The 109,492-nt window shown below is 42.9% G+C and overlaps 4 protein-coding genes and 1 pseudogene across 8 annotated transcripts; 1 reads left to right on the top strand and 4 right to left on the bottom strand.

The window, feature by feature from the left end:
* Positions 1–17,899: 17,899 nt before the first annotated feature.
* Positions 17,900–28,173, bottom strand: Mmp14 (matrix metallopeptidase 14). The gene is made up of 10 exons (XM_077799514.1): positions 27,795–28,173; positions 23,936–24,084; positions 23,517–23,639; positions 22,851–23,158; positions 21,967–22,132; positions 21,505–21,661; positions 21,166–21,304; positions 20,702–20,852; positions 20,115–20,230; positions 17,900–19,782 (listed from the first exon to the last, which is right to left on the bottom strand). Exons 1-10 carry the CDS (start codon positions 27,900–27,902, stop codon positions 19,451–19,453), a joined length of 1,749 nt encoding a protein of 582 aa, XP_077655640.1. The 5' UTR covers positions 27,903–28,173; the 3' UTR covers positions 17,900–19,450.
* Positions 28,174–29,826: 1,653 nt separating this feature from the next.
* Mrpl52 (mitochondrial ribosomal protein L52) lies at positions 29,827–34,756 on the bottom strand. Of its 3 annotated transcripts, none has more exons than XM_026406096.1 (5): positions 34,711–34,756; positions 34,549–34,609; positions 34,405–34,472; positions 31,404–31,468; positions 29,827–30,370 (listed from the first exon to the last, which is right to left on the bottom strand). In XM_026406096.1, the coding sequence occupies exons 1-5, from the start codon at positions 34,736–34,738 to the stop codon at positions 30,221–30,223; spliced, it is 372 nt and encodes a 123-aa protein (XP_026261881.1). In that variant the 5' UTR covers positions 34,739–34,756; the 3' UTR covers positions 29,827–30,220. The 3 variants fall into 3 exon arrangements, with proteins under 3 accessions (XP_026261881.1, XP_026261882.1, XP_026261885.1); XM_026406097.1 differs by having other exon boundaries at positions 34,549–34,606; positions 34,711–34,755; XM_026406100.1 differs by lacking the exon at positions 31,404–31,468.
* A 117-nt stretch (positions 34,757–34,873) lies between these two features.
* On the top strand, positions 34,874–92,682 carry Slc7a7 (solute carrier family 7 member 7). 3 transcript variants are annotated; one of them, XM_026406022.2, is made up of 10 exons: positions 34,874–35,494; positions 53,178–53,720; positions 84,467–84,592; positions 85,486–85,630; positions 89,229–89,352; positions 89,592–89,695; positions 89,973–90,069; positions 90,913–91,062; positions 91,627–91,810; positions 92,033–92,682. In XM_026406022.2, exons 2-10 carry the CDS (start codon positions 53,222–53,224, stop codon positions 92,134–92,136), a joined length of 1,533 nt encoding a protein of 510 aa, XP_026261807.1. In that variant the 5' UTR covers positions 34,874–35,494; positions 53,178–53,221; the 3' UTR covers positions 92,137–92,682. The 3 variants fall into 3 exon arrangements, with proteins under 3 accessions (XP_026261807.1, XP_026261808.1, XP_026261809.1); XM_026406023.2 differs by lacking the exon at positions 34,874–35,494 and adding an exon at positions 48,981–49,079; XM_026406024.2 differs by lacking the exon at positions 34,874–35,494 and adding an exon at positions 52,029–52,087.
* LOC113194856 (large ribosomal subunit protein eL34 pseudogene) lies at positions 85,846–86,687 on the bottom strand (annotated as a pseudogene).
* On the bottom strand, positions 92,638–97,370 carry Oxa1l (OXA1L mitochondrial inner membrane insertase). Its single transcript, XM_026406025.2, has 10 exons — positions 97,266–97,370; positions 96,659–96,820; positions 95,489–95,702; positions 94,763–94,906; positions 94,442–94,527; positions 94,107–94,271; positions 93,836–93,940; positions 93,578–93,740; positions 93,423–93,503; positions 92,638–93,340 (listed from the first exon to the last, which is right to left on the bottom strand). Exons 1-10 carry the CDS (start codon positions 97,326–97,328, stop codon positions 93,195–93,197), a joined length of 1,329 nt encoding a protein of 442 aa, XP_026261810.2. The 5' UTR covers positions 97,329–97,370; the 3' UTR covers positions 92,638–93,194.
* Between the last annotated feature and the right edge of the window lie 12,122 nt (positions 97,371–109,492).

Genomic DNA, 109,492 nt, shown 5'->3' with positions numbered 1-109,492 from the left:
CCATATAGGGCTGGGGTTGTGGCTCAAGCGGTAGCGTGATCACCTGACATGTGCAGGGCGATGGGTTCGATCCTCAGCACCACATAAAAATAAAATAAAGATGTTGTGTCCACTGAAAACTAAAAAATAAATATTTAAAAAAAATTAAAAAATTCTGTCTCTCTCTCTCTCTCTAAAAAAAAAAAAAAAAAAAAAAATTGGCCAGATAGGGTTTGGGCTGTAGCTTAGTGGCAGAGCACTTGCCTAGCATGTGTGAGGCACTGGTTTCAATCCTTAGCACCGCATAAAAATTAACAAAGGCATTATGTCCATCTACAACTACAAAAAAAATTTTTTTTTTTTAAATTGGCTATATAGGGGCTGGAGTTGTGGCTCAGCGGTAGAGAGCTTGCCTTATACGCTTGAGGCACTGCATTTGATTCCCAGCACCACATATAAATAAGCAAATAAAATAAAGGATCATCAACAACTAAAAAAATTTTTTAAATAAAAAAATTTTGGCCATATAGGGCTGGGGTTGTGGCTCAGTGGTAGAGTACTTGCCTAGCATGTGTGAGGACCTGGGTTCGATCCTCAGCACCACATAAAAAATAAATAAATAAAGGTATTGTGTCCAATTACAACTAAAAAAAAAAAAAGGCCATATGGCAAGTTGCAGTGGTGCACACCTGTAATCCCAGCTACTCTGGAGGCTGAGGTAGGAGCATCTACAGTTTGAGTCCGCCTCAGCAATTTAGCAAGATTCTGACTCAAAATAAGAAAATAAAAGGACTAGGGAGGTAGATCAGTAACAAAGTGTCCCTGGGTTAAATCCACAGTACCAAAAGTTGGCCATGTCTCAAATTTGAAGGGTTAATTATTATTATTTTTTTCAGTGTTGAAAATGAATCCCAGCACCTTACACATGCTTGGCAAGTATTCTATACCGGGCTGCATCACCAGCCCTTGAGGGGTTAATATTTAAGAGTAAATTCAAGAATCAGAGAAAGAGGAAGAGGAATAGGGAGAAGAAATAAAGAAAATATTAGGAGAAAATTAAGGGCTGGGGATGTGGCTCAAGCGGTAGCGTGCTCGCCTGGCATGCGTGCGGCCCGGGTTCGATCCTCAGCACCACATACAAACAAAGATGTTGTGTCCGCCGAGAACTAAAAAATAAATATTAAAAAAAAAAAAAAAATTAAAAAGTCTAGGTCCATATATTTTTGTTTTGTTTTTGTGTTAGTGGGGATTGAACTAGGGGTACTCTAACTGAGCCACATCCCTTCCCCTTATTTTATTTTGAGTTGCCCAGGCTGGCCTTGAACTTGTGATCTTCCTGATTCAGCCTACCTAGTTGCTGAGCCTGCAGGTGAGCGCCACTGCGCTTGGCTTAGGTTCACATAAATCATATTTAGACCACAAGTATCTTTGGGAATGGGCCTGTAGAAACATTCTTGGAAATCTTTAGGGAATTATTGAAAATAGTGGAAGTAATGGAAAAGGTCAAATATTTAGTTTAGGGTTTTTTTTTTTTTTTTTAATTGGCGATTGACTCAGGGCACTTTACCACTGAGCTATATCCCCAGCCCCCCTCCCCACTTTTTTTTTTTTAAACAGGTTTTGCTTAAGTTGCTTAGGGCCTTGCTAAATTGCTAAGGCTGGCCTCAAAATTGCAAACTTCCTGCCTCACTCTCTGGAGTCACTGGTATTATAGCCATGTGCCTTTGTGCCCAACAGATATTTAGTTTTTTAAAAAAAATATTTACTTTTTTAGTTGTAGTTGGACACATACACTTATTTTATTTATTTATTTTTATGTGGTGCTGAGGATCAAACCCAGGGACTCGTACATGCTAGGCGAGCGCTCTACCGCTGAGCCACAACCCTAGCCCCAGATATTTAGTTTTTAAAATATCTTTTTTATGTTAGGTACTGTTTAAAACACTTCACGTACATTATCTCATTCAATGCTTACCACACCTCAAGGAAGTAGGTATTATTTTTGTCCTTGTTTTAAAATTGAGGAAACTGAGTCACGGTCAGATAACTTGCTCAGATCTAAATACTAGCATGTACAAGAACCTAAACTTGAATCAAGCTGTCTGGATCAGAGTCCTTGCTATTAAACATGATAGATTCTAGAATATTCACAACAAGGACTTTCAAACCTGGCTAATTTCTAGAATAGATTTTAAAACAGATGGCTTGTGACTATGCAAAGAAGGAAGAGATAATCTGTCAATCATTCACCTGTCTGCTTTCAGATTCATTCTTTTATCTCTTCCTGTAAACTACATTTCCCAGGCTTCTTTGCAGAGTGATTTCGTCTAGGTTCTGCTATTAGGAGGCTTGGTGGAAAGCTGGAGGGGAGAGGAAAGGAGGATCCAGGATGTATACTGTCTCACTGCTTCAGCTTTATTTTCAGTAGGAACTATGCATCTTCTATGGTCCTAGATCTCTCTAGGAAGCCTGACCTCCTCTCTGTTCTTCCAGCTTCCTGCTGTTGCTAACCTATGGCCTATCTCAACATCTCCTTTTTGGCTTTTTAGCAATTTAATCATATTTATGACTATATTTCTGTTAAATTTCTTCTCTTGACTGACTGGCATGGGCTATTTTCCTGACTAGATCCTGATCCATAAGGATAATTGCCAAGGAAGTTGGCATAGTTTACCAAGAAATAGACACATTATTCTAAAATAATTCTTTTTGGGAGTATTACTTAGGCAGTACCATAAACGCAGACAATCTGGATTTAAGCCAATAGGAAAATCTGGGTTGAACTAGCAGTCTCAGACTGAAGTATGTTCATAGTAAACACATCAAAACTGGTGTCAAGGGGCCTGGGGTTGTAGCTCAGTGGTAGAGTGCTCACCTAGCATGCATTAGGCACTGGGTTCGATCCTCAGCACCACATAAATGTAAAATAAAGATATTGTGTCCACCTAAAACTTAAGAATAAATGCTAAAAACAAAACAACAACAACAACAACAAAACTGATGTTAATGGGCTTGGAGTATAGCTCAGTGATAGAGCACTTGCCTAGCATGCACAAGCGCCTGGGTTTAATCCCCAGGACCCTACACACACACAATCCCTAAAACTTGACATCAATCTGGAGAATCCCAGTCAACACATAAAAAATTAATTATCTGAATGAATGAAGATGCAGAAAGTAAGTTAATCATGTTTTTTCTTTTAATTTTTTATTTGTTCTTTTTAGTTATACATGACAGTAGAATGTATTTTGACATATCATACAAAATTAATCAGATTTTAAGATGAACATGAATTGGAATTGAAAGGTAGAAGATGAATCGGGAGTGGTGGCACATGCCTGTGAGCCCAGCTACTCAGGGTGGGGGCTGAAGCTGAAGGATTGCAGTTTCAAGGGCAGCTGGGCAATTTAGTGAGACTGTCTCAAAATGAAAAGCAAAGGGGTGGAGTGTAGCTTAGTTGTAGAGGACCTCTGGGTTCAATTCTCAGTATCCCCCCAACACACACACACACACACACACACACACACACACACACACACAGAAGGGATGGGAATGTTGCACAGTGGTAGAGCACTTTGTTAAGCCCTTGGTTCAATCCCCAGTATGCTTAAAAAAAAAAAAAAAGACTCTATAAAGATTTTGACCACCTAAAACAATGGATCTAGAGTATCTTCAATGATAGAAAAAACTCCAAAATTCTACACTTAGGTTAAAACACTAACTTACAAAAAGGATAGCTGACTTAACCATTGTTTGTATAAAAAGGAATAAAAGATTTCAGATGGTTCTAAATGCATGTGAATAAATAACACAGTGCAATCGCATACATACTAGAGAAGCAGTATGGAGTCAGCCTTGCTGGGTTCAAATCCCAGTTTTACCATTTATTTAAGTTGAATGACATTAGCAAACATTTTATTTCTGTATGTCTTAGTTTGTCCATGAATAAAATGGGGATGATGATAATGTTAATGTTTAGCTATCTACTTCTGTATAGCAAATTACTCTAAATTCAGTGGCTTAAATCCACTAACATTTATTTTCTCATTGATTTTCTGGATCAGCAATTCAGAAGCAGTGGATAATTCTGGCTTAATTGCAGTCATCTAAAGGTTTGGGGATGGATAATCCATCTCCCAAATGACTCACCTGCTTGGCAAGTAAGTTATTAGCTGTTGGCAGGAAGATCCAGTCCCTTTCCATGTGCCGATCTCCACAGTATTTGAGTATCCTCATGATAAGGCAGCTGGCTTCCCCCGAAAGATTAATCCAAAATAAAGCAAAATGGAAATTACGATTTTTTTAATACTAAGTGTCAGAAATCATACTCCATCATTTCTGCGTATCCCTTTAATTACATAGGTCACTCTTCTGCCTTATAGGAAAACACATAAGAAAACAGATATTAAGAGATAAAGATCTTTGGGATCCATCCTGCGGATCCCAACCATGATCTGCCTTCTAGTCCCCAAAGATGCGTGTCCCTTACATATGCAAATTTACTTAATTTTCCTGAGGCACCCAAAAGTCTCATCCCTTTATTATATATCAGCTTGAAGTCCAGAATCTACTTGTCTAAAATAGATCCCTGGCCCTTACCTAGTGTGTGTGAAGACCTGGATTCAATCCCAGTACCACAACAAAATAAAAAGAAATAACAGGGCCAGATACAGATGAGGCTCCCCAGGACTAATTTCTTAAGTACAGCTCCTTGAGTACAGTTCCTGTTGATCTGAAAGCCTATGAACTAAAGAGAGAATTTATATTCCCTGCTTTGGCCCATCATAGTGGTGGGATGTGGGATTAGTACAGGATAACTTCTATAGTTGTTCCTACTTGAAAAATGGGAAAATGGATATACAAAAGACTTACTTGTCCATAGAAATTCTAAAATCCAACAGAAGCTGCATGCAGTGGCACATACCTATAATCTCAAGGGCTGGGAAGGTGGAGGCAGGAGGATTGTGAGTTCAAAACCAGCCTCAGCTATTGTGAGGCACTAAACAACTTAGCAAGACCCTGTCTCAAAATAAAAAATAAAATGGGGGGTTGGGGCTGTAGCTCAGTGGTAGCATGCTTGCCTAGCACATGGGAGGCACTGGGTTTGATCCTCAGCACCCTATAAAAATAAATAAAGGGGCTAGGGATGTGGCTCAAGCAGTAGTGCGCTTGCCTGGCATGTGCAGGGGCGCTGAGTTCCATCCTCAGCACCACATACAAATAAGATAAAGATGTTGGGCTGGGGATGTGGCTCAAGCGGTAGCGCCCTCGCCTGGCATGCGTGCGGCCCGGGTTCGATCCTCAGCACCACATACCAACAAAGATGTTGTGTCTGCCGAGAACTAAAAAATAAATATTAAGAATTCTCTCTCTCCTCTCTCACTCTCTTTTTGAAAAAAAAAATAAAGATGTCATGTCCACCGAAAACTAAAAAAATAAATATTAAAAATTCTCTCTCTCTCTTAAAAATAAATAAAGGTATCCTGTCCATCTGCAACTAAAAATAATAAATAAATAAAATAAAATGGCCTAGGGATGTGGCTCAGTGGTAAAGTGCCCCTGGGTTCTACCTCAAATATAACAAATCAAAACAAAAGAACAGCAACAAATCCAACAGAATACAGATTGGTCATTCCTTGATTAGAATTCAAAGCCTGAGCATAATTTTCCATAGCTCTTGGCTCCAAGTGTGACTCCATCTAAGAAAGCCTTCTAAGTTTTCCTTTTTCATAAAAGATAGCCCATGCTTGCAACTGTGTGGTTTTCTTAGCCTGATTTTTGCTGTAGAAGACTGAAGGTTAAAAGCCCTCTTCACATTTTTTATTGTCTCTGTCATTTTCTTTTTTTTAATATTTATTTTTTAGTTGTAGATGGACAATACCTTTATTTATTTATCTTTATGTGGGGCTGAGGCTTGAACCCAGCGCCCCACACATGCTAGGTGAGTGCTCTACCACTGAGCCACAGTCCCAGCCTCTTATTTATTTATTTTTATGTGGTGCAGAGGATAGAACCCAGGGCCTCACACATGGTAGGTGAGCACTCTACCTCTAAGCCACAACCCCAGCCCCGTTCTGAGATCTTTTTTTTATTTTTTATTTTTATTTTTTGGCAGTTGTAGATGGACAGCATGCCTTTATTTTATTTATTACTATATTTTTTTACGTGATGCTGAAGATCAAACCCAGTGCCGCACACATGTGAGGCAAGTGCTCTGACACTGAGCTACAACCCCAGCTCCCCTTATATCTTAATAAAGAAAGTTATAGTCACTCTTAGCTGCATCTCTATTTTCTGAAAATACCCTAGATTTGATGTTTTCCTAGAAGCCATTTTAAACTTTCAGCATAATATGCTATCTAGAGAGACTGTGAATTTAAAAATCTAGCATGCCCATAATCCCAGTGGCTTGAGAGGGTGAGGCAGGGGGATCGAAAGTTTAAAGCCAGCCTCAGCAACTTATTGAGGCCCTAAGCAACTCAGTGAGACTCTGTTTTGAAATAAAGTACAGAAAAGGGCTGGGTATGTGGCTTAGTGGTTAAGTGCCCATGAGTTCAATTCCCAGCACCTAAATAAATAAATAAATAAAATATAACAATTTCTCTCTCCTTTTTCTTTGTCTTTTTTTCCCCCTTTCCTTTTCTTTTAAACACTATCCCCCCATCCCCAGCTTATCTCTCTCTTCTCATATTTTAAACAGCAAAAAAGAAACCAGGTGTCATCTTCAATACTTTGCCTGAAAGTCTTATTTATATTTCCCATTAAGTAGCTACATTTTCTTCTTTCCACATTGCTACAGGTTAACTACTGAAACTAAACTTGCTTTATAAAAATCCTCTTTTCTTTTTAGTTTCAAAAACACTTCCTTGTTTTCCTTTAAATCTTCCCTGGCTGTCTCTTTAAAGGCCCTCATGTTTCTACTGGTCACTTTAAGGCATTTGAGACTTTCATTAACATTCTTCTCAAAGTCTTCCAGTTTTTGTCCTTTTCCTGATTGCATAGTCAGTCTTACCTTTTATGTTCATCATAGCAGGCTATGTTCCAGTTCCCAAATCTATATTAGTTATCTATTGCTGGATGACAAATTTCCTCACAATATAAGCAGTTTTAAAATTTATTTTTGTAATACTGGCGATGGAGCCCAGGGATGCTCTAATTCTGAGCTACATCTTCACCTTTTTTATTTTATTTATTTTTTTGGTACTGGGGATTGAATTTAGGGGCACTCACCACTGAGCCGTATCCCCAGCCCTATTTTTTTTTTTTTTTTTTTGTACCAGGGATTGAACTCAGGGGCATTGAACCACTGAGCCACATCCCCAGCCCAATTTTGTATTTTATATAGAGACAGGGTCTCACTGAGTTGCTTAGTGCCTTGCTCTTGCTGAGGCTGACTTTGAACACGTGATCCTCCAGCCTCAGCCTCCTAACCCACTGGGATTACAGGCGTGTATTTTTGATTTTGAGACAGGGTCTTGCTAAGTTGCCAAGGCTGGCCTTAACACTTGCTATCCTCCTGCCTCAGTCTCCCACATCTCTTGGATTACAGTCATGCACCACTGTGCGTGACTGATTGTTTACTCTTGGAAGTCACATAGTGTCACTTTTCCCAGATTCTATAAGAAACAGATCTCCAAAGGCCAGGCCACATTCCAGGAGATGAATTAGTTTTTTCTTTTGAAGAAAGAAGTATCAAAGAATTAGTGACTTGGCACAAGGTAAGCATTATATAACAATTAGGGATGATTATTCCACTGATCAAATTACATTGAACGATTGTCTTAATAATAATGAGTATTTACACTCTGCTAAAAGGTTCTATCCTTCCTCTGTTCCACTCCAAACGCTTCCTATTTCAGTCAGAGTAAGAGCCATTTTCTGCAATAGCTTACAAGCCACTATAGGATCTTGTCTTGTTACGTGTGTCTGATCTCCTCTCTTTCTATTCTCTTCCTCCAGCATTCTGTTCCAGCCACACTAGCATATTCTGAGGTTGTAACCTGGCAGGCATGCTCTCACCTCAGGGTCTATGGTATATGCTATTATTTTTAATATTCTTCTTACCAAGAACCATCTGGCTTGTTCCCTGGTAATCTCTGTTAGTGGGTCCTTCCCTGGCAACACTACCTGAGATTACGTCTCCAATTCTTTCTCTTCTTCAACTGACTCTTCTTCTTAGCACTTATCACTCTCTAGTATTCTATATTTTACTCCTTTGTCACATTTACTGCCTACTCCTCTCACGAGAATGTAAGTTTCATGAGGGCAAAGATCTTTTTGTTTACGGTTATGTCTGCAGTACCAAAAACAAAGTCTGGCACTGGTGGGTACTCAATAAATCCTTTCATATGTGTGTGTGTGTGTGTGTGTGTGTGTGTGGTGCGGGGAGGTGCTGGGGATCAAACCAGGGCCTAGCACATGTTAGGCAGATGCTCTACCACTAGGTTACCTCCCAAGCTACTTTTTAAATTTTTAATTTTGAGACAGGATCTCACTATGTTGCCAAGGATAGCAAGTTTAAAGCCATCAGCCTCCGGAGGAACTGGGATCACAGATGTGTGCCACCATGACCAGCAAGAAATGCTTGTTGAATGAATAGATGAAACAATGATTCATCAGGGACGTCTTTTAATCCACTCAACTGTCCTTCATATTATTATTTGTGCTTTAAAGATGAGGAAACTGAAGCTCAGGGAGGATAATTTATAGGAAGTCACTGAGTAGGAAGTAATAAAGATTGGATTGAGATCCAGATTGTGTAATTCCAGAATACTCACCACTAATCAAAAATATAATACTGCTTCTCCATGCACTGGAAAAAGCCACTCTTTAAAAGATTAATAAAATAAAATACCCCAGTTCAGAGGAAGGTAATAGGATGTTGCGGGGTCTCTAAGCCATGTCATGTAAGAAGCTATTTATGGGACTAGAAAGGCTTTTCTTTTCTTTTTTTTAATTTATTTTTTAGTTGTAGATGGACACAATGTCTTTATTTTTATGTGGTGCCGAGGATTGAACCCAGTGCCTCACATGTGTGAGGCAGGCACTCTATTGCTGAGCTATAGCACAAGCCCCCTAGAAAGGTTTTCAATAAAGAAAAGTTTAGTGAGCAACAGAATTCATGAAAACTATAGATTTAGATACTTGATGGGCTGAATGTAATATGAAATAAGAATTTGCATATTGTATTTAATTTGAAGGATAGAAACTGGAATTAACAGAGCATATGAATAAGGTCAGGGCTACCAGTGCTAGGGTGTTCATGCACAAGGCCCTGAGTTCAATGAATATGAACAAAAAGAGAAAGAGGAGGAAGAAGTTCAGTTGACACTCAGCTTGAGGTATAGAGGTGAGGTCCTGGTTTGGTATAAAATGACCCTTATCTGGCCTTTCAGTTTTCCTTGACAAGGTGACTAGGTTCATGAGAGACAAGGGGAATGGGATCTTTAAATTGTGTTAGATGCTAAAATGAGGCCAAAGAAAGTACAGGCTGAGGGAAGAAAGGGGTCACGAAGGCCTCATAGGAAGAAGTTTCAGTAAATGCCTTGGTGGCTTTTTTTTTTTTTTTAACTTCAGTTGCTAGAGATTGAATCCAAGGGTGCTCTACTCCTGAGCTAAAACCCAGTCCTTTAAAATTTTTTTTCAAAAATTTTCAAATTTCAGGGGGCTGGAGATGTGGCTCAAGCGGTATCGCGCTTGCCTGGCATGCGTGCGGCCCAGGTTCGATCCTCAGCACCACATACAAGCAAGGATGTTGTGTCTGCCAAAAACTAAAAAAATAAATAAATATTAAAATTCTCTCTTTCTCTCTCTCTCTCCCCCCCCTTTAAATTTTTTTTTTTTTTCAAATTTCAGGGCTGAGGTTGTGGCTTAGTGATAGAGCGCTCGCCTCACATGTGCAAGGCCCTGGGTTCGACCCTCAGGACCACATAAAAATAAATAAGTAAAATAAAGGTATTATGTACAACTACAACTAAAAAATAATTAATTTTTTTTTCAAATTTCAAAATTAAATTTTGAAAAAATGGAATATTACTCGTCTTTAAAGAAGAATATAATTATGGCATTTGCTGGTAAATGGATGAAGTTGGAGAATATCATGCTAAGTGAAATAAGCCAATCCCCAAAAACCAAAGGCCAAATGTTTTCTCTGATATTCTGGTGCTAATTCACAATGGGGGGCAGGGGGGAAGGCCACTAGGGAAGAATAGAGTTATTTTATATTAGGTAGAGGGAAGTGAAGGAGGAGAGGTGATACTGGGACAGGAAACATAGTAGAATGAAATAGTTTTTATTACTTTATGTTTATATATGGCTGCATGACTGATGTAATTCTACAACATATACAATCAGAAAAATTAGAAATTATATTCCATTTATGTATGATATATCAAAATGCATAAATGTATTATACTGTCAGGTATAACTAATTTGAACAGATAAAAAAATTATAAAGTTTAAGAAAAAAACAGGTGTGGGAATGTCTGCTTCTAATTATCCTTGCCACTTTTTAAGTCTTTGTCAATCTGCTAATCTGACAGGTAAATAAAGAAATATAATATATATTTTAATTTTTTTTTTTAAAGAGAGAGTGAGAGAGAGAGGGGGACAGAGAGAGAGAGAGAATTTTAACATTTATTTATTTTTTCTTAGTTCTCGGCGGACACAACATCTTCGTTTGTATGTGGTGCTGAGGATCGAACCCGGGCACCACGCATGCCAGGCGAGCGGGCTACCGCTTGAGCCACATCCCCAGCCCGATATTTTAATTTAAAAAAGGTGAAATTGGGCTGGAATTGTGGCTCAGCGGTAGAGCGCTCGTCTAGTATGGGTGGGACCCGGGTTCAATCCTCAGCAACACATAAAAATAAAGGCATTGTGTTGTGTCCATCTACACCTAAAAAATAAATGTTAAATAAAAAATAAAAAATAAATAAAAAAGGTGAAATTGAGACTGGGTCTATATTGCCCATGCTGGCCTTGAACTTGTGATCTTTCTGGGATTGCAAGGTGCTCCACTTAGAAAATGCATGGGTTGCAGATGTAGAGGTTGGGTTAAAAACAAATGACAAGTGAAAGAATGTAGACAGCTCTAAAAAACTTTGGCTTGAGAGAACAGGAAAAAATGGGGGGAAATTATGCAGTATCCAAGAGAGAGTTTTTCATGATGAGGAAACCTCTTTGTCTGAAAGGAGAGGTAGAGTTGAAGACACTACCATATGGTTACAAGAGCTAGTTTATGGTCTGGAAAAGAATGAAAAACAGTTTAACAACTCCTTCTCCTCCTCCTCCCCTCCGCCTCCCCTCCCCCTCTCTCTCCCCTCCTCCTTCTTCTCGTTCTCCTTCTCCTTCTCCTTCTCCTTCTTCTCCTTCTCCTTCTTTCTGGTGCCAGGAATTGAACTCAGGGGCACTTAACAACTGAGCCACATCCCAGTCCTTTTTTATATTTTATTTATTTAGAGATGGGGTCTTCCTGAGTTGCTTAGGGCCTCACTGAAATGCTGAGGCTGGCATTGAACTTGTGATTGTCCTGCCTCAGCCTCCTGAGCTTCTGGGATTACAGGAGTGCCACTTCCCGGGAGACGGTTTAACTTTTTATGTGGGCTGGGGGCACACCTCCCTGGTTTGGGAGTGACCTCAATCATATCCATTTTTTCAGCCTGTGATATATTATAAAATTAAGAAATATTAAAATGGTTTTTAAATGCTTGGTATATTTAAAATACTTATGAAAAAAATTAGCACAAACAATGCAATAATATAATGCTGTTTATAAGATATCTATAGGAATTTTTTTAAACTACAAAATTAGAAATGTAAGACCTTTAATAAATGTGAGATTGGGACACCAGGGATTCTCCTGGCCCTGGGCTGGGAAGAAGATAAGAGGATGCTGCAGGTTGTAAATCTCCCACAGAGGCATGGGTTTGACTTCCAAATGACTCAGGTAGGTGAAAAACAAAAGAAGTCCCATTTTTAGGTAAAGGGGACACAAGACTTTCTTACTCCACCCCTTAACCCCCTCTTCGGAGTTCTAGGATAGCACTCTGGTCCTGGAGTCAGGTCTCACCTGAATTCTGACCCTGGGATCCAGGAGACAGGCATCCTGGGGTGAGCCGTGTCTGAGGCATCCACAGGAGGGCAGTGTGGCAACTCGGAAGCGCTCTGAGAAGAGGTCGCAGAAGGGCTTCCCATCCTCTCTCCGGTTGGCCCTCTGTCCGGTAGGTACCCGCTCCACTCTCTTTCCAGAGTCGGTCAGGGCTGCCCGCCTACTCCCTCACTGGGACACCAGACGGAAACTCTGACTTTTTCCTCTCTGTAACTGGCAAGGCTAAGAACGTCTGGTCGGCCTCTCTCCCCCAGAATCCCACCCCTTTAAGTACAGGTGTCCAGGGTGGAATCATAGGAAGTGGAAAGGGGGAAGGGATAGGTTGGTGGTTTCGGTAGTCCTGGGACGGTGGTGGTGTTGGGGGGGGGTGGAGGGTTGCCATGCTGCTCTCAATTCTTCAGGTCAGGCATGCAGCTCCAACACTCAACACAAGGGGGCGCTACCATACTGCAAACCCTGCCTAGACGGCCTCTGCTGGAGAGCAGGGTGGCCCCAGGCACAATGGAATGGGATCAGTGTTCCTCTAGATTCCTTCCCGGGCTTTCCTCCACTTGGAACTTATGCAAGGGTAGGGATGTAGGGCAGTAGTAGAGGGCTCGTGTAGCAAGGCCGTGAGTTTGATCTCTGAACACACACACACACACACACACACACACACTCCTACCTTGTGCAGGGTTAGTCTTGTGCAGGAATAGTTTGGGTGCATCCCTGGAGCACAGGCCAGTAAATAGAGGAAACAGTTTAGGAACATCTGGCCATGGGATTTTAGAAGAGTGTAGGTAAGAGACCCCACCCTGCTGGACACTCCAGGTAAGGGTACAGGCTGGGCTGGGGTGCAACCTGAAGGCTTGATATTTCTGGAAGAGTTGGGTCATCACAGCTGGAAATTAATCACTCCCAGGTTAAGGACAGGCTGTAGGTGTAAGTGGTAGGCCGTGTAGGGACAAAGTAGGAGGTATGAATCTCTTTACATCAGTATATTCTTCCTTCCTTCCTTTTTTGCAGTGCCAGGGATTGAACCCAGGGCCTCACACATACTAGGTAAGTGCTCTTGCACTGAACTACATCCCCAGCCCTTTTTTATTTGATTTTTTATTCTACTTTAAGTTTTCCAGGCTGCTCTTGAACTTTTTTTTTTTTTTTTTTGTACTGGTATTGAAACCAGGGGTGCTTAATCACTGAGCCACATCCCCAGTCCTTTTTTATATTTTATTTTGGGACAGGATTTCACTGAGTTGCTTAAGGTCTCACTAAATTGCTGAAACTGACCTTGAACTCCTGAACCTCAGATCCTCTTGCCCCAGCCTCCCAAGTTGCTGGTATTATAGGTATGCCCTACAACACCTGGCTGTCCTAGAACTTTTGTTGATCTTTCTGCCTCAGCCTCTGGGGTAGCTGTGATTACCGGTGTATGCATCATGCCCAATCTTTTCTTCCTTTTACAAACATTTTAGGGGGCTGGGGTTGTGGCTCAGTGGTAGAGTGCTTGCCTAGCATGCATGAGGCACGGGGTTCAATCCCCAGCACCACATAAAATAAAAACTAAATAAACAAAATAAAGGTATCATGTCCATCCAAAACTAAAAATGTTAAAAAAAAAACATTTTAGGGGCTGAAGCTGTAGCTCAGTGGTAAAGTGCTTGCCTTGCATGTGTGAGGCACTGGGTTCAATCCTCAGCACTACATAAAAATAAAGATACTGTGTGTTCATCTACAACTAAATAAAAAAATTTTTTTTAAAGATCAAGGTGAGATATACAGTTTACAAAGTCCATGAAGTATAAATATATATCTCTGATTTTTCAGCTTACATATTCAGTACTTGTATATACACAATACTTATGTAGGTATGTTTAAAATACTTACATAATTACAACTACTGCTGACAATTCAATTTAACAAACCTTTATCCAGTGCCTTCAGTGTGCCTAGCACTATCTTACTCTTTTGTAAGAAAAGTGAGGGCAGAACATGTTTATCAGTGGCTGTGATGGGGTCAGTATTATGAACAGTAGAAGTTCCTTGACAGAACTACACTATCAGTGTCTGGTAAAGGAAAGCAACAGCTGTATGATCTGATCCTAGGGGCCATCATTTTGGGATCTAAAGCAGATAGAATTGTCTGCCATGTCTGAATATACTCAACCACAGACCCTCAGATACATTATTGGAGTCAGGAAATATTGTCAGGGCAGCCATGCTTCTAGCCCAAAGTCAGGCACTGAACAGAGAAAGAGAACATTCTGAGAATTGATCTTGTTCTCTAGCCCAGTGATACATACATATCTCTGGGAGCTGGCTAAAGAAGGGTGACTCTGACCACAGAACAAATCAAAGTAACTAGAGCCTGTGGCAGATGTGAATCTGCTAGGCCTTTAAGAGGCTGACTTCCACTCCCTTTGTGGGCATCCTGGCCTTGCCCGACCCAAATCCCATGCTGCCCCAAGTCAGGGAAGTGCGCCTAAGTGAGAAATCAAGTGAGCAAGCAGGATGTGACCCACAGCGAGGTAGCTCCCAGGCCAGGCTGGCCCCTGAGTCAAGGAGCTACTTTAGGCACTCAAAGGAAGCCCTTCCGCCCATTCACTGCAGTGTCACCTCCTCTTCTGTCTGCTCTACTATCCTTCTCTACACAGGGGTGGTCTTTGGGGGCAGAGGACTGGTCTCTTTTTCCTCTAAACCATGAGGGCTACGTGGTTGAGGAATGAGGGATTTTGAGGGGAGCTGGCTTCAGCATGGAGGCAGAGGAAGCTGCTTCCTGGGGATATGATGACAGCCCTGATCTGGGGTGTCCAGTGATCCCACTGTGGAACCCTTGGGGCCAGGACTGATGGCAGGGGAGGACACAGGGGGCTGGGCCTGGCTGGGGAAGGCTGGCCTGGAAGGAGCTGAGCCATCGGCGCTGGGCCAGAGTGGAAAGTATGTGTGTGAGCTCATTTGGAAGGTGGCTTCTGGCCAGTCAGCCTTCCAGGCCCTGGCTGCCTAGGCCCCTCACAGGCTGCCTCTAGGTCTCCCCAGTCTCCCAAGCCTGTCTGAGGGAGAAAGGCAGTAACCCCCAGGAATGGGCTAATGTTGCAGAAAGTGAATGAACTCAGCCCCTGATGGCCTTGCTTCCCCCAGGCCCTTGAGTATAGTCATCTACCACCCCACCTTTCCCCTAGCTGCTATCATGGTCTTCCTCAGAGTCTTGGTGCACCCTTCTTTCTCTCAGAGTGCCTGCTCCTGTTCCTGAGAAGGGAGGTGATGGAGTTCCTGAGGAACAACCCTTCTACCCTGCATGCCTACCTTCTATACGGAAGCTGCTACAGAACATAATAAGCAGAACCGCACATGCTGACAGATTCCCCAGAACGCACTGCCTTGAAGACACCTATCTACCTAGGGTCTACACTGGAAGAGACACCAAAGAGACATTGTCAGAATTTGCTTGCACAGGAGAAAGAAGAAGAAAAGTCAGATAAGGTTTTAAAATTTGGATGAGTAAGCTGTGACCTTAGCAAGTGATTAATCTTTCTGAGCCTCTGTTTCTTTCTGCATCACTGCATGTTGTGAGGATCTCAGTGAATGCTAGCTTCCCCTTTGTTGGAAATGGAAGGCAGGGGGGATAGAGAGGACTGGCAGGCCTGTCAGATTGAAGAGGGGGGGTCCTGGGAGAGAACAACAGAGGACCAGCAGGCTAACCAGATTGTAAGCGGGTGGGGACATCCCTTTGCCCAGTCCTCTCTTCTCCAGAGGGTGTGGCCCTCATAGATCTTTCCTTCCCAGCCCCACTGACCCAGCGACTGGCTGGCAGCCTTGGAGGCATGGGCCCAGCTGGTGAGCAGGAGCCTTGGAGAAGGGGAGGTGGTGGCAAGGGAGTTCATGGCACCCTTCAAATGTGTGGGGCACAGCAGTAGGGAGAGTACTACCCTCCTTGACCCTCATCCCCAGTCCAGCATCTCCTTTAGACCTGTTTCCCTGGGTTCTTCCCAAACTCTTTGCAGATTCCCCTTGGCTCCCTCCTGGCTGCTCCAACTCACATGTGCTGCTTTCGAATAAAGGAACTTGGAACCACAGAAACTGGGTCAGGCCCAATGGACAGATCAGCCAGCGAAAGCAGAGTTTGCAGGTCCTTGGGAGCCACAGGGCCTTCTGCCTCCCCTCATTCCTGCCTAACCCAGTGGTTCACTCAATTGGGGCCTCGTGATCACTTAGACACCTCCCTGGGTCACTGGGCAGCCTCACAGGGGTGGGTCAGGCAGGCCCAAGCACGTCAGAGGCACGGGACCCTGGAGCCTCCACCCGCTATCTGCTCGTGAAGCCTTCCTCTTTGTCTGTGGTCCTCCATTCCCATCTTTCCCCCTTGGCTTCAGAGAGCATCTTGTGATTCCAGAATCACGGCCAAACAATTTCCTCGTGATGGGGAAACCACACTCCAGCCGCGGGAGCCCTAGGCTCCCCCTCTTCTTCCCTCTGGCAGTCTCCCTTCCCCCAGCTCCTTCACTGGCTCCAGCTGTTTTGCAGAACTCCCACTGGATAACATCTGTAATTACCTCCAGATGTGGACCACAAAAACAAAAAGGGCCATGAGCTCATCTTTGAGTTCCTTGCCACATGCACGAACCCCACCACCCCTAGATGCCCCTGACTTGCCCATGCTGCATTCCTGTGGTCCCCATCCCCTCCAGTGAGGATGGTGGGGAGGAGGTGTCCAGCACCACTGAGACATAGAGGACTGCCAAACAGCTGTTGGCAGGGGAGGAGCAGGAGGCCAGGCACAGGGTCAGGGTTCCTGACAGGAAGGTGGGGTACCCCTTCTGCCAAAGCAATCACACCAAGGAGCCTTGAATAGCAGCTGGATGAAGGAGTAGAGTAGGTGGGGCCAAGGTTCTTCCAGGCAGGGTGTGGAGGGGGCCTGGGCTGGAGCCCGGTGGGCTGGGCTGAGGCAGGAAGGGAAGGCGGGTGAGGGAAGGGGGCTGCTCTCTTCCAGCTGAGCTGACTCAGCAACTGGGCTGATTCCTCCCTTCAGGCTGGATTCGGAGGAAGGGCGGGTAGACAGCCTGGGAACCCAGTCTAGGGTAGCAGTTTCTAAGGAAAGAGGAAACAAAGCCTTGTTATTCTGCCCTTCCAACCTGACCATCCCGGCTCTCCTGGGCAATTGAGGGGAGGTCAGTTTTTCCAGAGGCAGGCTGCTCCCAATAGGTCTTGGGGCAACCTCTTTCTCTTTCGGTTCCTTCAGTCCCAGCAGCAGAGGCCCAGGCTCAGAAAAAACTTTGGCTCCTGAGGGCCTTCACTGAGCCTGGGGCTGAATAGGATCATGGGAATACCCCCGCTGCAGGCAGAGGCATGAGGAAACTGAGGTCTGTGGCCAGATCACACGACATGGTCATGCAATTTAGGAAGATTTTCCAAGTGGCCTCAGCTTGATCACTTCCTCTTATCTTTGGCAGCCTTCAGTCTCAAAACTAGTCTTTTAAGGCAGGTTGGGGGAGAGCAACCCTTCCCCAGTGGGGTGTGCCCTGCTCCCCAACTCTGGCCCTTGAATCCCATTAGTTTGCTAAGAATAAACATTCTTTTATGAAAAATTACCAGAACTCTTATTTCAGGGAAAGTGCTGCTCAAGACACCTGCTCTCCTTTCCAGCCCGCCATCCACATCCCGCTCACCCCTATACAGAACTGCAGTCACACAGAGAATGTGAAACACAGTTTATTCTTTGTGGAAAGGTTGAACAAGGTCAAAAATGTCCTTAGAGGGCACTGACCCAGCCCCGCCCTGCAGGTTCCTGGGGTCAGATGCCTCTGCCCCCCTCCCCCACCCTACCCCCCTGCCCCTTGTTAACAAAAAGGAACAATTTGAATGAAGTTCATATATAATAATTATAATAAAAATATACATTAAACAAAAAAACAAACAAACAAGACAGAAATTTAGCCGAACTGCCAGCACCGTTCACCCCATTTCCCCTACCCCCATCCCTCACCTCCCTGACATCCCTCTCCTCTAGCTCCCTCCACAGGGTGTTTCTCTCCCAAGTCCCCAGTACCATGACTACCTTCAGTGGCTGAAGGAGACTTAAAATGGGTGGGCTGGGTATGAGAAGGAGGACTGGACACCGATAATATGGGCTGAGGAGTGCGGGTGTCAGGGAGGTGAGGGGCTAACCCCACTGAGCAGCACCCAGGCACCTGCTCTTCACTGAGGTGAAAGGCAGACTGAGTGTTGCCAGGCCTCAGGGAACCTCCTCTGGTCCCACAAACAGGTGGCCTCTCTCCATAAGTCCTCCAAGTCCCCAGTGCCCTTTTTGTTCCTTTCTCTGGGCTTCTTGCCCAGAGGAAGGGGACAAAGAGGAGCCAGTGTGCCTTCCTCAGGACTTTCCTGAGAGCTCCAATAAAATGTGCCTTCCCCTGGGTACCACCACCCAACTTGTGGTGCCCCTGTGGCCACCCAGCCCCCAACCTCTACTGCTGCCACTCTTCATTTCCTGTCCCCTCTGACTCTGGCCCTTGGGTCCCAGCCCCAGCTGCCTGTATTTGAACAAGGTTCTTCTGTGGCCTTCAGGATCTTCAGGTCTGGAGCCCTGGGTGTCTCCCCTTGGCCCCATTCCAACTTGGGCTTTACCTCCTGGTTTCAGCTCTTCCAACCTTGAAATCCCCATTCAAGGCTAACATTCAAGAGGGGTTAGGGCTGCCAAGGGTTTCTTCAGCCCCAGTTTAGTCCTTAATGGCTCAGGCTATTTCTTTGGAAATTCTCCGGGGTAAGTGGGGCAGAGGCAGATCTTTGTGGGGAGGAACTCAACTGACCAAGCCACTAAGACCCTCTCTGAGTTCTCCTCCTGAGGTCTTAGGTGGCAGAGCAATCCCCAGCCTCTCACACTTTCTCAGGGCCTCTGCCCCACAACACGATTAGATTCCTTTTTAGCCAAAGAGTGGTGGGAGGCTGCCAAATGGGTACACCTGGGGCTTGTGGGGCTGGAGTGCCCAGAGCCTCCTGAGGTCAGAGTTCAGAGGTTTAAGGTATGTCAGGGGATGGAAAAGGAGCAGATGACCTCATCTGACCTTTGCCAGTGAGGACTGAGGGTCCTGCCTTCAAGTGCAGAGCCCCCATGACATTCATAAGGGGCTGAACACACACCAAGCTACAGGGTTCCCCTGAGGATCAGAGGCTAGAAGGGACCACCCTCCTGCTCAGGCCTCAGGGGCCCCCATCTGGGGAAGAAGCAATGCCAGGGGTGAGGGTGGGAGAGGCCAGTCAGGGACAGAGAGAAGGGAGGCTGGAGGAAGGGGGCTCAGGACGGGTGGGAGCAGCCCACCCACCACCACCTGCTGCCACTGGCCATCAGAGGCGAAGTTCTTGTGGTAGGAGTGGGTGGGCCGGCGGTGGGGGTCAGACCTTGTCCAGCAGGGAGCGCTGGCAGTAAAGCAGTCGCTTGGGAGTCCCATGGCGTCTGAAGAAGAAGACGGCGAGGCCCACTGCCAGCACCAGGAGCAGCAGCAGCACAGGCAGCACTACGGCAGCTGCGCTCACAGCCCCGCTGCCCTCCTCGTCCACCTCGATGATGATCACCTCTGTCTCTTCCTCAGTCCCCTCGTCAGGTCGGCCCCCTGATGGGCAGCCCATCCAGTCCCGTAGGGCCGACTTGGGATAGCCTGGCTCTACCTTCAGCTTCTGGTTGTTGAATTTCCAGTATTTGTTCCCTTTGTAGAAGTAAGTGAAGACTGCAGGGGTCAACAGGAAGGAGGACAAGAGACAGGGCAGGGTGAAAAGGTCCCAAAGGAGAAGAACAGAAGGAAGTTGTTAGTGTGACATCAGCTGAGCTCACCTGCACCTTTCCGAGCATCAGTTTCCTCAGCTATAAAATGGAGGCAATGATAGAACCAGGTTGGGAGAGGGGCAGGGCTCATGGGATACGACCATGAATGCACCTGGCCCAGTCCCTGGCACATGGTAAGGGACTTACCATCCACCTTGTTTTCCCTATGATGTTCTGTTTTCCTTATCTCTCTATTCCCACCCTCCCCTCATGGACACCTTTCTTTGTCCCACTCACCTTCATCACTGCCCATGAATGACCCTCTGGGAGACTCAGGGATTCCTTCCCAGACTTTGATATTTTTGGGATACTCGCTGTCCACTGCCCTGAATTCCTCATTGAAACGGTAGTACCTGGGGGAGGAGAAGGGAAGTGGTTGGACACGGCATGTCCTTTGAGTGTACCAGGAACCAGGACAGAATGCAACAGTAGACAAAGAGTAGCTGTGGACAGGGTGGGGGGACAGGGGTTTTTGAGTAATGAGAGCCTGCAGCTGAAAGTGGCGGAAGGAGGAGGTAGAAGGGAGGGCCCGGGCTGCAAGAAGCCACCAGCAGCCCTTAATGACAGTGCCTGGCTGCTAGGGCAGAGGCACAGTGCTGGGGGCAGGAGGCGTCAAATGACCAGGTTTGAAATGGTGACCCGGTCACATCCCACTCACAAGGCACCCAACAGAGGCTGCTCATTGCTAGGCAACAGTGGAGGCTCATTCAGCAACTTCATTAGGGAAAGAAACATCTTGGCAGAAGATGGGTCCTTCCAGCATTTGAAGATGGGATTTGGGGGTGGCAGTAGTGACCCCTGGGGTTAAGGGGTAGAGGTCTTACTTGTTTCCCCTGAAGAAGTAGGTCTTTCCATTGGGCATCCAGAATAGAGCAGCATCGATTCTGTCAGTAGGCAGTCCTCGGCCCAACTCCTTAATGTGTTTGGGGTAGCCAGGTTCCAGGGAAGCCTCATCAAATACCCAATGTTTGTCTCCTGGGGAGGACCAAGAAGGGCAAAATCCGGGTTTAACTTGGGCTCTGGGGCATTTGGAGGAGTCAAGTGGAATCAGCTCCTCAAGAGAGACTAAGGTAGAATCCTGGTTACTTTTTTTTTTTTGATACTAGATATTGAACCAGGGTCACTCTACCACTAAGATATATATATATATATCCCCAGTCCTTTTTATTCTTTTGAGACAAGATCTTACTAAGTTGCCTAGGCTGTCCTTGAACTTGTAATCCTCCTGTCTCAGCCTCCTGAGTAGCTGGGATTACAAGTGTGCTCCACTGCACCAGCACCTGGTTACCTTTGAAGAAGACAAATTTCCCATCTTTCCTCTCATAGGCAGTGTTAATTGATGCAGGCAGGCCCCTCCAGAATTGGCCAATGGGCATTGGGTATCCATCCATTACTTGGTTATTCCTCACCCGCCAGAACCAGCGCTCCTGGAACCAGACAAGGCACAAAGAACACATTATATCTTGTAGCTTAATCCTCTTCCCCAGTCTCCAAATTTCTAAGCTCCCCCACTGCTCTCTTTGTCCTTTGATTTTAATTTCCATTTTTCCTGTTGCTGTTTCAACCCAGTCTCCCTGCCATAGAACCCGTTTGTCCCCAGAACCAGCCCATTTCTTCTTCTTCTCACCTTGAAGACAAACATCTCCCCTCGGAGCATGGCCACAGTGTCAAAGTTCCCATCACAGATGTTGGGCCCATAGTTTGGGTTTTTGGGCTTATCAGGGACAGAGGGCCGGGAGGTAGATCTAGGTTGAGGGGGCATCTTGGTGGGTGACCCTGACTCACTCCCTGGGGGAGAGAACAAGAGGGACATTTCAGACTTGGGAGTGGAAGGGATGGAAGAACAGACAAAGGGGTAGATGGATCCTTAGAAAGATGTGGAGGGGCTCACACCCTCTAGTGGACGCTGAAGCAATCAGCTGGGAGGCAACAGAGAGGGTGTTCTCAAAAGTGAGAGCTGACGGAGGCAAGATCAGGCGGGGTATGTGTGTGTGCAGATACCACTGGGCATAGGGAGGGAAACGCACAGAGCAGAAGCTAGGAGGGGACGAGGAGTTGAGAAGAGGGAGCAGTTGTGGGTGTGGATTACTTGCCATAAAGTTGCTGGATGCCCCGGCGATCATCATCAGGCAGCACAAAGTTCTCTGTGTCCATCCATTGGTAAAAAGGTGCCATGATGGCCGAGGGGTCATTGGAATGCTCGAGGCCTAGGGCATGGCCCAGTTCGTGCACAGCCACCAAGAAGACATCGTTCCCTGGAGGGGTGGGCATGGTAAGATGATAGCCTACCTTGCTTCCTCAGGCTCACTGCCTGCCTACCAGAGTTTCTCACACAAGCCTGCCAGGCATATTTTCCACCCAAGATGACCAAATCCTGAGGTCCAATTTTCTGTTTGGTATTTAAGGCTCAAAGTCAGTAACCTCCTCTGGGTGGAGTGAGAGTGCTCTGGGGCAAGAACCCAATTCTGGGAACACCTGGAAACCTAAGGCCTTATGCAGGCCTCAGATTCTCCAAGGAGCTAGACATGATGTTTGCCTGGAAAAAGTGGGTGAGAAGGATGCTTTGAATCCTTTGGAAAGTCAGGAGGTGACGAAGAACCAAATGTAAGTAACTCAAAACAGTATTCTTGCTTTTACTTTTTTTTGCTACAGGAGACTGAACCCACAGGTGCTTAATTACTGAGCCACATTCCCAGCCCTTTTTATTTTTTATTTTGAGACACAGTCTTGTTAAGTTGCCTAGGGCCTTGCTAAATTGCTGAGGCTGGCCTCAAACTTGCAATCCTCCTGCCTCAATCTCCCAGATTGCTGGGATTACAGGCAGTGCCACCATGACTGGCAGATTCCTGCTTTTGTTAGAAGTCAGACCAGATCTTTGTGGTCCCTTTTAGCCCTGAGATTTTGGTAGGAGGACAACTTCCCCTTAAGTGACTGGTGACTTCATGGAGTAGGACCCAAGGCTCCCTCACTCACCATTTAGATCCTCATTCCGCACAGTCCAGGGCTCAGCAGAATCAAAGTGGGTGTCTCCTCCAATGTTGGGGCCCGGGAAGTAGGCATGGGCTAGAAAGCCGCCCTCACCATCAAAGGGTGTGCTGTCACCATGGAAACCCTCGGCAAACAAGATCATGATGTCAGCCTGCTTCTCGTGGCCTTCCCGGATGTAGGCATATGGTACTTCTCGAAAGCGTAGTGGTGTGGCACTCTCCCAAACACGGAATGCCTTGCGAATGGCTTCGAATGTGGCATACTCACCCACCTTAGGGGTGTAATTCTGGATGCTGAGATCCGTCCATGAAGGGAGAGAATGGGGAGGTGTTAGGACAACAAGGGGCAAAATTCTCCTTCCCTGTATTCTCCCAGGTCTGACTGAACTGCCCAGCTAGTTTTATTTGCCCAACCTCCTCTTCCTACTGCTTCAGCATGATGCCTCAACCCCGAGAACTGAAGGCTTAGGGACCCCTTAGACTTTGGCTGTCTGGTGTATCCCTTGATGGCTGCACCTCTCTCCAGGATCACAGCCATTTTCCTCCCTGCTCCCCAGGAAAAAAAGGGAGAAGGGGGAGTGTCTCTGAGTCTATAGAACACGACAGGGAAGGGTATTAGATGTGATAAAGGTTCCTGGCCAGTTGGACTCACCAGAAAGTGATCTCATTATGCTGCCATTTGAGGCCCTGGATGGCGTAGCGCTTCCTTCGAACATTGGCCTTGATCTCAGCCCCAAACTTGTCTGGAACACCACAGCGGGGGCGCCTCATGGCCCTGGAATGGGAGGATTGGGGTCAGTGCAGTGTATGAAAGACAAAGGTCTTCAGAGGGGAGGGTGGAGTTCTCCAGCAGGTCCTGGATACTTGCCTCTGGCCCTAGCACCAGTGTTGGGTGAGGCTCTGTGTCCGTGTGGGGATGTGTGGGGATAGGCCAACGTTATAGAGAGGGTCAGAATCCTTTATGTGGAGATGAGGTATGGGGTCAGGAGCTAGGCATTCAGGTAGCAACATCTCTGGTGCTCAATGTGTCAGTGGGTACGGGACAGAATTCCTGCCAGGGTAAGCACTTACTTCATGGTATCTGCATCAGCCTTGCCTGTCACTTGCAACCCATAGAACTTCTGCATGGCAGCAAAGGCAGCTGAGACTGTCTGGGGTGAGCGCTGTGTGTGGGTACGTAGGTCCCCAGGAGGCAGGTAGCCATACTGCTGCAGCCAGGCCTGTAGGGAGAGGGATGTGGCTTGGAACATTCCCACCTGGCCCAGGGGGCACATCTGCCTCCCGACATTATCTGGCATAGGTACTTGGCTTGGTCAGAAGAGGGGGATGGTTTCCCAGCCTGGCTCTGGCAGCACATCTGCAGAAACTCATAGGCTGATCTAAACTCTGATCTACACCCCAGTATAGCTTGTCCTCTTGGGGCTGTGAGCACAGACATGGCTAGGGAGCCATAGCTCTAGACTATCTGTAGTTCTCTTGAGAATGAGAGCTCTAAGATTTAGCAGAGAGTTCTAGGGTGTCTTCTCAGAGCTGTGATTCCTTATGGCACTATTCTCCTCTGTGTCAGTGTTCTTGCAAATTCAACATGTCACATCTAGGGGTGGGTTGTATCCACGATGGGAGGAGGGGTGGTGTCAGGCTGAGGGGGCTTTACTGTTGTGCTCCACATGATGCTCTCTTGGGACAGAGGTACCATGCCTCCAGGACCCTCACAGCTGAGCTCTTTTTAGAAAGAAGGGCAGAAAAGGAGCTAGAGCTAAGGATGGCTACTGAGAGGGGAAGCTGGGGTCTTTGGAAGTAGTAAAAGTCCAATCCCACCACTATCCCTATCTAAACACCATCTGCCCTAGGGCTTGTAACTAAGGGCCCATTTAAGGTTCTCAGTGGAGGAAGTGGGAGATGGGGGAGGGTAGCATGTAGTATTTTACAGTGGTGACTGTATTTTATTTCAGGTATGTTGTGAATTGTTCATAATATAAAGGCTGGAAAATTGCCTTGAATTAAAGTTAGGTTTTTGGTGTTTGATTGAAAGGTACACACACTACAAAGCCCCACTGAGAAAAAAGTCAGCCTTTATTGTAAGAACAATGAAGTATTTTCCTAATGCCTGAAAAATAAAACAAGCCAAGTTATGTATAGAATATGAAAATGCCTGGATTCTTTTATGGGAGACAAGATCCAGACAGCTCTGGTCCCTGCTCTAGCTTTGCCTTTTTAAGGAGTCCAGAGAGGGCTGGAGGTTGCCTAGGATGGGGACTTAGAGGGGTGAGGGCTGCTGTTTGTGCTGCATCCCCTATCCATGGTCATCCGATGTATCTCCACATAACCCTTCCCTTCTAGGCCCAGGCCCTAGTGGTGGATCAATGCTCTGGCAGGGGGACTGGGGGTGATTCAGGAGCAGCTGACTGGGGACCTAAGCCCACAGGGGCAAATATTGCAACATAGTTCCAGGAAGTGATCCCCAAGGCTGACAGGAGGTAGGGCCTGAGACAGAAACGACCCAGCTTTTCCCCAGCCAACAGGCCTGGCAGAACAACTCTAGTACCATGTGGCTCAGAGAGCCCCTCCTCAGGGGTACAGGAAGGAATGAAGTTTAACCTCTGGTATACCAGAGGGGAGCCAGGCAGGGTGCTACAGTCTAGAGCTGTTCTCTGGGAGCTGTAGGCTTGCCCTGACCTGTGCAGGCTGATGCCACAGCCAGTGCCCTCAGGAGGCCTGCTGTGGCCTGTGCCCAAGTATGCAGGAAACTCCCTTTGCCCCTAGCCTCACCTGTAATGGGATGTTCTAATCCTGGAGCTGTAAGTCAGTAGGAATGAGGCAGGTCCCCTCATTTCTCAGAGAGCCAAGCTGAGAGGGATGCTCTTATGGGAAAGAGGCAGAGGTGGGGAGAATCCACACCCAAGACTCTAGGATAAATCCCTCTCCACTGTTTTTAAAGAGGTGGGTAGGTCTAACTATTCACACCCATAGCTTCTACCCCAAGCCCTATGAAGGAAAATGGAGGCTTATTCAAGACAGGGACTTCCCTTGACTCAAAGAGTCACAAGGCCCTGTCCCTTTCCTCCTCCAAGGCTTGGGCAATTTTCTTCCTTCCATCTCACAAGGGCAGAATCTGAGCAAAGCAAGAACCACAGAGACTATGAGGTCGGAACCACAGAAGAGAGGACTCTTGTGTCTGCGGCTGGATGGGGGGAAGGGCGGAGCGCCAGACAGGCCAAGGGGAGGAGAGGGCTGTCCTGGAGCTAGTGCAGGGCTTTGGAGGCCTGGTGGGAGGAACCCAGCTGCCTGAGGCCTGGGCCACCCCAGCTCTTCCTCCTGACTGGCCTGAAGGAGCAACAATGTTGGTTCACAGAACTCAACTTTGTTCTGATGAATGAGAGGAGCAAGGTATTGCCCCGGGGGGAAAGTCAAGGGAACATCTCCTACATAGGAGTTCTGGAGAGGGTTAGGGACCTCTGGCTCTGTAACAGGCCTGGGATCCCTATCTCTGTGATTGCCCCTCCTTTCCTCAGCCTCCCATCCTTCCATGGCCCAGAAGCAAACGGTGGTTCTGGCACCGGGACACCTCATGACCCACTTAAAACAGAGCCAGGGCTGCTGCCCCTCCCCTAGGGGGCCTAGCAGGGCAGGGGAGGGAAAAAAAGGCAGGGCTATGAAGTTGGCAGTGGGCAGCCCCCAGATGCCCAGGCTCCTTTTAGCTCTCCCTTTCAGGCTCAGATGAAGGGTCCATGACCATAAGGCTTCGCCTCCAATCCCAGGCAGATTTTTACTTTCTTCCGTCTATAAGCACTATAGTCCCATTCCTAGGGCCATGCTTTCCCCATTCACCTCAGATCACTTCAGGGACAGAGGGAGTGTGTTCTTCTTTCTGGAGAGGTTTCCTTCGGGGGTGGAACAAGGTCTGGGACCCGGGCGCAGGAAACCAAATCCAGATCCCATCCCCCTTCTTGGGCCCTTCCAGGCCCCTCCCGACCGCACCCAGGCCCTCGCCGGACTGAGTGGGTTGGGATGACCCAAAATAAGAAGCTGATTAAATCCGTCTCCCACCTTCACCCCAAAATAAAAGAGAGAGGAAAAACTTCCTCAGACAACTCCCACGCGGCTTCCTCCAGGGCCCGGTGGGCCACGGGCAGGGTAGGGGTAAGGATGGGGGTGGGGGGCGCTGGAGTCAGTCGAGACGCCTGAGGGCGCCCTGGACCAGGCCCTCTCCCCGCTCCCTGTGTGACGCCCCCAGTCTCCCTGCAATTGATGCAGAAACACAATTAACAACAAAAAAGGGCCTGAAGGCGCTGACGGGGATGGGGATGGTGGCTGTGCTGAGCCCCCCCCCGCACTCCCCACAAGGGACCTTTGTGTGTACGAAAAGCGGCCAGAGAGCTAGCGCTCCTAACCTCGACGCCAGGACTCGGGCGCGGACACAGAGGGGTCCACTTGGGGAGGCTGATGGGCAGGGGGGACACTCGGACGTCCACCCGCGACCACATCTGGCCGCAGATGTATTGGTGGAGAGCGCTCCTCCCCGCGAGCGCGACAGCGCTGGAAAGTTGAACAACAAATTCGCACATGACAAGGAACCCGGACAGCGCGGGGTTTGAGCGGAGTCCAAGTGTTTATCAGGCTCGCAACTGAGCTGAGCGCAGAGCTCAGGGGAACTGGGGAGGGGGGTTCGCTCCGCTGAAAAGTTCTTCCAAGAAAAAGAAGGAATGGGAAAGAGAGTCGGTGGCGGCGAAGTGGGGTTGGTTGGAGGCAGGCAAAAGTTGGATCGACTTGGAAGTTTGGATATGGGGAAGGAAAAAGCAGGGGGGAGGGATCCTGCAGGCCGGAGCTGCCGAGATCCCTCCTTTCCGAGTCGGGGCTGTCCCCTTGGACACCCCCGGACTCGACTCCCTGGAGGGCGCGACTCCGGGAAGAAAAGAAGGAGCTCACTTACTTCGGGGCTGAAGCTGCTGCTTTGGGCCGAGCCGAGGGAGGCGAGCGCGGTGCCGAGTGTGAGCAAGGGGAGCAGGAGGCTGCAGGAGGGTCGAGGGGCGGGAGACATGGTCCGAGACGTCGGGGCAGCCGGGCCGTGCAGGCTCCGCGGCTGGGCCCACGCCCTGGGGTCGTGCCGCCGCTCCCTCCGGGCGCCTTTGTCTTCGGTAGGCACTGAATTTGGATTCCCAGAGCTCTCTCGGCTTGGAGAAGAGGGGATTGTTCTTGAAAGTGCCTGTTTGCTCTTCTCCTCTTCCCCGTTTTTTGATCTTTCTTCTGCTTAGTAGGCGAACTGGGTTGGGAGCCCTCTCTGCTCTCTCCTTAGGTCCCTCCCTTCTCTCGCAGCCTCTCCTCCGCCCCCGCCCCAATGCCCTCCTTTCCTGGTGGGGACGTGGTTGTTTCAGCCTGAATCCAATTACAGTGAAGAGCTGGAGGAGGGCGGGAGGGGGTGAAACCAACCCAAAGTTGCCTTTCTGTGGTGCAGACTGCCATCTGCAGGGGTTGAGGCCACAGATGACATCCATGGGAGTTGTAGGGTACCCAGGGAACGGGATGTGGGAGACTTTCTCCCCCTAAGCATATTTTCGGTGGCTTGCTTTTTGTGGTATTCAGCATTTGTCTCACCTCCGAGTGGGATATACTGGGAGGCTGAGTTGCTAGGGCCAACTAAGAGCTCAGGGAGTGATCTTCCATGTCAGTGAAAAAGGTTAGAAGGAGCATTTAGTAATAGAGGTTTGTTTGCAGTACCTGATAACAGCCTCCTCTGGTCCCCAGTCTCCCCCACCCCACCCCTGCCCCCAATGCAAACAACAACAAACTCCACAACTGCACAGGCTGGGAGAGGGTGTCCATCCTGTAGAAAATTAACGGGTTCCCTATATTATTGTCTTTCACAATCTGCTCCTTAAATTAGAGCTAAGTAGGAAAGGGGTGCAAAACCAGGGAATCCGGGGAAAAGCAAGTCAAGTTTGGTGAAACTGTTGGAAAAAAAAAGGTGTTTGGATTTGGGGGTTTAGTTCTCCCTCTACCCTGGAAAAGGAGGGAATTCCTTAAAGAATAATCTCTTAGGAGTGGGGCACCAGTGGTGCACACCTGTAATTCCAGCAACTCCAGAGTTTGAGGCAGGAGTATTCCAAGTTCAAGTCCAGCCTCAGCAACTTAGGGAGACGGTCTCAAAAAATAAAAGGCACTGGGGATATAGCTCCTCAGTGTTGAATTCCCTAATACCACCCCCCCCAAAAAAAAAAATAATCTCCTTTAGGGATTGACTGGACTCAACAAAATGTGAAGTGAGCAAGGAAGAGGGAGCACAGGCTAACGCCAAAGGTGAGAAAGGGATGGAAAAGAGGCCGAGAACTAGATCTGGAAAAGCAGCACAATGCAGTACAACAGAAGCAGGAAAAGTGTGGGAGACAGAAACTGGACCATCAGCGAAATCTAAGATCTGAGAATTGCATCTGGTCAGCATGAGGAAGGAGGTAGTGGGGGGAGGGAGGGAGGGAAAGAAAGCAAAGGAAGAAATAAAGGAGTAGGGGGACAGAAATTAGGTCAGGTAGGAAGTTCCAAAAATCCAAGGGATGCAGCAACAATTTGGGCAGAAAAATGGGAAGCCCAGTGCGCTATACTAGAACAAAGACCCCCTTGGCCCCAGAATCCATAGGTGGGTCATGATCAATAAGAAAGGATTCCCAGATCCTGGGCAGCTTGTAGCGTGTGAGAAATGTGAGAGATACTGGATATCTATCCCATAGTGACTGGAGGTTGAGTCCTTGTATAGGGGTTGAGCGGTACAGGCCCCTCTTCAGCCAGCCTCTAGAATTCAGTCAGAATCATGGAGACCTCAGAACTCAATTCCTTTTGCAGAACACAAAAGACCACTTTTGGTTCTTCCTGTCACCCTTCCCCAGAGGGTGGGGATGGGGAATCCTCCTGTACCATGCATCTGAACCTTAGGAAAACTGACACCAGTTGCTTGCAAAGAAAGGGACCTCAGGTGGAAAGTCTTTCATCAAAACATTTATTAAATGCCAACTGCACTTGGCCAAGCTGTGTATGGGCTATTGAAAGACTGAAATGCCTGGTTAGAACCAGGAAAACTGTTGTCTTCTGTTCACATTCACAGAACAGCTACTGCTAAAAGGTTGGTACAGTCCTCTGGCCTGCAAATTTCCAGAACAAGATTCCGTTGAACTGGAATAAAAACAGGGATGAGGGCACTGAGCCAAGCCTCCCAGGCAGTGACCTTATAGCATGTTCTTCTGGGTGTCCAAGCTCTTTTGCTCTGAAGACAAATAGGAAACAAAGGCTCTCTTCTGTCTTGAGATGAGACATCCAGGTGATGGAAAAGAAAGCCAGAGAGAGGCTGAGGAAAGGGACAGGAATTGCTTTTTATGGACATGGAAGTGAGCTCTGCAATGAAGCCCCTTTGCGTTTAAGAGCATTTTTCTGTTTCCTTTCTTCTTCCTGCAACTTCTGCTGTCTGAGCTGCCATGCCTGTATTCCAGCATCCATTTCCTGTGACAGCAGTACAACTCGTCTCTGAAACAGACAGGAAAACAGTGTGGATAACATCTGGGGCTTGAGCACTGCACCTTATATCCTTTTCTCACAAAGTTAGAGGTTTCAACTGGAAATTGACACTGCTGACTAGGGAACAAGTGGCACCAAATGCTGGGATGGGAAACGGAAGGGAGGTAGTGAATGGGACGCAGAATGCTTACTACTGGTTCCTGACCTAGGAACTCAATTCCTCCCTTCTTACAGTGCTATTAAAATGTTTGGCTTGGGCTGGGGTTGTGGCTCAGTGGTAGAGTGCTTGCCTAGCATGCATAAGGCACTGGGTTTGATCCTCAGTACCACATAAAAATAAATAAATAAATAAAGATACTGTATCCACCTAAAGCTAAAAACAACAACAAAAAATTGTTTGGCTCAGCTGATCTGATGTGCACATCTATAAATCTTAGCTACTTGGGAGGCTGAGGCAGGAGGATCACAATTTTAAGGCCAGCCTTAGCAATTTAGTAAGGCCCTCAGCAACTTAGTGAGACCCTGTTTCAAAATAAATAATAAGAAGGCTGGAATGAGCTCAATAATACAGCATCCCTGGGTTCAATGCCCAATCTCCGAAAACAAAAACAAAAAACATAACTTTCAAAACTTTTGTATATGATGTACATGTTAGTTTAGGTGCAACACAACCCAAAACATATTACAATTAAAAATTTCTGAGCTGGGCGCAATGGTACATTCCTGTAATCCCAGCAATTCAGGAGGCTGAGGAATTTAGCAACTCAGCCAGACCCTGTCTCTAAATAAAATATAAAAAAGGGCTGGGGATGTGGCTCAGTGGTTAAGCACACTGGGTTTGATCGCTGGTACCAAAAATTTCTGGGCTGGGGTTGTAGCTCAGTGGTAGAGTGCTTGCCTAGCATGTGTGAGGCACTGGGTTCAATCCTTAGCACCAAACTAAATAAAACAAAGGTATTATGTCCAAAAAGAACTAAAAAAATAATAATTTCTCCCTCCAATTACAAACAATGTAGCCCCGGTTGAAGCTCTATTCACTCACTGCAAACTCTTCCCTCTGGGTTTTTCTTCGAAGTTGGCCTTTCATTGGGGGAGCAGGGCGGCCATCTACAAAGAGAAGAGATAAAAGGCAAGTGCTAGGGGTGGTCTGCAGCATCTTGGCCAAAGACTGTGATAGGGATGACAAAGAGTCAATCTCTACCTCTTCTGTTTTACACCCAACGTAGCTTAATTCTTCTAAAATAAGTTCTTCGAACAGAGTGAGGTGCTGAGAGCCATTGCCAAGTAGGAATGACGCATCGAAATTTCCTTGCCAGCGTACCCCATGTTGCTTAGAGGAAGGACTCGTGGAAATGGACTTGCCTTGGATTTGCAGTGACATTGCAAGTATGCTTGAGTAAGGTGACCTTGCTCAAGGACCAGGGCGGATCCGGGTTTAGGGAGGATCAGGTTTCAGGGAGTATCCCGCTCCTTGGGTTTAGGGCGGTTCCAGGTTTAAGGTGTACCCTGCCAGGAATAAGGCTATCCTGCTGATTAGAGCCTGGTGGAGTACGTGAATTTGGCGGCAGAACTTGGATTTCCCCAGAACATGTTTGTAGAGGGCCGGTGTGAGTTCGGGAATAAAGAATTGCTGTTTGAATCTACAAAGCTGTGAGTGGCTCGTGATTTTGTGCCCAGCCATACTGCAGCAGTGAGGTACCACAGACCTACCAAAAATAAATTCCTAAGCTATGTTCCTACTCTTATTTCATGTACCACTAATTATCCTGGAATTCAAGGTAGTTTGCAATGTTTCATCTACTGTTTTATCTTCAGAAACCTTTCATTCAACGTCTTTGTTAAATTCTGTCCCACTCTACAATGAAATGCCCCCTTTCCCTTTCCTTCTAGCTAAGTACTTATCCTTATCCCTCTAAGACTTCTTCCCACTCCAAATCCTCTCTAACCTCCATCAACTTCATCAGCTCTTTCTGTGTAATACAAGGGATGGAACAGTCTCATGACCCTTCTTTCAGGGTCTCTTCTGAAAGAAGTACGTGTCATTTAAGTACATGTCATTCATTTATTTTCCTTGGAATATTTACTCTATTATAGCTTTTAGCATTATTTACCCATTTCAGAAGCATTTGGAAAGAGACAAAGTACTAAAGTATTATTTAATTTTTAAAATGTCCATGCTTATTTTCCCAGCCAGTCTTTAAGTTGCTTGAAATCAGGGACTGTAAAATTAGTTTTTGCCCTTCATAGCATAGTACATAAGCACATAAGCACTAATAAAGATTCCATAAAAATATTCAGTCTGAAGTTATAATAGAGATGAGAGGAAAGGATACCTACTTTCTACAAACAAAAAAGTGAAAATTCTGCCCAAAGTTTGAAGCTAAGACAGATAAATTGTAGTACAAAAAGGGAATAAGTAGCTGGGAATATAACTCAGTGGTAGAGTCTTGTTTAGCATGTGCAAGGCTGTGGGTTCAATCCCCAGTAACCCACTCCCTTCCACAAAAAGGAACCAATATTGTGCAATGTGTGTGTCAAGTACCTTACACTGGGTTTCATTTTTATCCTTTACAAGAAACATGAATGTGTGTCTCTGTGTAGCTGTATGTATATGTGTATACATATACTTTTTTTTTTTTTTAAAGGAGGGAAACTCAGATTGAGAAACAGCTTAAGGGTGTAGCATAGTGGAGCTGGGATTGTGGCTCAGTGGTAGAGCACTCATCTAGCACGTGCGAGGCCCTGGGTTCGATCCTCAGTACCACATAAAAATAAACAAAATAAAGGTATTGTGTCCAACTACTTCTAAAAAATAAATATTTAAAAAAAAAGGGTGTAGCATAGTGACAAAGTGTGCACTTAGCCCTGGGATCAATCCCCTGTGTAAGCATGCTTTCGTGTGTGTGCACAGAATTAGATACATATAATTCCAGTCTTTCAAATATTCCATATTACTACAAAGAGCCTAGGCTTCCTACTGTAAATGACTAGTGGAAACAAATTTCATCCTCCTCCTCTGAATAAGTATGTGAATAAGCAGGGTCATATTCCTAGAGAGACTAAAGAATCCAATGGGGTGGGGGTGGGGGACTAGAGATATAGCTCATTGGGAGTGTTTGTCTTGCATGCAGGAAACCCTGGATTCACTCCCCAGCACCACAAAAACAAACAAACAAAAACCAAAACAAAGTTCCAGTAGGATATTAATACTCAGGTCTCCAAGTTGGGAAGAAGGCCTGGATCCTGCTCAGTTGTATTTCTGACTTTGATACTATATAGGCATTTCATTTCTGTAGGCCTCAATTTTCCTACTGTAAAGGTGAAGTCCCATAAAGGAGGTAAGGAGCGGCTTTAACTTCTCTGAAGGTGCCATTCTTTTCTTCTGGTACTGGTGAGTGAACCTAGGGGCATTCTACCACTGAGCTACCTCCTTAGTCTTTTTTTTGAGATAGACTTGCTAAGTTGCTGAGTCTGGCCTGAAATTTGCAATCCTGCTTCAGCCTCCCAAGTCACTGGGATTACAGGTTGTGTTTGGGCCTGGCTAGGCTAAAGTTCCTCTATTTTGGAGCTTTTTAAGTAAAGAGAAAAGATTTTTCTGAAGGAAGCCTGCCATCCTCAATCATCACCCTTCTACCCCTCTGAGATACTCCTTTCCACAGCTTTTCAAAGTTCTTCCTGCATTTGGTACCAAATTCTCAAAATGCATTCACCACACAGAAGGGTGGTTCTTCCTAACTACTTAAAAATCCTGTTCCCTTTGAGAAAGGGGAACGATTTCTCACCCCCTTCAACCCCAGGGCGGTTTAAGTTAGAATTAACTATCTTCACTAGCCAAGATCCTGTCTAGCTTTACCTTCCGTAGTAGTAGTTTAACTGACAAAATAAAGGAGAGCTTTTTTACTCCAACTCCATTTTCCAAATAAAAAGTTCGATTAGTTTTCCACTCAGTCACGCCCCCGCCTGGACACCACTCCCCAACCCGCTCCAGGGGCGGTCCCTCTAAGTGAAATATCTCTGAAGAAAACTGTTGGACTGTCACTCACCCGCGTAAGACCAGTCTGGGAGCTCCGTGAGGGGCCCGTAGCCGGAAGGATTGGCAGCCAGGCCCTGTCTGGGCAAAAAGAAACAGTCGCGTGAGGTCTCGGACCAGCTTCTAGCCCCCCAGATTCCCCCATCCCAGCACTTACTGGAGTCTCCACTGGCTGCCAGCCAGAGCCGACACGCTGCAGTGTAGCCTCCGGACACCTACTAGGAAAACAAGACAGAGTCAGAGAGGACGCTGAGCCCGCCCTAGGGGTCCAGCGCACACCTCACCGGGTCCCGAGTCTACATAGCCTACGCCAACTCACAGGAGAGCAGGGTCCCCGAAGCAGCCATGTCTGTGGCGGAGGAGCCGGAAGTGGGCGTGGCCTCGGAGGCAAAGCGCGTTGCTGAGTGGGGGGAGCCGGAAGCCGCCATCTTGAATCTGGTTTTCAATCACGGGCTCCGCCATCTTGGGTCATCGTACGGAACTAAAGAGCAAGGAGGGCCTGGGTCTTTGGGGCGAAAAGGAGCTGTCATCTTGAGCATGTGTCTTCAGTGGAAGTGGTGATATCCCCGACTGAACGGTTCTGAATTGTTCCCATGACCTTCCCACAGCGGTCTCTAATATTTTGAAATTTACAGTAACTTTTATCTCAGAGTAACCTCCATGTTATCTCATTCTACAGTCTCCTGCCTCACTGCATTTTCCCCAGACTAAATGGCTAAGTCTAGAGTGAATGAGAAAATTTTAAGATCGCATGCATTTATCCAACAAAACTGAAGAAATTCTATGTGACAAGCGCTGTAGTAGGTGCAGAAAATTCTATGGAGAGCAAGAGCAGATATCATCACTATTCTGATAGACCTTTTGGTCCCTCAGAGAGGAGAGAAGACAATCATACACGTGACTAATGTTACAGCTGAGTCCTGGGAAGGGAAGTTTGTGTTTTTTTTTTTTTTTTTTTTGCCAGCATATATAATGGGAATGTGATCTAGAATGCACTGTCAAAGACTCTTGAGAAAGCTGTGTTGGAGCTAAGAGTTGATGTCATTTTTATAAGAGCTACCACAACACATTCCCTAATATAACTCTTGCAAGAACTTTCTGAGGTAAGTACAGGTTGAGCATCCCTAAACTGAAAACCTTAAATCCAAAATGATCCACAATCAGAACTTTTTGAGCACTGACAATGCTATAAGTGGAAAATGCAATACTAAACTCGTGAGGTATTGCACTCAAAATACAGGCCAACTAAAAATATTGTACAAAATTACCTCCAGGGAAGCTGGAGGTGTAGCTCAGTAGTAGAGGAGGTGCTTAGCGTGCTCAGATCCTAGGTTCATCCACAGCACCAGAAAAAATTAATTTCAGGCTATGTGTTAAGGTCTAAAAGATTTTCATGTTTAGTTTTGGGTTGCTTTCCCAAGATATTATGTATGTGCAAGTGTTCCAAAATATGAAAAAGATAAAAAAAATTTAGCTGGGCATGGTGGCACATGCCTGTAATCTCAGCAGCTGGGAAGGCTGAGGTAGGAGGATCACATGTATGATGCCAGTGTTTAGGATTCATAAGAAAGATGATGGACTCATACTGCTGTCTATACTATATAAAGGAATTGAACCAACAATAGTATTTTTTAGTAGTGTACATATGAGGAGGACACCATTAATTTCCAGAATCATTGGAAAGGCCACAAATGTTCAGATGAACAATAATGTGTATGATATGAATGTTACATGCAAAAGTGGACCTGTGCAGTCATGAAGCAATTCAGCAAGATTGTAAGCAACTTGAAAAAAAAAAAAAAAGAGTGCTAGGGATGCTGCTCAGTGGGAAAACACTCCTAGGTTCAATCTCTGTGGAATAAAAATAATATAATAATATAAAATAAGAAATTTGAGACACTTCTGATACCACACATTTCCAATAAAGGAAAGTAAATGTAGATAGTAAAGCCAGATCTGTGACTCTTGCCCTGCTCTTTTTTTTTTTTCCCAAGCGCTACCACTTGAGCCACATCCCCAGCCCTCTTGCCCTGCTCTTTATTACTTGCTATTTAGTACTGTTGTGGAAAAAGTTGTTTACCCTTAATTTTTTTTTTCCTTTCTTTTTCTCTTTTGTAGTACTGAGGATTGAACTTAGGGGTACTTTGTCTCTTCCACTCAGCTACACTCCCAGCTCTTTTTAAAATTTTGAGGCAGGGTCTCACCAAATTGCCAAAGCTGGCCTCGAATTTGGGATCCTCCTGTTTAAGTCTCCCCATTAGTAGGAATTACAGTAGTGCATCACCATACCCAGATATTCTTAATTTCTTTTCTTTTTGGTACTGGGGATTGAACTTAAGAATGCTTAACAAGTGAGCCACATCCCCAGCCCTTTTTTATTTTTGAGACAGGGTCTTGTTATGTTGTTTAGAATATTGCTAAATTGCTGAGATTGGCCTTGATCTTTTTATCCTCCTGCCTCAGCCTCTCAGGTCGCTGAGATTATAGGCATGTGCCACCATGCCTGGCTATCCTTGATTTCTTATTTAGAAACATCACACTTTAAAAAAAAATTTTGTAATAGTTTTTAGTTGTTGATGGACCTTTATTTTATTTACTTATTTATATGCGGTGCTGAGAATTGAACCCAGTGCTTCACACATGTGAGGCAAGTGCTCTACTGCTGAACTACAACTTCAGCCCCAAAACATATCACATTTTTGAAAACATTTTAAGGTGATAACGTAAGTGAAATACTTTCTGGTGAAGCTCCTACAAACATGCCCATTACTGTGTGCTGGGCTAGACACTTAAACACATGCTGACTAGGGGAACCTGAGGGAGTGGTGTAATGGCCTATCTGGAAGTTTATCATTTCCTTTGCAAGACTGGGAAGTTTTTCCACAGGAGGTGGCTCTGAGTTGTGCTTTGAAAGAGGGGAAGGGTGGATCCTAGTTTAAGAGGTAAAAGCAACTATTTTGATAACAATAAGAATGGTATAGACTAGAGCTAAACAAGAAGAAGGGATGGAACAAAAGAAACTTGGCTAGAAGCCATCAGATGGATTCGCACTCCCACCCCCATAAGTAAGGGAAATAAATGTAGAGTACCATAACCATCTTACATTCATATACTACTTAAACTTTTTTTTTTTCTTTTGCAATTCTGGGAATTAAACCCAGGGCCTTGCACATGCTAGCTAAGATCTACCACTGAACTATGCTGTATATACTTTAGCCCCATTTACTTCATTTTTATTTATCAAAACATTTCTGCACAAAACCAGGCACGGTGATGCATGCCTGTAATCCCAGGGGCTTGGGAGGCTGAGATAAGAGGATTGAGAGTTCAAAGCCAGCCTCAGCAATGGCAAGGTGCTTAGCAACTCAGTGAGACCCTGTTTCTAAATAAAATACAAAATAGGGCTGGGGATGTGGCTCAGTGGTTAAGTGCCCCTGACTTCAATCCCCAGTACCTAAAAAAAAAAAAAAAAAATTTATATATATATATATATATATATATATATATATATATATATATATATACACACACACACACACACATAAATGATTTCAAAATAAAACTGTAAAGTAGTTAAGATAGTCCAGGAAACAGTTATTGTACAGATTTTACAGTTTTCAGGGATCAGTAAATTGAACCAAAATGTGACTATTGGACTGGGGATGTAGCTCAATGGTAGAGTGAGAGCCAGCCCTACCAAAAAAGAAAGAAAGAAAGAAAAATGCTGTGGATTTATTGTTTGTTTTACAATTAGTGACAGAATAAAGACTGAGTGACACTATTCCCTTACTTGGCTTTTTGAGCCTTTGACTGGTCCTGAGAGCACTGGAATCTCGCAGTTGAGGGAATCAAGTAGAAGCCAAAGGCTTGAAGAATAACCTAAGAGTCAGTGTTTAGGATTCATAAGAAAGATGATGGACTCATACTGCTATCTATACTATATAAAGGAATTGAACCAACAATATTATTTTTAGTAGTGCATATATGAGGAGGACACCATTAATTTGCAAAATCATTGGAAAGGGCACAAATGTTCAGATGAACAATAATGTGTATGATTTGAATGTTACATGCAAAAGTGGACCTGTGCAGTCATTCAGTAGCTGTGGAAGTCAAAGAGCAAGAGCTGGAGGGTAGGAATGGGGGTAAGAATGGGAAGTTTGAGCATAACTAGAAAATCTGGGAAGGAGGATATTTAGAAGGAAGACAACTTTAGCCTTTGACGTGGTTAGTATGATGTGGTAGGGGGACAATCCACTGGTTGTAAATGGCAGGAAACATGGGTTAGGATTTTGGGAGAGAGACAGAGAACATGGAACACTGACAGTTAACATCATCAGCATTCTCTGGACCTCATGGAATGCTATTGATGGGAGGAGGTCTGGCACCTGGACAGCACTCTTCAGTGACTTCATCAGCCTCATAAACCATAGGAAAGCAGCTTTGTCATCCCAAACTGGATATCCTTTATCCTCTGTACTTCATCTGACAAAGACTGGAGTTAAGAGTGATGTGAAGCACCCAGAGTCTGAACTTTATGTTTTCCTCTCTTAAATTCCTTTGCTTTTCAAAGACATCATGCCTCATATTTGGCTTTAGCATTTTTGTAATCCACTTGTATTTGTGTCTAATATATTTATTCAGATATCCCTGTAGAGTTGTATACAGTTACTTGTAGTCCCCCCACCCCCCGAACTAGCCCTTTTTATTTTTGAAATGGTTTCTGTAGGTTGTTCAGAGCTTCACTAAGTTGCTGAGGCTGGCCTCAAGCTTGCAATCCTACTTCAGTCTCCTGAGTCGCTGGGATTACAAGTGTGTGCCTCTGCATCTGACAAATTAGGTGCTTTTTTAACAGTTGCGATGAGTTATAATGATACTGAGAAGGAACATAAATAAGTGAGCTGACTTTGGTAGCCAATTCCACCTTATTGTGCAACAACTTCCCCATTTTGCATGTGTATGACAGAATTCTAAGATTGAAGAAGTTGTGGAGAGAAGGGGAAACTGGGAATTCTTTCAGTATTTTCCTTTTTAGGATAGCTCAAAGATCAAATCACTGTTGTCTTGTGCAAAAAATGTGGGAACTGAAGGCTTTAAACAACACATCCTTACAATACACTGCTTTGCATAGTATTTCCTTATTACTTACAAAATTTATTGTAACATATTTCTCTTCTTTTCCAGAGCTGTCAAATCAGTATTGGCTAGCCGGGTGTGGTGATGCACACCTGTAATCCCAATGGCTTGGGAGGCTGAGGCACGAGGATCATAAGTTCAAAGCCAGCCTCAGCAACTCAACAACTTAGTGAGACCCTAAGCAACTCAGGGTCTCTAAATAAAATACAAAAAAAAAAAAAAAAAAAAAAAAGGATGTGGCTCAGTGGTTAATTGCCCCTGGGTTCAATCCCCAGTACCAATAAATAAATAAATAAATAAGTACTGGCTAAATATTGCATGCAGGAGACCCTGTGTTCAATGCCCAGTAAAACACACACAAACACGCACACACACACACACACACAGTCTGTATTAAAAGACCTAACTTCAAGAGGAGTCATTTATGACCTTCAGCTACATTCTCTTCTTCCTGACAACTGGGAAGTCCCTTTTAGAAAGGCCAAGCCTGGCAGGTATTGTGGTGCATGCCTGTAATCACAGCTATTTGGGAGGCTGAGGCAGGAGGATCACAAATTCCAGGCAGGCCTCAGCAACTTAGTGAGACCCTGTCTTAAAAAATAAAAGTAAAAAGGTGTAGGGATGCTGGGCATGGTGGTGCAATCTGTAATTCTAGCAACTCTGGAAGGTGAGGCAGGAGGATTCTAAGTTAAAGATCAACCTCATCAATTTAGCAAGGCCCTAAGGACTTAGCCAGCCCCTGTCTCAAAATAAAAATTAAAAAAGGGCTGGTAATGTTGTTCAGTGGTTAAGCACCCCTGGGTTCAATCCCAGGTACCAAAAAAAAAAAAAAAAAAAAAAAAATGGGTAGGGATGTGAACTCAGTGGTAGAGTGCCCCTGGTTTTAATTCCCAGTTCTGCAAACAACATAAAAGAAGAAATGTTAAACCACCATTTGACCCAACTAGCCCTCTCCTTGCTCTATATCCAAAGAACTTAAAATCAGCATACTATAGTGATGCAGCCACATCAATGTTTATAGCAGCTCAATTCACAATAGCTAAACTATGGAACCAATCTAGGTGCCCTTCAACAGATGCATGGATAAAGAAATTGTGGTATATATACACAATGGAATATTACTCAGCAATAAAAGAGAATAAAATTATGGCATTTGCAGGTAAATGGAGTTGGAGATTAGCCCGTTAAGTGAAGTAAGCCAATCCCAAGAAAACAAATGCTGAATGTTCTTCTTGATAAGTGGAAGCTGATCCATAATGGGGGTCTGGGGGAGAGAATGGAGGATCTTTGGGCAAAGTGGGGGGGAGCAGGGGAGCACATGAGCGTAGGAAAGATGGTGGAATGAGATGGACATCATTACCCTAGGTACATGTATGATTGTATATATGGTGCAACTACATTGTATACTACCAGAGAAATGAAAAGCTGTGCTCCATTTGTACACAATGAATTGAAATTCATTCTGTTGTCATGTATAACTGACATGAGTGGCTCAGGAGGCTGAGACAGGAGGATTGCGAGCCAGCCTCAGCAATGGTGAGGTACTTAGCAACTCATTGAGAACCCTGTCTCGAAATAATATACAAAATAGAGCTGGGGATGTGGTTCAGTGGTTGCGTGCCCCTGAGTTCAATCTCCAGTACCAATCAATCAGTCAATCAATTTTAAAAATTATAAAAAAAATGCTAAAGCTGGATTGTGCAAAAGTACTATTTACAAATCACCTTTTAGCCTTAAACCATGTGAGGCATTTCCAGATTCCTTTTTTTTTTTTTTTTGGTACTGGGGATTGAACCCAAGAGCACTTAACCACATCCCCAGCCCTTTTGCGCCCCCCCCCCCTTTTTTTTTTTTTGGAGACAGGGTCTCACTGATTTGCTGAGGACTTGGAACTTGTGATCTTCCTGACTCAGCTTCCCGAGCCACTGGGATTACAGGTGTGTGCCACCATACCCGGATTCCCATTTCTTGAACCAGCCCAGCAACTCCTGCTTTTATTAGGTACATGCTGCAGCTAAGGTTGTTCACACTAAAGGTGCTTTGGCAACTCTAGCCTCCCAGGCACCCTGGCTATGCAACATTTTTGGTTATATGCTGCCTCCTGGTGGCAGCTACTGCCCAGCACCTTTCCGCCTTTCTTCAATTTGGAGTCTTGAAGCTGATGCAACAGCTTCCTTACAAGGGGTGAGGAGTTGGGAACCAGAAGTGGAAGAGAACATTTTGGGGAAACCCCTCCCCCAGATCCAAGCAGGCATTGCATCCTCTCCTCTACCTCCTGCAATGGGGCTTCCCAGTCCAGAGTCCCTTCTGAGTCTCATCTGAGTGTCTCTGGGGTGGAGGTGGGGGTTGCCAAGGTTTGGGGCTTTTGTCCAGACCCTAGTTGCCAATTGAAATGCTTTGGTCAGAGTGTTTAAGTTTTGCCTTTTGTGCTGAAGTTCCCAGAGGCAGAGGCTTTGCCTGAATGATAGAGTCCAGAGTGACCACTACAAGACATATTCTGTTGTTTATGAAACTTTTTATCGGAGAAGTATTCCATGTCAGGGTCCTTGAGGGGCTGGTCTGTCTGGTCTACTGGAGAACATTTTTTTACCTTATTGCAGTTCTGATCAGGTTGCCCAGTCCCAGTAGGCAGCAGACTTACTGGGTTTAGAGTCTGGACAACTTCAATGTGGACATGTAGATATTTATATAATGTGCCCTGGTATCTGATCATCCTCTCATTAGTCAGCCAATATTGTCCTTTATATTCAAATAATGTCAAAACTGAATGAGGAACTTTGACAACAAATTTTGTCCCATAGCCAGTTTATTAGCTTCCAACACCAGAAGGGCTGTGGCTGCAAGGGCCTGTAAACAAGGTGGCCAGCCTTGAACCATAGAGTCCAGCTATTTAGAAAGATAGACCACTGAATGGTGTCATGTCCCCAGCATTTGAGTCAGGACTCCTATAGCTCTTCCAGATGGCTCATGGACATATGGAAAGAAAGATTTTGTGGATCAGAGAGTCCTAGCCAAGTGCACTAGTGAGTGCCTGCTTAATGGCCTCAGAGGCCTTTTGTTGTGTTGGTCCCCACATCAGAGGATCCTGTTCTCCCCTATTTTTGGCCTCATAGAAGGCCACTAAACTGAAAAGTTAGGGATCCATATTTTGCAGAATTTGGCAGCATTCAGGAACTCAGATCTTATGGCTGGTAGAAGGAACTGGAATTGAGCAGACTGTTTTCTATCAGGGCCCAGTTGCCATTGTCTCGAGTTACATAAAAACTGAAGTAGTTGGCTTTTTCTTGATAGATGTGGGCTTTCTTCCTTTGAGACTTCGTAGCCAGTTTTACATAGGAGAGTGACAAGCAGTTGTGACCCTTTTATGCAGTTTTCTTAGGTTGTTCAGCCAGCAACAGATCATCTACATATTGGAGCAATGTGTATCTACATCAGAGGCCAAAATTCATGTTGTTTTGCAGGAAAGGCTTTCAAATCAGAAGCTAGCGCCATTGTAAAGGTGTATGGTGAGTTTCTGAAGCCCTGTGGCCCTCTGGTCTAGGTCAATTGGCCTTCAGTTGGGGTCATTCTTTCTTCCAGTGGCCCTCCAGATAGCAGTAGGTACATAGGCTTAGCTTTAGCCTTGTCTTTGGATAAGGTACTCCTTCCATTCAGACCTTCATTGACCCTGCATTTAGCCCCATTTTTTTTTTTTTGTGTGTGTGTGTTGGGGATTGAACCCAGGACTTTGTGCATGAGACGCAAGCACTCTACCAACTGAGCTACATCCCCAGCCTTGGCCCGATTTTGATACTTGTTTTGGCCTTGTCCTGGTAGGATTCCCCCTTTGAGTGAACTCTGGGTTTGCAATGAGGGAAGCCGCAAGGAGAACCATCTCTTTGTTTATTTTTTTAAAAAATATTTTTTTACTTGTAGATGGACACAATACCTTTATTTTTATGTGATGCTGAGGGTCAAACCTAGTGCCTCACACATTCAAGGCACATGTTCTACCACTGAGCCACAAGCCAGCCCTCTTTCTTCATCTTTTGGTCTGCTTCTTATTGAGTCTCTGGGTCTTGGTTGATAAAAACTGTGGTGGCCACTTTAATCAACTCCCTGACTTTTTTTTTTTTTTTTTTTTTTGGTGTTGGGGATTGTACCCAGGGCCTTGTGCATGTGAGGCAAGCACTCTACAAACTGAGCTATATCCCTAGCCCTTACTGGCATTTTTTAAAGCAAAGTCCAGCAAAGTTTTGGTGAATGTCTCTCTGGGCTTGTTTTACCTGCTGGTTGTCTAGTGCCTTGGAATCAAAGGGAGTGAAGAGTTGGAAGGTCTCACATAGTTGTTCATAGATCTGGCTGGGACTTTCATCAGGCTTTTGGAGTACTTCTGATATCTTGTTCATGTTTAGCCTCTTTCCCCCCTTCTTGTAGGGGCTGCCTATGAGGGCCTCTGGATAGCTCTTTATCTTTAGGAGGTCCTCCTCTTTATTGGGGCCCCTCCTAGGTCTGTGTCAGAGAACCAGGCCTGGGCATAGGCTTGGATGTTGCCTTGTGTGTCAGGAGCATGATCCTCTAGCAATTTTAAAGCTCTCAGTTCACCTGTTTGCATTCCTCTGTCAACCAAGGTGGGCTGGTGGGTCTGGATAATGGACTGCATTAGATCATCATGGCTCAGGACTTCTCTGTGTAGGAGGGAGTATGATTTTTCCAATTTAAGAGATCAATGGTGGTGAAAGGCTGGCACTCAAAACTGCATTGTCCCCCTTGGATGTTTCCCTCCTGGTCAATACAGACGACTATGCCCCTTTTAGTCTCTCATAGTGGCATCTGGAGAACTCTTATCTGGGTTGTGGCTATGGTCTTGGGACAAGTATCCTGCCTTGGTCTCTGTGGGGGTGGGGTGGGGTGGAGGAGTCTTTGGCTCTGGAGAAGCCTCTGGCACTGAGGCATCAAGGAGGAAAGAGTAGCTGGTGCTGAGGGGCCACCATCTGTTGCCTCTGGGGCTGAGGGGGCTGAGGGGACAGCCTGTTGCCTCAGTGATCTTGGCAAAGTCGGGTAGAATGGCATATAAGGTGATGGCCTCTCTTCTGGCTTATGGAGAAAACTGGTTTCCTTTCTGTATTTTATTTGTCAGGTTTTTGTCTGTTTAGTTCATTTTTGTTGGGTCTTAGAGGCTACTATAGTCTGAACTAATGTCAACTTGGACTGTTCTTCCAGATAGGCTCTCAACCAATGGGCTGTTTCTATACTATTTCTTGCCAGCAATCAATGTAAGGGAATGGTCTGGGTGTCCAGGTTTTTTTTTTTTTTTAATAGAAAGGACATCATCAGTGACACTTTTTTCTGGTGGTTATCCCACATCAAAGCCTGGCCATTCTAATTTGCAGAGAGTATATAACCTTTGTGGAGAGAGTTTCAAACCAGAGTAACAATTAAACACCTTTCTTAAAGTTTTCTAATATACATTTCAAAAGATTTGATTTACTCTGCATGCCCCCCATGTTCTACACTGCATAGTGTTGCACACTTAGGACAAGACTTACTTCGTCTATTTCTGGCCGTTCCCCTCTCAGAGACTTAGGGTTATCTTAGCCTTGTGGGTTGGTATCAACCCCTGACCCGGAGCTTCCAGCTAGATGTTGGTTGGTAGAATTCCACCTCAGACTGTATGAGCTACCATGGAACTGCAGATTGGGACTCCACACTTGCTTGGGCCCTTGGGTCAGGTCCGAACACTTCTGCTGTCCATCTCATTCACACATTTTTACATACTTTCACATAGATATGATAAGAGCAAAATTTCTATACTGCTCAAATCCCCCAAATTCCAAAACCACAGAAGGAGTCAGGGTTTCCTTTCTGCTCGTTGACCCCAAACAGAGACTACTTGGGTGACTCCTGGGTCCTTTTTGGCTCCAACTCCTTTGGAGGTTACAGAAGTAAATCAAGGCTATTTTCCATATGCTGAGGCCTCTAAGGGGAAGTCAGGTGGGATCCACTAAAGGACCTTCTTCCTATCTGTTCAGTCTAGCAGTGTTCCAGGTTCCCTATTCCTGGTTCCTGCATCTCTGTGGGTTCTATTGTGCTTTGGGGGCAGCAGCTCAGGGGTGCTGGGTGAGTCACCTTGCCCACAAACACAGTTGCCTGTGGTGCATCATGGAGAAGCATTGTCCTCCAACATCCAGGGGAAGCCAGAACCGGATACAAGAGAGGCAGAAAAGATGTCTTCGCCTCTTCCATCCCATCCAGATCACCAAATGATATAGGACAGAAGAGACTGGACACCCAAGGAATTTGCAGGAGACAGGTTTATTGGCTGCAGCCAGCCAGGCCAGAGTATGAGGCTGGGCCAGAGTGTGGCCCATGTCTGAAATTCTCTGTACCTTGTCTGGAAATTCTTTAAATTTTATACTCAGTGGGGTTGTTACATGTCAGTGGGTGGGAACTTTTTTTTTTTTTTTTTAAGAGAGAGAATTTTAAAAAAATATTTATTTATTTTTTTAGTTTTCTCCGACATAACATCTTTGTTTGTATGTGGTGCTGAGGATCCAACCGGGCTGTACGCATGCCAGGCGAGTGCGCTACCGCTTGAGCCACATCCCCAGCCTGAGTGGGTGGGAACTTAATAGTCTTTGTCCCATATTCTTAGGCTAGACAGATGTTTCACATGTTTTCTCTGCAAACCCGGCATTTATAAGAAAGAGGAAGCTTCAAACCACGATGAGCTTTCTGCAAAACTCCTGTGAAATCCTGTTGACACTCTTTGTAAAAATCTTTCTTATGAGAAGCTTGATTATAGCAAGGGTCTTTTGGGTGATACCTGGTCTGTTTCACCTTCACTCTCTTTCACCACACCCTGCTTCCTAGATCCAGGGGAAAGGCAGGGGGTGGAATGCTTTACCCGGTGCAGGGAATGGAAGGGACGCTTGGTGCAGGGATTGGAAGGGACACTTGGTGGGGTCCTGGTCCCCAGGAAAGATCCTGGGTCGTCGCCCGAGGTCAGACCATTTATGAAGGGCAACCCAGCTCTTCCTAGGGGCTTTGAGGGCGGGTGATAGCTGGGTCTGGTTTTGAGAAAGCGAGATCTTAGGACCTCAGACAGGAAACCAGAAAGCAAGGTTAGGGAGGGAATGTGGGAGAAAGGGGCAAAGGTGAGCGCCAGCGGGCCTGGCGGGGGCGGAGACGGAGGAGAGCTGGGAAGGGGCGACAAACAGGTTTGCAGGGGGAGGGCAGAGCTGCGGGGGGGCGGGGTGGAGGGTAGCTGAAGAGCTCACGTTTTAGATTAGCGCTTCCTCTCTTCTTGAATCCCTTCGGATTTTGCGTGAACCTGAGTGCTTGTCTGCCTCTATCTTCTCTGCCCTTTGACCCTGTCGTGGCACCTCGCTTTGGCCACCTCTTCCCTGCAGACAGGTCACCTGAGCCTTGGTGTGGGATAGAGGAACTAAGAACTTCCCGAATCAGGAAAGAACATTAGATGAGGGCCTTTATGTTTTATTTTTTCCCATTAGTGAAACAAAGTCAATTTTTAAACCATTCTAAACCTTCCAATAAAACTGAAAACCATACTCTTCTTCCTTTTACCCATTTCTACCAAAAATAAGAAGTACCACTGAAGACTCCTTGCTCTAAGGAGCCAGAGGAGTAGCGTTAAGTCTGAAGGGCAGTCTCAAGAGCCTGCCCAGCAGCCCAGCCACATGGGAGATCAGAGTAACAGTGGTGTTCATTCATTTCTTCACCCCTGCAATGAATGACTGCAAGCCTTGCACTTGAGGATACAGTGAACAAAGCTCTTGAGATGCTTACCTTCTAGTGGTGGTGGTGATTACAACACCAGGAATGGAAAATATCATAGGGAAGAAAGTTCCAGGCAAGGAGGATAGGTGAAAGAAAAGGCATTGAAAAAACTGAAGTGGGAGCATGCTTATTGTGTGGCTACAGCAGGGTGACCAAAGTGGCTGGAGTGCAATGAGGGAGAGAACTGGGGCCATGCCAACCTGTGCTAACAGGGATGGCTTTTTGCTCCTCTCCCTAGGACTTCCCTCATAGCTTGAACCTGAACCCAGGGTAAGTTTAAGGGACAGGCCATCTGGGAAGCAGCCCAGGTCTAAAAAGGCAATAAATTATCATTGGAATAATCCAGATATTTGGTGCCAGTGAACTCTGATTTCTGAGTCTCTTTGTGAAATATAAGTTGGCTTCCATCCAGTGGCCCAGACAGAATCCTGGAGGACTCCTTACCTAGACCACCTGTCTGTAGAGTAATTTGCAACAAGCAGGTGCAAGTTGCAGGGTGTAGCCTGGAGATCTGGGAGCTATCAATTACCTAAGGCAACAGTCACAACCGGAATTCTGAAAATGCATGGTGCACTGTGACGTGTCCCTCCCCAGGACAGGTATTAATGCTATTGTCTACCTTTAAAGTGGTTTAATATGCTTACCAAGAAGTGGTCTGCCTCAGAAAATTGCATGTGATGAATTTATATAATAACCTCTAATTTTGAATGTAAAGAAATATACTTATGCAGTTTTTATTTTGAGAAAACTGTATTTCCTATATCTCGGTAAGCAAAACAGATATTTATGTATTTTTGCTACTGGGGATTGAACTCAAGTGGTGCTCTACAATTGAGTTACATACTCAGTCCTTTTTCTTTCTTTCTTTTTTTTTCAATTTTGAGATAGAGTCATGCTAATTGCTGAGGGTCTAGCTAAATTGCTGAAGCTGGCCCTGAACTTGTGATCCTCCTGCCTCAGTCTGTGGGATTACAGGTATGGGCCATCATGCCCAGCTTCCGCATGTTTAAACAGTAGTTTGCAGCAACTCAGAAATCTGCCCAGGGTGCCACAGCATTGTTGGCTCTTACCTGGCAACTCAGACTCACACTTTAACATTACCTGAACCATTTGGGGAACTGGGCAATGAGTGGGCGTTTTTGATGTCTTGATGTATGCTTGGCTGCACCCATGGGGGCCCTCTTTGGTGTATATTATCTTCTTTGACTTGCTTTAGGTGCTAAAATGGCTTGGAAACTCTTGAGATGGGATGGCAGAGTTCCATTGCCCTAACCATAGGATTCTATGCCCCTGTAGGACTAAACACAGACTGTGAGTGGGAGAGGGAGTAAGAAAAGGAATGAGGGGAAGAGGGGAGGTGGGGAATTGTAAGGGTCCTCTGGAGGGCACTGTAAACTGCAAGGAAAACTAAAGTGCTTAGTAAACTTAAGACAACAAGGAAGATCGGGGGTTGGTGTGGAGAGGAGGTGGAGCTGAGACAGTGGAGAAGGTGCCTGGAGGCCGAACGGGCAAGAATCTCTGGGTTGGTCCAGGCAATCCGAGCTCCAGCCCGTCCCCTAGCCCCTCCCCGCTGCCGGCCAGAGTCACACATGTGTTTTCCTGTTTTTCCATTTCGGTCCCCGTCACCCTCTGCCTTTTCTGCTCCTCAGAGTCAACAGCTGCTGCAGCACGAGCCATACCCCTGTTACCCCTAACTATCACCTTCCCTGGCCCCCTTCCCAGGGCTTGCTGGTAGCCCCTCCTCCCTGAACTTTCCCAAAGGTCAAGAGACAGGTAAGAAGTGGGAGAGGGACAATGGGCGAGAGGGGAAGAGAAGGAGAGGATGGAGTGCGTCCTGAAAATCAACCGGAGGGAGATTCAAGTCTTAGTTCCTGATCCCAGCCCTGGCCTCACTAGGCAGTCTCTGGCCCAGAGACTTCAGCCCTTGTTAATGGGAACTCTGGTCATAGGACTAAACAATTTGTTTTCTTGTTTCACATCCCCCCACCCCTGCCCCCCCCCCCCACACACACACAGTTACAGTGGAGTATAGAAAAACAAATGGAGAACGGAGAACTGGAGAGGGAGGGGCTGAGCATGTAGCTTGGAGTGATGGGGAATCCAGCCATACCAGCATGTGTCTGTTTGGTTTCTGTTGTTAGGGGAGGCAACACAGACTAGTTGGAGCCAGAAAGGCAGGCCATGGGGGTATCTGGGAGAGATAGCATATTCTTACAGTAGCTTCCTGAACTTGGCTGAGGAGCCATGACCCAGAACTGTGTGCTGGTTCCCACAGAAGTGTGTTTTGGTGTTAGTTTTGGAGGGTGGGATCAGGGCACCAGGCTCCACTGGCTGCTCTGCCAGGCGCATGCTAGCTAGGGTCCCTGCTTCCTGCTTTCCTGAACCCTTGAGTCTGACACTTCTTCCACAGCTATAAGAGGAGTGTGTGGTTCTGTAATATTCACAGGGTCCTCAGAGATGACACCCCAAAAAAGAGAAAGGTCATGAGGGGTGCTGTTAATTTATAAGGCTTCTGTAAAGCCAGGGTGGCAGAACCTCTTTGGGAGAGCCTGGAGGTGCTGCTTGGCCCAGGGTGCCTGAAGATAGAATCATTACCCTGAAACTGAGGTCCTCAGGGAGGAGTGAGATGCCAGAGGTGCTGCATTCTTGTCTATGGTGCTAGGCTGTAGATGAGAAAAGAAGGGATATCTCCATGAATGACAGCCTCCCCTGACCAGTTGGTGAAGCTAGGAGATTCCACTCAACATTTCCTGGTGAGACCACTAGGGCATGCTGTTTGCTAGAGTGTAGTTGGATTTGTCTCAAGTTCCTTGAGAGGACTTCACTTTTCTGATATCACCAGTCATGAACATTCTTGTACACTTCTCTCCTTGTGCTCCCTTACTGTTTTCCTTTCCTTTGTCTCTCCTTCATTTTTTTTCTTGAGGTCACATTGAGACACATGCTCACTCCTTGGTGCCAATGAATGTGGTCTTAAAAAGGCAGGAGTGGTTTGTGTTTCTGTTTGCATTAGAAATGGGTACCCTAATAATTTCAGTGCTGACAACAGGTCTTTTTTTTAAGACATTGATGAACCTTTATTTTATTCACTTATTTATATGTGGTGTTGAGAATTGAACCCAGTGCCTCACACATGATAGGCTCTACCACTGAGCCACAACCTCAGCACTAACAGGTCTTATAATTATTTCTTATCCTCTCCTGGGAGCAGCCAGGAAGTAGGTGGACAGAGGAGGCCAGAGGCTTTCTTTTTAATCTAATCATATCATCCCCCAGGTAATTCATTAGGGAGCCACCTGAAGTGCTTTGCTGTCTGACAGGAAGCCTTAGAGACTAGGGCAGGTTGAAGGGGTGGGACATTGTGGAGATAGAATAGTTCTGCGATTACAAGTGTTATGTGTGCTCTGGGTTTTAGCTGCCTGCCTCCCTTTTTATTGGCACCCTGCTAGTGAACATACCTGCCCCCATAGAAGGCATAGTGAACATACCTGCCCATAGGCTGTAGGGAGGGTTCAATGAGATAACTCATTCAAGGGCTTAGCTGTGGCCTGATTAAATCTCAATAAGTTCTGTAATTATTACAGGAGCATATTTGGAGGTGCAAGTTTAAGGAGCTAGAATGGGAGCATGAAGAGTAGAGATCAGTTTCCCAGGGATATTTAGATCTCTGTTCTCTTGTTGTAGAATAACAAAAAGTGGGTTAGGAAGAGTGTAAGAAGGGACCGACACTTGGATTTCAGAAAGGATAGAGTGTATTTCTGTTGATAATAGTCCAAAACATCAGATTTAAAGTAGACTATAGAGATAGACTAAACTGCGTGATTTCTAAAAACTGGCCAACTTCTGCTTGTTCTGGGCCTGTATGGCCAGGATAGCTTACAGAAATCTTATTTCCAATTTATTTATTTATTTTTCTAGGCAAGCACTCTACCATTTAACTACAATCTTAGCCCTCTCCATATTTTTAAGAAATTGGAGCCAAGTTGTATTTGGAGAAGGTATATGCAAAGAATTATGGATACTCTAGAGATCTTGATTTTTTTTCCTAAGAATGATGGGATGGAGAGAGAGATGTAGCTAGAGGTTTGATCTCATTTCTTGACTTTTTTTCCTTTAAAGTAGTTTGAAGTTCAGACTTTGGATAATGACCCAAGTAGCCACCCGTCTCTGCATAGGGAAGTGTGTAGAGTCCTCCTCTTAGGCCACCCAATCATGGGGTATAGGAATGGCTCTTATACTTCCTCTAATTCTCAGCATGTGAACAAGCCTTTGTGTCACACTCTGCAACCTTCCTGCCTTTCTTAATTGTTTGGGGTGAGGAGAAGTGAGGATAGGGTGGGGCACAGAGGACGGAGAGGGGTCTGTGTCACCGCCCTGTCTTCAGCTAACTTGTTGGAGCATAACTTCCCCATTAGACAGAAAAGGCACGCAGCTGGCTGTCCTTTCTTCTGGGCCCTCAGTCCTGGAGCAGAGCTGACAAAGGAGATTCCTGAGAGAGCGCCTTCTTATCGCAGAAAGTGCTGAGTCCAGAGCTCCTTGCTGCCCCTTTTGCAGATGCAAAGGACCTGTGAACCTTGGACCCAGACGATTGCTTAACTCTCCTCTTCCTTTTCCTCACCCCTTCCTTTGCTTGCTCCCTTGCCCCACCCCCCTTCCTGACTTCACTTAAATCCTTAGGCATTTGCCTGGCCTTCCCTTTTACTGCTGGTTGAGAGGAGGAACAATTGGACCATCCTTCTGGGAGGGCGCATTTCTCTCAGTGACTGCTGCTGGCTACTGCTGTGAGGACCTGCTTATATCCAGGGCTGGGGAGTGAGTGTGCCTCTCACCGTGTCCTCTTGTCCGCACTTCCCTGCTAACTCCTCTCTGCTTCTCTGGCTGCTCTGTAGTATCCTATCCCTGCCTCTCCCCAGTGCCTCTTGCCTTAGTATCTCTTCATTTTCCTGACTAGCTATTTCTAGTTTCTTCTCAGCTGTCTCCTGCTCTGTGTTTCCCTGCATCTGCTGCCTGGTTTTAGCCGTTTTCTTTCTTGCCTTGGTTTTGAGTGGTCTCTCTCTCTCCAACAGCAACTCCAGGGGTAGTGGAGAGAGGGGAAGCTTCCTCCTTTCTAGGTTCTGCTGTATATTTGGGTCACCATCTCTCATTCATACATTTTTGAGTGATATAACTATGCCAATATGAGGAGAGGCTTGGAATACTAGAGACTGGGAAAAGGATCTAGGAAAGGAAAAACAAAAAGAAGCCTGTCTTCTTTCAGGATGGGTGGGGTGGCTTGGGCTTGGGCAGGGATGAAGACACCAGCTGAGGGTTGTTAATGGATGCTCCTTGAGCAGGGAGATGGCTGTTAGTTTCTAGCAGGAAAGCTCTGAAGCCTTTAGATTTGCTAGAGTGAGTGTCTTTGGGGAAAAGATCAGCATTGTGAGGAGATCCCACAGAGTAGCTGCTTGCAGGGTTGGTTGCATCTCAGCACAGGTGATAGGTGAGACTGAAATTAGGGAGAAGATAGACTTTTTGGATATGTCTGAAAACTCAGGGTCAATCCACTATAATTATACTTGGGAGCTGCCAAACTGCCTTCATACTTACTAGTCTTGTGTTACAGCTGGCTCAGGCAAAACCAGAATTTAGTTTTCTATTTGGAAAATGAGGTGGGCTGCATCATCATAATGAAGAGGCAGATGCTTTCCATTTTAAAAATTCAAGTTGGGGTCATTTTGATGAGCCAGCCAGAAGAAGAGGTTTTTCCAAGGTGGGGAGCAAGAGAGAGGTCTTTGAGTAGTGGGTGGGCTGCCCATACTGGCCCCTGTTGGGAAAGGGATGGGGAACTACACATTTATCAATTACACCATATTTCTCATCTTTCTTCCTTAGAGGGCAATGCCAGGAAGTTGGTGAAGGCTCTCCTCTCCTCCACCATGGTTGACAGCATCAAATATGAAGTGGCCTCCCAGCAAGAGGCTGATGATTCTCCTTTGGGCCATGGGGCCAGCCCAGGAGACCAGCAGATAAAGCTGAAGAAGGAGATCTCACTACTTAATGGCGTGTGCCTCATTGTGGGGAACATGATTGGTTCTGGAATCTTTGTCTCCCCCAAAGGTGTGCTCATGTACAGTGCCTCCTTTGGCCTCTCCCTGGTCATCTGGGCTGTTGGGGGCCTCTTCTCTGTCTTTGGGGCCCTTTGTTATGCGGAACTGGGCACCACCATTAAGAAATCTGGGGCCAGCTACGCCTACATTCTGGAAGCCTTCGGGGGACTACTTGCCTTCATCCGCCTCTGGACCTCCCTGCTCATCATTGAGCCCACCAGCCAGGCCATCATTGCCATCACCTTTGCCAACTACATGGTGCAACCTCTCTTCCCCAGCTGCAGTGCTCCCTATGCCGCTGGCCGCCTGCTGGCGGCTGCCTGCATCTGTAAGTGGGGTTGGGGAGGAGTGTGGTGTGGAGGACTGGGCTAAGGTGGGGGTGTGTGGATCCAGGCAGGAAGCAAGGAGTTGGAAAGGAATGCCTTTGATAACACCTATTTTGTGATTTTTAAATTAATGTATGCTGTGAGCTGGGGTTGTAGCTCAGTGGTTGGGTGCGTGCTTAGCATGCTGGAGGCCCCAGGTTCATCCCCAGCAAGCAAAAAGAAAAACAACTATGCTTTGTGTTTCAAACAGTACCACAGTGTAAATGAAAGCAAGCAACTCACCTTTCTCCAACTTCTCGTGCTAAGCCTATTAGCATTTAGTGTGCTTTTCCTGAATTTTTTTCTTGCTCTTTCAAGAGAAGTAGTTTTGACTGGGTGTGGAGATTGGTGCTTTGTATCCCAGCTGCTAGAGAGGCTGAGGCAGGAGGACTTCAAATTTGAATTCAGCCTGGGCACCTTGAATTCTCTCTATCTCAAAACCAAATAAGAAGGGCTAGCACAACCCTGTAATCCCAGCAACTCAGAAGGCTGAGGTAGGAGGATCACAAATTTAAGGCCAGCCTCAGCAACTTAGTGAGGTCCTGTCTCAAAACATAAAAAGAGCTGGGGATGTGACTCCGTGGTTAAGTGCTCCTGGGTTCAATCACTGGTACCAAAATAATAATAATAATAATAATAATAATAATAATAAAAAATAAAAATAAAGTGCTAGTAGTTTTGTTGACTTTTATTTATTTATTTAATTTTTTTTTAGATGTCGATGGGTCTTTATTTTATTTATTTATTTATTTATTTATATTTGGTGCTGAGAATCGAAACCAGGGCAAGTACTCTGCCACTGAGCCACAACTCCAGCCCTTGTCATGTCTTTTAAAAGAACAGATTTTTTTGGGGGTGGGGTGGGGTGGGGTTATTGGGCATTGAACTCAGGACCTCACACAAGGTAGGTAAGTGCTCTATTACTGACTTATGCTCCCATCCCTTTTTATTTTATTTTGAAACAGGGTCTCACTAATGTTCCCAGCCTGGTCTTGAATTTGTAGTCTTCCTGCCTCAACTTCTTGAGTAACTTGGATTATAGGTGTGCACCACCATGCCCAGCTCTATTCTATATATAATTATGCAGTGTGTGCTCTTGCTGTTCATCCATTGATAGACATCTGGCTTGTCTTGGCTGTTGTGAACAGTGCTGCAATAAACATGGGAGTGCAGATAGATGTCTGTTCAACATACTGATTTCATTTTTTTTCTTTGGTATACCCAGTGCCCAGTAGTGGGATTGCTGGATCATATGATAGTTCTATTGCTAGTTTTGAGGAAACTGCTTGCTGTTTTCTATAATGGCTGTACTAATTTACTTTTCTATCAATAGCATGTGAGAATTTCCCTCCTTTCTCTGTATTCTTGTTAGCATTTTTTTTTTCCTTCTCAGTTCCTGAATGAACCCAGGGATGCTCTACAACTGAGCTATACCCCTTTATGTATTTTATTTTGAGACAGGGTCTCTTTAAATTGCCAAGGCTGTTCTCAAACTAGCAATTCTCCTGCCTCAGCCTCCTGAATAGCTGGGATTACATTTGTGTACCATCACATGCAGCTTGTATTTTCTTTTTTTTTAGACAGGTCTACTTGGGTCATTTACCTCTTTAAAAATTTTATTTTTCTTCAGTTTTGGGTATTGAACCTGGGGTGCTATTTATTGAACCCAGGGTGCTCAATCACTGAGCTACATACCCTATCCTTTTTAGTTTTATTTTGAGATAGAATATTTGTGCATTTAAATTAAAGGCTGGCCTTAGGCTTGTGATTCTTTTGCCTCAGTGTCTCTGAGTAGATGGGATTTCAGGTGTTCAGGACTCCATGCCTGGCTTCATCCATTTAAAATCATTATTATTTTTTAATTTTTAAAATTTGTTCTAATCAGTTATACATGACAGCAGAATACTCTTTGATTAATTGTACACAAATAGAGCACAAATTTTCACTTCTCTATATATCCTTTTTTTTTTTTTAAAGAGAGAGAGGAGAGACAGAGAGAGAGAATTTTTAATATTTATTTTTTAGTTCTTGGTGGACACAACATCTTTGTTGGTATGTGGTGCTGAGGATCGAACCCGGGCCGCACGCATGATAGGCGAGCGCGCTACCGCTTGAGCCACATCCCCAGCCCTCTATATATCCTTTTTAAAAAATGAATTAATTAATATGTTTTACAGAATGCAATTTGACATATTGTATACAAATGGAGCACAACTTTTCATTCTTCTGGTTGTACATGGTTCGGAGTCACTCCAGTAGTGTAATCATACATGTATAAAGGGTAATAATGTCTGTCTCATTCTACTGTCCCTTCTGTCCTTATAACCCCACCCCTCCCCTCACTTCCCTCTACACAAACCAAAGTTCCTTCATTCTTTCCTCTCCCCCTGCCCCATTATGGATCAGCATCCACTTATCAGAGAAAACATTCGGCTTTTGGTTTTTGGGATTGGCTTATTTCATAAGTGAAATAATATGCATGATATTCCCTAGTTCCATCCATTTACTTGCAAATGCCATAATTTCATTCTTCTTTAAGGCTGAGTAATATTCCATTATGTATATGTACCACATTTTCTTTATCTGTTTGTCTGTTGAAGGACATCTAGGTTGGTTCCATAGTTTAGCTATTGTGAATTAAGCTGCTATAAACATCGATGTGGCTCCATCATTATAGTATGGTGATTTTAAGTCCTTTGGACTTAGAGTAGTTTTGATTTGCATTTCTCTAATAGCTGGAGATATTGGACATTTTTTCATCTGTTTGTTGATTGATTGTATTTCTTCTTCTGAGAAGCGTCTTTCAGTTCCTTAGCCCATTTATTGTTTGGATTAATTGTTTTTTAGTGTTAAATTTTTTGAGTTCTTTATCCTGGAGATTATGCTCTGTCTGAGGTGTGTATGGTAAAGATTTTTTCCCATTCTGTAGGCTCTCATCACATTATTGTTTCCTTTGCTGAGAAGAAGCTTTGAGTTTGAACCCATACCATTTATTGATTCTTGATTTACTTCTTGTGCTTTAGGAGTCTTGTTTAGGAAGTCAGTTCCTTAGCCAATATGATGAAGATTTGGGCCTACTTTTTCTTCTATTAGGCACAGGGTCACTCTTCTAGCATCTACGTCTTTGTTCCACTTTGCGTTGATTTTTGTGTAGGGTGAGTGATAGAGGTTCGAATTTATTCTGCTACATATGGATTTCCAGTTTTCCCAGCACTCTTGGTTGAATAGGCTATCTTTTCTAATGTATGTTTTTGGTACCTTTGTCTAGTATGAGACAACTGTATTTATGGGTTTGTCTCTGTCTTCCATTTTGTATCATTGGTCTACATGTCTATTTTGGTCCCAATACCTTGCTGTTTTTGTTACTATTGCTCTGTAGTATAGTTTAAGTTTTAATATTGTGAATGCCTCCAGCTTTATTCTTCTTGCTAAGGACTGCCTTGGCTATTCTGGGTCTCTTATTTTTCCAAATGAATTTCATGATTGCTTTTTCTAGTTCTATGAAGAATGTCATTAGGATTTTTATAGGAATTGCATTAAATCTGCATAACAGTTTTGGTAGTATGGCCATTATATTAATTCTGACTATTCAAGAGCATGGGAGATCTTTCCATCTTCTGAGGTGATCTTTCAATTTCTTTCTTTAGTGTTCTGTACTTTTAATTGTAGAGATCTTTCACCTCTTTTGTTAGATTGACTCCCAAGAGATTTATTTATTTATTTATTTATTTATTTATTTATTTATTTGGAGACTATTGTGAATGGGGTTGTTTTCCTAACTTCTCTTGCGGTGAATTCATTGCTTATGTATAGAAATGCATTTGATTTATGAGTATTGATTTTATATCCTGCTACTCTGCTGAATTCATTTATTAGTTCTTGAAGTTTTCTGGTAGAATTTTTTGGATCTTCTAAATGTAGAATCATGTCATCAGCAAATAGTGGTAGTTTGAATTATTCTTTTTCTATCTGTATCCCTTTAATGTCTTTCATGCATGATTATTCTAGCTAGAATTTCAAGGACTTTGTTGAATAGAAATGGTAAAATGGGATATTCCTGTCTTGTTCCAATTTTTTCAATTTTTCTCCATTTAGAATGATGTTAGCCTTGGGCTTTTACAACATTGAGGTATGTTCTTACTACACCTAATTTTTCTAGTGTTTTGAACATGAAGAGGTGCTGTATTTTGTCAAATGCTGTCTCAGCATCTATTGAGATAATACTATGATTCTTGTCTTTAAGTCTTCTGATGTGATGTATTATGTTTATTGATTTTCATGTGTTGAACCAACCTTATATCCGTGTCTTTATATCTTTATATGTATCCTCTATGTAAAATCATGTCATCTGTAAACAAGAATAATTTGACATCCTCTTTCCATATTTTGATGTCTTTTACATTTTTCTCTTGCCTTATTCCTGTGGCTGAGACTTCCAATACTGTATTAAGATGGTGAAAGTGGACATCCTTGTCTTTTTCCTGACTTTAGGGGAAATAATTTTAGCATGATATATGCTGTAGATTGTCAATTATGGTCCTTATTGTGTTCTATATCTACTTTTCTGAGAATTTTTATCATGAAGGAATGTTGAATTTTATTGAATGATTTTTCTGCATTGAGATGATCATATGGGGTTTATCCTTTATTCTGTTAATGTGATGTATCATGTATACTGATGTATCTATATTAAATCATCTTTCCATCCCTGGAATAAATCTTACTTGATTGTGGTGCATAATCTTTTTTTTTAATGTACTGTTGGATTTCATATGCTAGAATTTTTGCATCTATGTTCATTAGGGATATTGGTCTATGGTTTTCTTTTTTGGCCTGTTCCTTGTCTGGTTTTGGTATCAGGGTAATATTGACCTCATAGAGTGAATTTGGAAGGGTTTTCCTCTTAATATTTTGGAATAGTTTGAAAATAACTATCATTAGTTCTTTAAAAGTTTGGCACAGGGCTGGGGAAGTAGCTTTGTGGTTGGATGCTTGCCTGGCATGTGTGAGCCTGGAGTTTGATCCCTAGCACTGGGGAAAAAAAGTATTACAAAATATAGTAGCAATGCCACCGAGTCAGCTTTTCTTTAGGAGACTTTTATTGTTGACTCAATCTTTTTTTGTTGTTGTTGTTTAGGTTTTCTATGTCCTCATAGTTCAATTTTGGTAGGTTCTATTTGTCTGAAAATTTATCCATTTCTTCTAGGTTGGCCTATAGTTGTTCATAATAATCCGTAATGATTCTCTGTATTTCTTTGGTATCAGTTGTAATTTCTCTCTCTCTCTCTCTTTTTTTTTTTTTATTTTTTGAACCAAGGATTGAGCCCAGGGGCACTTAACCACTGAGCAACATCCCCAGCCCTTTTTTATTTTGAGACAGGGTCTTGCTAAGTTGCTTAGGGCCTTAATAAATTGCTGATGCTGGCTGTGAACTTGAGATCTCTCTGCCTCAGCCTTCTGAGCTGCTGGGATTACAGTTGTGCAACACTGCACCTGGCTCCTTTTTTAGCTCTGATTTTATGTATTTGAGTCTTCCCCCAACCCCTACTCTTGTTGGATAGTCTAGCTAAAGATTTGCACATTTTATCTTTCCAAAAAATCAGTTCTTGTCTGGAGATGTAGCTGAATGGTAGAGCACTTACATAGCATGTGCAAGGCCTTGGGTTCAGTCCCCAGTGTGGCAAAAATTAATTAAAAAACAACAACAACAACACTCTTGTTTCATTATCTGTTCTATTGTTTATAAGTCTCTATTTACTTTATTTCTGTTCTGATCTTTATTTTTTCATTCAACTAGCTTTAGGTTTGGTTTGTCATTGTTTCTCTAGTTCCTTGAGTTGTGTCATTAGGTTGTTTATTTGAAATCATTCTGGTTTTGTTTGTTTGTTTTTATTGTTATTGGGGAATTTAATCCAGGGGTGCTATATCCCTGAGTTTCATCCCAGCCATTTTTAATTTTATTTTGGGACAGGGTCTTGCTAAATTGCCAAGTCTGGCCTTGAACTTGCAATCCCCCTGCCTCAGCCTCCTGAGTTATTTGGGTTATGGCATGTGCCGCCACACCCAGCTGAAATCATTCTGTTTCTATGATGTAGGCCCTGATAGCTGTGAACTTCCCTTTTAGTTATTTTGCTGTATTCTGTAGTTTTTAAAAAATATTTATTTATATTTATGTGGTGCTGAGTTTTGAACCCAATGTCTCACACATGCAAGGTAAGTGATCTACCACTGAACTATAGCTCCAGTCCCAAGCTACAATTTCAGTCCCTTGCATGGGTTTTATTAGGTTGTTTTCATTTTCATTTACTTAATAAATTTTAAAAATTATCTTTTTACTTTCTTCATTGACCCATTGGTCCTTCAAGATAATATTATAATTTTCCATGAATTTGTGTAATTCCTAAAGTTCTTCTTGTTGATTTCTAGTTTTATTCTATTTTGGTCAGAGAAAATATATGCCATGTGTTAGTTTTGTATTACTGTAATAAAATTACTGAGACAATCAACTTAAAAAAGAGGAAAGTTTTATTTTGGTTTTTAGTTTTGTAGGTTTATTTTATTTATTTATTTATTTTTTTAATATTTATTTTTTAGTTCTCGGCGGACACAACATCTTTGTTGGTATGTGGTGCTGAGGATCGAACCCGGGCCGCACGCATGCCAGGCGAGCGCGCTACCGCTGAGCCACATCTCCAGCCCAGTTTTGTAGGTTTAGTCCATGGTTAGTTGGCCCTGTTGCTTCTGGGCCTATGGTGAGGCAGTACATGCTCATGGGAGCACATAGTAGAGGAAGCCTATTCACCTCACAGCCAGAATGAAAAAAGAGGACAAAGAGGAGCCAGGTTCCCAATATCCCCATCAAGGGCATGCCCCATGTGACCAGAAGATTTCCTAAGACCTCCTCTTAAAGGTTCCACCACCTCCCAATAGTGCTAAGTCTTTAGCACATAGACTTTAGGGGACTCTCATCTAAACCATAGCATCCTGTGTTTCCATTTTTTTTTTTTAATTTGCTGAGACTTTTTTTGGCTTAATATATGGTTTATCTTGGAGCATGTTTTTTATACTGATGAGAAGAATTCTGCAGTTATTGGATAAAATGTTATGTACATGTTTGTTAGGTCCATTTTATCAATAGCATAGTTTAATTTTAATGTTTCTTTGGTGATTTTTTATTTGGTCTGGATGATTAGCCCTTTGATGAAAGTGTTGAAATTGTGGCATCAAAGTCCAAACTATTATTAGATTATCTTTTTCCTTTTAGATCTAATAATGCTTGCTTTATATAACTTGGTGCTTAATACTTACAGTAGTTATTTCCTCCTGTTGAACTGATTGCTTTAGTATGCTTGTCTCTTTATGGTTTTTCTTTTTTTGAGGCAAGATCTTGTTATGTTGCACAGGCTGGCCTTGATCTGGGCTCAAGTGACCCTCCTGCTTCAGTTTCTTGAGTAACTTAGACTATAGGCACGTGCCACTATTCCCAGCTTCTTTACAGTTTTTGAAGTTTATCTGATATCAGTATAGCTACTCCTGCTTGCTTTTGGTTTCCATTTGTATGGTGTATGGTATGTCGTTTTCCATCATTTTATTTTCAGTCTCACTGATGAGGTAAGTTTTTTTTTTTTTTTTTTTTTTCGGTGGTAGTACTAGGGATTGAACTCAGGAGAGCTCTACCCCTGAGCAATTTGTCTAGCCCTCTTTTATTTTTATTATTGAGACAGGGTCTCACTAAATTGCCAAGGCTGGCCTTGAATTTGTGATTCTCCTGACTCAGCCTCCTGAGTCACTGGGATTATATGCATGTGCCACCTTGCCTGGTTAAAGTGGGTTTCTTGTAGGCAGCTTGCATGAGTATTCCTGTGGGCTAGAGTTTTAAAATGGTCATTTCAATCCACCTCATATGTTAAATATTATTATTATTATTATTATTTTTTTATTATTATTATTATTTTTGTAGTGCTTAGCAAAATATTATTTAGATCTGAATATTTAGCAAAGCCATATTTGAGCTGTTGAGAGGATGATCCTCTATAGCCCCATCACTCAAGTGCCCCTGTTCTTGAAAGATGTACTTCCAGCCTTGGAGACCCTAGGACCTTGGAGATGCCTCTGATCTCCTTTCTATGAAGAAGCTCAAACATTCTGTCAGTTTAAAGAACAGCAGCAGCAGAAGTGGGGTGTGCAAGAATTTGTCAATAGGTATAGTTGCTCACTGGATCAACTCTTTCCTATCAAACCCACATTCTCTTCTCTTTCAATTTTTTCATTACCCCATTTACTCACTTTCCTCACCAGTCCCCCTATTTTTACTTTTGTTCAGAGAACTGTCTCTCTTTTATGGGTCTTCCTGTGTTTTGTGTGTTCATGTTTATAGCTCAAACTCATCTCTGTGTATGGATGTTTGTCACATGTGGCAATGATTGGGGTGGTGGTGGAAGGCACTGCTTAGTGTAGCAAGAGGGTTTCCCCCTGAGGTCTTAAATGTGATCTGTAATTTTTCTCTAATCACTTGTGGATAATCTTGTGCACTGGTGAAACTAATATCAGTCTCTGTTGGTTTAGGGGCTCCTCAAATGTGGATATATAGTTACATATCTTGTGTAGAGAAGGATCATTCCATCTAAGTAATATTTTAAAGATGATTGCAACACCTTTGGCACCAGAGTTCTGTTTTAACTGTTTTTCTGACATCTGTTTAATACCAATGATCTGTTTTCTTAATTTGGCTTTTTTTTTTTTTTGGTACCAGGGATTGAACTCAAGGGCACTTGACCACCAAGCCACATCCTCAGCCCTATTTTTTATTTTATTTAGAGACAGGGTTTCACTGAGTTGCTTAGCACCTCGTAGTTGTGAGGCTGGCTTTGAATTCTTGATTCTCCTGTCTCAGCCTCCCAAGGATTACCAGTGTGCGCCGCTAATTTGAAATTTCTTTTTGTGAGTAAAGATCATTGTCATACATGTCAATTCTTGTATGACTATGAGGGCTTCCCAGGCCATTGGGGTACGGAAGAATGTTTACTTCCTCTGACTCGATTATAGCTCTTCAGGCTTTATTCTTTTCTGGTTTTTATCTGTGTTATCTCTAACATCTGTTGTTCCTTGATTCTGGTATTGTTCCTACCTTCACCATTCATCCCCTTTTAATCAGCTTCTTCTAATTTGGGAAGAAATGTATCCAAACCTTTGAATACCCACATATACATACAAACACAGTGTACACCCTTGCAAGAACTCATGCAGAGTAGCCACTGTCATGAACCTGCCAAGCTCCCTAATGAATAAAAAGCATGGGGTTTTGTGGGTGGACTTGTGTTATATATTTAAGACAATTCTGGTAGAGTGAAGAATGTACCAGACTTGTGTTTGAGCCTGGGCTCAGTAGTTGTGTGATCTTGGTGCAAGGCACTATGACTATTTACTTCCAGGTTGCTGTCAGAATGAAATAAAATTCGTGAGGTTGGGTATAGTGACACATGCCTACAATCTCAGCTACTCTAGAGCCTGAGGCAGGAGGATATTTTGAACCCATAAATTTGAGACCAGCCTGGGCAATATAGTGAGACACTATCATCAAAAAAAAAAAAAAAATTCAAATAAAGAATAATGTATGGTCTTTTCCATTTAAGAACTCATAGTCCAAGAGGGAGACAAAACCACAAATCATGACTCAAGTGTGAAGTACTAATTATTACTATGTTTAAAATTATTTTCTTTCTTGACTACTTGTAAGCATTTTCCTCTTCTTGCTGCTTGGCTTTCTCCTCAGTGGTCATGGTTAGATAATGAGATATACTGCATATCTGGACTTTGTTCTATCTTTAATAAGTTCAGAGAGACATGGAGATATGGAAGAAGGTTCAGAAGGGCGATGAAGATTGTAAGAATTTAGTGACATATGCATGTTTATGGGTTTATTCCTTTAACCACTGCTTCATAAGTCCCTAGCACAGTACATTCTTCACTCTACCAGAATTGTCTTAAATATATACCACAAGTCCACATTGAGACCTACGAGGACATTCTGGTTAGCCAGACACTGAGACCTATGAGGACATTCTGGTTAGCCTAAGTGGAGACCTAGGCTAAATCTTCAGATTTAGCAAGAGAAGTTCTTTAATATAAAACTTCCTTTCATTTCCTCCCTCAGAAAGCTTATCTTTAGGGCATACTATATAGCAGTTATTTTATTTTGTGCCAGGCAATAAAGAAGAATAATGTATTGTCTTTTCCATTTAAGAATTCATAGTCCAAGAGGGAGACAAATATATTAACAAATAATTGTCATAGCATATAATAAGTGTACTGTTGGAGTCACCATAAGAGTGAGTGGGGCCAGGTGTGGCAAATGCCTGTAATCCCAGCAACTGGGGAAGCTGAGGAGGGAAAATGGAGAGTTCAAAGCCAGCTTCAGCAATTTAGCGAGGCCCTAAGCAGCTCAGTGAGACCCTGTCTCTAATAAAATTTTTATTAAAATATTAAAAAAGGCTGGGGATGTGGCTCAGTGGTTAAGCACCCCTGAGTTCAATCTCTAGCATAAACTATAAACAAACAAACAAGCCATAAATAAATAAATAGAATAAAATAAAAAGCAAGTGGGACAACTTTATTTTTGTGGGGAGGAGAGCTTCAGAAGACTTCACAAAGAATGTGATATCTGAAGTGAATTTTGAAAAGATAAAAAGCTGTCTCCTAGAACATTTCTCAGAGGGAACTGCATGTGCAAAGATGTAGAGGTGCAAAAAGCACAGAATGTTCAGAGAATTCTAGGTAGTGGTATGGTTGGAATGTGGGGTGGGAGAGGAGTGAAGAGGTGACCCTAGGTGAAAAGGGTTTTACATGGTGCCAAACAGGTTGGGCTTGATCTTGAAGGCAGGGAAGCTGTTGACTTTACACAGTGGTGGGGGCATAGAAAGTTAGAGGTGCTGAAATGATCAGAATTGATTAGAAGGAAAACTGTGAAGGAGGAAAACTCTGAAGGGTGGTAAAGACCTGCACTGCCTTAAGGAACAGAGATGAGAGAATGGATAAAGAAATAGTTACAGGGTGGAATTTGTAAGACTTCTTTGTGTGTGTGTGTGTGTGTGTGTGTGTGTGTGTGTATGTGTGTGTATCATGAGAGCCTTTCAGAGGTGAAGAGAAGGGTTTGAACTGATATAGTTGGGGGATGATGAGGCTACCATCTGCCGGGTTTCTGTTCTCGCGACTAAAAGGCTCAGGGGTCACTCTAGTTAAACTGGGCTAACTGGGCTGCATGAAATAACCACACAAGAGACACAAATACCTTTTTCTTTGGGGTCGCTGTGACGGCTCCTCTGACCTTAAGGGTCTGCAGAAAGAGAGAGAGCGAGAGCACGCGCTGACCCCTTTTATTGAGGAGAAGCTATTCAAATGAGGCAAGGGGTCAGGTTTCAGGGGGCTGAGTCTATCTTCATGATGTCCACTGTTAGCAGGTTGACTGACACCTGGGTAGGACACACCCAAGGGCACAGTAAGAGGAGGGGACACACACAAGGCACTTCCATAGAAGATTCTATCCTAAACAGGGCAAGGGGTTATATTACAAAGGAACAGGTGAGCATAGCTTCACCCATGGGGCTGTAGCAAGACACACCCATTTCTGTGACTGAGCGCCTCAGCACCCAGCTGGGGAGTGTAACTCAGTCACCCGTAAGGTTGGCCTCCCACAACCATCTGAAACAGGGGAGGTGGGCTGAGTGAGGAGGCTGAGGGGGCATCTGGGACTTGAGCTGGCTGTCTATGTGACCCTTCCATTAGCAGTGTCTTCCTTTGTCATCATGACATAGTCAGGTCATTTAGTCTGTAGCTTAGTCACACTTACCCTAAAAAAAGAAGTTTGAATGCTAATATCAGTTTATTTGTACCCAATGGTGAAATTTCTAATGGTGTGTAATTGTATAAATGGTATGTAATTTCTAATGACCAGAATGCATGTGTTCACCATCAAGGCATCCTCTTCCTGGAGCCATAGTCACTGGGAAAGCAATCTTGTAATTGGGAGGTTAGTTGCACGAAGTGAAATTGGAACAAAGGAAGAAAGTTTTGACTACTTGAGAAAACTTTTACTCTTTTTTATAGAGTCTACCACATTTTACTGAATGTGGTAGACTCTATAAAACCTGGAGCCAAAAGATCATTTGCATTTGTGGCGGAGGACCCAGGCAAACAAAGTGTTAAGCTCAGTACATAAGATGGGTGCCAGGAGAGGTGGAGAGTGGCTTATTCAGGGTGTGCAATGTCTGCATCAGCAAAAAAATGAAAGGAATCAAGCTGGGGGGAAGGTCTTTTCTTTGTTGTGCTGAGGATTGAATCCAGGGCCTTGTGCATGCGAGACAAGCACTCTACCAACTGAAGTTGTCCGTCCATACTGGCCTTTTTGCTTTTCCTGAAATTTGTTTGGCATGTTATAGCCTCAGGGCTTGGTACTTATTTCTTTTGCCAAGAAAGTCACTCTTGGTTTTTCATCCCATCTATCTTTTCATTTCCCTCCCTTCCCTTCCCTTCCCTTCCCTTCCCTTCCCTTCCCCTTCCTTCTTCCTTCCTTCCTTCCTTCCTTCCTTCCTTCCTTCCTTCCTTCCTTCCTTCCTTCCTTCTTTCCTTCCTCCTCTTCTTCCTTTTTGATTTTGCAGTGCTGGGAATTGAACCAGGGGCCTTGCACATGCTAGGCAAGTACTCTACCACTGAACTTTATCCCCAGCTTCCTGTTTTGTTTTTCTTTATAGCATTCCTTACCACCTGGCTTTGTTTACTTGTTTATAGTATGTCTTTGCTTATAGCATGTAAACATCATGAGAGTAAAAACTTTGTTTTGGCCAGCCTGGTGGTGTACCTCTATAATCCCAACAAATTCAGAGGCTCAGGCAGGAGGATTTCAAGTTTGAAGCCAGTCTTAGCAACTCAGTGAGACCTTGTCTCAAAAAATAAAAATAGTTGGGGATGTAGCTCAGTGTTTAAGCACCCTGGGTTCAATCCCCAATAAAACCCTCATCCCCCCACCTTAAAAAAAGATTTTTTTTTTTCACTGCTGATTTATTGGCACCTGTATTAGTACCCAGTTTCTGCTAGGTGTATAGTAAATAGCTATTGAATGAAGAAGGAAGCAGGACATTGTGGGCATGGGGAAAGGTAATTTATGGGTGCAATGTGAGAAAAAATATAGGGCATGGAGTATTCATGGGGGATTATGGGATATAAGGGGGCAAAAGGAGGCAAAGGGCTAGAGCATGAGTCATACTTCCCTTGGAGGATTTAGATTTGTCTTAAAGCATATGAGAACCAATGAGGACTTTAAGCAGGAAAGCAGTATAGCTAGATTGGAACATAATGGCTGGATTTGAGGCTCTTGTAGCAATCCAGGCAGCAAATGATAAATGTCTCATCTAGAGCCATGGCAGTTGGAGTAGACAGGGAAGGAGAGATCTAAGAGCAATTTATAATTAGTACAACCAATGAGACATATTAGAATGTCAGTTATAAGGGAGAGGAAGTTGTTCAGGAAAACGTCCACTAGTCTGTTTTTTTCTTTTTTGGTCCTGAGGATCCAACCCAGGCCTCATGCATGCTAACCATGCACTCAACTGTTGAGCTACATCTGAAGCCCCATGGTCTCTTAAGTTCTGAGCTGGTTTAGAGCTGTACCTCTATTATGATCCACCATATCCCCATCAAAGAAAATATAGAGGAGCTTGTTAATTTTTTTTTTCTTTTGGTTACTGGGGGATTAAGCCCTGAGGCACTTTACCACTGAGCTATGTCCCCAGGCCATTTATTTTTATTTTGAGACAGGGTCTCACTAAATTGCTGAAGCTGACCTTGAATTTGTGATTCTCCTGCCTCAGCCTCTGGAGTTGCTGGGATTATAGTCCTTTGCTACCATGCCCAGGATAAATATTCTTCAAATAAACCTGGCATGGATGTATGCACCTGTAGTCCCAAACTACTTGGGAGGTTGAGATGGGAGGATCACTTGAGCTCATGAATTTAGACTAGCCTCAGCAACATAGTGAATGAACCCTGTTTCAAGAATAAGAAGGAGAAGGAGAAGAAGAAAAAAGAAAAGAGTTTTGAGGTTTCTGTTTGGGCAACTGGTAGATAATGGTAAAATTAATTTACAGGGAAGGAGAAGATGGTCTCATGTCCAATTTGAAATTTGTTGGATAGTAGCCCATTTTTAAGCTTACAAAATACATAGGGTTGGAAATAGAGTATTCAGCAAATGTTCATGAAGCACTTGCTTTGTTCTGTGCACTAGTCATTGTCTTTATGGAGGTGTGTGTGTGTGTGTGTGTGTGTGTGTGAGAGAGAGAGAGAGAGAGAGAGAGAGAGAGAGAGAGAGAGAGAGAGAGAAGGGGCGGCAAATGGGAGATAGCATGATGTGTACAAGGAGTCAGGATGGGTACCTCAGTACAAGATTACAGTGAGTTGTGGTGAGCATTGTGATTTGCAAGGCTCAGGGAGCTTCTGAAGAACCTTTCCTAGCCCAGAAATTGAGAAACTCCCTTTAGAAGCTTAAACTGACTCCTGAATGGGGAAGAATTGATCAGATATAGAATAGGAAGAGAAATGTTTCATGTACCAAGCACAGAATATACAAATGCCTGAAAGAAGGGCATCTTTGAGACAATGAAGTGTTTCAAGATGGCCTCGGGATTGAGTGTAAGGAAATGCTGAGAGTTGGCGTGCAAAGATAAATGGGGGTTGAGGGATAGGTTACTCATGACTTTATAATCTGTTTATTTATTAATGCTGTGTAACAATTTGCCTAAAATTCAGTGCTGAAAACAGTAATCATTTTATTCTCTCATGGTTTCCTTGGTTCAGAAATTTGTGAAGAGCTTAGTGGGGGGTTCTAGCCCTCACGTGACTGTAGTCAAAAGGAGGGCTCTCAGAAAGTTGGGAACTGTTTTTTTTTTTTTCCAAATTGTACCAGAGCCTTTCCATGTGGTCTTTATATCTGGACTTATTTGGCTTCCTCATAGCCTGGCAGCCTCAGGGCAATCAGACTGCTTACTTAGCAGCTAAAATCTTCAAGAATGAGGATTTAGGGACTGGAGATATAGCTCACTGATGAAGCACTTGCCAAGTATGTGCAAGGTCTTGAGTTCAATCCTCAGTATTAAAAAAAAAATATGTATTTCAGCAACAAAAGTAGAAAGTTGTGTTGTCTTCTATAACTTAGCCTCTGAAGTCACATAGTGTCAGTCCTGCCATACTGTATAGGTAGAAACATTCACAGAAGATCACTCTTAAGAAAACTGTTGGACTGACACTCACCCGCGTAAGACCAGTCTGGGAGCTCCAAGAGGATACATTATCCTTATAATTACATGTAATAGTGGGCTTTGTTGTTATGTATTTATACATGCACATCACACTTTTGGTGGTGCTGGGGATCAAACCCAGGGTCTCATGCATGTTAATCAAGCACTATCACTGAACTACATCCTCAGCCCTCAGACTCTACATCTTAATAGATGGAGTGTTAAATTCATGGAGTTAAATAGATGGAGTGTTAAATTGTAAGAAAAGCATGTGGAATGTGAGACATTGTTGAAACGTCTTTGGAAAATGCAAGTCTATCATACAAATCACATTAAGGAATTTGGTGGAAAAAAAATCTTAAGATTTTTCATTGCCTTAGGGGAGTGACATTTGTGATTTAGAGTTTATGATTTTCTTTTTTTTTTTTTTTAAGTTTGTGATTTTTAGAATGATCCCCCCCCCCCCCCCCCGCCAGTATGTATGTAGGACTGAAAGCAGAGAGACCAGTTAGGAAGCTGGTCTTGGTAAGAGATGATGGTGGCTTGGACTAGAGTCATGTTTTGGGGATAAGGGGACTGGTTAGTTAGGATTTATACATTGATTAGATATCAGCAGATATCATTGATGATGGTAAGATCCCCATATTTCTAGCTTGGGTAAATGGGTGGATGCTGATGCCAATTATTTATATGAGGAATACTTAAGAAGCAGTAGGTTTGAGAGAAATTGATGGGATCAGTTTTTAATATGTTGAGTTTGATGTCTAATAAGTGGTTGGGTATTTAGTAAGTGGCTGGATGTTTCTGGAATCATTATAGTTGGCTGGTAATATATTTTTGGGAATTATTGTCATATATTAATTGAAACTGTAGAAGCAGAAGAGATGACCTTGGGACAGGTTGTACAAAGGGAGGACAAAGGGGCAGAGGATAACATTCTAAGGAATATCAACATTTGAAGGATAGGCATTCTACTGAATGATGGAGAAAGAACATCTATAGAGAGGAAGAGAATTGAAAGATAGTAAGTGGAAGAGAGTGATTTGAGAAGGAATGAATGCACAACGGTATTCAAACTGCCCAGAGGTAAAGCTAGATTGAATATAGTTGATGAAGGAGGTCAGTGGTATTTCATATGGGCTTTCCCCTAAGGCAATAAATTTCTAGATGTTAAGGGTAGAATCAGATTTCAGAAATATCATTTATTTATCTAGCAAAATATATTCAGTGTCTACTGTGTGCCCAGTTCTGGGAGCACAAGAATGATGGTTACTCAGCTCTGCCCTTACCTAGCTCATTGTGTATGGGAGAGACAGACACATAAACCATTCTAATGCAGTGTGATTAGTGGGTGGAGGAGGGAGCATAGAGGATAGGTGGTGATAGGATGGTGATAGGTATTTAGAACTCCCATCTCTATTCAAATATTCTTTCCTCAGAGCCAAGGTGTTCTGGCTCACTGTTAGCCTGGGTGGACATGCCCAGGGGAGATGAGTTTGCACTCAAAAGTAGCCTTTTGGGAAGAACTGTTAAGTAAGATAAGGAATGGAATGTCATTTGGAATTAATAGATTCCAACAAAGAGAACAACAGAAACTTTGGTGGGGTGGAAGAAAGGGGGAAAGGACATCAGACTGCCTTGTAGAGATAAAGGAAGGGAAAAGAATATAGATATGCTTTTTAGAAGACTGACTCTGGGAGGTTGGTGGGTGTATCTCAGTGGTAGAGTGTTTGCTTAGCATGTGGGAGGCCCCTGTCTCAATCTCAGGCACCACAAACAAACAAGGGGAGGGTTGCTGTTAGTTGGCAGGACCAAGGCTGAGGGAAGATTTTATAGTAAAGACTTAAGCCTGCCTTATGTGGTTGGGGAGTATGTTTCTGAAGTTGTATGAAATAAGATCTTCTGCATGGTTGGCATGATTGGGTGCCCTAAGTCAGCATTTCTCTTTCTTGAATAGTCTAGGGGATACCATCATCCCTCTGGGAGGGAGCAGTGCTTAGTTGAGAACATGGATTCAGGCAGGACTGGGTTTAATCCTAGATCAACTGAATTAGCTCCAGTTTCCTTTTCGTTAGAATAGGGTCTTTACCTCCTAGAAGTATCATCTATATTTGTACCATATTTTCATATTTTTCTGTTCAAACAGTGACAATTTCAAGACAGCAAACATAGTTTCTGCTTCTTACTATCCTTTGGCAGGTGTAGTCTCCCTTTACAACTGCTGAACCATAGCCCTAGATAATCTAGTATTGCTTGCTAATAGACCTTGAAATCATTTACTGATTATTGCTTAGATAAGTTTTTTGTACAAGAGGATGACTTCACTCATTGCTGATTTGCATTGTCAGGGTAATCACATGCTGCCCTCTCTTCCAGGACTACAGTTTCCCCTCCCCCTCTCTAGCACTGTAGCCTATGTGTACTTAGTCCAGGTAACAGTGGTCCTAGTGCCCACCTGTACTCTCTTCATTCCCTCGACTGTATGGGTTACCTCTTAATTACTTTCACAGTGCACGCTTCTTGTAATAGTCCCTATTCATTTTTTTTTTTCATGAAAGCTAGAGTCTAGGTATTAACTTGGAGCTTGCGTAGGGTTTGAAACACAGTGGGTACTTAATACATGTTTGTTTAATGAATGAAGGAATGAAAGAGTGAATTACATTCTGAAGGAAACTCATGTCCTGTCTAGTTTAGGGTATCAGGAATGGTTGCTTTTCCCAACCAGGGAGATATGCAGAGGGGCCCTCTTAAAGCTGGTTATTCTGGCTACGCAGAGCTCTGTGGATTGTTCCAGTTCTTTGCAGGTAGAAGTGTCTCCATTACCATAATTGGAGATAGTCCTACTCCTAGTCCTATATTCCTGCATACAATTAGGGTGGTATGTGGTGTGGTGAAATCAATATAGACTTTGGAACTGGCCACTGACTGAATGGCCTCGGGTTTTTTTGATTTTAAGATGAAGATAATGAAAGCTATTATTTGTCAGAGTACGTTAGAGAATGTATATAAATATGTAAGTGACCTATCACATAATTGTCTGTCAAAAATTGTATTTTCCATTTCAAATTATATTCACAATCATATGTATCTCAATTTCTAAAAACTTCATTTTCTACATTCTGTCTTTGGATGAATTTAAAAGTAATTTTAATTTTAAAAACCTTAGTAATCAGAAAGTAAAGCTGAGACTTTCTTCATGTTTTTCAAGAGAGGTGGAACTTTTCTCTTGGCAGAATCGGGGAGTAGGTGTCCAGAACTCCCATCTCTATTCAAATGTTCTTTCCTCAGAGCCAAGGTGTTCTGGCTCACTGTTAGCCTGGATGGACATTTCTGTTCTTGCTTTGCCACTCTTGCCCATATTGCACCCTACTTATTTTGGTCAAGTTGTTTTGTCTTTTGTTAACACGGCATTTTACATCTGTGCCTTCAGTCTGCCTTCATACCAGGGTTCCTAAAAAGAGTTCTGTTTTTTTTTCTTCCTTTCTTTCTTATTCTTTCTTTCTTTCTTTTTTTTTTTTTTTGGATACCCAGGATTGAACCCAAGTGCACTTAACCACTGAGCTACATCCTCATCCCTTTTAATTTTTTATTTTGAGACAGGGTTTTATTAAGTTATTTAGGGCCTTGCTGAGTTGCTGAGGTTAGACTTGAACTTGTGATCCTCCTGCCTCAGCCTCCTGGATTGCTGGGATTACAAGTATTTGCCACCACTCCCGGCCAGAGTACTGTTTATTGGGGGAGCAGACAAAGATTCTTTGTGTTCCCTGTACTTGACTCTAGTGAATTGCATGTACTAGAAGATTCTTCAGTAAATGTTAGTCAGATGCATACAGAGGTTATGATTACAGATTCAACATGGCTGAGAAGGGCAGTTCATGCTTTTGGCTTTTATGGTGATGGTGAAGGGCTAAGTGTTGCTGTGGAAACTGGGCAGATGGGAGGACAGATGCCTCATCCTCAGTCTGCTGAGCTGCTTGTGTACTGTAAAGGACTTCGGATCCCCCTGCGTGTGTGTCTGACTGAGAGCTTTGGCCACGTGTCCTTGTGTAGCTTTTCCTGACCAGAAAGACTGACCTCGTGTACCTGTGGCTACTGAGCTGAAACAACCAAATGTGGGACCTCCAACTGATTTTCTGACCTTTGAACTTTCTACTTGGATGCTATTTATCTCAGAGGAGTTTTCCCAAGAGACATCTTAGGTTGAAGGCAAAAATCATGTCCTACGTTCACTTTAACAAATAGACTGGTATTAGAGCCCTGAATCCTTTCTAGTGGGGTTAGTGTGAACCTAGGAACAAACTCTTCACAGCAGTGAAGGAAGTAGAGATGTGTGCTGGTTTGGTCCTCAAGGCTCTTGGGGGCTCATCCTGGTTCTTATCCTTCTTCATTTTCTACCTCAGAAGAAGCTGAGGGGATAACTAGAGGAGTTTGGGGAAGAAGGTAGGGACAATGGGTCCTCACCCTGACTGTACATTGCATTTATATTGTTATTAATCTCTATGGAGATTAAAAACAAAAACACAACACTCATCACCCATTTCCTGAATAAATGCATCTGAACCACTTGGAGAAGAATGGGAATTGGCTTGGAGAATGAAAACTGAGGAAGAAGGAATTGATGGGGGTTCTTGTGTCCAGGAGGTGGGAGGAGAATTGATGGGGGTTCTTGTGTCCAGGAGGTGGGGGGAGCAGTACTTGTCATTGTGCTTCAGAATCATCTGGGGAGCCTTTACAACAAGCTCATGACTGGGCTCCACCCCAGAGTTTTCAACTTCATTGTGTGGGATGGCACCCTAGCACTGGACCAGCTTGTCCCAGTGTGTAGCCAAGATGCAGGATCTCCGAGTTCAGTGATTAGACTTGTTTTGATTAAAATTGCTGTGTATGTGATTATTTCGTTAGGTGGTCATCTCAGGTAACCTGCCCAAGCAGGCAGATCATCAGAGTGCCCTGGAAAACCCTGTCTCAGATCTCCTTAATCAGAACTTCTGGAAGGACCCTGACTCTGCAGGTTAACAGATTCCTCAGGTGATTTTGATGACCACTCAGATTCAGTTTAAGTCCTTAGACCCTGAATCTATCTGAGCAAACAATATGGATCTGATTCACAGGGACTAGCTGGCCTTGAGAAGGGCACAGAGAGGGTTGTAATATAAGAGCCACTTAGTACATGGTCTGCTTGCTCCTTCAGAGAGGTCAGAACCACTGCAACTAAAGTGCTGACTGATTTCCAGGAAGGACACTGGGAGGGGTCTGATCCAGTGACCCATAGGGCTTGTGCTTGGTGTGCCTTCTTGCCAAAGGCTCTCACCCATGATGTCTGAGTAAGCAAAAAGGTTCTGTTACCTGAAAAGAAAAAAAGAGTCTGAAGGCCATCTATTCTGACCTCTGGAGCTGGAAGGAGGAGGGGAGAAATTTGGGGTATAGAGAGTATCACAAATTAGCATTAGAAAAAAACAATGGGGATACAGCAGAGAAAATAAGGAAGAAGAAACCTGAAATCTCTGGGTTTGAGCAACAGATATGAATGTCTTCTAGAGAGCTTAAATTTGAACGTTTTGAGGAAATAGCAATGGAAAAAGTATTCTGGAGGCCTCAGGGCCTTCACAGCCTGAGTGTACCAGATAAGGGGCTTGGCTGTTGTTCCTGAACAGTGAGCCTCTGACTATATACAGACCCAGCCAAATATAAAGATTTGCTGTTTTTCTGAGCAACATATAATAAACAAGCTTGCTATCCTTCTGTCAATTACTGTAGGACAGAATAATCTCAAATTGCCCAGGCTGGCCTCAAACTTGTGATCTTCCTGCCTTAACCTCTCAAGTAGCTGGGATTACAGGCATATGTCACCACACCTGAATCAATATCTTGATGTATTGAAACTACCCAGAAGACTGAGATCTGTCACTGATGACATTGAAGTTCATGATAGTAAACTGAATTTCACATGGAACGTTCATTGCTCTCTGTCAGTTGCAGGCTATGTATATGAAAGAATAAAGAATGAAGATCAGAATATCTGACTGTAAATCCTATGATACCAGAAAGATGACTTGGGGCAGGTTTCATAGTGATTAGAGGGATGTGTTTAATAAGACTTAAAACTGAAATTTTAGAGGCTAAGAGAAAAATGCAAAGATAAAAGAAAAATCTTGAGTATTTTGGGGGCTGTCAGGTATTACATAGCAAGAATAATAAAGGTGAAGGAGTCAATCGGTAATATGTTTGGAGACAATAGGATAGAAGACAAGGAATGAAGTTTTTAGACTCAGGTACAACATTACAAATAAGACTAATAAATATATTAGACTTTTTAATGCATGGGGAAAACAATTTCATAGCTATTAGTGATATTTGATTAGAATATAATAGTGGAAGAGGATACTTTGTTTAAAAGTGATAGATTTGTTAGAAAAATTGGGATGTAGTATATCAAAGAGAGATGGATTTATATGAGAATCTGTTGTAATGAGGGATGCTTTCTTCCTCTGCCAACGTCACCCAGGTTCTTGTGCATGTTGGGTAAGAGTTCTGCCACTAAGTGGTACATCTATAGCTCTTAAAAAAAATTTTTTTTTTTTTTTTTAAATTTTGAGCCTGGTGCAGTGGTGCATGCCTATAATCCCAGTGGCTGGGGAGGCTGAGGCAGGAGAATTGCAAGTTCAAACCCAGAGTCAGCAACTTAGTGAGGCCTTAAGCAATTTAGAGCTGGTCTCTTAAAAAAAAAAATTGTTTCCAAAGCTGATCTTATTAAATAGCCCAGGCTGGCCTCAAACTTGTGATCTTCCTGCCTTAACCTCTCAAGTAGCTGGGATTACAGGCATATGTCACCACACCTGACTCAATATCTTGATGTATTGAAATTTCTCTCTCTCTGTAATCCCAGCTACTGAGGAGACTGAGGTAGGAGGATCCCAAGTTTGAGGTCAGTCTGGGCAATTTAGGGAGATCCTGTCTCAAAAAAAAAAAAAAAAAAAAAAAAAGTTGAAATTTAGCTCAGTGGTAGAGCACTTGTCTAGTATGCATGAGGCCCTGTGTTTGGTCCTCAGTACAAAACAAACAGACAAAAAAATACCTAAGATCTTTCTTTTTTCTTTATTTTCTGACAACTATAATGAACACTACCACCTAATACTGCTTCCAGGTCCCTGCCTAAAGGGAAGGTTTCTCTTTATGCCTGAATAGAAGTCTTTTCTTTGTCACTAAAGAGATGTAGCCTTTATCTTATAAGGGGCATTAAGATGCTAGCCTCTGTAAATTCTATATGCTCACCACTGGGAGAATAATTATTAACATAGTGCTGTTGGAGGCCTCTTATGTTCCATTTAGGACATTTTCCTGAAGGTCTCTCATTGTAATAGTACATGAAAATAAATCCATATCCTGAGGGATGAAGCTTAGTGAAGAGAAACTAGAAGTGATATAATTGTGGGCATAAGTTGCATACCATCAAATCAGAAGATATAAATATTTTGTTTTCCTGTTTATAACATTGGTACAAAAGGGAAAATAGTCATGAATGAAGGTCAGTTCTTTGAGTATCTTTTGCTAGAGTTGCTTTCATTTTGTTAGAAGTGGTACCTCTATATATTAAAAAAAGGATTTATTATGGAAAACTAAAAACACATACAGAATAGAGTGAATTATGAGATGAACTTCTAGAGTTCAAATGCCAATAATTGTCATCATTGTTTTATATATACTTGCATTGATCCCTTACTCACCCCATTGGATTACTTAAAACAAATCTAAGGTATTATTACCATTTAGCCTTTAAAGGCTTCAGTGTGAATTTTTAAAGGAAAAGGACTTATTATTTGGTGCTGAGGATTGAACCTAAGGCCTCATGCATAAGGACTTATTATTATTTTTAATATAATCAGGTAAAATGTGGAATACTTGTGAGGAAGTGACTATGCTTACTGAGTTTGTGTCTTCTAAAAAAAGAAATTATTGATTTCCTCAGAGATGCACTCTAAATTTTAGGCAAAGAGATTACAAAAAAAGCTCAGAGAAAAGAACTATAATCTCATAGCCAAAGACACAAGCAACAAAGCAAAACAGAAGATTTTAAAAAATGAAATTCTGAACAAATAGTTGAAAATAATCTTATTTAAGAAGAAAAGGAGACATCCAGGGGGCTGGGGCTGGGGCTCAGTGGTAGAGTGCTTGCCTCACACATATGAGGCAGTGGGTTGGGTCCTCAGCACCACATAAAAATAAATAAAGATATTGTGTCCACATATAATAAAAAATATATAAAAAAAAGAAAAGGAGATATCCAAAGAAACCAGTGTGATTGAAGAAGCTGCTTTTTGATGAACTTAGATTTTTAGAAAGAAGATATATGAAAGATGATAAGAGATGTAACCAAGGCTAAATGCAGGTGTGTCCCTTCTAGAACTGCAAGGAGAGTGTCTAGAGGTTGATGCCCAGCAGGAACTGAGTTCTAAAGAAGTGACTGAGGACAATAACAGGCTCTGAGAGGCATGTTCAGATGAGACCAGTAGGGCAGGGATGTACATTCTGGGGACAGTTGGTTCTGAAATAATAGATAGAGAGAGAAAGGAAAAGGCCATTGGTCCCACTTTCCCTTTACACTTCTCTGTCAAGCCTGAAGACTGTCAATCTAGAAAGATTTCAGTAAAGTGGTTAGGCCAATAAAAAGAGCAAGACAAAGAGAGTTGAGAAATAGTAATAAAGCATGTCATGACTTAATATTTTTAATTACCTAGTTGCAGACAAGTGGACAGAATTTTTAGGTAGATAAGATCACAGAATCACTACTAGGTATCTTCAGGATTCTGGAGAGCAGGAAGGGTGTATAAAGGAAGCAGCTGAGTGAGTTTCCTCTTGCTGCTATAACAAGTTACCCCTGATTTTCATTATTATTATTATTATTTGTATTCTTTTTAGAATATATTTTGATATACATACGTGGAGTATAACATCATTCTTGTGGTTGTACATGATGTGTAGTTATGGTTGTGTATTCATATATAAACATAAGAAAGTTATGTCCCATTCATTCTACTGTTACCTCTAATTTAATGGCTTAAAATAACACATACTTTTTATACTACAGTTATGGAGCTCAGAAGTCTGAAATAGATCTTACTGGTTTAAAGACAAGGTGTCGATAGTGCTGTATTCTATTCTGGAGGCTCTAGGATAGAATCAGTTTTCTTGCTGTTTCTATCTTTTAAAGGTTCATGGCCCCCTTTCATCTTCAAAATCAGCAATAACTGGTAGAATCTTTCTCATATTGCATCACTCAGTCTTTGACCCTTCTGCCTCCGTTTTCCATCTTTCCATTGGGCCTGCCCTATTTTAAGGTCATGTGACTAGCAACCTTAATTCTGTTTGCAACTCTAATTCTCCCTTGCCATGTAATATAATATAGTTCACTATTTCCAGGGTTTTGGATGTGAACCTCTTGGTGTATATGCGTGGGGATTATTCTGGCTATCACAGTGATAACCTAGCCTTTTCAAAGGTAGCCTCTGAACACTGTGGACTGATAATTCAAGGTTGGTTCTTGCCCAAATTCTAGGCTTGTTGGTTAAACACAGTTAGCAAAGTGTGAGAAATGGAAAGAAAGATCATTAGTAATCTGTATGAATTCACTAAGAACAAGCCATGCCAACCTAACATCTTTTGGGGGTTTAATTTTATTTTCTTTTTCTGTATAATATACACAAGGTCTAGTGCACATATCACAAATATTTAACTTACTGAATCTTCACAAAGTGAGCATATATCTGTAACCAGCATCCCCATAAAAAAATTGGCCCCTAACCCCTCTTATAGTTCTTCTAGTCTCTGCCTTCACAGCCCTGATTTCTAGTAGAATGGATTTGCCTGTGTTTATATAAATGAGCATAAACAGTGTGTACTCTTTTGTGTCATGCTTGTTCATTTAATATTTTTGAGATTCATCTGTATTTTTATCTGTAGTTGTAGACTATTTATTTTCACTGCTGTTTTATATTGTACCACTATTCCATTTAATCTATTCTAATATTGATGGGCATTTTTTTCATTCCTTTTTTTTTTTTTTTTTGGTACCAGGGATTAAACTCAGTGGCACTCAACCACTGAGCCACATCCCCAGTCCTATTGAGTTGCTTAGTGCTTCGATTTTGCTGAGACTGGCTTTGACTCACAATTCTCCTGCCTCAGCCTCCCGAGCTGCTAGGATTATAGGCATGCACCACCACACCTGGCTTTGTTTCCATTTTTGGCTATTACAAGAGTGTTGCTATGATGTGCATAATATTATATTAATTGCATTGAATCATTTGATAGCATCATGAGACATGTATATACACATTTCAGAGAGCTTCTTGGAAAACTCATGATATTCTTTATGACAAGACATAAAAAGGGGGGCTGGGGATGTGGCTCAAGCGGTAGCGCGCTCGCCTGGCATGCGTGCGGCCCAGGTTCCATCCTTAGCACCACATACCAACAAAGATGTTGTGTCCGCCGAGAACTAAAAAATAAATATTAAAAATTCTCTCTCTCTCTCTGTAAAAAAAAAAAAAACATAAAAAGGTAGAATAGACAAAATTCTTGGTTCAAGGATGTAGAATAATGACAGCACAGAGGAAGTTCTGTAGTGATAGACTTTAGGGCTCTGGTGATCCCAACCAATATTTTTACAATAATTTCTGTGAATACTCAGAAGATATGATAATTGAACTTACAGATTTCACAGAATTGAAGGGATCTGAAGCTGGTTGTCGTAGTGTGCTCCTATAACCCAGCTACTCAGGAGGCTGAGGCAGGAGGATTGTGAATTTGAGGCTTGCCTGGGCTACTTAGAGAGACCCTGTCTCAAAATAAAGTTTAAAAAAGGGATAAAGGGCTAGGAGTGCAGTTCAATGGTAGAGCACTCCTGGGTTCAATGCCCAGTACCTCCCCGACCTGAAAAACCAAGGACTGGGGATGTGGCTCAGTGGGGAGTTCTTGACTAGCATGCACAAGGCCTGGGGTTCATTCCCCAATACTGCACAAAAAAGTGGGGGGCAGTTTGAACTAATAATAATATAAAGGGGGAAAACCTATTTGCAATTGGTGAGGATGATACATAAAGACTCACAGAGGAGTTACTTAGTACTAAGTTACTAAGGATAAATATAAAGTTCTATATCTGGGATTTAAAAGATTGCTTTTGGGGCTGGAGTTGTGGCTCAGTGGTATAGCGCTTGCCTAGCATGTGTGAGACACTGGGTTCGATTCTCAGCACCACATATAAGTAAATAAAAGTCCATCAACAACTAATAAAGTATTTTTTTTTAAAAGAGAGAGTGAGAGAGGAGAGAGAGAGAGAGAGAGAGAGAATTTTTAATATTTATTTTTTAGTTCTCGGCGGACACAACATCTTTGTTGGTATGTGGTGCTGAGGATCGAACCCGGGCCGCATGCATGCCAGGCGAGCGCGCTACCGCTGAGCCACATCTCCAGCCCCCTAATAAAGTATTTAAAAAAATGTTTTTACAATTTCAGAAAGGAAGTCGGAAAATAACTCATTAATGTGAGGTGGGGATAAACAAGTTGTAGTTAATGAATTCTGACTGTGACTCTGCAGTATGCAACAATGTCTGGAGTTCTCTGTATGGGATCTTGAGTTTCCAGGAAGACCCTGACAGTGAAGTAAATGAAGAGGAGAGTCCTGGGATGTTAGTGGTCTTGAAGCCATATTTGCCCCACAAGGTGTTGAAGATACTGGGTTTTTAGCCTAAAGAAGGGAAGACTCAAGGTGCACAGGATACTAATCTTCAATGCTAAGAAGGGCCATTGTGTACAAGAGGGTTTAGCTTGATCCTATGTAGCCCCAGAGAATTTGGCTTAGTGGGATGAAGAGCTATAGATCTCCTTAAAAATGGAATGAATATCTAATAAAGTATTGACATTTTATAGTTCCTGGGAATTTAAGGCAGAAAATGGGATAAAATAGCAGCCTAAGTTGTGTGTTTCATTGATATGTATTTAAAGTTAATGGTGCTGGGAGTATTGTGGGTTTAATGTCTTTTTCCAGGGACTATTTAGTTTGAGTATCTAAACTAAATCTAGGCATGGATCCAGGGTAGGTCTTCAAGTATTGTTCCTTTCTGGATCAACCTGTTAGATGATTTCTGGATTTAAGTCTAGAGCTCACACTGGGCCCTACTGGAAGAACTAGATTCTGTGTAGGCTGGGTTTGATGATCCATTTAGAAGCACCTCTAGATGTTTTAGGAGTGACATCTTTGCGTCTTTTTATTTCCCCTGGGGTTAAAGCAGGAATGGAGCTGTACCTGGGTTAAGGGTTTAAGGTCATTTTAGGCCATTCTTCTGTGGACTTGGCCAAGTGTTGGGTAAGGACCGAATTGTGCCTAGAGGTAGAAGAGTAGGGCATCTGCATTCTAGAGGTTAGAGTGCAGTTGCCTCTGCGTTAATCTAAACCCATGGTCCCCTCCCATCTCTGATAGAAGCAGGAGGTTGGGCTCCACTTTAAGACCAGTATACTTAGCTGGGCTCTGGGGCCTCTGGTCAGTTGTATCCTGAGGCAGGGGACAAAGAGCCTAGTCAGCACTACTGTCTGCCATATGCATTTCCTGCTCCCAGGGCCAGGAGGAAGCAGGGCTCTGGGGAGGTGAGGATAGGTCTCTTTAGGCAGTTCCCTCTGTTCCCTGGCTTCTTTTTTATTTGTTTCTGTGATGCTGGGGATTCAACCCAGGGCCTTGAGCATGCTAGGCAAGTGCTCTGAGCCTATATCCTCAGCACCCATGGGTTTATTTCCATAGAACTTTTTTCCCCAGTCAAATGGATCCCTTGTGCTCAATGCATAGAGCAGATCAGGACAAGATGGTGGGTGCATAGCTGAGAAATAAAGTTCACAAGTGGGGGAGGGGCACTACTGGAGTTAAGAGGATAAATGGATAAATATAAAAGTAAAGAAGCAGTAGAGGCTGGGGTTGTGGCTCAGTGGTAAAGCGCTTGCCTAGCATGTTTGAGGCCCTGGGTTCGATCCTCAGCACCACATAAGAATAAATAAATAAAATAAAAATGTTGTGTTCAACTACAATTTAAAAAAAAAGGAAGAAGCAATAGGGACCAAAATATAAGCAATTCATATATTTTCATTGCAGAAGTTTTTGTAGTAAAGGCTGGTGAATTTTTGGATGTCCCTACTTTTTCCTGCTTGTATCCCTGGACAGAGCTGAGAAGGGAACCTTTGTGGTACACAGCTGCAGAGTCAGATTGTGGTTTATAAACTAGTCTCTTACATTTATTCCAGTTGGGAGTTATGACCCTGGGTTATCTGCAGGCTAACCAGGAATTTGTGTTAGAGGATCCTATTCCCCTGAGCTTATGGTAGCATTACTTGTGCTTGGTGTTTCTAATGGGAACCTTGTTTGTGTTGTGTTTATGGACAGAGCCTGAAGGAAAGGGGTAGAGAGGTTACAGGATGAGAAAAAGGGCACAAGGGCTGCTGAATGGATGGCAGTGGAAGTCTGGAAGGTAGTAAGGGGTAGATGACTGACTGAGGACGATCAACAGATTAGGCAGTTTTGTGCAGGGCAAGATACAGGCACTTTGGTCATTTTGTGGGATGCCAGTGGAGACTGTTCATTTGTGTCTTTAATTATTAACTCAGCACTGGGGTGGCCTGGAGTGATGGGTGCATTTTTGTCCAGCCCTGTGATAAGATTTGGTTCTTTATTATCTTGTTTATTCTGCAGAAAGGCAAGTGTTTGAATTATATAGGAATGCCCCTCTCAAGAAGAGCAGAAAACAGGGCAGTAAGTAAAATGAGGATGAAAGAGAGGGTGAGAGAAAGATGGATAGCTTTTCTGAGAGGTCAGTCTTTCCTGCTTCTCAGAATGAAGGAGCTTCTGGGCCAGAATGTATGAGGTCAGGATATAACAGAACAGAACTGGGGACACTGAGGACCATGAACTGCCAGGAGAACTCAGACAGGAAGTGGTTTCTGACTGTGGTGGCCTGAAGTAGATGAGTTCCATCACTGGGCCTCCCTGTCTACACTGGCAGGGCAAGGCTGGCCTTACCCCTGGAGCCTTTGGGAGAAGGGCTTTAAGATTAAATACTCCTATGGTGTTCCAGTCGCTGAGCTGTGAAGGGATTCATGGTGTCACCAAGAGGAAGGTATGTCTGCTTTCCTAACAGGCTGGCAAGGGATCTAAGGGATATTCTGATAAGCCTTAGAGTTGTTCTGACTTTCTTCCCCACTACATCCTGGGGTTAGTGGCCAACTTCATAGCATATGTGGGCTTCCCTTCTTAACTTTTTTTTTGGGGGGGTGGGGTGGGGAGTGGGGAGGTTAATAGATTTCTCTAAGATTATTGTTATTATTATTATTGGTGCTGTGGATTGAACCCACAGCCTTGTGCATGCTAAGCACATGTGCTGCCACTGAGACACAACCGCTGTATCTTCTCTGAGATTCTGATAAAAGCTATCGGCCCTTTTCCTATAAAAATGTATATACTCATATAAACATGACACTTTGCAAAATAATTTGAGGTCTTATGGAGACCAGTTCAAAAACTTGGCTCTTTAAGAATAATGCATAAACTTTACCCAAGCTTATCTGGGTAAAGTAATTACCTCTACCTCAGGATAGACGGATTATGAGGAATGTTATAGCTCTTACTTCTGCATTGTCCATTAGGAAAAATGCTCTGTCCCCATTCTATAGGAACCGCTCTTTGCTGCAAGAATATTTTCAGGCACAAAAACAAGCAGCTGATCTGGCAGGTGGTGAGCAGGAAGTCTGGCCTCCCTCCCAATCCTTGGCCACACATTCTGACCTGCTGGACCAGACAATGAAGTTATAACAGGACTGGGCAAGGTTAACAGTAATACTAATGAGACAAAGTGCTGGGTCCTAAAGCCTATGTGTGTGTGTGGCAGGGTGGGTAGGAGGGAGAGACAGTGACTTCTCAGAGCCAACAGCCAGAACACACTAATCCTGTATAGCTACCAGTTGTCTCCCACTGCATCCAGTTTGGGTGTACTTTTTTTTTTTTTAACTTTATTTTATTTGTTGTTATTTTTATGTGGTGCTGGGGATCGAACCCAGTGCCTCACTCATGCTAGGCAAGCTGAGCCACAACCCCGGCCCCTGGGTGTACTTTTGTATGTAAGCAAATCTGAGATTACTTTGTTTCTGTCTCCTGTATAAGGTGCTGGGGTAGGGATCATGGTGGTGCTGTGTACACAGGTGCTCAGCAGATGTCTTTGAATGATAATAGTAAGGACATTCTGGGACCGAAGTTTCTTATGCAAAGCAAGTAAAAGCCTAAACACATATACTTTCTTTGTGAAACGGGCCTTTTTAGAAACTATTACTAGAAAAATTGCTTAGGAGTCTGGGTGTGAAGGGTTAGTCACCAATCAGTATTATTTTTCTTTCAGGTCTCTTAACCTTCGTTAACTGTGCCTATGTCAAGTGGGGAACCCTGGTACAAGATATTTTCACCTATGCTAAAGTATCAGCACTGATTGCGGTCATCATTGCAGGCATTGTTAAACTTGGCCAGGGTAAGAAATAATAGAAGCTAATATTTGTTAAGTATTTTCTATGAGACATACTCTTCTTAATATATACTTTGTATATTATCTCACTTAAATCTCCAATAACCTTGTTTGGTAGGCACTGTTATTATTCCCTTTTTATAGATGAAGAAATATGCTATAAGAATTTGCCCAAGTTTGTAGTGGTAAGTAGGAGAGCTAAAATATGTACTCAGGCAGCGAACTCCAAAGCCTGTTCTTTTAAGTTCTATGCATGCTAGTTCTAGCACATATGGAACCACCATAGGACCTGCTGACATGTTTATTTTATAGGCATATGCCACCACGCCCAGATGAGACTGATCTTGGCAAAAGGACTGACAGCCATACTCTGGGAGTTGGCTTTTGTGGTTTTTGAACCTAGTGCTGTTGATTTGATGGTTCTGCCCTTGAAAGTGGGCAAGGTCAACAATGAACTTCTTATACCCACTTCTCTAGTTTCCAGGTAGAAACCCACCCTACAACTAGTCTGTTGACTTGGGCAGATGGAGCCCTGTCCTTCTACCTCATGTCAGCTGTGTCTGGTGTCAGAAAGGGGATAAGAATCAGGCAGACTATAGAGCAGAGAGAAACAGGACACCATTCCTGTTCTCTACCCCTTCTGCTACATGCTGGTTTCTTATCCTAGAAAGCTGAGCTCTTCTGTCAAGATCCCCATCCATGTCATTCTCTGCATTCCATCATCTCTATAGATGTCTGTCTTCTGTTCCCTGTCCTTCACTGATACCGTTGCTGCCAAAGATGTTCTGAGTCACTTACCTGCTCTTACTGCCATATTTTTCCACTACTTTATTGGATCATCTTGAGATTAGGGGAATGGGCCACTAATACTTCTGCTTTCCATTGTTCTTGGATTCTAGGAGCCACGACTAACTTGGAGAATTCCTTTGAGGGTTCATCATTTGTAATGGGTGACATTGCCCTGGCACTGTACTCAGCTCTGTTCTCCTACTCAGGCTGGGATACCCTCAACTATGTCACTGAAGAGCTCAAGAATCCTGAGAGGTAGGTATCTCACCACCAACTTTCCACAACCCTGATACCCACCATTCATTGAGCTCTTACCATGCAAGACTATATGCCATAACTGCCTCTGAGTGAATTCTATCAACCCTAATTTAATAGATGGGAGGTCAGAGGCCCCAGAATATAACTTGTCCATGATCCCACTAACAGAGGTAAGATATGAACTCAAGTATGCTTTTAAATTCTTTTTTTTATTATTCAAAGAAGCTTCGTTTTTTAAATTTAGCTTTCTGACTCTGTGCTTGTGCCTTCAACACTTTCATGATTTCCTGTTCCTTAATAAGGAAAGCACACTTGATCCTGTCACAGTCACATTTAGCACTTATGGAACCACCATAGGCCCTGGTGACATGATTTTTTTCTCTGCCTTTTTTTTTGTGGGGGGAACACTGGGGATTGTACTCAGAGGCACTCAACCACTTGGTCACATCCCTAGCCCTGTTTTCTATTTTATTTAGAGACAGGGTCTCATTGAATTGCTTAGTGCCTGGCCATTGCTTGGGGCTGTCTTTGGATTCACAATCCTCCTGTCTCAGCCTCCCAAGCTGCTGGGATTACAGGTATATGCCGCCACGCTCAGCTTGACACATTATTTTTTTTGTTTTGTTTTAGACATCTCATAAGAACTTTAGGTCTTGCTGGGTGCAGTGGGTCCTGAGCCCAGAGGCTCAGGAGACTGATGCAGAAGGATTGCTAGTTCAAAGCTAGCCTCAGCAATTTAGCAAGGCCCGAAGCAACTCAGTGAGATCCTGTCTCTAAATAAAATACAAAAAATGGGCTGCAGATGTAGCTCAGTGGTTAAGCGCCCCTGAGTTCAATCCCTGGTACCAAAAAGAAAAAAAAGAAAAAAAAGAACTTTAGGTCTCACAGCACAAACCCCTTGAAGTATGCCTGGGAACACAGCACATGCAGATTTTGGTGCTTTCCCAACCATCTCTGTGTAAATGATTCTATTGCCAGGGGTTCAGGATAGCCTAGTTTTATAAGAAGCTGTATTGTAGGAAAGCCTACGATAGAATGTCAAACTCTGGACCATTTTGAGTGCCTCCAAATGCTGTCTCCGGAAGAACTTTAAATTCTTTTTTAAAGGGCTTTTTTACATTTTTCATTTATTCCTCTATTAATTAAAGCAGATCGTACTATGTGCTTGTATATGCTTTTATTTTATTATTAATTTTTAGTGCCAGGGATTGAACTCAAGGGCACTTAACCACTGAGCCAGCACTGCCCCCTGCCTTTTTAAAAAATTTGAGACACGGTCTCCCTAAGTTGCTTAGGACCTCACTAAGTTGCTGAGTCTGAGTTTGAACCTGCGATTCTCCTGCCTCACCTACCCAAACCACTGGGATTACTTATGTACATTTTTTGGGGTGTGGGGTTGGGGATGGGGATTAAACTCAGGGGCAATTAACCACTGGGCCACATTCCCAGCTTTATTTTGTATTTTATTTAGAGACAGGGTTTCACTGAGTTGCTTAGTGCCTCACTTTTGCTGAGGCTGTCTTTGAACTTGCAATCCCCCTGCCTCAGTCTCCTGATCTGGTGGGATTATAGGTATGCACCACCACACCTGGCTTGTGTATGCTTTTAAAATAGATTTTTCTTACCAGGTATGAAGTGGTGCATGCCTGTAGTCTTAGCTACTCAAGAGACTGAGGCTGAAGGTTTGCTTGAGCCTAGGAGTTTGTGACCAGCCTGGGAAGCATAGCAAGACCATCTCAAAAAGGATAATAAAAAAATTTTTTCCCTTGATAAATCTTTTATTCATTTTTATCCCTACATAGATAACTTTAGGCCATAGATGTTCAGAAATCTTCCTTTGCTTCCTTTCTGGGTCATTCCTTGTTTCCCTAATTCATGCTAACAGTGAGGTATTGTTTCAGTCATTTAACTATATCACTTGCCAACATTACTCTAAATAGCTTTGTAGTTGAGCAAAGTGGAAAGAGCATTGGACAGGGAGTCAGTGGGTCTGGAGTTTGTCTTATCACTGATTGGTTAGATGACCTTGAGAGAGTTTCTGTGCCTTTTCTTTGAATGCTTCTTTATCTGTAATTAAGAGGGTTAAATTATAGGATCTATGGGATCTTATAGGATCTTTCTTGGCTCTAAAACAGTATGATTCTGAGAAGTAAGATTTGACAGGGAGTGGATTTCTGTAAATTTCCAAAAAGAATAAAAGTTCTCATACCAATAAACTCCTTTTGGCTTTGAGAAATGAAGAGCCATCTTGGTATACATCTGGAGTTGCAACTTTGGGAACAGAGTTATTAGAAGCAGGATTGAGGCCTTGTTGGTGCTTCCACCTACTGGACAGAAGCTGAGTGACTTTAAGAGTTTTTGCCCCTGTCTCTTTTTGGTAGTCTAGCTGTCAAGGATGTTTATAAAGATCGTGGCTTCTTTGGCTAGAGGAATCTTGACAGGTCTTTGTGCTTCTCTTGGGGACCAATTAGGATGGTACCTGACGTTCTCAAACTGATGAAGGTGTGTGTCAGCTTTTTGTTGCTGTGATCAAAATACCTAATAGAAGCAGTTTAGAGGAGGAAAAAATATATTTTGGGCTCAGTTTCAGAGGTTCAGTCCATGGTTGGCCAACTCCTTTGCTGTGGGCCTGAGATGAACCAGAATTTCATGGTAGAAGAAAGCTGCTCAGTTGGGAAGCTGTGTGTGTGTGTGTGTAAGAGGAGTCAGGGACAAGATATAGTCCCCAGAGGTACACCCCCAGAGACCTACTTTCTCCAGCCATGCCTTACTGACCTATAATTACCACCTAGTAGTCCATTCACATAATTAATGCATCAAATGGATTAATCCACTGATGAGGCTATAGATCTCCTAATCCAGTCTTTTCACCTCTGAACACTAACACATGAGTCCTTGGGGGATATTTTTAAATAAAAAATCATTTATTTCCCAGGTTGCTTGCTCAGATATACATTCTGCTTTTCCTACTGAAGGCCTATCTTAATCTTTGGAGATGTTAGATTTCACAATTTGCCTCCATTTCTTTATATTTTTCTTAATTTAAACTTTCCTGTGGTGATAATCTTAGAGAAGGGATACTGACACCAACACCTTTGGAAGCAAAAATAAAATCACTACCCTCTTCCTGTGTTGCTGTCATGCTGTGACTTAGTTCTTTGTCAATTCCTTTCCCTGATTTTTCCTTTTTTGCACAGCTGTTTTTCCTGGTATGATGTTCCTTTCCCCTAACCCCCTTCCTTCCTTACTCCCTCCCTCTCTCCCTCCCTCCCTTTCTTCCTCCCTCCCTTCCAGTACTGTAGATTGAACCCGAGCCTCATATATGTGAGGCAAGTGCTCTATCATGGAGCTACCTCCTCGCCTCAGTCTCCTGAGTAGACAGAATTACAGGTGTGTACTACTACACACAGCTTATTTGTTCTTACAAGTTTACAGCTTTAACCAGTACTCTAGGCAACCTCAAATGCTGAGGCACTGGGGAAATGTAGCAGGAGACTCCATCTTTGGAAAGATGAGTATGGCAGTAAAGTCTAGGATTAAGAGATAAGGATGAACCTGTGGGACTGATGTATACTTTATTTTTGTTTAACTATAGGAATCTGCCCCTCTCCATTGGCATTTCCATGCCTCTTGTCACCATCATCTACATCTTGACCAATGTGGCCTATTACACCGTGCTAGATATGAGAGACATCTTGGCCAGTGATGCTGTTGCCGTGGTAAAGATTTTTACTAGCAGAAGGTTGAGGGTTTGTTGTGGGTTTTGGGGTATATCCCAGCTCTTCACAGTCCTGGAAAGGAGAGAGCTTTGAAAGGAGTACATTGGGATTCTGGGCTTGTAAGAAGAAACTGTTACCCTTAATGTGGAAGAAGGGTTGGATCCCTGGGAGCATGCCTATTGATGCCTTTCATTCCTTTTACGTCCTACTAATGACTATTTTCCATTCCTTTCCCTTAGACTTTTGCAGACCAGATTTTTGGAATATTTAACTGGACAATCCCACTGGCAGTTGCCTTATCCTGTTTCGGTGGCCTCAATGCCTCCATTGTGGCCGCTTCTCGGTAAGAGTGGCATCATTTGCTAGGAGGGTTCGTATTATGAAGAGCTAGGTCAGGAGATTGTACAACTTACAGGACTTGGACTTTAACCTCCTGCATTCCTCAACCTTTCTTCTTCCCATCAGCAGCCTTAACTTCTCATTAATCTCAACAATGAACTCCGTTCTGTATTATTTGTGCCTTTTGAAGGGATAGCAGAGAGGAAGGGCAGTGGCAGGTGAACCAGGTTGTTCCCCGATGCCCCACAGTTTTTTCACTTTCTTCTAACTTGTCTAAATAGGCTTTTCTTTGTGGGCTCAAGAGAAGGCCATCTCCCTGATGCCATCTGCATGATTCATGTTGAGCGGTTCACGCCAGTGCCTTCTCTGCTTTTCAACGTAAGTGATCCAAGAAGACCGAAAGCCAGATTGTTCAGGAAGTTTTAGTAGTAGTAGATATGAGTGTTGTAGCTTCCTGAAAGTCTTAAAGGGGACTCTGATAGAAAAAGTATTGATGGAATGATGGACTACCATCATGGGCGAGGCTGTGCCAACTGCTGCAGTGATTCCTGAGAATCACTCCTCTTAGCAATGGTAATCACCTCCAGTCTTAGATAAGGCATAAAGTACAAGGAATACATTTTAATGATTAACTGCCATGACAGGTTAAGAAATGGTCCTTGGATAGAGGGTGTTTAAGAAATGGTCCTTGGATAGAGGGTGACTGAAAAGACACTTGGAGGAAGTGTATTTGAAATAGATTTTGAAGGTTAGCATTGCAAATAGTAGAGATAGGTTTTGTAAGAGAAATAGCATCAGAAAGTCCTGCAGTAAATCAGTATGGAGTTGAGTAGTAGAAGAGCTGGAAATGAAGGCTGGTCATTATGGAGAGGGCTTTATGAAATGATTGAGGGATTGTTTTGTGTTTTATTTATGTATTTATTTTTAAAACATTTTTAGATGTCAGTGGACCTTTATTTAATTAATTTATACACGGTGCTGAGAATTGAACCCAGTGCCTCACACACGCTAGGTGAGCACTCTGCCACTGAGCCACCACCCCAGCCCGTTTAAAGAGGGTTAACTTGGCAGAAGTTTGAAGAAACAACTGAAAATCCAGTTGAAGCTATTAACTTCTGACAGAAAAGGAGTGAAGGACAAAACTTGAGTCTTAAAGGGGTAAGAAGAGAGCCAACAGGGGTGAAAAAGCACTTTGGAGCTAATTTGGGCTTGCACTTATAGGGTATCATGGCACTGATCTACTTGTGTGTAGAGGACATCTTCCAGCTCATTAACTACTACAGCTTCAGCTACTGGTTCTTTGTGGGACTTTCTATTGTGGGTCAGCTCTATCTACGCTGGAAGGAGCCTGATCGACCTCGTCCCCTCAAGGTAATTTACCTCCAACCCACCTCTGCTCTATCTGAAGCATTTTTCTTTCCTTCTTTGGGGATTGAACCCAGAGGCACTTTACCATCTCTGGTCCTTTTTGTATTTTGAGACGTGATCTTGCTAAATCTCCCAGGCTGGCCTCCAACTTGTGATCCACCTGCTTCAGGCTTCCAAGTTTGTGTGCACCACCATGCCCAGTTTAAAAAAAATTTTTTTTGATTTACTGTCTTGCTAAGTTGCTGAGTCGTTACCTCCTGCTACAGCCTTTCAAGTGGCTGGAATTATAGGAATGTGCCACCACACCCAGCAAAGGGAATTCTTACAGGACAGTTCACTCAGAAACCTTTGCCTGGGACTTGATGGTAGTTTTGTGTTGAGATGATGGAAAGGCTTACTGCTCTGTGTAGTGTTGGAGACTTGAACTCAGGGCCTTGGGCATGCTGGGCAAGTGTTCCACTACTGAGCTTTATCCCTAACCCTTCAGTGCTTTGGTCTTTTGGGAGGTGGGGTTATACTGGTTGTCAAGAATCTTGAGCTAACTCCTAGTTTCTTCTGTGCCCCTAGCTCAGCATTTTCTTCCCCATTGTCTTCTGCCTCTGTACCATCTTCCTGGTGGCTGTTCCACTTTACAGTGATACAATCAACTCCCTCATCGGCATTGGCATTGCCCTGTCAGGCTTGCCCTTTTACTTTCTCATCATCAGAGTGCCGGAAGACAAACGACCTCTTTGCCTCCGAAGAACTTTGGGTAAGCCTTGGGTCCTTGGGTCCCTCAGCTACTTGATAGCCAGGTTTCGGCCTCTTTTGCAAATCTAGACTCCCAAGTCATCTTTGCCATAGCCCCCTCCTGTTATTAACCATATGCCTTAACTGAATTACCCTCTTTGGGCCTAGTGCCATTCAGTGCTACTTGAACTTCACCCAGTTGACCTCTTCCCACTTTTAACTCAAAAATTTTTTTTCTTTGTAGCATCTGCCACATGGTACCTCCAGGTCCTGTGTATGTCAGTTGCTGCAGAAATGGATTTGGAAGATGCAGAAATACCCAAGCAACAAGATCCTAAATCTAACTAAATACTACCTAGAATCCTGAGATGTGGAAAGCAGGGGCTAAAGCCAAGGGAGCTTTGAAGTACAGCTCACTTCTTTGGAGGCGACATTCAGGAGTCTGGTCTAGGCAGCTTCAACCTTTGAACTTGCATTTTAGAGATGACAAAGTAATTTATTTGTTTTGCTACGTATTGTTCCAGACTTTGTAAATGGATGGTAAAGCAGACTGTAGTGTGGCACTGTTGTTCCAGGAGCACCTCTGGGTGTGACTACTTACTTATCTTTTCCTTTAAAAGGGCCAACAATGCTCCAACCTTGTCTCCCTTTAGAGAGATAAGAAACTGTCACAGGTGCTGAACAATAATAAAAGGGTTATGTTCCTAAAAGTTTGAATTGCTTCATTTTATACAATGTCTTTGGGACAGCTCCCATTAGCCTAAGTATAGACAGACCCAAAACAATTTCTTCCCTTTCAAGCCAGCTATTGGAAGCTGATAAAAACAACCTCTACACAAACAAGAGAACTGTTGTAGAAAGATGTTAAGTTTTTGCATAAAAACATCACCTTAATTTTCACTAAAAATCTAGTAATCTATTTCTTGATGTAAATGGAAATTGTATAGGTTATCAAGAAATGTGGTTATAATTCTCAGATACAATCTTATCAGTCATTTCTCTATGACCACAATGCAAATATGGCTGGAACATACACACAGGGTAGAAGTGTAAGGTCTTAATGCCAGGTAAAAACGGTCAGATACTTCCCAAGAGCATGGGCTATCAAAAGAATCTTGACCCAACCTATTCATTTCTCTGAAGTACATAATCCATTTCTGTTTAATAAAATATCAGGAAGCAGCATGTAGTACAGAGGTTTCCTAATCCTGTGGAAAGGAAGATTGCTTGGCTCCCCTGTACTTTTATATGCAGGAATAAGAGTTTGTAGTGGAATCAGTTTTTTAAATGAACATCTCCACATCCTACAGTTCCTAGGCCTGATACAAGGACAAAGCATCAAGTCTGTCTTTAGGATGGTTCTTTGAGGAGACAGAGTTTCTGACAGAATGAGCAGGGAACACAAGTCAGCCAAGTGTGTCACGCCAGGGCTGCTTTGACTTTGGTTTGCTGCTGTTGCTGTTGCTGCTGCTGCTGCTGCTGGGGGTTTTGGGAGGGTGATTCTTTTCATGCTGTAGTAGAGGGTTGTGGGTAAAGGTCTGCCGTAAGGGACCTGGAGGAAGAGAAAATAAATCTCAATGAGCAAAGAAAAAGAAGAACTGTAAGGCAGAATTTAGCCTGAAAGGATTATTTACCCCTGGCTGCTAGCTCCAAGTGGTTCTGCATGCGTCGTTCACGCTCACGGAGCTGATGTGCAATTTCAGCATTCTTCCAGCCTGGGTAAGGAGGAGCTCAACTGTTAGTCCCATTCCCATTTTTTTAGACCACTTTCCCCTCTTCATGTCCTTACCTTGTTTGAAGCTCTTTATGAAGCCTTCCCGGGGAGGTAATTTGTCAGGGTCATGCACAACACGCTGGGGTATTTTAAGTACAGTGCGTACTGCTGGAATCCGGAGGCAGGCTACTTGGCCCAGGGAAAACATATTGGAGGAGAGCCAGTACATGAACACTGCCTAGGTGAGAATAAAGGGAAGGTCCTCAGAGACTGTATTCCTGGTGGCTGGACTAGATGGGAGGTCTTGGAATCATTTCCTAAGCCATTACCTACCGAGGGGAAGTGGATGGTTATGGGCAAGACTGCCAGGGGCATCACTCTGATAACATTTCTCATCCACTGAAGGTCAGAACTTTGCACACCTGTGTCAGCACCTAGCTGCCAAAAACAAAACAAGGGAGCAGAGAAAAGGAGTTTTGAACGTATGTCAGTTTTAGTAATCTGGTCTTACCCACTGACTATTTCTCCAGGGAAATTTCCAGCCACTTTACTCCCTACTCCCAATTTATGTTGCAGGCCTGGTACTTGGCCAACTTGGGCTTACCTCCAGGACACCCCACATTGTAGCAGTGACTACTATCGGTAACATGTAGATGGGATCAGATATAGTGAGATCCTGGAACCACCAGAGGCCACCTGTCTGCATACTGGGCACAGGAAGGTTGGCCATCTCTCTCAAGGCAATGAAGAAGGAGATGAAGACTGGTGCCTATTACACAGGATAAGCAGTGTCAGCAAACTTTAAAAGAGGGGACATTTTCAGTACCCCATCACTGAAAGCCATGTATATCACCACCAACTGCTTTTGTGGAGGTCTGGGGCATGGAAAATACAGAGAAGGCCATTTGATGAAATAAGGAGGGGAATGTTTTTGCTCACCTGAGTCAGAGGCAGAATGAGGGGTTTAAAGAATTTAATATCGTGCTTTTTCTGGTAAAGTGTCATCTCCGAGGAGGCCCTGTAAACTGGGAGGTGAGGCACAATTAATGGTTGGGCTAACAGTTATGTCAGTGAGGGTGAACACCTGGCCCATGAAATTTCTAATTAACCTTGGACAGTCCCTGAAAGTGTTAGGCCTGAGAAACAGCTAAATCTTTAGAATTTGCCCAATTGTTGCAATTCCTGGTTTAGGTTGTCTCTTTCCCCTAGGAGAATGTCTGCAAATGTGGTCCTCTCACATTCATACTGTAACTGACTCACACTCAACATTGTCTCCTGCCAACTTGGCCTCTCTGATTCTAGTGGAAAACTTCTGGATCTCTGGCAAGTGGTTGTGAATCTTGGCTGCCTCTCGCTGGCCCTTCACGATGAGAGGAAAAACGAGGCAGCGGGCAAGGACTGTACCTGAAAAACACAAACTAGAATTAAAACGAAGTTAAAGCACTTCTGTAGTTAGAAGGTTGAAGATTTTTTTAAGTCCTCAATGATAAAAATCTCTCTTATTTCAGCCTTTTCTATACTGTGACTCATGCCCAAAGGGCCCAGAACTCAGAAGTTGAAGACACAGGAGAGAGATAATTTAAGGAGCAAGGTGTAGAAAGAAACAAAACTCAAAGCATAATTTAAACCTTAACAAGAGGAATGTGGTTACCTTCCTAATTTGGGAGTTTCAGTGCCTGATCAGACTATTCTCTTAAACCAGGGTAGCTTCATCACTGTTAATAAGGCCCTCTTACTTCAACTCCCTGCTCATGTTCAAATATCTATACTTCTTGAATCTTAGATTATCAAGCCACTTTATAATGCTCTTCAGGAAATAAAAATAGAGTGCACCTAAGCTTCATGAACCTGTACCATTCACTTGAATTATCTGTTTGACTCTTATATTCCTGTACCTATTTCCTTAATCCTCTCACAGAAATGCCATCTTTAAGGTTCTATCCCTAGGTCCCCATTCTACCCGTGTCCAGGATATATTTCTCTTACATGCTGCAATGGCCCCCCACCAAGGAAGGCCCAGGTTAACATGCATAAATTCCAGGAGGTTCTGGATCAATCCCACTGGGGTGTATGACCCTAGTCCCAGTTCAGCGAAGCTCTGTTCTGCAACAGCTTGGATTTTATCTGTAGTTCCTCCAGAAGCCACCTCAGGTACTGCTGTGGGTGAAGGAGTTGCAGGAACAACAGGAGGTACTTGGACCTATGTGAAAGGAAGCCATGTGTGTATTTATTAAATAGGACTCACAGAAAGTGAGGTCCTCTATGATAATCAATACTGGATTCTGTTTTCTCGACTCTCTTTCTTTCCTCCCAGGTTGGCTTACAATGTCCACAGAATTCATGCTTAAAAAGGACATATTTTTTACTACTAGGTAGGAAGATAAATTATTTAAAGTAAGAATTCATGACTTTTTTTCATCCTGGGAAGTTACTTCTCAAAATCACCGTTTCCTGAACTTCAGTCATCTATAACTATTACAATTTCCCCCATATGTTGAAATAAACTATCACACAATTTATCTTTAAAATCAAATCAGTTTTTTTTTTTTTTTTTAACTGAACTGTTTTTCTTTTCAGGGCTGGGGACTGAATCCAGGGTCTCCTGCATGCAGGAAAGTGCTCTACCACTAAACTACACCCCCAGCCTTCAATTCACTTTTTATGACCAAAAACCCCACTTGGTCGCCTCGGGGCTGAGGATGTGGCTCAAGCGGTAGTGCGCTTGCCTGGCATGCATGCGGCCTGGGTTCGATCCTCAGCACCACATACAAATAAAGATATTGTGTCCGCCGAAAACTAAAAAAATAAACATTAAAAAAATTCTCTCTCTCTTAAAAAAAAAGAAAAAAGAAACAGCATCCATGAAATCATGTATTTATTAGCAAATTATAGTTTTCCTAATACACAAACCTGGAGTCATTTTTCACATTACCATCATTAGCTTAGCATTACTCTGGCAAAGAGTACCTTGAATATAACATAAATCTCTCATTGATGTACTTCAATCATTTCCCCATTGAGTTAAAAATCCATTCCAAGCAGATGCTAGTATTTTGGGAAGCTGGGTGAAACGTGGGAAAGAACCCTGCTACATATTCCTCTTGCCCCTCGAACAAAACAAAACTATCCAAGAAGTAGGAACCAAAGGCTCGTTACCTGGGCTTCTGCAAATGAAATGGCAGAGGTACTGAGGCAGCGGTGGCTGGAGGTTGTGAGGAGGACATAATGCGGTTGCCTGCAGCCCGGGTGGCTTGGGACCTGGATCCCCTCTCTCAGCGGTTTCCGCGGCCACTGCGAGGACTCTACGATACTGTGGAACTAATCAGATGAAAGGATAATGGAATGTCTATGCTGGAAGCAGAAGGCCCAGAGTGAGGCCACAGGGTATTCACTAGGCTCACCCCTCAAGAAGCAGACAGCTTGCCATCCAGGCGAGCACATTGCTGCTCTGCTCTTGCAGACTGCCGGCCTGAAGGCATGCAACTGGGGCATATAGGGTGGAGCTCAAGCCGGAGTTTCCTGACCTCAGTTACCGCAGACCCACTCCGGGGTACAGGCCCGAGGCTGCTGAGAACTTGACCCGGGGTAAGGTAATCCCTGAAAACCGACAACATAACGGGGCCACCCAGCCCTCCGAGACCGAGACGTAACCCGAGGTCATGACACTCAGATCCTGGTAACCAGGTCAGCGGCTGCTCCTGTCCCCGGCGTAGGGTGCGGGGGCAGGGCAGCATCCTGGCTCTCAGTTTGGGTACAACTTTACCTGACGCTGGGGCCGTAGCAGGCGCACAAGCTCCCGGCGTCCGCACATCAGGCCCATCGCCATTTTGCCCGGAAGAGGACTTGCTTTCGCGCATGCGCACTCAGAACGCAAGCCCGCAGGAGGAGGCCCTTTTGGAAATGGGCGTGGGAACAGAGTTGTCGCCACAGATCAGGTAGTAAAGAGCGGAGCTTGGTGGCCATATTTAATGTGGGCAAAAGCCTCAAAGGGTCATGTTTAGTAAGGTCGCGCGGAAGGTGTCCTCCAGAGGCTTGAAGGGGGTTGAAGTTAAGAGCCATCGTTAGTGGCCATTGTTAATGACTGTTTAAACCTGGGAGTTTTTAAAGCCAGTGATTGTCTTCTGATTTGTTGGGTTAAAAATAGCCTTTGGTCTGGGCGTGATGGTGCACACCCCGGAAGTCCAGTAATTGAGACTGAGGCTAGAGTATCTCAAGTTCAAGGCCAGCCTCAGCAACTTACAAGAACCTGAGTAACTTTTGCCGAGTAACTTTTATTTTAAGGTTTCAAAATAAAAACTAAAAACGGCTGGGGATGTAGCTCAGTGGTACAGCACCCCTGGGTTTGATCTCCAGTATCAAATAAATAAACAAGTAGCTTTTGGATATCTTGGCTGTACTTGGCATTGGTTTTTCCCACCTAATGATGTTCAATTTTTATATACTAGATAATATTGTAATCGCAGATTCAATGACATTTGAGGGTAGTCTGGAGTTTGACAGAAATGGAGGGAAGGCAGCTTCTAGGAAATATTTTACTCCCACTTAAAAAAAGCAAAGCTCTGGACTGGAGTGTGGCTCAGTGGTAGGGTGCTTATCTGGCACGTCGGAGTCCCTGGGTTCAATCCTCAACACCACATATAAGTAAGTAAAAGATCAATTGACAACTAAAAGATATTAAAAAAAAAAAAAAAAGAAGACAAAGCTCCACCGTTTCTTTTTCCCTCAAGTGGGATTATGTGAAGATTGCAACTATAATGGTACAAATCAAAAGGTGAAAAGCTGACACACTGCACATAGTTGAATAGAAAAAATAGGAAAAAACCACCTGCATACTTGGTGTTCTTGAGCTGCTAAACCACACTTGTAACCACTTATTTCCATATTTCTAGACTTTGTTCTGTAAGATAAAGATCTTTATTGTCTAGACTCTTAGTCTGTTGTGAAGGTATTTGTTCAGGCTGGCCTTGAATTTGTGATCCTCTGCCTCAGCCTCTGAGTCACTGGGATTACAGACTCTGTCACCTTGTCCAGCTGGTAATCTATTTCTTGAAGCTGAAAACATTCCTAAAGATATGTAAAGTGAAGTTATCCTCCCTGGAGGAAAAAAATTACTGCACAGAAAGGTGTGAGTTGATTGATTTCAGTCACTACTAGTTTGGGGTGGTTATGAATGCATCTGATAGAAATGGTAAAAATAGGAGGCAAAGAAGTAGAATATGATTAGTAATAATTAGGTATAACATGTTGAATGGGATTAAACAAGGTTTTCAAATATTAATTTAAAACTCAGTGTGGTTTGAAGTGATGACGAATATTCAGTTTTGCATTGGGGAAAACTATCATGTTTTACTTACTTTGGTGACCCCAAACTAACCCTTCTCCCAGTATTTTCTCTGTTGGTAGTTCCCTCATCTTGAATCTTGTTGATGTGACTAGGATGCATTGGAAATGTTGCTATGCCAGTTCAGGGCATCTGCCTTAAGAAAATCTGGTAGTTTCTGCTTTTGCTTTCATGGGGAAACCAGCACTTATGTCAGAAGTTTTATTTCCCACGCTAACATGTTCTGAAAAGCCCAATCTAATCACATGGAAGAGCATGGAGGTCTGGACTAAAAGCCTCAGTTGAACGCCCAGCCTATAGTGCCAATGCCAGATATGTGAAGATGGTTAATTTGAAATTGGATTCTCCAGCCTTTTGGAGCCACTGTAGGTTACTATGTAGCATAAGGAAAGGCTGCCTCCATCCAGTTCTACCCATTTCAAAATTACAAACAAGTAAAACAATTGTGGTTTTTAAGTCACTAAATTTCAAATTACTTTACTTTGCAAGAATAGGTAATGGAAATGTGTTCTAATAGTGTAAGAGTCCGGCGAAATGTCGGAGTAAGAGACCACAAGAGACTGTCTTATGCAACAGCAGAAGGGTGGGTTTATTTGGAGACCAGCATGCTGGGGCCCGAGCTCTCTATAGCAAAGAGAGATAGAGCCCTGAGAACAGCTTGAGCAGAGCTTATATACTTTCCCTGGAGAGGGCAGCGAGAGAAGTTACATTTTGTAGTTTGGCAGTTGGGGAAAGCTCATTCTGGGAACAAGATTAGCAGACAGTCCACAGTTAGGGACAGCACATTCTGGGAACAAGATTAGCAAACAGTTCTTAAGATTTCATTTTTTTAAATTTTTTTATTTTTATTTTTTTGAGAGAGTGAGAGAGAGAGAGAGAGAGAGAGAGAGAGAGAGAATTTTTTTTTTTTTAACATTTATTTTTTAGTTCTCGGCGGACACAACATCTTTGTTGGTATGTGGTGCTGAGGATCGAACCCGGGCCGCACGCATGCCAGGCGAGCGCGCTACCGCTGAGCCACATCTCCAGCCCAGTTCTTAAGATTTCAACAGTGTTTTGTTAAGCATATAGAGAAACAGAGTGACAAGTACCTATTTTATTAACCTTTCAATAGTAAGTGAGTGGATATTTATTCTTGTAAAAGAACATGAGCTAATTGAAGTATATCTTACATTGCTTTGCACTTATTTCTGTGTTTTTATTGATTTTTCATGGAATGGGTCCTGTTTCCTTTTTTAGATTTTAGAGGTAGGGAACATGTCTCCTATTTTTTGCAAATCTTTTTTATTCACATTAGAAACATTAGTTTTTAAAAGTGATTGACTGACTTTCATTGGCAAAGGGCAGAGAATTACCAATTAAGAAAGCCATGACTTTGGTGGGTCACTCTAGCTTAAAAACATCAATTGGGCTAGGTGTGGTGGCACATGCTTGTAATCCCAGTGACTCAGGAGGCCAAGGCAGAAGAATTGAAAATTAAAAGCCAGCCTCAGTAACTGTTTTTTGTTTTTTTTTTTGGTTTGGTACTGGGGATTGAATCTAGGGGTACTTAACCACTGGGCTACATCCCCAGCACTTTTTTGTATTTTATTTAGAGACAGGGTCTCGCTGAGTTGCTAAATGCCTCACTAAATTGCTGCGGCCAGCTTTGAACTCCCAATTCTCCTGCCTCAGCCTCCCAAACTTCTGGGATTATAGGCATGCGCCACCATGCCCAGCTCAGCTTAAGTAATTTAGTGAGGTCCTAAGCATTTAGCAAGACCCTGTCTCAAAATAAAAAATAAAAATGTTAGTGATGTGGTTCAGGGGTTAAGGGCCCCTGGGTTCAATCTCTGGTTACCACCACCTCTTCACTTGGTATGACTACTGTGTTTGCAGAGAATCTGAGTATGAATGTATGTGTGTGTGTGTGTTGTATTTGTAGGTAGGATTAGGGCGTGGAAAGGTTTATTAAAACTGATATTCCATATAGCTTTGCCCACCTCCATTTTGTTATAATATTACTCTTATGATACCATAAATTCATATTCTTATTGAAGCTCCTTTGTACGTGATAAGTTGCTTCTGTCTTGCTTCATTTAAAAAATTTCTTTCAGTGTGAGTTTCTTTGGATTTATTCTACTTGGAGTTCATTGAACTTCTTTAAGTAATATCTCTTCCCCTTTCTAGATCTCTTATTTGAGAGTCCCTCGATGTATATATTAATCCACTTGACGGTGTCCCATATATCTCTTAGGATCTGACCACCTCATTCTTTTTTCTCTCTGCTTTTCAGATTTGACAAATGAAAGTAGTCCTACCTTCAAATTCTTTGATTCTTTCTTCTGAATAAATCTGTTTTTGAACTCCTTGTAGTAAATTTTTATTTCAATTATTGCATCTTATAACTTCAGAATTTGAGTTCTTTTTATAATTTTATCTTTGTTCATATTCACATTTTATTAATGCATCAAATATACCATTTTCCTGATTTTCTTTAGTTCTTTTCTTTCTTTTTTAAATACTGGGGATCCAATCCAGGTCTTGCACGATAGGCAAGTACTCTGCCACCAAGTAGCCAGAATCCCTAGTCCCTCCTTTAATTCTTTGTCCATATTTTTCTTTAGTTCTTTGAACATATTTAAGACAGCTATTTAAAAATCTTTGATATCTGGACTTCTCAGGAATGGTATCAGTCAATTAATTTTGCTCTTTATTTTTCTTTGTGTGTCTTGTTTTTTGTTTGTTTGTTTTGTCATTGTTGGAAACTGGGCATTTGAAAAAAAAATAGATATTTCCCCTTGTATTTTTTAGGATGATTCTGAACTAAAGCAGTCTTTCAACACAGAGCAAAGATTGCTTTGAGCCTAGGGACCAGCCTGAGGTGAAAGCTTCCGGTCTTGCCTCCTTGGGATTTTATGGAGTAAATGTCTTACCTTGGCCTGTGTGTGGCTCTCAATTTTCCTCTATACATGACTGCTTAAATCTTAATTTCCCCGAAGACTTTCCCTCTGGCTTCTCCTTGGGGCTTAAGTAGTCTACTGTATGTTGTGGAATGCCACCGTGAATTACGTGAGCTTATTTAAGCGTCTTCACTTGGCCTTGAGCCAGGAAAATTTAGGTTTGACATTATTGCAAACTACTTTGTGGCTCCTCCCACTCAATGGATTGCCCTATGAAGGTGACCTCTGTATTCCTTCTGCTAGGCAAACGCTCTTATATCTCTTCAGTGGGACCTAACCCGTTGGAAACTGCTCCTACCTTAACTAGCAAGGAACGTTCTATGAAAAACCTTTGATGTTTCTCCCATGTAAATAAAGCAATGCAGGCTCTCATGCTGTCTTTCCAGTGTGGAAGGTGACAGATAAGATCCAAGAGCCGTCTCACCCCCGCTTTCTAAAATTACTTCCTGAGTCCTGTGTTTTCTTCACTGTTTTCTCCTTCTTAGCTTTATTTCGTAGCCAGCCTATTCCACCAAAGAGGAACCTTCACTTCCACTGCAGTGGGGATGTGGGCGTGCATTCTCACCAATAGTCAGTCTCAATCTCAGTCTCTCTCTCTCTCTTTGTTTTTGGTACTGGGGATCTAACCCAGGAGGGGCACTTTACTACTGAACCATAATCCTAAACCCTTTTTATTTTTTGTTTTGATACAGGGCCTTTGTAAGTTGTTTAGGACTTTGCTAAGTTGCTGGGGCTAGACTTGAACTTTTGATCTTTCTATCTCAGCCTCCTGAGTTACTGGAATTTGAGTGCCACTGTGGCTGACTTTTTACCCATAATCTCTTGCTCCACTTGTTTGAGTCTAGTCTCTTTGCAGCTTTCATGAGTAGGGTCTGCTCCTTTTCATGATTGAGATCTGAGACCTCAGATGTATATAATTATTTTCAAATCTAGTTTATTTTTCTTCTTGTAGTTTCAGGGAGAGAACTTGGAATTAGTTGGCTGTCTCTTCCAGACTAAGAACACTGCCATACCAGGGAGCAGGTGAAACAGGACAAGTGAAAACACGAAGACTTTCTTTCTTTCTTACTTTTTTTTTTTTAATTGGTCACTCATTTAGTTGCTGTAAACCTTTGCTTTCTGGGGTTTCTATAGGTTAGTTAAGCCAGTGTTTTTTTTTTTTTTTTTTTTTTTTTTTAAGAATGTGGGGGTAGGTGGGAAATGAGAGCTTGGTGCTTCCTAATCTGTCATTTGTTGATACCATATAAGCTTCCATCTTAAAAAGAGAAAAAGATCAAATTAAACCCAAGTAAGTATAAGAAAATAAATGGAAAGTTAAGGGGAAAAAAAACAACAATAATGAAGTATGAAAAAGAAGAACAGAGGGGATTGGAGCTGGGGATGTAGCTCAGTGGTAGAGCACTTGCCTAGCATGCATGAGGCTCTGGGTTTGATCCCAAGCAGAGAGAGAGGGAAAGGGAGAGAATATGAATGTCAATGAAACAAAAACCAAAAAGCTGGTTCGTTGTGAAGATCAAAAAACTGTAGATAGCCAGTGTAATCCCGAGTGCACCTGTAATCACAGAGTGCACCTGTAAGCCCAGTGCTTTTGGGGACTGAGGTAGGAGGATCACAATTTCAAGGCCAGCCTCTCAGCAACTTAGTGAACCCCTAAGCAATTCAGCAAGACTCTGTCTCAGAATAAAAAATGAAAAGGACTGGGGATGTGGCTCAGTGGTAAAGCACCCCTTTGTTCAATCCCTAGTACCCAAACATCAAACCAAACCAACCAACTAATCAACCAAGCAAAAATAACCCAAAACCCTAAATAAACCTATAGTTTATTGATAGATTGATCAGGGAAGTGTGTGTGTGTGTAACACAATACTAATGTCAGGAATTAAAAATTGAACCTCATTATGTACCACAGAGTAATAATGGAATATTATGAACAACTTTATACCAATAAACCAATGAACTACATGAAATGTACAAATTATCAAAATTACATTAAAAATAGAAAATATAAATATTCACACCATTAAATAAGTTCATTTTATTTTATTTTTTATACTTTATTTATTAATTTATTATTTGAATGTCGTGCTGAGGATCGAACCCAGGGCCTTGCGCATGCGAGGCGAGCGCTCTACCACTGAACCACAATCCCAGCCCCAAATAAGTTTAATTTATAACTAAATATCTTTTTGCCTAAAACAAAGCTAAAACCCCTTGAACCCAGCTGGCTTTACTGGTGACTTTTGCCAAACATTTAATGAAGAAATAATGACAATCTGTACAAATTCTTTGTCAAAATGAGGAGAGGAGACTACGTCTCAATTCATTTTACTTGGCCAGCAATAGTCCCAATACTAAGACCAAATAAAACAGTATAAGCAAAGAAAACTACAGACTCATATTTATCATGAACACAGAAATAAAAATCTTTAATAAAAAACTAACAAATTGAATCCAGTAATATGTAAAATGATAGTGCATCATATTCCAGGAATGCAAGCCTAGTTTACATTTGAAAATCAGTCAATGTAATCCATCTAGTAACAGAATAATTTCAAAACTCAAGCATTCAACAAACTAGGAATAGAAGGATAATTTTTATTCTGAAAAGAGGCATATACAAAAGATCCACATCAAGCATTGAGCTTTGTTGTAGAAAATTGAACTGTTTACCCTTAAGATCAAGAGAAAGGGAAAGATGAGCAGCCTTCCACTTTAATTCAAATTGTTCTGAAGGTCTGAGCTACAGCAATAAGGCAAAAAAGAATCAAATGGCACATAAACTTTACAGGAAAGAAATAAAACTTTTATTATTCACAGACAAAATATTTGTGTATGTCTGAAGTTCTCAGGAACTATACAAAAATTCTATTAGAACTAATGTGCATATTTAGCCAGGTTGTAGGATATGAGTTCAATACATAAAAATCAACTGAATTTTATACGATAGCTATGAACAATTGGAAAATTAAACAAAAACACCTTTTTACAACAGCATCAAACCCAAGAAACAGGAGTAAATTTAATAAAATATGTGTGAGATGTGTACACCGAAACAATATATTACTGAGAGAAAATTTAAAAGGCTTAATTAAATGGAGAGAGATACTTTGTTCATGGATTATAAGACTTAATTATGTTTGGATATTAGTTCTTTCCAAACTGATTGAGAGCAATCTCAATCTAATTCTAGTGTTTTTGTAGAAATAGACAAGTAATTAATCATTAACAGCAATTAACAAGCAACTTGAAAATGTAAAAGAGCAAGAATAGTCCATGTGCTTTTTGAAAGAGATGAGCAAAACTGGAGGATTTATAGTTCCTGATTTTAAGACTTACTTTCAAGCAACAGTGATAAAGACAGTGTGATATTGACACAGAATAGACATTTAGATAAAGGAGCAAAATAGAGTAACAAGAAATAAATCCATACGTATATGATCAATTTATTTAAATAAGAGTGCTAAAAGAGAAGGAAAGCCTTTTCAAAAAAATAATGCTAGAGCTGGGCATGGTGGTACACATCTATAATCCCAGGAGTTTGGGAGGTTGAGGCAGGAAGATCGTGAATTCAAAGCCAGCCTGAGCAAGGCCCTAAGCAACTTAGTGAGACCCTGTCTCTAAATAAAACATAAGAAAGGCTGGGGATGTTGCTCAGTGGTTAAGTGCCCCTAGGTTCAATCCCTGGTACAAAAACAAAAAACAAAAAATGCTAAAGTAATATCTATAGCTATGTCTATGGAAGAAATGTGAGCCCTAACCTTTAGTTTGGCTATATATGGAAATTAACTTGAAATGGATCATAGTCCTAAACTTAAAAATAAAGGTATGAATTTTTTAAAACAAAACAAAACAAAACCATTGGTAGTAAACAAAGATTTCCTAGACATGATACAAAAAACACTTATAAAAGTAAGATTTGACAATAGTATTTCCTGAGAGCTAAAAACATTTTGCTCTTTGAAAGACACCATTAGGAAAATTGAAAGGTGAATTGAACTTTTACACTCTATATGAAAAATAATCACAACACATATTTGATAAAATAGTTGTATCTAGAATATATTAAAAACTCTTCTTACAACTCCATTATTGGGAACAAAACAACCCAATGAAAATGGGAAATGTTGCAAATAGTAACTCCTCAAAGGAAGAGATCAGAAGAAATCACCAAAAATTACATGAAGAGAGACTCAAAATCATTACTCATCAGCAAGTTGTGTAACAGGGGTTCAATTGATGCTTTGACTATATCCCTGTAGCTTTGAAACTTACATATTTTTTTCTTTTTCCCAAACTTCTTCTCCCTGACCCTCTCCTTCTTGATCTCCCTGATATTCTTTTCCCTAACCTTCTCCCTGATCTTCTCCTTCCCAATCTCTCCTCCCTAATCTTATTTTCCCTGAGTCACCTCTTTAAAAGCTCCCTGTTCCTGCTGATGGGCAGAATCACAGCCTTTGGGACAGGAGTCCCCTGTGCTTCTCCTTTGCTCACAAAGCAATAAACCATTTTTTTTTCTTTTTCCCAAAACTGTGTCCTCATTATTGGATTGGCATCCAGGACAAGGACTGAGCTTTTGGCAACAGTTGCAAAATAAAACCGCAATGATATATAACTACACATCTACTAGAATTGCTGAAAATAATTGACTGACAATACTAAGTATTGGCAAGTATGTGAACCAACTAGAACTTGCATAAATTGTTGGGGGGATTTCAAAATGATACAATCTCTTATAAAGTTAAATATATACTTACCAAATAACCAAGCAATTCTGTTCCTAGTGTTACTGAAAGCTTAGTCCTTCACCCCCCCACCCTAATGCCAATCTGATAATTGATGACATGGTTTGAGGAAAGGAAAAAGAAGCTTTATTGCTTTGCTAGCAAAGGAGAAACACAGGGGATTCCTGTCCCAGAAGCTGTGATTCTGCCCATCATAGGAAGCAAAGGGCTTTGAAAGAGATGGTTCAAAGGCTACATTCCAGTGTTCTCTGCAGAATTGTAATTCACTTGCTAATTTGGGAGATAGTCAGCTCTGAGATCTTCTGGTGCCATCCCGAAAGTCTGAACCACTTTGTTCTTTTGGTGGATATGTGCTCAAGTACAGATAAGTCTGCATAGGATAGGGAAGAAAGGTAATTCTTTTCTCCCTGAGATTAAGGAGGGGGAGAGATTAGGAGCAGGGAGAGAGGAAGAGAAAGAAACATGTCCATTTTTCAAAAATAAGTCTCAGTGGCAGAGCAGCATGGTCTATATTCAAAGTATAAAGTGGACCACTGTTAACACTGGATGATTATTCAACAGAAATGTGAACATTTGTTCACTAAAAGACTTGCACATCAATGTTTATAGCAGCTTTATTTGTAATAATACCTGTGAGTTCCTTGCTTAGCATCTGGATAGCCATCTTAAGTGACAGCCACCGTTTTAAGGAAAAAGTTTAGCTTTCCCCACCTAAGTGCCTTTCTGAGAAAGGCTCACCAATCCCTCATACCAACTCAATCCTTAAGCGCCCGCATTAGGATCGGCCCGGGTCTGATTCCTGAACCTCCCCCATAAAAGTCCCAGAGCTCAAGCCTGTTTTGCCTCTCTCTCCTATAGAGAGATGGCCTGACAAATAAACTCTCGTATGTATCTCTACCTGGTCTCTGTCTTTAATTTCTCGCTTACCTGTCTTGTTTCTCACTTTTCCTTCATTACCAAAATGGAAACAATTCAAATGTTCATCAGTATGTAGATGGATAAATTCTGGTATATTCATGCAATAGAATACTACTTAGAAAAAGAAAGGAATAGTCTACTGATACATACAACAAAATGGTTGATTCTCAGAAATACTATCCTGACTGAAAGAAACCAGACACAAAAGAATACATAGTCTAATTTCATTGACATGAAGTTCTAGAACTAAGAAATTATAGCAACAGAAAGCAGGTTAATGATTGCCTGGACTTTCAGGTGGATGGGAGAGGGTAGAATTGACTGTACAGGGACAAGAGGGAACATTTTGTGGATGATAAAAATAATTTATGGGCTAGCATTGTGGCTCAGTGTTAAAGTGCTTGCCTAGCATGTGTGAGGCACTGGGCTCAATCCTCAGCACCACGTAAAAAATAAATAAATAAAATAAAGGCATTGTGTTCAATTACAACTAAACTCAATATATATATATGGAATAATTTAAAATTTGATAATGGTGATGGTTACGATGTGAATATCAAAACTCAGCAAACTATTCACTTAAATGGGCACATTTTACATAAATTATAAATAAAAAAAATTTTTTTATGTGTGATACTCAGGAATGAACCAAGAGTCTTGTACATACTAGGCCAGTCCTCTATCACTGAGTGACATTCCCAGCACTTTTAATTTTTATTTTGAGTAGCTGGGATTATAAGTGTGCATCACCATGCCTGGTTTGATTAAAGTATTTAAAAGAGAGTATTTAATGAGGTCTGAGGTAACAAGATATAGACTAAATTGTGAGGATATACAAACAATCTATATTTTAAACAACAAAGGAATAATATCAACTTAGGCTGTATTCCTTCAATTGAATAATATATATAATCATCAATATTTTTGATGATAACAAGGTGGCAAAATGATCATGATTTAGTACAAATGTTCATAATTAGTAGAAGAAGCAGACTACAAAATTATAAGTATATTATAATGTTAATTTTGTGAAAATGAAAAAAAATGTATTTTAGAAAAAAGCCCAGAAAAAATACAGCTAACATTTTACAATGGGTATCTCTAATTAATGAAATTACAGGTGATTTTATGTCCATCTTTATATTTTTCTATAATTTTAATATTTTTCATAATGATTATATTATTGTTTATACTGCTAGGTACTATTTGTGTTTTTTTGTTTGGTTGGTTTTTTTTTTGGTGCTGGGGATCAAACCTAGGGCCTTGTGCATGCAAGGCAAGCACTCTTAACATCTGAGCTATAGCCCCAGCCCTGCTAAGTACTATTTGTATTAGTTTGCTAGGCCTGCCATAACAAAATATCACACACTGGTGATTTAAATAAGAGAAATTAACTTTCTCACAGTTCTGGAGGCTGGAAGTCCATAATCAAGATATCAGTGGGCTTTGTTTCTTCTGAGTTTTTCTTTTTGGATTGCAGATGGCAACTGTTATGACTTACATATGAGATGTTCTCCAAAAGCTCAGGTGTGAGACACAATGCAAGAAAGTTTATGGGTGAAATGGGTTGTAAGAGTCTTAACCTAATCAGTACATTAATCCACTGATAGGGATTAACTGGGTGGTAATTATAGGCAGGTAGGGTGGGGCTGGAGGAGGTGGATTCCTGGGGGCATGACTTTGGGGTATATGTCTTGTCCCTGTGTGCCTAGCTTCCTTTCTCTGCTTTCTAATTGTCAAATCTTGAGCTCCTTTTCTCTGCCACACCCTTCTGCCATGGTGTCCTGCCTCACGTTGGGCCCAGAGCAATGGAGTTGGTGGTCTATAGACTGAGACTTCTGAAACTGTGAATGCCAAATAAACTTTTCTTCCTCTAAAGTTATTCTTGTCAGGAATTTTTGTCATAGTAGCAGAAAAGTTGACTAAAACAGGAACACTCTTACTATCTTCACATGGTTGTCTCTTCATCTGTGCGTTTCTGTGTGTCCAAATTTCCTTTTCTTATAAAAACACCAGTCATATTGGATTAGTGCCCATTCTGAAAAAA

Source organism: Urocitellus parryii, chromosome 6 (assembly GCF_045843805.1).
Source record: "Urocitellus parryii isolate mUroPar1 chromosome 6, mUroPar1.hap1, whole genome shotgun sequence".
In the NCBI taxonomy this organism is placed as follows: Eukaryota; Metazoa; Chordata; class Mammalia; order Rodentia; family Sciuridae; genus Urocitellus; species Urocitellus parryii.
The sequence above is the reverse complement of the archived record's forward strand: the minus strand, read 5'-3'. Positions and strand labels throughout refer to the sequence as shown.

Bases quoted from the DNA above. Each gene is read 5' to 3' on its own strand.
- Mmp14 (XM_077799514.1), bottom strand. From the start codon at position 27,902: ATGTCTCCCGCCCCTCGACCCTCCTGCAGCCTCCTGCTCCCCTTGCTC. The intron at 24,085-27,794 runs GTAAGTGAGCTC...CTCTCCCTACAG, and splicing joins GCAGCAGCTTCAGCCCCGAA to GCCTGGCTGCAGCAGTATGG. The intron at 23,640-23,935 runs GTAAGTGCTTAC...CTCCCATTCCAG, and splicing joins GCTGATGCAGATACCATGAA to GGCCATGAGGCGCCCCCGCT.
- Mrpl52 (XM_026406096.1), bottom strand. From the start codon at position 34,738: ATGGCTGCTTCGGGGACCCTGCTCTCCT. The intron at 31,469-34,404 runs GTGAGTGACAGT...TTCTCTTTGTAG, and splicing joins CCCAGACTGGTCTTACGCGG to ATGGCCGCCCTGCTCCCCCA. The intron at 30,371-31,403 runs GTGAGTGAATAG...TGTCTGTTTCAG, and splicing joins CCCAGAGGGAAGAGTTTGCA to AGACGAGTTGTACTGCTGTC.
- Slc7a7 (XM_026406022.2), top strand. From the start codon at position 53,222: ATGGTTGACAGCATCAAATATGAAGTGGCCTCCCAGCAAGAGGCTGAT. The intron at 53,721-84,466 runs GTAAGTGGGGTT...TTTTTCTTTCAG, and splicing joins GCTGGCGGCTGCCTGCATCT to GTCTCTTAACCTTCGTTAAC. The intron at 89,696-89,972 runs GTAAGAGTGGCA...TTGTCTAAATAG, and splicing joins TCCATTGTGGCCGCTTCTCG to GCTTTTCTTTGTGGGCTCAA.
- Oxa1l (XM_026406025.2), bottom strand. From the start codon at position 97,328: ATGGCGATGGGCCTGATGTGCGGACGCCGGGAGCTTGTGCGCCTGCTA. The intron at 94,907-95,488 runs GTAAGAGAAATA...TGTGTTTTTCAG, and splicing joins GTGGGGGGCCATTGCAGCAT to GTACAGTCCTTGCCCGCTGC. The intron at 94,272-94,441 runs GTGAGCAAAAAC...CCTGTGTAATAG, and splicing joins TCATTCTGCCTCTGACTCAG to GCACCAGTCTTCATCTCCTT.